The sequence below is a fragment of the Rissa tridactyla genome, chromosome 4, assembly GCF_028500815.1.
Source record: "Rissa tridactyla isolate bRisTri1 chromosome 4, bRisTri1.patW.cur.20221130, whole genome shotgun sequence".
Taxonomy (NCBI): domain Eukaryota; kingdom Metazoa; phylum Chordata; class Aves; order Charadriiformes; family Laridae; genus Rissa; species Rissa tridactyla.
In genome coordinates this window covers 89400619-89538587 of record NC_071469.1, presented here as the reverse complement: position 1 = coordinate 89538587, position 137969 = coordinate 89400619, and the positions used below count along the sequence as shown (strand labels likewise).

Genomic DNA, 137969 nt, shown 5'->3' with positions numbered 1-137969 from the left:
TAAGAAAAAAGCTGATACTGACGCTGGAGTCTGCATTTCACTTCTATGCCACATTGCTGGGGATAATTTCAGGCTCGGTGGGGGCAATAAACTGCAGCCATGGCTGTTGGGTAACGTGGCCACGATGTGCCAGTACCCGTCCCCACAAGCAGCAAAGGGCAAAGCCCAGCTCAGGGTTGCAGGGAGCGGGACCGCAGGGTGAAGGTGCAAACGGGAATGTCCGTGGAAAGGACACTGCTGTCTACCTGGACACTGTAACGCAGTTTCCCAGCCTTGGCAGGAGCCGAAGCCGGTTGAGCTTTTCCCAGAAGACCCTCAAAGTCATTGCACTGGCTTTTATTTATTTACAAATTTAAACTGCTGACAACATTTAATTTATTACTGAAATCTTTCTCTCATCCAAACTCTCCCGAGAGGCTGCATCAAATATCCCTCCCTCCCTGCTTGAACCGAGTATTACAGGCTGCAATATTTGCCTGGGGAAGTAAAAGCATAGGGTGCCCTGTTTGGGGTAACAGTCAAGAGTCTGCTCACTGTTAAACAGCTCCCCTTCATAACGACCTCTGTGATGGGCTGTATAACAGAGCAAGGTATATTATATTTATTATATATTATATTATATTAATTATATTACTGTATGTTTAATATACGTATTATATGGTATTCTACTTAATTATCTGGGTTTGGTGGGGAGGAGAGAAGAGACTTTCAAAGTAATAAAACAATCGAGGTGTTTCAAATGGAATCAGTATAAAATCTTAAATTCTTACACAAGGTCAGATTCTCCTGTCCCGCTGAGCTCTGAGTCACTGGGAAGGGGAATGCTGCGTACCCTGAGCCAAGCGGCTGGCTCTAGCTTTTTATTTCCAAAGGGAATTTAACAGAAGCAGGCTGCCTGGGTACAAGGCTGGTAAATAATATTCACAGCCTATAAACATATTCATAATGGCACACCTCCCTCACGCTTTATATTCATTGCCTTCCTTATGTAATTATAGACATCAAATAGCTGTGGCTACGTATCTTTCCGGATTTGTGTCCGCAGCATCCATCACGTGCAGTTTTGGTGGCGTCCACCCCCCCGGCCGAAGGATGTGCCCGCAACCATGGCAGCACCTTTTTCCCGTGGGATCACAGAAGGGAGTGGCTGTGATGGACTTTGCTTGGCTTTTTCTCGGTGATGAAGAAACCAAATCTAAATTCTGGTGTTTCCACTATCTGAGGCATCTTTCCAAGGGCTGGTGAGTGTCAGAAATTATCTCCCCTGCTTACCTTTACCCTGCCAATATGAGGTTTTTCACACAAGCCAACGCCAAGGGTGTTAATGCAGACCGGAGAGACCACATTGGTCTGTAGGGCCTTCCACTCCTGAGGGTTTCAGCATAAATCTCTAACATGTAAGTGGTCGTAATTCAGTTAAATTCCATTACAAGGGGAACAATCGGCTTTTCTACATGAATGGCTTTATCTCATAGAGGGTTTGAAGCAAAAAAAAAAACATTTTAAGTAACTGCTTTGATGGAAAACCTGCCTGTGCATCTGGCTGTTATTATTGAGACAGCTGCGGTGGGACACATCGGGGTGGGATCCTCGTTGCAGTGTGGTCACAGCGCTGTGGGGACACCCTATAGCTGCTTCTGCCACCCCAGCGCAGGGCTCCGGGGTGCATATTAGGAAGGAGAAGTTGTCTTCCATTTCACAAGCGATAACTGCACCCTCAACGTGCTGTTACTGTCTCCGTCTCACGGTTCACCTCTCCTGAAGATACCAGCACTGTTGTCAAACTAAGAAAACGTTGAGGAGAAAGTTCTGAAGACTGGAAAGCAAAGAATTGTGCTAGTTTCTCTGAACTTGCTGGTAAGTGGGTCTGCGAGGGCTGGTGAGCGGCTGGGGAGGCTCCAAGCCGTGGTAGCAGAGGTTTGCTGGCCTGGTGGAGTGGTGGAGAGCACTGGAGAGAAGGATGAAGAAGACAAGAAGAGCGAGATGGTGCATGTGTACGAACACTGCTTGTCCCAGTAGCTGGAGAAGGGGCTGGAGGAGAAGACAGTAGCCTGGTTAACAGCCTGGGAGCTTTCCGTATCCAATTGCCCACCTTGCCCAGGGCCACTGTGGACAGTGAACTCTTTACCAAACATTTTGGGTGACTCAGGCTTTTGAAGTACCTCTTTGGCCAGCTTTGCCCCATCCCCACTAGCTGCTTCACGAGAGAAATGCTGTCCTACCTGGGCTCACGTACTTTTCCTGTTGCCCACCCGGTACGTCCACAATCCCCATGGCCAGAGACTCCTCTGGTTTTTCCTTCTGAAGGGTCCGGTTCAAGACAAGCTGGTCAACAGTTAGCAGGGGTCTCCTCTGGGGTCTGAAGTGTAACTGATTCTGGAAGCAAAATAAACCAAAACTCACTCTGCCACATTCAGACACATTTTTCTGATGCATCACTTGGACGTGCTGATAAGGCAGAACCAGGTGGTCAACTTGTATGGGCAGGCAAGGAGGGGGGTCCCCCATTCCAGGCAGGGAAGGGAGCTCCTGCAAGGGGTCGGCAGACCCCAGCCCTTTCCATGCTGAGCGTTTGGAGCAATGCACATCTGCAAGAAGCAGATGATGTTTGCACTCCTTTCTTCCACGTCTGATTTTTCCCCCTCCTCAGCGCCCACAAGCGATGTTCAAAATGCTCCTTACCGGACCGGAGGTAAGAGAGCACCAGCGGGGTCACACGTCAGTGGTTTCAAAGAAGAAATTCAGCTCATCAGGAAGAGGATCAGAAACCATCTCTCCTCCCCGGGGCCCAGGGCAGAGCCAGCGACTCCGGTCAGGGCACCCTCCTGGCGAGCAGGAGGTGGCTCGTCATTCATTCCCACCATGAATGTCAGCAAATAGCGGATTGAGTTTTGGGGTTTTTTCCCCCCTTCCTGAAAGTTCAAACTACTGCGTTATCACACAGCACCGCTGCTTCCTGCCACGCTGGGCAGTGCGGGTCCATCCAGCCACAGGCACAGGGCTCCAGCTCCCTCCCAAAATCATCGGGGAGGTGGGGATCGCCTCTCGGCAACCTCCCAGGGAGCTCGGACACCCAGTGCCACAGATGCCTGAGATTTCACTTTTACAGCTTAGCTTTGCAAGTGCACAAGTTGCCTCCCTCTCTCAGCATCCCACCATTGCACACGCTGCCTCGGGAACACCCCAGTGCTTCCCAGAGCACTACGCACCCACAGCACCTTTGGAGACCCAGGACATTAATTTTTCTCTCTTCATTTCAATGTCCTATCTAGAAATTGGATATATTCCATTTTACTGGCTTTTTTTTTTTTGTGCAGATAAATGCTCCCATGATTAACCAGTTAATAATTGCCATCATATTGTGCTGTCATTGCTGAAGGGAAGCGCGACAATGTAATGTGTAACGGGCCATCGGCGTTGCTGACTGGAGCCTGAGACAGAGTCCTGCTGTCAAAGGCCTAATTTGGACATTTTCCAAATGGGAAAATTTGGAAAAATTTGGGGCTGAATATTACAGAGGTGCAGCCAGGCAAAATGGGCATCCACAGCAGAGCCTGCAAACAAAGCAGATGGTCTACGGGGAAATACTCAGTTGCTAAAGACCAGTTTATGATTCTCTTTAATTTCACCACATTTTCGCCATTATCAGTAGCTGCTCAGTAATTGCAGGGCAAAGCATTTTCCTGGGCGGGGAGAGAAAGGCCTCATTTGAAAATAAAGACGCTATGTTGGTCTAGCCCAAAAGTGAACATAAGACATTCCATTAAACTTAATTAGCTGCTCATCTGCAAAAATTCTGTACAGTTGCTAAACCAATATATACAATAGCCTGTGACCCGGGGCACACGTAATTCCACCCACTTCGGTATGACCTGCCTGCGCAAAGAGGATTCACAAGTCAACAGTCTCTACCATTATCAGGCACATAAACGCCTGGATATTCAAACCTGTCTACCGTATGCAAAGAATATCGTTGCGAGATATTTTAAGAGGAAAATATTCCCAGCTAATCAACAAGTGCAGTGACTAAAGGAGAGTTCTATATGTGCATGAATACAGCGGGGAAAAATGGAAGTTCTCTCAGCCCTCTGAAATTCCTTTGGGGAGTTCACGTTTGGGACAGCGGAGAGGTCCTGACAAAACACTTGCAGTATTTCTGCAACTGGGATACGAAGCAACAGAAAGAACATCTCAAAGTGATGTATCCCTTAATTTTCCTAAATGGAAAATATCTTGGCGTTATAATTCGTATGTTCTCCACATAGTAATCTAATCTATATTACTGGGCAATTTATATATTTTTATATATACACACATATATTAGCTCTGAAAAAACAATCTTTGTACATATGCCTAAATCACCATTTATAAGCAATTATTTTTGCAATGAACCCACCAAGCCCCATCCTCAGCGGGGTTAAATTGTCCTTATTCCACCATGGAGTCCCCTTTATTCCACCATTCCACCGAGTCCTTATTCAAACCATGGAGCAACGCTGCTTGCACTCGCCTGGCTCGGAGCCTGCTCCTCCAAACAAAGCTGCTGTTTCGGTGAAAAGGCTCTCCTTGACTTCAGTGGGAATTTTGATCAGCCCTGATTCAGGCAATCAGCCTGGAAACATGCAAAGCGGGAACAATTACACAAGTTCTGTCATTGCCATTACTCAGATTATTTTTTATTTTTTTTTTGGAGGTAGGTGGGAGGGAAACCTTTTATCTCAGTGAAGAGTAGGAAATACAGAGTTATAGTGACAGCAAAGGAAAAAAAAAATAACTGTGCCTTCGGAAAACACATATTCGTTACAATGCACTAACACGCATCACAGAAATAATATATGTTTGCGATGACAACGTATTCCCTCCACCCCAGTGCTGAATCAGGAGTGCGACTGGGGAAAAGAAAGGAGAGATGCTCGGGATTCGAAATGCTCCCCCAGACTTACCTTTATTGGGGTTTTTTGGCTGTGTGGAGGACAGGCTGGAAGTTGTGGGAAGATTCAGGAGCAAGAAGATGGTCCTGGGGGGCTCTTCATTGATTCTCGGCAATGAATAGCCCCACCACAAATATCGCCAGTGTCAGGCATGTCCACGGAGCTGGGCGTTTACAGAGTGAAAGGTTTTTTCCCAGTGTGAAAGCCAAAGGCGGTAGAGCAAGGGTTACTGTGGCAACCCGGACTCTGTAGCTCTTGGCTTTCCTCCCTGCTACGCACACGCCGGGGACACCGCTGCGACTTCTAAGTGGCACTGCAGGGACGCTTCATAGACCCTTTTCACCTGTTTTTTCCACCTGCCCATGCACCCACAGCTGGCACAAACAGCACAGAGTCATGTGCACCACGTATAGGTGTATGGAAAAGGGGACAAAGAATTCACACCAGGAGCAAGTGGAGCTGGGAGAAATGGCCCGTGGTCTTGCAGACTGGCACCCTGGGCGCTGCCCTACCCAAGGAGGGATGGAGGGGGAACGCAGACCTCCAGGGGTTCGGGAGGGACTGGGAGCCGGGAAGCAGGTTTTCAATACGGGCAATGCAGGGAGCCATATTATGGAGAGCAGAGTGGGGAAATAAATTCACTATTGACAAGGTAAATTGTCATAGCTGGTGGGATCTAAAATCACATCCATTTCTGCATTGCTCAGCTGGGAACTGAGTGAATCTTGTGAAAAAAAAAAAAAAAAATCAAGTTACTGAATCTAATCATCTTCCAGGAATCAAGCTATGCCAAGAAGCAGCCCTTTCCGAAAAACCAGCTCCACGCCTGCTGTGCTGCCCCAGCGCCGATACCCACAATATGATTATTTTTTTTCCAGCAAGGACCAGTTTGATCGTTGGTCAGCTGAACTGGTGAACAGCCTTTGCTGTGGGATGACGAACCTGATTAAAGTGACATCGACCCTGTGCATTTCCAGCCCAGAAGGTAAAAGGCGACTAATTTCCCCGCAGCAGCAGCGACGGTACTTTCTTTTCCTCGTCCCACCATTGCGAATTGATGCTACATCCAGGTCAGTGTTTCCTCTCAGACGGACGCTGGGGATGTCGTCATGCTGGAAGGTTATCATCCGCCTTTCCAAACCTTTATTTAATAGGAGCTGTGGTATGAAATTCTGGTGAAATAGTCCTTGAAAAGTAACCACCTGTTTTTTAAGCGGCTGGAGGCACATCTCTGCTGCTCCCCTATTTAAAACAAATAGACCTATCGCAGAGAAAAGCCTACGGTTCAGCCGCACACGGTGAAGTCCCACCAAGACCAAACCCAATGCTAAATTTGTCGATTCACGCTAATGTTATTTTTAATTGCTTTCTCGGTGGTTGTGCTCGGAGCCTGCCCAGCGCCGGGCGCTGTGTGAGGCAGCCCATGGCAGCTCCTGCCCAGCGCAGCCCCCCCGTCCCCCCGCGCCAGAGCAAATGGAGACAAATAGAATGCTGACAAATCAAGTGTTGTCACTGGGGCTGGAGAGGGGACCCTGGACCCGGGCAGGCGATGGAGCGCTTTCAACTCGGGATAGCTTTCTGCTACAATACCAGAGCTGTGCAAACCCTCTGGGAAATTTCCAAGACGTAGCAGGACTCAGCGGCCAGACAGATGAGCAAAGCCCTTTTTCCTCCCATTTCCAGCTTTCCTGAGAGGCACCAGGTGCTCCCCAGCCCTGCAGGGAAGAGGGGGCGAGCAGGTCTGTAAACCCTTCAGGGAGCAAACCCCGTCCCCTTCACCATCCGGGAAAGCACTGGGCAACCTCACCACAGGCACTCGCTGGTCCTCTCTCAGCCGGCGTTTGCCAGGCCCTTACCCACTTTGCAATCATTCTCCTAATTCCTGCCTATGCCAGCGTAGCTAATAATTTTCCAAACAGTGTTGTATCAAGAGCTTTGCTGAAATACAGAACCTGAAGTCCCACTACACATATTTCTTCCTTCTCAAAAATCACTTATCTAATCATAGAAAGCCGGTAGGTAATTTGGGCTACCATTTTTAACAAGCTCCCGTTCTGTTGTTACTGCTCACAACAGTCAGAGGCAGCCGTAGCATCCGATGTGCCTGACTCTGTCTCTCCCTTATGCACGTATCTGTGGCGTATTCTCCAGCGACTTCTGAAATCAGACGGTGCGAATGTATATTCTGCTTTCAGCTAATAATTGAGAGACTAAACCCGCCTGCCTGCTAGAGGCTCAAGGGAAGGGCTCAGAAATTGGCTGGGAGCTTCCTTCTCAACTTTCATCGCGGCAGCTCCCGAATGTTTCGTCACAAGAAAATTTGACTGCGTATTTATCACAGCCACAGAGATACCTGGTTTCAAACCGCAAAAATCAGTTCACCAACTGCATCGGTTATTGCTCACTGTTGTTACCCCGGCTAACCCAACTCACTTGCTTTCCATCACTTCGCACAATGAAGACATGAATAGGCGATGCCTTGCCCCATCCTCGACAGAGAAAGCGTTTCTCTTCATCATTTGCTGAGTAACGCTTTGCCTACCTAAGGCTTCGGCGACAGCAGGCTACTGCAGCAGGACAGCAGAATTTAAGCCCAGCCTGACCAAGTTGGCGTGGCTGTGGTCAGGCTGCCCTTCTGCTATTCAAAACCAGGAGAAAAATCCTTTTTTGTTGTTTTTTGTTTTGTTTTTTTTTTTAAAAAAGGATGTCATCAGTCAATCAGGAACCTGGAGTAGAAAACACTCAATCTGAACATCACGAAACCAGTGAGTTCCTACTGCTGCCACATGCAAACCCAAATCCCGCTTCGATTTGAGACGCAAACCTGAATTGCAGCTTTGATGCCCAATTGGTATTCCCTCTTTATTTGTTTTTTTTTTTTCCTTCAGCGTTGGGCCGGTACTCAGGCAGAGCTGCCGCAGCACTGCATGTTCCTACCATGGAATAGGGTTCATTTCGCTTTTCTCTCCCTGGGGACCAGCGAGTACTTTTCAAAGCTGCACATCATTTTATTAGTTCTATTCCCAGTCTCCAAAACGTCAGGCTTCTTTTATATGAATGTGCCGCAATTTAGTACCATCAGCAAACTCTGTCGAAACAGTGAGAAATACAGACCTAGCAAAGGTCCCTGCGGAAACCCACCCACAGCCTTCCCTGGCGCCGGCACTTTGCTCTGTACCGTCCCGGAACACTTTAATTCGCATAATCCACCCTCATTTGTAACCCACCTCATTCTCCAACCTCGGTTAATGATCTGATTTTGTGTGTTATGTGCTTAAAACACTGTCTAACAATAAATGGTTTATTTTCTGGCTGGTAGCACCTTTGTGAAATATTCATGATCACTAGATGTCACTGTAATTTTACTCTGTCTCCGGCCCTACTGAACCAGCGTGATTCCTGGGCTCCAGCGAGCTCGCTTTAAAATCGTCTTGAAGAATTTATTAGTGATCAGAAAAATACCCAGCTGCTCTCCTGATGGAGGGTTTGCCGTGGTGGGAAGGGAGGACGGGCCACACTCCGGGCTTTGGCTGAGTTTTTACGGGCAGTTGTCAGGCTGTGGCGGTGCGAATAATGCGAAAACGTGCAGTTTTGGAGCCAAGCGCTCACACGTGTGCGCGTGTACGTATCATGCGTGGCTGCACACACAGGTTTCTGCTCAACACATGGAAGTCCTATTAATTTTATGCTGAGTTATTAAACCGCCCGCTGCGTGCGTGCAGCACAATGTGTGTGCCGGCCACTGTTCGACTGCAGAGTCCCCCGGAGCTTTAATGACCACATGCCCTTAAAATTTTCTTGTTGTTCTTTAATAACGCCCCCGCTTCTCTCCCAAACACACAGCCCAAATCCCTTCACCGTCATCTGAGCCCTCCCGCCTCCTTCCTTTTAGTCCGATCATCCCATTCCTACCGTAACTTCAGTTAATCACACAGGTTTTAGGACTCAGAAATCTCTACAGAAGCATCTTGCCTGTTTCACTCGCCTTAAAAGATTGTACAGAATGTGTTTCTTCAAGGCCAACTCAAATTCGCACTCCCTGTTTCCTGAATTCTTGATTTCTCCATTGGACTCAGCCTTTGGGATGTGACGATTTAAACACTATAGACCACACTCCTGCATAGGCACACATGGGATTTTTTTTTTTTTTTAATTAGAAAAAAAAAAAATTACGATTGAAATTAGTGGAAGAGCCTGCTTAAAAATAATTTGTCTCCATCTGATGACATTATCCAGATCAGCAGAATATGTCTTCACTCTGTACACCAGGTCCCGCTGGGGAATATGCCAAAAGCTGGTCTTTCAAGAAAAAATCAGTTATCGGATGTGCAGCACAAAGGCTCCTAATGTGGCGCTGGCAACTGTGCCCGAGGAACCAAAGCTCTTTGCTGGCATCTTTTGGTGAGTGGGGGAAAGGACCGAGGGCCACAGCTGTCTCCATGTCCCTGCAGTGGGAAGGGATGGATGGCAGAGCCTGGCTACGTCCAAGGGACCGCTTCACAGATCTGCTGTGAAGCGGTTACACGGAGCCACAACATCCCTCGTACCACGAGGGATGCTGGGGGCGACGTGCGCTGGGTAGAAGCTAACTGCAGTGTCTGCAGCAACATATTTCCCTTTGAACTAGTCCACATTGACTTCGTAGAGGTCTAGTCTGGTGGCAGCAGGTTTTTAAAGGCTCGTGGGTGCCCGCCCCTCCTGCAGCAAGAGGCAGGCTGTCTGGGCAGGGGCTAACACCACAAATGAAAGGCACCTTCTGTCTTGGTACGTCCACCCAAATTATACGGCTGTCCACCTCTATTAATCTCAACATCTCTGCTGCTCTAATACATTACATTCTAGTATCGACAACATCTCGCTTCTGATGAGCCTTTCTATTCAGGATTCGTTAAAAAGAGCCTAAATGAGCAATAATGCTTCTGGACGAGCGTTTTATTTTTCTGTGGAGCCACTAGAGGAGCTTTGTTGGTTCCCATGAGGTCAAACACCTTTCATCTTCCGTGCCAGCCACGGCCTAAAAAGTCCTACATTTCCTTCGATTTTGGTTGGTTTAGTTGAAGTGACACAGTCCTCTCTTTAGAAACCCCCCTCCAACAGGACGCACCGCATTTTGCCTAATGAGTAACAGCAACACACACATCAGAAGACAAAGAGACTTTTAAATGTTTTGCCACTGAATTTAGACAAATGTTAGGGCTATGCTGCTAATCCAAAAAAAATGACTGGGAACCTTGGTAGTACAACCCCATCTATGTTAGACCTGTGGCCAGCAGACAGAAGTACCTCCTTGTGAATCGGAGACCCATCGGTTCTGGGTTAAAGCTAATATAGAGTCAGCGGTGCTTTGCCTGGGGCGGGAGGAGTGGGTTTGGGGTGCGTCGGGTGCAGCACCCCAGCTTTTCAAGCACCCAATTGTCAAACTCAGGGCCCCGCGGGACGATCTCTGTGATGGGCACTCGCAATCACAGCGGCTCTCTCGTTGGGTTCCTTTGCCAGGAACAGCGCTGAAAGTTCTTTCATCAAGGTAACTGGTAAAAAAGGTAAGGAGGGCCAGAGAAACCAAAGGACTAAAGTGACTAACTAATGAAAATGACATCCTGGATCTGTTTTGATGTATACCTCAGACTCTTCTTAAGGAGTTCCATGAATTTTCTTATTTGTTTTGAAGGGCTATAAATTACCTAGGAGCATGGTTGTACATACCTAAAAAGTGTTGAAACAGTTCAATTACAGGCGTGACAATTCAAGCCCCATTTAAACATGGGCAACTCCCTATACCCAGAATCTCTCCAGGTCATTGACTCATTTCAATGTAATTCAACTCAATCACGAGCCCTTTCAACAAACCCCAACATAAACTATTGTCAAGCCAAAGTGAGGGATTGCATACTAAGAGTTAGCATACATTTAATTTCATTGGCTGAAAAACAGATTAATATTACGTGGAAAACAGTTCAAAACGAGACTAAAATTATGTGAAACACCCTTACATAAACATTACTGTAAATCATATTTTTGAAGATATTTAATCTTTATTTACCCAGAAATACCCCAGAAGACTAACTTGAACAATACAGGGCTATGAATTCATAGCACAGATTAGTTAAAGCAGATGGTGAGCCTGTGTGGATGCGCTCCGTCAGAGAAAATGTGGCCATAATTGGATTTATTTTAATTCACTTATACTTTGACTACAGGAGAAATGCTGGTAAAGTTCCTCACGCAGACAAGCCCTGAGGTGAGGGCTTTCAGGGAGCTGCTGGTCTCCTTGCTCTTAACTCTATTTTGAAAATTGGACTTAAATGCAAAAATAACATTGGGTGCTTATAAATGAAAGCGACTCCCCAGTCATAAAACCTTTATTCATGGTCAGATCTTGCCTCCTTAATTCACCCTGACTAGCACTTTATGCAAGCCGCCCTGAGTGAAGTGATACTCCCCATAAACAGCATCTCACTTATCAAAGCGTTTTGCACGGCGTAGGCTAACGCTGGGCACAGGGAGGGCACATCACTCACCTCCTCCAGTTTCAATTTTCACGTACTTTGCAGCAGAGAAAGGGGATGAGTTCCCCGGGAGGTGCCATCCCTGCCACGCAGGAGACAGCCTTCTCCAGCCGCATCTTCTGCCGCTGCCTGGGATGTGCTGCATTCCCACCTCTGCAGCCCACCTCCCTTCAGGGCTTTTCCTTCCTCCTCTTGATTTGTAGGCTTCTTGCATTCCCGCACAGCCAAGCTGCTACCTGGATGGTACCTCAACATCACTTTTAACCTGGGTTCTTCTTAAAAAGATGAAGGCTTGCTTTTTCCGCATCGAAAGGTGCTGGTGGTCCGAGTCCTGACTTGCCGGAGGATGTACGCAGCGGCTGTGAGCGCTGTGCCCCAGCCAGAAATGTGGAAGGGGTTCACTTCTCTCCGTACTGAGCTGTAATGGGTGTAAATATAATCAGTAGTTACAGGCATGTTGCTGTGCAAACACATAATAAATGCAGCTCTTGTTTCCTTATGAATTATACGTAATGGGCCACCCACGTCACGAGCTGGACCACACATTGCACTGGCTGGCCATGCTGAAACCTGCCAGCCGCACCATCGCAAGCCTCAGTTTCCCTACGTTCTCGCTTTCAAACTGCCCCGGGCTGCGTGCGAGCCACCGACCAGCTGCCAGCGACCCGCGGCCAAGTCGGCTGGATGGCCACGGGAGCACGTGGCGATGTGTGACCGCAGAGATGGATGGTGCGTGGGGAGGAACGACCTGCCTGTAGATACCCCTCTGATATTTCTGTTTATTTCCCCGCATTTAATTCATGCTAGCTCTTTTGTGCGTGTCTGCTTTTTCTGGGTTTCCCCTGAGGAATGCCGGCTGGCTGAGGCAGTGCCCAGTTAAGGAAAGGCTGTGGCCGCACGCTGAAGCGGGGAGAGCACGCCATCAGAAACACAGTGCTGCCACGCGTGCCAGCCCCGTCCCCGGGTTAGTCACTCTGAAATTATTGCTGAGCTGTTTGAGCAGAACCCAAGTACAATTTCACTCGTTCATCACTACAAAAATCAAAGTATGTTTCCCCGTTCAAGGCACAGAGCAGGGAGCAATGGGAAAAGACCAGCCTGGCATCTGTGCTCAGCCCTGTGCTGCGGGCAACCCTTCCCTGAGCCTGCCCTGGGGGAAACAGCTGCCCAGAGCCCTCCAATACACAGGTGTTGCTTCCTTTCTGCTTTTGATTTTTTTTTTTTCCCCAAACATTACCTCAGCCGTACTTATCTATGTACCTCTGATACGTATTGGCAGTAGCCTGCACAACCTCGGCGTTTAAACTCAGATCGCATCCATCGCGTTCCGTGATTTGATGATTCAATGTTTCTTGTCTAAGTACCAGTTCTCCTTGGCACGAAATCAGTCTATGTTCTAGCACCCCACCACAAAGCTTCCAGCTCCACAGAATATTTCTTTCTGTATTTTCTAATTATTAACACATAATGCCATATTGCTTTGCTCGTAATTGGCTTTTCAAAATATTTCTGTAGTTGGCCTAAATTTCTCTCACTAGGCATCTGCAAACGAACCTCGCTGGGTTACATTTCAGCAAACAGCCAGTCCGTGGGTGCCCTCCGAGAGCGAGGCGGTGGGACACAGGAGGCTGTCCTAAAAGAGAGAGGGATTTGGGGGACAAAAGGCTGTTTTGGAGACATTACCTGTTTTCTGTGTCTCCAAAGCATCCCAGGTGCTGAATATGACCAGCAACATGAGGACAACAGGAGAGCGAGGCAGGACTTCTTGGAAAGCTGCGCTATTCAAAGAAATTCCAGCCATATTGTCCTTGAGCAAGATGAGGAGGTCTCTAAATTCAGGTTGGTCTTGAAAGGCTCAGTATTTCCACCTCTGTTTTGTGCAGAGCACGCTTAAACCTCCAGAGCGAAGGTATTCTCACCTCTGTCACTGCGAATTCCCAGCAGCCACTAGATGTCACCACGATTTTATTTGCTTTCGGGTCTGTACCCAACCGGGGACCGTAAGAACACAGAAAAATAATTAGTCATTAATACTAAAAATTTATTCACCTATTACAACCAACACAGAGCCCAGAGAAGGGGAAAAAGTGCCCCAGACTCCTGCTTTTCTGCATGCCACCTCTGAGAGTATTTAGACAGAGCACCGGTACGCACGGATACGGCTTTTAATTTGCTTCTTGATGGCAAGAGGATAGTTTGATATCTTAATGATTGAGTTTCTCCAGCTAGCATCAGGCTAAAACTTTTGTTAATGCCTTTATCAGAGCCCTATTCAATTCTCCAACCTTGCTAGCTTTGAAGTTATCCCCCCCCAGCTGGTAATCCTGCCCCGAGAGAGGCAGCTAACGATGAGCAGCGTCACCTGGGTGGGAAAGTGGGCAAGAAAAGATTTGAGGATGAGAAGAACCAAATGGCTCCACATGCAAACCAATCATCAAAGCCATTTCTGGGAACACCTCTGTCTCCAAAATGTGTGAAGTCGTGGGAAAACAAAGGGCCCCAGTGATCAGTGCAGCTGACACATTAATTTTCGTTAACCTTCACTGGTTAATTATTAACCTGTAACCATGCCGTTCCTAATCTGGAGGATAAAGATTAGAAATTGTGTTCACAAACCCCCAAGGCTCCACTTTATCTCTCACCGCACAGGCACAGAGTCACGTAAAGGCAGCCCCAGGCAGAGGTGGGATTTCGGCAGCTCCTCCCCTATCCAGGCTCGGGGAGCGCTGGAGCCCGGCCGCGTGTCCCACCTTCTGCACCTCTGCCAGCCTAAAATGCAGGAAACCTCCCCAGATATGTGCTCCAACACGGGATGCACATTGTACGTGCGAGTCCTACCAGGTACGTGCTGAAGCCTCCCGTGGCGGTGGCACAGCCCATGCCGTAGCCATGCTGAAGCCCAAAGATCTTTGCTTTTGGTGATTCTCTCTCCCTAAGGCTACGGAACTGATGTTAGTTCATGTGTCCACCCAGGAGACATTGAACTTAAGGTCTGGTTTTTAAGATATTTAGATACTGAATTGAGCAGAATTATTTGCTTTTTCTTAAAATCCCTGGTCTCCAATTGTTGGGGGCTTTTAACACATATTTTCACAGTCCTACCCCACTGGCCTAATCACTAGCGCAAGCCCTAATGCTTGCCTGTTCCTCTTTCTTTGGCTGTTGAACACTCCACCCAGCTCATCTCTTGGTCAACCGACCATCCTTGTCCTCTTGTTTTGCTTCTTTGGGTCCAAGAAGACGTTTGTGCAAGTTCATCCCCCTCACTTACACAAAAACCCTGCAACGTGAAAGGCCTTCAAAAGGAACTGAGGTCAGTACCTCGTTTCGTAATCATGCTGTAATTCAGCAGATCCCTGAGAGACTGTTTGGCTTTGGATAGGCCCTGAGTGACATAAATTACTGTAAATAGGGGTCCCTTTCCAAATACATTTCCTTCGAGATTTCCATAGTCAACCCTTAGCGGGATGAAAGCGTCTGACCCCCGTTGGCCCCATTTACGTCCCATTTCTCTGCTCAGCGCTAAAGGCATATACCCCACAGCAATGACTACTGGAGATGTTCACGTCTGCTTAAAGGATCGTTCTGGGTCTCCTACAGCACATATCCTTTCGCTCCGAAGTCTGCTGCCTTCCAAGAAAAGTCAGACAAAACAGACTTTACAGCTCTGTCTGAAGACAGCTTTTTAAGTTAAGTCCGGGGTTATTTTCATTTTTGCTTCATGACACGTAGTATATTTAACACAAAGGAAAATATGCCTGGCTCAGAGCTTCAGCTAACGACGACTAGCCCAAAATTATCTCAACTTAGAAACAGTACGACCCGGGTCATTAGGCTTAGGTTTGGTGTATGATCACTTCTTCCAGCAGCGCTGCTACACTTGGAATTAATTGCAGCTTGTGTACTTTCCGTACAGAAGAAGGTGAAATAGAGCGTGCGTTTTATCACTACTTCTTGCACAAATATAAAAAGAGCAAAGGTTGCTTATTTTAATTTCTTTCATGCAAATATATTTGCAACTTTTGTTACTTTGTAGCCTGCTACTAGTTACCAAGTCGATGCAGGTTATCTTTCATTTCACGGTTTTCCTCAGGAAGTAAGCATCCCTCTTTTAGGGTTAAGAAATTAATTTAAATTTCAAATTACCTTTTTTGACAAAAATATCTTCAGTTTGCTCCGATAGCAAAACACGTATAACCTCCAGCGGGACTGGCCGGATCTCACTTCCAGACAAAAAAATAGACAAAAAGAAGTGCATATCTATCTTTCGTGCTTCGTTTCCCATAATCCTCTCTTCTCTTTTCTGGCTTCCCACGCCACCCTGCTCAACATGGGAGAGATCCACGGGGCAGGCAGGGAAGGGGGTCCCGTACCCTCTGCCTACCCACCCCGAGACGCAGCTCCCACCCAGGGTAAACCCTCACAGGAACGGAGTCACAAGGTCTCTGCTCAGAAATCAGACGTTGCTCAAAATCCCCAGATTCGGAGACTGAGATTTGCCTTTTTTCCTTCTTTTTTTTTTTTTTTTTGACCAGGCAGATGTATTCTTCCAGGGCTTCAGTTTCTTAAGAGGTGGAAAAAACTATCATAAACTACCATTTAATTCCTTGTCTCTAACAAGAGGTGACAGATCCTCCCTATACGTTGGTCACACCATCAGGTGAAGAGTGGTCACCACCGGGGTCACCTCAGCCTCAAGCAATGATGCTGCCAGCATCACCAGAAGCCCCAGGAGATGGTAACCTCAGCAGTCTGCTATGAACCCTAATTCACAACCAACACTTCAAAAAAATACACCTGCAATAGGCACAGAAGGATAGTTCCTTCTCTAGGAAATCTCCCAGTCAAAAGCCTTGTGTCTCAGTGCCAGGTAGATGATAAAAGCATTTGGGGGCCAAACTTTCCACGACAGCCCCAGTCCCTTTAACAGTTTGACCCCCGCCTCAAGCAAGTTCCAAAGCGAATGATGGATGCTGGGGAGGTGGAGAGGACCTACCGCTGCCATGAATAATGCAATACAGCAATGGCATCTTGCTATTTCTCAGCCTTGTTAGTTTAATACCACTTATTTAACTTGTCTATTTGCATTAAGCCTAACACTTTGGATGCCCTGATGTATTTTATGATACTTTCTTGCCGTTGCTTTTGATGGTCCTATTTGTGATTCAGCAAATAGTACCTAAGTAATCAATATTCTGTCTGGGTGGACATTTTATTTATCTACAGAGCCACCATATGAATTTAGTTGGTTTACTGGAGGTCAAACACTTTTCATCTTCTCCATGAGCCAAAGAAAATTGAAAGATTTGAAGTCCCTTTGAATTCCTTTGATTAACTCAGGGAAAAAAATCTCACTTCTTTTTTTTCCCAAACTCAGAAGCAGAATTGTCTCCACTATAAATCTACCTCATTTTGACACATTGATCTCTGCATAATGGGCAACATCAAGTGTTGGGCATAAACTAGAAGATGAAGAAAGCTGTGGAAGAGTTATGAATGATGCTGTTATCAATTACCATCCATACATACACACCTCCATTGGGTCGGATTGAAAAAAAAAATACACACATAAAATTGATAACTGCTGTATCATTAGCTGTGGGGGAACAAGGGCTGGGATCCAGGCATTGGGGAATTACACCCTTCTGGCACCGAGCACCTGCACCACATCAGCAAGTGGTACCTCAACGTTATGTACTTACATCAGCATCGTCCCCCAGGTTGGACCAAATTCAGACTGTACAAGTGCACGCGATGTCGCTGCTCTCATCACGCTGTTTTATAAAGCAAGAAGAAACCTGTTATGTTGCAGACACGGCGGGGAGAAGAGAAGCCGCGGACCAGACTTCAGCTGCTTCGCACCTCCCTTGTGCAACTCTGCAGCGCCCCAGCTTGCGGGGCTGGCAGGGACAGAGAAACCCAAGGACTAAACCCACTGAGTAATGAAAATAACACCCTGGATCTCTCTCATACGCTTTTTCTGCTGGTTTCTAAGATTATTTTTTTTAATTTGTAAGGTTTTAGAGTCATATTCTTAAGATTGCTTAAGTTACCCCAGCCTTTTCACATAAAAATTGCACCATTTTAAATAAAAGCACAACTTAAACCCCATTTAGTTAAACAGGGAAATCCCTACACAGACACACTTATATCAGCTTTGGTGACTTGTTCCTAGTTATTACATTTGATCTGGAACTGGTTTAAGATTAATTAAAATAAGGCACTCTCTCAATACACGGCGACTTGCATTCGTTTAACTAAATTAATGTGAAAAGTGGAGTCAGGTTAAGCAAGTGCAGATTCTTCACATTGACAGGACTTAAAGGTGATTCTCAGTGTGATTTAGACACTACTGCCCAGGATCACAGAAACTTCAAATACACTTAGTTTAATCAGCTTATACTTCACACAAGCGAGAACTGACTTTTCCCAGCACAACCACGGCCTGAGCACCTGAACAAAACACGCAGAAGTTTGCCCCGGGTGGTTTTCAGAGGTTCAGAGCCGAGATTATGAGAGTCCAAGGGATGCTGGAAGTGAAGAGACAGAAAGAGCTGCTGGGTACCACCCCCCGCACCCGGGCAGATTCAAGTAGAACATGCGTGCACCGTGAGGGGGAAGGATTCAAGAAATCCTTCGCATTGCAATGCCAATTCCCAGGTTTGGCACGAGGAGCCAGTGAGCTGCCTCCCGCCACCCCCCCACCACCACCTCCCACCCCATCAGCTGCCGCCTGCTCCCCGTCACCGCACCGCTCCCCTCCAGACATCCCAGGCAAAGAGTTTGTGATCCCCCCTCAGCTGTCTCCCTCGGGGACTAAACAAACCCTGTTCTAGACACACTTTCCGATAAGGGAATTTTTTTTAGAAAGCTTGAATTATTTTTATCCTTCTTTCTCCGGGGTCCTTTCTCTCCCTCCTTCACGATGTGCAAACAAAACCAGGCGTATCTTTACCTCTAAATCACTGCAGTACTTGGACCATTACTCACTGCTCTTTGTAAACAGTCTTTCAGTTTTAATGCATCCACCTTGGCGCAAATTTTTTCAGCCTGCATCTCCTCTTCTAGTTTACAGGAACGACAATGACAGCATCAAAAGTCCTGTGCAGATAAAGACAGCTCAACACATACTGCAGCTCCAGCTTAGAAATAAATTCGATGGGCTTGATATTTATTTGTTCTCAGAAATCTGTTTAGCAATGTATGGTCCTGCAGACATTTATATATTGCTCAATAAGGCTTTCCAGTGACACGCTTAGTACTGATGAGAGAGAAAGAAGGAATAAAAGGGAATAGAGAGAGAAAGTAGGAATAAAGAGGGAATAAAAGTCATGCAGATGAATCAGCAGAGCCAGGAGCTGAAGGGTGAGGAAACCGTGGGGGACAACCCTCCGTGGCTCCCTATGCGGTTCCGATGGTGTCCTTCAGTTCTTGCTTTGCTCTTGCGGGAAGCACCTTGCAATGCTTTCATGCACCTTGGGCGTATTTTTCTAGAGCACTGACGTGTTCTAACCCTTGGCTCCAACAGGCAGGTGGGTGCACGCACATCCCCGAAACGCCGTCCCGCGGCACTCCACCTTTGGGCTCATTTCTGCTCTCTGCTCGTTTAAACTTTCTCACGCTTCATTGGCGTCGCTAAATATTTACATGAGGCAGCAGCGATTTTGGCTGCGGTTAACAGGGAGTTACGCCTTTGCAGCATCTGTCAGGGTGTTTGTTTTCGTTCCTGGCTGACCGAGCACCCCCGCTGCCTCCTGTGCTGGTGGAGAACCAACCCTTTCCTCACAGCCAACGCAAACAGTTTTTGCAACAAATGACACCTAAGAAAATAAGGCTGTCGAATCCTCATTGAATCAGCTCTTGGCTTTCCTGTCTCCGTCGCGACACTGCGTGACCCTGCTGCCTGTGCAAACATCCCCGGTTGGCGGAGCAGGGATGGAGGGGGGTCTTGCTGGAGCACAAGAGTTGTAGATATGAAATGCATTTGTCAACACCGCAGCAGTAACAGGACGTTGCCACAAGGTCAAGATAAAAGTGTCTGAAATCGGTGTAACAAGCCGGCAGTGAGCAGCAAGGGAGGCCGCTGCAGCCGGCAGGGACGGTCCCCGCCGTGCAGGATGCGGCCCACGGTTCCCTGTGAATGGCATCACTTCACAGGGCTTTTTTTATGCCTGTAGAAAACTTGATTGAATGAGTTTCCATTTCCAACCAACTGCCAGGTAATAACCATTTGTTTACTACCAACCATCTGACACAGAGGTGCTTGGCAGCGCCGTACAGGAATACCAGGGCTTCTCCTTCTGTCGCACACCAAACTAAAAAGAGACGATTCTGCCTCAATCCAATTTGGCCACGAAAATGCTGGTGAGGCATTCACAGCAGCCCTGGCCTGCGAGCGATTTGGCTCTGAAGACCTTCAATAGCGTTTCTGGCCACCTGATTTTCTGCAACTGGGATAAGATGGCTGGCTGACGGTCAAGGCAAGGAAAAAGCTAGAGAGGATTGAAGCAACTTGTGGGTGGTGATGAGCCTCGTCTCAGCGAGCAGAAGAAGGTGACCTTCATCTTAGCAGCCTGAATGATGTTCTGACAACGTTCGGGGTGTTTTCCTAAGGGATGATCCTTTACCACGTTGAAATAGTCTTACACTGAACCCTTAAAAAAACCCATGTCCTGGTGAGCTGGCTCATGGCTCCATGAATCATCAGACCTTCAATCAATCATCAACTTTTGTTTTTTGTAAAGTCGCTATTGATGTCGTATGTTATTAGTTTCTTGGCACCTCATACTAGGCTTTCATCAAGGCAAAATGCTGATGCAATTAGCAAAGGATATCAATTTATGCAGCAATTCACATTATCCCTCAAAGCTTCATTAGCCTCAGAAGCTAAGGCACTGGAGAGAAAATGTGAGGAAGTGCTCTGTTACCCTCTGCAGCTCAGCCCATCTGCGCTGCCGCGGCGCTCCGGCATTCCGCCGGCATTGCTCCGGCATCCCGCCGCCGGGAAAGGGAGAGCTAGCGACAACTGCCTCCATCCACCCCACTCCAGCCTGAGGAACAACTCACGTATTTCACATGGGTCGAAGCCACTGTGTGGGGCTGAGCGCGTTCCGAACAGCCAGAGCCAGAGCAGCCGGGGCATTATTTGCGAGTTAAAAACAGAAATAAAACTCAGGTTTCCTGTCCTAGAGACAGCCTGGAGCTCCTGCCAGTGGGTGATGCTCTGCCGCCGTGGCGGTGTGCCCTGACCCACTCGTGCTTCTCCTCTTGTTCCCTACAAGCACTCCTGAGGTCAACAAGGCATAATTGCCCCATTATTTCACAGAAAAGCCACCAACGTCAGCAGGAAACAGCTGCTGGTGGGATGGAAACCTCACTTAGCGGCCCTTTTGCTGGGAAGGTAATTTGGTCTTTACAACTCTGAACACGACCGCCCCTTTATACCTCTTTCACTGCATTTACCAGCAAATATTTGGTCTCCATGTTTTTGGTGCAGTTTTTTTTTTTCTTTCAGCTGAATAACTTTTATTATGTTGATCTACGTTGTTGTCTACCTCTCTGCAATTCTGAATACAAGCCTTGCCCTTGACTGCACAACACAATGAAAGCCTTCGGGTCACAGCTTTTAGAACACTTGATATTGTTTTTTCTTTCTGGAAAGAATCAATAATGTTAACCTCCCTGCTAGCGCAGAGGAAAAATGAAAAGAAAAAGGCTATCAGAAGCACGTCAAACAGACTGGGATTGGGCTTGCATGATTCCAAACCTATTTGACTAGTTTGCACAGCTTGACACAAAAATGAGCTCACCTCCCAATTAGCTGAATAATTAAAGTGCATCATCAAATTTCCAGTTGCATCCCGTACACGGATTTACGTGGCCGGGTGAAACAACATTTCCCTTGTCCCTGCCCATGGCGGCTGGAGGTGGCTTGTACAAAACACGGGTACTGCCGCCGTGCTGTGCCCGGAGGAGGAGGCTCGGCGGGGACAGGCCGGGGGACAGCTCGGGCTGCGGCTCGCAGCAGAGCAGGCTCCGTCCCCGGACACCTTCACATCAGGAGAGGTGAGTATGTTCTAGTCACACACAAATCATTTGGCTCGACGAAAAGGAACCGATGAATGCCACTGCCAGCAGGACGCATTACACTATTTAGCGGTCTGTGGCAAGCTTACGTGCCCATGGGTTCAAAGAAGATTGCAAAAAGTGACAGAATTTAAATGGCTGGTTCACGGCTGGTACAAACGCAGCACTGGAGCGTAGTGGAGAGACATCTGGCTGAAGGCACTGCAGTAGAAAACCAGCCCCACAGACCGTCAGCAGCTCCCTGCCTCGCAGGGACCCCGAGCCCCGCGGCAAACTGCCTTCGTGGGAGGCTGGCAAACGCGCTCCTTCGAGAAGGTGCCGTCTCCTTTCCTGGAGCTCACGCCATGGTCTGCAGGAGCAGGAGGAACTTCTCATGCCTTCCCAGGATGGTAAATTCAATCCCCAGCTGGCAGAAGCTGTAACAGCCCTGAGCAGAATATATTGAACAGCTGAGAATAACTTTGTCTTCTTACCCCCTCTCTGCCGAGCGGCATTCCCTTTCTACACATCCAGCAAAAGCAAAAAGAAACCGGTACATACCTTCCTACACAGAGATGTCTGGTATGTCCCACTAAAACAAAAACTATGTTCTGAGGCAAATCCTACCTCTTATTACTTAGTCTCTTTCCCATCCTTTCATCTAGTTTTAAACCTTCTTGCAATTTTGCAAGAGGTTTAAAAAATGTAAAATGCAATTAATTGTGCTATTTTACTTGTCTACAATGGCGTAAGTTACTGTCTTCTTAATTTTTTTTTATCAGCTTGGAAAACAGCAGGAATTAGCAGAGGGTTTTTTAAGTGAACCAGTCCATTTAAACTGACTGCATTATCCAGCTTTCTTCTGGCTTCGTGCTTGAAAATGCAGGCAAGCCCAACTGCTAAAAGAACAGTGCTGCTGCCACGCGGGAGGTGAGAACAGTCTGGTGGCAGAGACATTAGGACTAACAGACTCACAGAATGGTTTGGGTTGGAACGAACCTTAAAGATCATCCAGTTCCAACCCCCCTGCCCTGGGCAGGGACACCTCCCACCAGACCAGGTTGCTCCAAGCCCCATCCAGCCTGGCCTTGAAAACTTCCAGGGATGGGGCATCCACAGCTTCTCTGGGCAACCCGGGCCAGGGGCTCACCACCCTCACAGTAAAGAATTTCTTCCTGATATCCAGTCTAAATCTACCCTCTTTCAGTTTGAGGCCGTTGCCCTGTGTCCTATCACTACACTCTCTGATAACGACTCCCTCACCATCCTTCCTGTAGAGCCCCTTTAGGTACTGGAAGGCCAATATAAGGTCTCCCGGGAGCCTTCTCTTCTCCAGGCTCAACAACTCCAACTCTCTCAGCCTTTGAAGAAGTGCCTCCAGCTTCACGTGGCGGGCGCACGGCATGGGCTCAGGTACATCTCATACAGCCACGCGCTCAGAAGCCACCACACGCCAGACGCCGTGGATCAGCCCCTCGGCGGACTCAGGGGCAGGAACCAGGCATTTACGTCTCTGAGGCGTGGAATTGCAGGTTCCCAAGTCTCATTAACCTATTTCAAAATATTGGCATGCACAGCCCATTAAATTAATTGGATCTTAAATTCAATTAGAAGATCACTTAAGAAGATCAGGTAGAAAGAGCCCGGCGTGTCCCGGTGCACACCATGAAGCCTTACTATCAGTGGCAAGGTCAGATCATTCCTTCAGCTGCCTGGGATTCGAAGACCCAGAAAGAAAATAAATCTCACTCTCAGCACTTTGCAGGGGAGACGCTGGAGCTGCTATTCGCTTTTCTGAATCTCACAGCCAGGACAGGGGACACAGCTCAGCTCTGCCAGGAATCCCAGGAGCTCTCCTATTTCTGGTTGTTCTAAGTAGGCGTTTCAGCGGTGTCTACTGGCACCCAAAGTTTGTACCTAATTCACTCATCTGATCCAGCTGAGGGTCTCTGTATGAGATAAAGCAAAGACTACTTTGCTCTGAAGTCTAAGACGCTTCCTCAAAGTGGCTTAGACACTTCTCTTAGCCAAGTGGCTAAGCTGGCTTTGCAGGAATTACTGTGTCTGATGAGATCATCTTGGCGACAATCTTCAGTTCTCCCTTCCCTTCGCACCCTGTCCACTCGGTCCATGACAGGATCGTGTGCATCCAGACACGGAAAGGCTGAGCCTCTCCTGTTGCCACCTGGGGAGTAACTTCGGGAGGAGCCCGTATCATTCATTAGCACGCAGATGTCCAACCATCCATCGCTGACTACCATATGGCCATCTTCACAGACATCCATCACTTTTGGCCAACCACAATCTTGCCTTGTTGAAGCCGAGAGGTATTTCTGTGGGACGAAGAGGATTGCAGGCACTGCAAGGATGCGACCATGCTGCAAATTCCACCCTTTCTGCCTTTTCAGCTGTATTTTCATGACAGATGGCAGATTGCGACACAACAATAGCATCTCCTGCTTAACTGCAGAACAACTTGCCCTTCTGGCTGCGTAAACTCCATCATCGTACAAGCCCCCAGGCGCAGCTGCTGAAAAATCATGGAATATTAAGATTATTTCTCTGAATCTCTGCAGAATTGATAAAAATAGTGTTTCTGGATAAGATCTGAAAGAATAAAACTCAGTCATCTAATTAAGAAGCACAGCCAGACGGCCTCCTGGATAAAGAAGAAGCAAAGTTAAGTTTCAAGGTGAAAAACTGAATCTGCCTAGATGGACTTAAGAGAGGGGCGTAAGGGCTCCGGAGAGAGAGATGCACTTTAATTAACGGTTTCTGATGGGGGTCTCTACACCAGATACAGCCGGAGGGGTATTATGGGCACAAAGAAAGAAACCAAGAGTCCACTGTCAGGAAGGGATTAGGTGAGAAGGAGGAGAGCTGTCTCCACTTTAACCTTCGCGTCAGTAAGCTGAGGCAGTTTCTCCTCATTTCTTCATGTTTGCTTTGGCTTTGTTTAATTCATACCTATGTTACCAGACATACCAAAAAAGAGCCAAGTCCTGCCAAGGGGCTGATGGGCTTCAGACCTTTCCTGCTTCCCAGATGAACATTAGATGACCACAAGACTTGTGGCTGCTGGTGTTGGGGCTGGGCTTCCTCCCCTTAAAATGCTTTTTGATGAGAATAAACAAACGAGGAGCCCTGGCGAGACTCTGGACACCCAGCTGCATGCGCATGAAACCGCAGCGCTTCTCATGCCCAGGAAGATTTCACAATTTCTTCTGAATTATGCATGAAATATGATTTCATTTGCAAATTCAAGCCTTGTCTTATTATTTCCCCCCCCCACCCTTGGCCTTTGTTGTTTGCAAGGATCCAGATTTTAATCAGAACACCCTGCGAATCCCATTCAAAGTATTTCTGGCAGTAAGCATTTACTCAGGATGGGAATGTTGGTTGCCCCAGCTCAGTGAGTTCAGCTGAAGGAGGGGACGCCCTGTGACTGCAAGGAGGTTGAATGGTTGGCACTTCTCACTCGCCTCAGCCCAGACAGAAACTTTGCAGAGTTAATTTCTGTTCCAAACTAATTAAGGCTTTAAGTTAGGACAGCGTGTACGGCGTGCCTGATTGCAAACCACCTCCGTGGCTTGTTCAGATTGGCTCCTGCTGGTTTTATCACCGGGTTTACGTTCATGGAGCGCACAAAACTAATTTTTTTTTTGGAAAATAAAAAGCCCAGACTTGCTCATCACAAACAACTACCTGTAGCCCGATGGAGACAGTGAGAATTACCTGCTGCAGGTCTGACGCTGTAATATCAGCAACTGGGTGCCTGTCCAGACACAAAAAATGCATACGAGGGCAATGATGCTATTTTTATAAAAACAGCACAACCTTTCTACAAAATGCACGACCTCGAAGCTGCCAAGTCAGAGACCTTCCTCAGCTTTCCAGAGCTGTGAGATTATTGCACCAGTAAGAACCAGTCTGGTCGGGGGGCTGGGTGCAGGTCAGTGTTACCGAGTTAAGCCTTCGGTACCCCCCTGCCCGTGCGGGTCGTGTTCACCAGGCCAAGGCCGTCTCCTGGCTCCTTGGAAAGGCAGCGGTGGGTTTGATGGGAGGTGTCCTGCAGCTCACTCCGAATTTACTACGCCTGGCGTTCAGGATGCCTCATGAGTTGCCTCCTGTCAGCTCCTCGCAACGCGCCAGGAGGCGTTCCCTTGCTTCCCGTCATTTTTCACCTCTATCATCTGGAGACAGGAACCGTTTTCGCCTCTCCCTCTTGGCAGCGCACAGTGAGGTGCCGCGTCCCCAAAGCGCCGCTCTCCCCAGACGCAGCTCAGCCATGGAAATCCCTGCTTTCCCTCCTGTTCTCCAGGTGGTTACCTCCACTCCACTCCAGCCTGATTTGCCTCTTCATCTACCACTACAACAGAAAAACGACTAAATCACCTCCTTGTCTCCCTGTTAAATCTTACACCAATTAGATTATTGGAGTCGAAGAGACCATAGCTCAGCTGCAGAGGAGATGTTTACGTTGGGTAAAACTAGCATGACTTTTCAGGATCCTTGGGATTTTATTTTTTTTTTCCAGTGTGTTGCATCTTTTCTCACAGCCCAAAGCATCTCTGCGTACGAGAGGATTTGTTGCCAAAATTCAGGTGAAAATATGCTGTAAATATTTAGCAAAGTGTAGTAAATTGCCTAATTAATATGCCGGCAAAGAGCTGCTGGCTCTGATTGCTGTCTAAACAGAGTTATCGAAGCGGTCACAGCAGAGCAGGCAGCAGCGTGTTTTGCTGTCTGAATGGGGATTTTTTACCGATGAGCGTTGGCCAGTGAGGTCCTGCCCCCAGGGCCCTGTGAGCACCAGCACCGAGGTGCCTGCAACATCTTGTTGTGCCCCAGCAACACCTTCTCTTCACTTTTTACCACCGGTCCCGAGTCATGCTGCAGTCTCTGAATAAATCAGATCAGGGAGAGAGAGGAGCTGCGGCTGGTTTAGGTTGGAAGTGGGCAGAAAACTGTTCATGGGAAAAATTAGCAGCCAGCTCCACTGCCTAAAGGGAATTGGATTGTCCAAGTCAACCTTGACACGAGCGGAGAGCAAACAGCTCGACGGCATGGAGGGGTCACAGGAGAAACAAACTGCTGTCACTACTGCGTCCCCAAAGATGCCAGCGATATTTGGCACGGGGAGATTTCTGTGACGCTGAAACAGCTTGTGTGACAATCCGTGGGGAATCCCAGTTCATTAGCGTAAAAATTAAGACACTTGACTTAAACGCTTCAGTATTGAAAACTTAATTACTGCACCAGGAATTTGTTACATGTAGAAACATCCACTAAGAACCAGGAACAACCCAGGTTACAACAGGGCTTCAAAAGATTAAAGAAACCGAGCCTGAAGGGCTTTCATTTCTCTGTGGAGGTATTTGTTTTATCTCCAGGGGTTCCTGCAATACCAGCTCGCGTTGGACGCTGGCCCCGGCCGTCCTGGATGCCCAGGGCCCCCGCCGGCGTTGCTGGTGCTCTGGCAGCCTTCCGGCACAGCGGCACGCCGGCCAGTGGCGTTCTGATGGCCGTGATCCAACTGCCCGCTCCCCGCAGGAGAGCCAACACTTACCTTCGCTCCCAGGGACTCCGCTCCTAGAGATAAATACACGCAGGAGCTGCCAGGTGGAGGCAGCTGTGACACAGCTCTGATGGGCGAGCGTTGTCCCGCGTGAGCGAACAGTAGTAATGTCACTCTGGAAAGAAAAAGGCCCGGGTAGGTACATCACTCGTCCAGGAAGGACCTTGCCAGGTACCTCACGGCTGCCACCAGCTGTAGCAGAGCCAGGATCAGCCTTACCGCGGCTGTCCCTTCGTGTCAGCCATAGCAATCCTGCTTCCACTGTTGCGGATGCGTTGCTGCACGCCAAATAGCAAAGGAGCGAGGACTTTTCAAGACCAGCCCAGATCGAGATTAAGCAGAGGCTCTGGGGAACCAGATTCCACGGTGGCACGCGTGGACCCCAGGAACGTGAGACCACCAAACCTCAATAGAGGCACAACCACAGGAAAGCCCTATTTCATCAGCCCCCTTCCCCTCCTCACACGCTGCCAGAACAGAGCATCCTCTCGAACCGATCAAGTACCATGGAGTAAAGAGGAGAAAACCAAAAGCAATGCCTACTTTCAGTGGATACCAGGAGGCTGTGCAAATGTTTACGTAGAAGATTAACTCTTCCAGAGGCATTTGGCACTTCTAAGCCATTTCCCACCAAAATGGTTGGACTGAATATTTTCTGCAGGCACTGGGTATTTTTGTTGCAGTAAGATACACAAAAGGTCGCAAGAGCTGCCCCTCAGCTCACAGAGTCACGAAACACCTCCATAATCCTTTCCGCACAGACAGAAAGACTCGCTTCTTAAGTCATTAATCCCTTAAAAGACAGACAGCAGGGTGCAGACACTGCGTATTGCAACTGAAAGTCTCGGACAACTTTGGGGTGAAAGTCCAGATTTCCTCCCTTCCTTTCAGAGAAAATCTCTGTTGCTTAGCAATGCTTTCAAGAGACTTCAAAACAAACAAGTAAACGAACAAGCAAACCCAAAAACGCCGCTTCAGGCAGCCCCCTGCCCCTCGACGCAGCACTCCCCACCGCCGCACCTCAGCAGGGGTGAGGACACCACCTCTCCCCAGCCGGGAGCTCCCTTTATCTCCATCGCACAAAGCCAGTTTGCTAGATTTTTGGCTTTAAGCTCTACCTGGCACATCCATCACGTTGCCCTCCTTCGCTGCCTGATGCTCCAATTCAGCGGACACCGCTGGAGCTGGGCTGCCGTGTTGCTACCCCTCGGACACAGCCATCCATTATGCCTTTCACCACATCCCATTTCCTTCTCCACACTCTATGTTAAAGCAGTAGGCTGAGCAGAATCATTTATCTTCTTGTTTTTAACATCTATCCTTTTTTAATTATTACTATTAGCCTTTTCCTATCTTTGGGGACACTTGAAAAATGTGAAGGGAGCAATGGCACGGCCCAAAGTCATGTCTCTGGGTCACTGCTAGTGAGTGGGTGCCTTTTGGGGGATGTTTTTTTGGTTTCGTTTTTTGTCGTTGTTTGTTTAGGGTTTTTTTTCTTCTAAGAACCCCACTTCCCAGTCTACCACCTAAGGCAACACATTTGCAATCACCGGGGCAACGTCTGGGGTGAAGGGGTACAAACAACGCGATACTATTGCATGAACACGCAATTCAAATGAGGCTGCGAAACAGCCAACGCCCAACACGAACTTTTAACACAATTCTTCATGACAAAACATTTTCAAAAACGCCACGTTTTTAAGCCTCTTGTTCCCTTAAATCATCTATGCCAAGCATGCAACATGATTACATTGCTATACATACATTAAAACACAATAATTGTATCATGTTTGCTCTGTCTTCCCCCATTCATCTTTTTAATTAAATTATCCCCTTAGGAGTTTGTCCTTCAGGCAGCGAATTGAGTTTGTTTGAAAAATAAAAGGCATTAAGATGCTTTCTGAGATATGCAGAAGCCATAGCAGTGATTTCTAACCCCTTTTTCTGAAAAGGTAGGACTCGTCCGCGCAGCAGGGGAATAAATCACCCTCGGGCCGTTCTCAGATGCACATCTCCTTCTTGTTTGCTTTGTTCGCGGTGTCATACACGCATCAGAGATTTCCACACGGGCGGGTGGATTGGTGTCAGCGCCTGCTGCTGACAGTGCACGCCCACAGGAAACCCGGCACAGACACGAGGCCTCCTTTCACAGATTGCTGCTGTGGAAATTACTATGACTAAAGGGCAATAATGGTTTTTTTTTTTCTCACCATTATGAAACAGAGTACGGCGTGATTTTCTTTGCCCCAAAGAAAGAGAGCAAAGAAGTAAGCACTGCCAGACTTGCGCAGGCTTAGTATCGGAGTGTTGAGGTGCATTGTCCCACTGCCAACATCTCCTCCTCGCTTCCAGGGATGCGAAAACAAGAGACAAGGTTCTCCCATTACCACCCAAAGCAGGTCAAGCTTGGAGCATCCACCCCATCTTTGCTGCAACCCCTCATGTTGGAGCAGGTCATTCCCGTCCCAGGGTGTTGTGGGATGTGGTGCAAGAAAACTCCAGTAATGTAAGTAAGGCTTCAAAGTAATTAGCTTTTCACAGTTCACAGGCTCATAAAAAACACTTTTTAAAGTCGGGTGTTGGAGGCGGTGGTGGAGGAGGTGTGGAAGACAACGGATAGGTCAACGTGACCCGAGCATGACATGCCAACGGAGCTGAACCTGCTCGAACCCATTTCCTGAGCATCACCGTGCTTCCTTCCTTCCTTCCTCCACTGCTTTTGCTGCCTGCCACATATACCCATCCCTGCCATTTTGTTTTCTTTAGATCTTTCATTCTCACACCACTTGATCTTTGCTTCATCTTTCAGCTCTTATTTTGAAGTTTGAAACATGTCCTCTTACACCACAAGGGGAAAATCCCAAATCCAGATGGGCTGGGTGGAAACATGGCCGGGGTGTGAAATTCTTGGAAGAAAAATAGTCTAATTAAGAGGTCGCTTCTGAAAGTCTCTGTAGAAAGAGCTACACACTCTGCACCTCCCAGAGCTCTCACAATTTACCAGACTAGTAGCAAAGGCTGAGCTGACTCCACGGGGATTTGAGAGCCACCCTTTGACCACTGAGCCATCCTTACTTTTCTCACTCGCGGCAGTTGGCGAGATCCAAATTCTTAACTCACAGGGTTAGTTTCCAGGTTGTTCAATGCTCTTTCAAAAGCTAAAGGCAACAAGATGAACAGGGATAGTTTAACCTACATATTCCAGGCATTAAACCTGTGGAGACTGTTTATATCACCATAATTACTTTTATGCAGGTTGTTAAAGCCAGATTCATTAGCTTAGGTTACAATGACCTATACAACATGCTTAAAACCCATTTATCCTATTAAAGAGATTTAGAAGTCGCCTCCTTTCATCAGATGTCAGTGATTCCTGATTTATGATTTGGTCATGCTTTAAAAATAAAGGCAATTACCTCTCTTTATCATAGTAAAAGCCCACCGCCTCAAGGTTGCCACAATACGTCTATAATTGAACAGCAACAGCTCTAATCTTCAGCTCGGATGACAAAGGCACTGGCTATTGAGATACTGCCTACGAGGGTGTCTGCGTTCCAGGGAGCACTACAGCGGCTGACAAGTTTCAGCAGGAGCGACTGCACCTCAGGCATCTCAGGATCCACCGCGCTGGGTGTTTCCTGGCAGTGGCAATACTTTCCATTTATGCACCCTAACGCTTTTAGGAAACAAAAAAGAAAAAGAAAAAAAAAAGAAAAAAGAAAAAACCAAAACACAACACCCTCCTGTTAATTTCCTTGCAAGAGCCAAGATCTTTTGTTTGAATGCTTTTCCTTTGAAGCCTGCATGAGTTTTATTTCAAAGGAATTTTCTTTGAGCGTTCCTAGAAATATGACGACTCCACCACGCACGACACGCTTGGGTGTTGCATCACTTTGGGAATCCATCTGGCTTCTGAAAGAAAGCCATAAAAAGGCTAAACCAGGCAATGTTTTGTCCCAGGAAGGATCCCAGAACCAGTCTCTTTAGGAAAAATGACCAAACTCACACATTTACCCCGAACGTGCAGTAAATATTACTGGTGCACAGGTAGGTGCCGATGCCCAGATGTGGACTCTGATTCAAGCAAACGAAATGTGACCCATTTTAGCTGTATCTGTGCAATGCTGTGCCCAGACTAGTTAATTTAGAGCAAAACCGGCTGTGTTTCAACATCACCGAGATCTGGAAGTTCCCTGGAAGCAGCCTCTTGTTACAAAGAGCAGATACAAAAATTATACTGACTTTTCTTAGTCAACTATAAACAAAGAAATCCTCACACATGCGCTAGGGCACACACTCACAAAGTTATTCTTCCTCTTCTCAGGACAGCTGGGACTCATACGGGCAAAATCTGGAGGTTTTCTATTATTCATGTATATCTTAACAGGAAGAAGTCATTTTAAAAGTCACATAGTCAAACTTTAAATACTTTAGTTTAGAAATAACTAAGCTTCTGTTCATACTCATTAAATCGGAAGAAGTGACTCTTTCCTATCTCCCCATCCCCGCTTTTGGCCTCTACTAGTGGAAAAAGGGCTTTGAGCTTCCTGTATGCTGTATCGATGGGCTTTAGCTTGAACAACGCTGTGCATAAACATTACCAAGGCAGCCAGCATAAAACAGGAGGGGCTGCTCAGCCCCCCACAGAGCCTGAAAGCTGCGTTAGGACTAATCCCTGTCCCCACCAGAGTCCATAACCCCCAGTGACACAGAGCTCCCTGCTCTCCCACACCAGCAGCTTTATCCAACCCAAAACTCACCGTCAGACCTCCCATTTGAACGCATTTTAAATTTCCACAGCCCTTTTCCTTATCTCCAGCCACTCGGACAGTCCCACACACTAACACTTCTTGAAACGCCGAGATGGTCCTTCGGCAGGTGGCCACCAAAACTTCCCCACTTTGGCTTTCCGCCACGGCCAGCCAGTGACACAACCACAAAAACACCTGATATTTCCCCCCCTCTCCCCCAGCTGGCAGTGCTAGATGCACGCATTAGATAGGGTTGTCATCAGGGGCCCCGTAAAGAGGACAAATAGACCCAGAATAAAAGAAGTTATAAAAACAAATGACTTTATAACTCACCTTTTGTCTCACCAAAGCTAGATATCTTAAAATCAATTTTTCACAGGAAGTAAGAACAGATGTCAGCCAGAGTAATAAACGCAGAGCAGGAGAGTGGGAGCCCCCGGACACCAGCCAGGGATTTGCTTGGTAAAAAGTATCCGACAGCATTTACTTCTCGGTCACAACCTGCATTCCAGAGGCTGGATCAGAGGGATGCGTATAAAACCTACTCTTTAATCATGATTTCTGCAGCATATAACCCCTTTTAAACTATACACGTGTTTTTTTTAATGTATACGCGCTTGATTAGTGTGGGGCATTAAGTGACATTTTAGAGTGTTATTTATTAGCCCTTTTGTAGGGCTACCGCCAGGTTCTCGCATGCTTTTTTTCCATGCCATATGCTTTTTGTTAGAAATGCTGTCTTTGAAAATAGGCCCAAATCACGGTGGTTAGTTCGGCGTTTTTAATACACCAGTTTCCCCTGTTAGAACTAAACAGCCTCTCTTCCCACCCCTAAAATAGTTTTGTATTAAAATCAGCCTTTTTAGTAACCAAAGGAGCATAACACCTAGACATTGGTCCTTGAGAGCACGCCCTACCATCAGCGTTAACATCCACGTGGGTGCGTCGGCCACAAACATCCACAATTTATTCTGCAGTTCTCCCAGTCTCACAGTTCGGGTTATTTGCAATGCAGGCCATTAGGAAAAGACATTTACCTCTACTACGACAGCCCGTTAAGTGACACATAATTCAATAACGTGTTACAACAGAAATATCTTTAAAACACAAAGTAAGCTCCCTGTAGGAACAAAGCAGTAACAATCTTTGATACCACAATTATTTGAGACTTGCTAAAATATCTCTGTAGTTAGGTGAAGAGATGTAAAATGACTATTTGGAACACAGATTTCCTGGGAAATAAAAGTAAAACAAAACAAAAAAAAACTTCCACGTAGATGCTTCCTTTAATATGTCTGCAACGTGCAAGACAATATTCCTATTAAAAAAGTGAAGGGGAGAAAAAAATTTACATTTTATAACCACAGTCAAATAACAAAGCAACAATTAAAGATTATGAACATTGCTACACAAAACAGCTAACTGTGTGCTAAGAGCAATTTTGCTTGTATAATGTATAACACGCCTAAAGGCAAAATTCCAGCCCACCTAAATTATGTCTAAATTGGGTGTTAAGTGAAAAACAACCACCTCCGTCCGAGATGGAGATAGGCTGACTGGCAGCAAGTTCCCTCATCCTGAAGGTAGCCAAAATTCAGAGGTTGCCCCCCAGCACAGCCCTGGCTCTGCACCCTGTTGCACCCGCCTTTCCTTTCAGCTCACAAGCTGCCCTTGGGCCACTTGGGTTCGTGTCCCGCCTGAAACAAGGCACCGACTGCCATTTTGTCCCCGTTCCCTGGAGAAGGTCCCCAGTCACCTTCCTCCTGGGTGCTCTTCCACTGTGGGAACAAGGGCCGCCCCAGAAGGGAGGGGCTGTAGCACCAGTCCCCAAAAGCACAAAACGTGAGATGAGACAGAAAAAGCGTCACAACAATCCAGTTACTAAATATTATTTTTTTTTTTATTATGCACTTTTGCTGACAAATAAAAAAAAATTGGGAAATAATGGAAGAAGTGGGCAGAGAGCTAGAAACAGTCCCAGATTTTCTGAGTGAAAAACGTTTTTGGTCGCACTTTCTGAAAGGAAAGCAAAAGTCTTGCCCAGGGAAGTGACTGAGGCACCATCCCTGGAGGCGTTCAGAAGACGGGTAGACATAGTGCTTAGAGATATGGTTTAGTGATGGTTTTTGTCAGAGTTAGGCTGACGGTTGGACTAGATGATCTGAAAGGCCCCTTCCAATCTAGGTGTTTCTATGATTCTACGACTGATATAAACTCACAAGGAGATAAGCCTCAGTAGCAAAAGCGCTAATCATGACAAAGCCTAGAGGACAGGAGGATTTCCACACGGGGGCACAAATTCAAATGGCAGGCCAAGTCTGCTGGGCATCCTTCTGTGCACTTACAGGAGTCTCGCACTGATGTCAAAGATGCAGAAAAGAGATGGAAAAAATACTACAGATGCAAATTAAATTGTGATTTTGTTCAGTTGACTGCAAGAGTACATCACAGGAGTGAGATTATGACAGAAGACTAGAAGTCGCTCAGAAAGGAAAGGAAAAGAAAAAAAAGTGCATTTACATTTAAAGCCCAGAATTAATGACTTTCTATTTTTCATCATTGGAAAAGAAATGCATCTTGTCAAAGTAAGGCACAGGGCAGATGGCCAAACCAGGGAACCCGGGGGAACGAGGCGTTCTTTGAAAATATCACAGCCTTTGAAGGCCTGAGGATGTGATGGGCAATGCAAAAAGGGAGCAGGGAAGGAAAAACATAGGCGAGCTGCCCGACCTCTTGGCATTGGTGAAGGTTTTACGGTATAGGGCACAGGAAGGGCACCTGATGTTCCCAGAAGGAATTTCGGGAAGGGGAGCGACCAAAATCTATCAGAAGATGGACACTGAACTCCAGTAAAGCCAACCTGAAGACTGGCTGATATTAGAGGAGTCAGCACAAACTCTCCCCAAAGCAGCAGGAGACACAGGAAGGTGTCAGGAGAAGACAGCAAAAACATGAGTTCTTCATAATCCTAGAACCGAGTAAGGAATTGTACAAAAAGCAGAACTGAGATCAGAGTTTACTAATAATTAAAGAAGCGCAGGCATATACAGGCAATGCACAGAATGACCAAGACAGTCGCACCACATTAGCAGCTGATATACTTACTATTACTTTTTCTAATACTGTAGGAAGGAGATTGTTTGCTTCTTCGTGAAGGTCTTGATCTGTCTTTGTTCATTTTCCCCCCCCAACTAATTTATTTTGCTTAGTCTAGCAAAGAGGACACATTATAAACATCACAACTATACTTCACAAAATTGGGGGGGGGGAAAAGGCCAATCGTTTCTCAGGTCCGACAGCAACAGAACCAAGAAAACCTCACCATATTAGGCTGAATCTGCAGAGAGAAACATTTGCATTAGACATTTTTAAATCTCTCCAATGACAGGAATATATTCAACTCCTTATAATGTTTAAGAAGGTTGTTAACTCTCAAGGATCTTTTTGTTTTAAAAAACAGGTTATACATCTGTCCGTGTTGGTGGTGCCTTTTGAAGCAGACAGGAACTATACAACCTCATGAGACACCTTACAGAGAAGGCAGGATACAAAGACATCAGGAAATCATTGAAATTCCTCCAAAGATGCCCCATCTGGGGATAGCTTTCTATTTCTGTTCATCCACTGCTTTGCCTGAACATTACTCTTAACACAAAGATTTACCTCTGTATGTAAGGCAGCGTAAATGTAATTTAACAAATACAGTACAATAAATAGCAGTGTCTTTAAAACAGAGTTTTTCCCCAGTCATCTCCTCAAGTAAGACAAATGCTGATGGATACCTTAGAGATTCTTGCTTTCAGCTGCTGATGTTCTCAGCGCCCTTGGGACAGGCTCCGTACTCAGCATCTTGCTAATGAAAAAGTCATAGAACCAGAGAGGAAAGTAGCAGAAGACGCAGAGGGGCAGGTAAGCCCCTTTGCCAGGGGTGTACAAGCCGTGTGGTCTCTTGGCCAGCAAGGCGTGCAGGATAGCGTTCAGCACGGGGGACAGGTCGGCATCGCAGTACGCGGGCATGTGCAGGAGGTAGCTCTTCAGCCCCAGGACGTAGTCCTCACCATAGTCTTGCCTTGTGTCTTCTGGAAGGTTCTCCATCAGTTCCTTTTCTTTCTTATCCCACAGGTCAGATGTGCCTTGTATACCTGCAGTAGCAACATCACAGGATAGCAAGTGGGTTTGGGGCTGAATTAAAAAAAATCATTTGTAAGTATTAGTAAGTTGCTCCCCACCCCCACGCTGATTCACAGTTGTTCTAAACTGGGTCAGTGAAGAACCGACAAAACAGCTGGTAAGCTGCGAGTGCTTCTACCTGGAAGAGAAGGGAAGGCATGAACACAGACTACGTGTAAAGCAGGGGGTTTATGCACTGTTAGGTTACCAGCTCTACCTAAAAAGGCGCTCCACAGCCAAGTCATCATCTATTTTATTTATTTTCCCCGCCTCGCCATTCTGTCCTTATTCATTTTGTGAGCGTTTCTAATCAGTATTTATTAACAGATACGAGTGACTGAGGAAAGACAGGCAAACTAAGACAAACAGGATTCACTTGGACTGGCCAAGTGCTAAGCTCCCCTTTCACAAGTGACATTGGTATTTCAATAACTAGTTTCATGAAGGATAAGGCTTGTATTAGGCCAGGGTTTAATAAATAAATAAATAAATACAATCTCCACACCCCACCCCCCCCCCCGCATCATGTAGGATTGAAAGCAGTGGCTTTTCCAATGCATTTATTGCCTAACTATCGTGAATTAAGCATTGCAAATAAAGAAAAATCTTGACGTAAATATTAAGTCTCAAATACCAGGAGCTGTTGCGATGCATGAAGTTTTCACCCAGGAGCCTGACTAGAGCTAAGCAGTGCCCTGAAGATAAAACCTCGGGTGGGTACCACTGACCTTGCCGGTGCTGTCAGAGCCCAGCGCCCCACAGGGCCCCCTCCCCTCAGCATTCAAGGCAGCGGGTTTGATGAAAAAGACCATTTTGCTTTTCGCCAACGCAAAAATTGCCCCCGTGAAGTCGCCAGGACTTGCCGAGTAGGCAGCAGTGGGACTTGAAGTTGTCCCCAGGTAGCTCCCAGGCACATCCTCAGAGCAGGGACCTGCGTGACACCCACCCTGCTCCCAGCAGCAAGGGTCCCTGCAGCAGGAGATGAGCCTAACCTGGATGGGCTCTGCAGAAAGTGCTCAGAGCAGTGGAAGGAGGAGAAAGAAGATTTGGGACAGAAAGCAGAGGTGCGCAGAGGCAAGCAGCGGAGAGATCAGAGACTATACAGGGTAATACTGACAGCAATTAAGCAGGATGACAGGTATTGCTGCAGACACTTTGATGCAAGACTGAGCAGCTCAATAAAGAGAGCTCGGATATCGAAAAAGGTAGGACTGACAGCAAGTCCTGAATCTCTCGCACAGGACAAGCAAGCTGTAACACTCAAATCACCCCACTGGGATGCTCGGTTTGTTACCTTCAACAAAGGCAGAGCAAAGGGAAGGCACCAATTGCCTGAACACTGCCCTATCTCAATGCAACGAGAAAGCTCTGCCCAGGAGAAACACTACACTCGCAAGACGGAGGCAGACATCATGCAGAACTGCAGGGAACATCTCTCCCCAAGAATGCAGATCTTAATTTCCATAACCAACTTGAAGAATGGGAAAAAAGTCCGACTGCTGAGAATCACTCAGGGCTCCGTTTGAGGATGCTGGACTACAGGGAGAGAGGCGAGGCAGAAAGAACTACCCAAAATGTCAAATACCAACCTGTTCGGAAGCCTGATGGATGAATTGCAGCAACTTTAATTCCCCATTTGGAAAGCTCTTGCCTCATTACTCCCGAAAACATGGACAGAGCTGCTTTTGATGCACCGTATGCAGCATACCTCGGTAGTGGAATGCCTCCTGCAGGAGCAATATAAACATGATAAAGTTCAACAGCGGCTCTTTCCAGCCTTTATTTTCGTGATTTAGAAGGAAGATTATAGCGCAACCAAAATTACGCGGCTCTCACTGAGGTTAAAGACAAGTCAGTGAGGGAATCATTTCTTTCTGGAGGTTAAAAAAAAGTGAAAGTTGTAAATTAGCAGTTGCTTATAGCAGTTATGCTCAGTAACACCTGATAAGACACCTCGTATGGCAGAAAAATAAACTGTGTTGCATTTAAGGATAAAACTGCTGCAAATTATGACTATTGGTTTCAGAAACACAGATAATGTTTCAGTCCATATAAATAATGAAGCAATAAGTTAATGCCGCTGTTCTTGTGACTGTAACACGAATTTCAAGCTCCTACTATAAAGCACAGTTACAACAGGGTAAGTAATCTCAATTCTAGCTTTATAAAGCCAACTTATCTTACAGTTCCTTCCAGCTAGTTTCAGAAAGACCAGAGACAACAGAGCAAGAGTGGGGGAAATCTCTGTGGACAACCCAAAGCTGGAATCATGCTGCCCAGGCGACAGGACTCTCTAAGACCCATCATGGAAGCAGATCTCCTGCCTACAGTTAGATCTCATCTTCTCCAACCCCAGCAGCGTTTGTTCAGATGGAAAAAGATAGAAAACAGCCAGTATTTTAGGTGAATTTACAACAAATCCGTATGTTTACAAAATAAAAGTTTCCAGAAAGTAACATCTTCCAAATACAGAGATTTCCGCTGTTCCAAAAAACTGACAGTCACTTCTTCAGAAAAATCCAAAGACACTTTGATTTGAGCATCTTCCCTTCTTCAGCCCCACCACTTTCTCCACAAGGCTGGTGTTATCACCGCACAGAGTATCACTGCCAGATTTAGGGGTCATCACGGCCACCACGGCCTCTGTTGGCACAGCGGGGAGGAGGGAACAGAATGGGCAACGCTTCTCCCTGAGGCATACCGCTCCTCCTGCCTGCATGGGCAGTTGGGCACATCCTCCAGCACAGCCTCCCTTCCAAACAGTACACATTCATCTCCACGTATTTGAATTTTTTAAAATAAAATACTTCAACACAGGGGAATATTCAGGTAAGCCACTGGTGCCGTTTATTAGGTTTTGTACCACAGCCACCAAGGTATCACAGGAGCTTCTTACACAGAGTCACTCCTTTGAAGAGCTCGGGCCAATTATATGTTAATTATTCTTCTGTATGTATCTGAATAAGTTTGAGTTTCAATTGGTTTGAGCCAATTGAACCGCACACTCTTTCCCTCTGAGGTCAGGCTAACCGAGTCCAGTTAAATTAGCTCTACACAGACAGGAATAGATTCAGCACAACTAGACCTCGCTAACCTTTCTGCTAATGTTTTACCAAAGGACCCTCAGACCCTGCGTTAAGAGGAAGCTATTTACCCAAACCAGCTCGTGTGCAAGAACATCTGTGCAATCAGCTATGGTTTAAGCAGGCTCATCATCAGCTCCTGTAAGGGCAAATTATTCAGCACACGGAAGCTCTCCATTTATCCCTGCAAGGCAGCTGGGGGATTCACGGCAAGAATTAAGACATCTGCCCCAAAACACCAAATGTGTAAGCTTCACTTGGGTGCTCAGAGAAACGGAGGTCTGTCCTCTGTCTCTGCGCTTGCAAGGGCTGGTGGGCAGAGCAGCACCAGAAAGGTCCTTCTGATAATTCAGTCCTGATTTCTTTAAGTGTCAGCAACGAACCATAAACACAGACAGGCAGATACAAAACATACTTAAGATTATAAAAAGGAAACAGGAGACGGTAGCGTCAAAGGCAGGCTGAGGCCACATCCCCAACATAAGCCATGAAAACAAGGTAATGCTTGCACAAGCCACCTCAGCAATACAGCAGGATTCGAGTGCACAGAAATAAGAGTCCAAAAAGACAAGACAAAGGAAAATTTGTGAAGCAGAGGATATGGTAAATCCTTAAGAGGTCTTAAACCAAAATACTTTCCAGCATCATGACATCCTGCTTCTAGCAGGTCTCATTTTCAAAGGAGCATTCTTGCTCCTCAGCTGTCGGCTACCAGAGACCGTATTACTTCAGTTCCTACATCTTAGCATTTCAGCTGCCGTCCTAGAATAGAAGGTCATGTTATAAAGGCATATATATAGTGACCACAGGATCCAATTTATGGGACAAAACCAGAAAGCATATTATATGCTGTTAATAATTTTTAAAAAAATACCACTTTGCTAATAAATTAGGTTAAAGTATTTTTAGGAAGATATCTAAAATATTTTTAGAGAAATATAAACACACAGTCTCTTCAGGTCCCAGACTATTAGCAGCCCATGCTCTATGACTGTGCACTCTGGAAAGAGCCATAGGACACAGCAAAAAAATAAAACTGCCTTCTGCTCTTGAAGAACTGAACGTTCCTCTTCAGCAGGTGTTTTAGCATTGTGCTTTCTCACTTTAACTACAGTACTTGAGCCCTACAAGAGCGTAGAGGTGGAGCTGCCCACCTGAAATATCCAACTTTTATTATAGACTGTTACAAATGGAGAATGTCATGAACATACACTTCAATTTTAACCTACAATATTAAAAAACGGTCAAAAACTTTAGCTGTAGCCAGCCCAAATGGAAGAGAGCCTGTCTCTGAAAAGGCAGACAGCTTTTGGGCATCTCTGCAATGTGGTTCAATGACATGCAAACCAAGACGGCCACAGACTTCTGCTTGAACACGTTACAGAAACACCTGTGATTTACCATCTACCTTTCTGGAAGCTCACAGAGCTATCACTCAGAGCATCTATAATACAAGATCTGAATTTTACTGTCTTTTATATAATAGCATATTTTTAGCATTATTAAAATCTTCTGCTTTAAGGGCTGATTTCTGGGAATAGTCTCCCAAATAAAAGAAAAACCTGCAGTTATTACCTAGATACCAATTCTCTAGGTGTATTGACAAGCAAGGCCAACTGACACCTTCCTCAGCATTTTTGCCAAGGAAGTTAGTTGTTTTTTCTGTTCCGCCAGTTCAGCTCACCTGCCATGCTGGACATGTTAACCAGCCTCCCCTGGGATTTCCGAAGTAATGGTAAGAAGGTCTTGGATACCTCTACAGCCCCAAAGAAATTCACCTCCATGCATTGCCTGTACGTGCTCATGGGGAGCAGCTCGCCGTCAGCAGGGAAGCCCAGGATGCCCGCGTTGTTCACGACTCCCCAGAGCCCTGGGAAAAGGAGAGAGCACAGGGCTGCTATACACCAGGAAGTCAACTCCATAAAGATTAAACTGATGAGCTGAATGGTGCCTCCAGATCAAGATACAGATACACGGTACCCCCTCCTTGAAGAGTCATCACCATTTTTCATGTCCCAGACAGCAGGACTCCTCAATATAAATACCCTGACTGCCCAGAGACTGCAGCAGGAAAATGACCTGAACACATAGGCCACGATGCAGCCAACAGGTAAGAGATGCACCTTGTATGCAGCTACATTAGTACACCATTATAATGGCAAAAAAGCCATACCTGTATTTTGCACCTTCTCTGAGACTTTTAGATAGGCTTTCTTGACTTGGGTGGCATTGGTTATATCCAGCTGCAGGAGAGAGAGTCTCCGAGAACAGGTCCGTCTCAGTTCCTCAGCTCCAGGTCCGTCCTTATTCAAAACCCCAGCAAACACAACAAAACCTAAGCTGTCCAGGTATTTAGCCAGTGCATGTCCAATCCCAGTGTCGCTTCCTGAAAGCATCAAAAAGACACTTGAAAAGTAGGTCTGTCCTAAACCATCATCTAAAAAAAATAAAATAAAATAAATTGGAAATACATGCAAATGTAACCCAAAAGATGATGAAATAAAGTCCCTGAAATACACGTGACCACAGGAAGAAAGGTTCAGCTCTGAAGGTTTGAGGAGCTGGACCTTTGCACGTTCCAGAGAGATTGATAGACCTCTTGGCTCAGAGACGACGGCACCAGCTCATGTTCTACCACCGACAGACTTACTTCATACATACAGAAGAAATAAAATCCCAGATTGGGTTTATATAAATATTCAGGCTGAAACCTGGTAACAAAAGTATCCAGGGGAAAAAAACACCCAAGAAAAAACACAAAAATATTTTAAATCTCAGATGGACAAAGCAATTACAGGGCATCGGAATTCAAAGAAATTGTTGGGTTATATTTCTTAATTCAAAGAAGTAGCATCATTTTATTCAAGTATCTACCATCCAGATCCTTCTAATAAATACTTTTTTGTCACAAGCTGCCACCAAGCCAAAGCTGAGCAACCGTTTCTTTACCTGCAAAGGAGTTCAATGCTTTCAAAGCCTAAGAAAGCTTCAGAATAGCATTTTTAGGCTAAGACAAATAGTACCAGCTTTTTTTTTTTTTTATGCAAACTTGCATCAGAATTTCTCTTACCCTCTCTATTCTTCCCTAAACTTATTCCCAAACTTTGTCCATATAAAGCAACGAACTACCAAATGCAGGAAGCACTATTAGAGCAAATACACAACAATGATCTTTGCAATCGTGGTTGTGCAATTCCTCCCACCAGGTAACAATGATGAATATTTGACAAATAATGCCATTGATTCTCAAGTCTCTCCCTTTGACACAGTATTTTGCAGCCGCTACCTTAAGATACTTTTAAGTGTTCTCTCTCCTGGTGTCTTTTTTAATTCTGTTTTCCATTCCTCTCATCTACAGAGAAACAGCACTGCACCCTCCGCTCCAACCACAGCAAAGAAAGCTCCTGGATGCTGATGTGCACCAAGATCCGTGGAGCTATCCCAGGCTTGGCCATCTCCTGTAACAGCCATTTATTACATAAATGCTCAACTTCCAAACCCGTCTGCATGACTGGAAACCTAAACGAGGGACAACAGGCTGGGACTCTGCCAGCTTTTTTTTTTTACTATTTCCTCATTTGTGAAAGAGTTGCGATATTCCCTACTTAACCCTACCAGGGTTAATTTATGATTTTTGGCACACTGAGGCGGATATTAGCATCGCCATTCACAGGTCTGCTCCTGCACTCAAAATCCACAGACAATAGAATTTGACTGCTGAAGAAATTCATCTTAATCATGCTAGATCTTCATTTCTCAAGTCTGTCTTTTAACTGGGGCTTTAGTCCTGAAACGTAAAAAAATTACTTCCAGATGACTTGGAAGAAACACATACTAAACGCCTGGATCAATCAGTGCAAGGTGTTGAAAAGAATTACTTATGCTCTACTTAATTCTTTTTAAAAAAATACACAATTTTGGCATTTTTGAAGCCTGCAGTTTGTTGAAGGTGCACCAGAACACCACATATATCACACCTAGCTTCTCACAGCCCTGACCTGAAAGAGAAGAACAAACATGCATTCTTGGAATTCCCTAGAGAGACATGAAGAAGCCTGCAAATATCCCAAAGACACGACACATTTCTGAGTTTGGGGGTGGGATGTCTTTCCTTCTTTTTCTTTTAGTGAAAAATCCTGTTTCTAGATGAAATCCTTCCCTTTCCATCCTTCCCAGCAACTACACAGCCACAGAGCTACATGTTACTTAAGTTTTACACCGCACCTTAAACTTGGGAAGGAGCAGAGTGCTTAACAACTAGAGACGGGTGTAGCAACCCTGAGAAGAAATAAAAAGCTGTAGTTATCTGTGCCTGACATTGGGTTTGTCCCCAGCTTTTGTCAAAACAAGGCTGATTTGAGTTTCAGATCTGTTACTGAAGTCCAGAGAAACTTTACCCTTCAACTCATAAAATTCAAACAGTAGTTAGGTCTCTATGGGGAAGAATTAGAGAATTGCTACCCCCCAACCCCCCCTTGCTTCTATGTCAAAAATAACAATTTGTGAATTGTTAGAAGATTTATTGTAAGAAATGCAGTCACTACTGACAGCAACTGAATCATCACTGAGAATTTATCATCAGCTCACACTGAGCATCAGAAACACTAAGTCACACCTCAAGAACGAAAAGACCAAGTTAACTGGAGAAATTCATCCCACTGCACAGAGAATAACCACGGCAAGAATTTTATAATTCCTGCTATTTCATATCTTCACGGTGATTTAATTCTTAGGGAAGCTGGCTATTAGGTCCACCAAACTACACTGAAGTGTTTGCACTAAAGTGTTTCTGTTCAAGGATACTGAAGCGCCCACTCCCAGCAAGAGGATCAATAGAAATGTTTCACCAGTGACATTAAGACTGCTCACATGCCCACAGTTACTCATGTGAAAAAGCATTTTGACAACTGGGCACAGCTTCTCCCTTATCATGGTACTCTCCTGAACTGCTGGATTAAATAAATAACGCACAGCAGTACCCGTACAAGGGACACCCAAAGAGGACCAGAACAATATTTGACAAAATCCAAGAAGAGAAGCACAGAGACAACTCCATCCGCTTGCCAAAGCCACCTCACAAGTGTTAAGCGGCAGCTGCCCAGAGCACAGCAGCATTCCACAACCCTGAGGGGCTGAAAATGGTAGGGAAAGAAAAAAGAAAAAAAAAAAGAAAAAAAAAAATCACCATTTCCCATTAACTGCCTGCCTCAGGTCTTGTCTAAACTGGACACCTAAATTGATTTAAATGCGCCTTGCACCTGCACACACATGCAGACACACACCCCACTGTTGGTATGGGGAAGAGCACTACAATCAGAGCAATTTAACCAAGAAATGTGTTGACTAAAACCTTTGTTTCAGTTGATGGATGGTTTGATTGATTGCATACCAGTCTGGATTCAAATGAAGACCAAGAAGAGCCTTCTCAGACGCGTCGTCTGTCAGAGGTGTCCAAACTTGCGTTTCTTCAGGACAGTTGCAGCACATTCTCTTGCTGGAATATACCCAAATGTTCTTCACTCCTCTATATTGCTCTAATTCAAATTCTCTAGAGCAGGTAAGCTCTGAGAGTGCTCTTTCCTGAAAAACTGCAGTCTTAAAAAAGGCAAGAAGATGCCCAAGTGCAAGCGAAAGCCCCACACCTGCAGGGGTGGGAAAAGGAGTGCTCCCTGTTCCCCCCTGCCCAATGCCCATCTTCATCTGATGCACCTGCAGGGAGAACCCCAGCTGGCAGATAAACCACAAGTGGAGAACATGCTGCTCGTCTTGTCCTCTCTTAACTTTTGCATTTAATCCCTGTATTAATGCTTGCAAGGCAAATCTAAATTATTTCCAGGTGTCCTTATAAAACAAAATGAAATTCTGCAAGAAACAGCTATATAAACCAAAGCAACTTAATTCAGGCTTTCCAGAGAAAATAAAACAAAAAAGAGCAAGTTAACAGTGCAAGAAGCAGTTGGCAGCCACCGCGGTTGGAAGGTTTGATTAACACAAATAAACAACATTTAAAGTTCTAGAAGAAACAGGAGAAAAGCCATAAAACTACAAAAATGCCATCCCTGCAAACTAAAAGTGGGGTTTGAGTAGATCAGAGTGTTAATAGAGACTGAATTCATTAGCTCTGAACTTTCACTGCTAGTGAAGGAAATTACTCCCAAATGGTTTCATACATCGTTTCAAAGAAATGGCACCAAACCAGTGTCTTGAAATATATGCACGATATACACACTATGCACGGCATAAATGCGCATGCCAAAAGATAACCGTACATCCGTAATCAGCGCAACAAATTCAAGTAAACAAAAGTAACGTATGAACGTAGAGCTCTCAGGGCTCCCAGAATTTAACGTCTCTCCTAAAAAATTAGACCATCGTAAGTATTCTTATGCCTTTTGCACCAGTTAATTTCACAAGCATGTCTAAAAAGCTACTTGTAAAGATTAAATGAGACACTAAAAAATAATAGCACCTATTAAGATGCTTTTCTACTTAATTTCAGAACACTTATTTACCTGGGAAAAACATCTCTGGCAAAGCAAGTAAAATGAGAAAACAAAAAAAATTAAAAGGAAACCTTACAAGCATGCATTTCGTAGATACCTAACCTGAGGACACAAAGTTTTCAAGCCCACTTGTAAGAAAAGCCAGTTTTTGCTTCCCAGAGCGCGTTTACGGCACCTTACCTGTGATGAGCACAGCTTTGTCGCCCACGGGCAGCAGCATCCTGCCGCCCAGGTACGCGGAGGAGACCAGGCTCACGGCGCAGAACACCACCAGCCCCCCACCAGCCCCCAGCGCGGCCACGCACAGCAGCCCCAGCGAGGCGGGCAGGAGGCTCTGGACCAGCGCCTTTGCTTTCTCTGCCGGGCTCTTCTTGGCCATGCAGAGGACGGTCATCCCAAAAAGCACGGTGACACCCACGCAGAGCCATCCAAGGGGACTGCCAGCAAGAGCATCCATCAGCAGGGGTGAGAAGCAGGCACACACAGCCCACCACCGGCTGGGTAAAAGCAGGTGTTGCTAAATGCAGCACATGTTATATAGGAGCAGGGGGTGGGGCAGAGAAAGGGGACTCTGTTTAAAGGTTTGACATAATCTCACTTACCTTTGGCATCAGCAAGAAGCAGAAGCCTTCCTTTTCTTACCTCTTATTCCTCCTGCCTGACAGCTCCACCTTCTGAACGATATGCTGGCTGGATAATGATTGACAGCACTGGGAATGGACATGATGTAGCAGGCGTTGGCTTCAGGAAAAAAATTAACTGCTATATGTTTTATACGTTTAAAGTACATTTTCCTAGACAGTGAAGAAAGAACAGTTTCCTTTATGGGAAATAGTTGGAATTTCCTGCCAAAAAACTTAGGGTGTAGTTTCAGTGGAACTGATCTGCGATAGGCAGTGGCAAAAATGAGTCAGGACAGGGTTATTTACTCTCTGCAGCACAAACTGTGTGGTTAGCGTTGGGCTTTATCACGCATGGACCACCCTCCTCTACCAACAAAAAGCCCCAAAATTACCCTCCCTCCTTTAGTGTACCTTTGGCTATTTACCTACTCCACATTCAGCAAATACCTACTGTTAATGGATATCCAAGGAGGGCTGGGAAGGGGTGATCGCTGGTTTGCCATTAAGGGCACTTTGTGAAGTGAACACATGTAACACACCTGAGCTGAGTCTTCAGTTGACCTCCAGTGACAACATTCACTTTAGTTTTGACAGGAATCACTGGTTCAATCCCCACAGCAAGTTGGGGGCAAAAAAAAATGCAATCAATTAAATATATTTGAGAGCCTTAACACTTACTGTGGTGTACTCTGAAAGTTATTTAAACAATAATAAGATTTTAAAATCCATCTGGCTAAAAGGACTGAAATACAACTTAGGCAAATTTAACCCAGTTTAAAAAAATCCCTGCTAACTGGTTTGAGAGACGAGCCTAAGTTATCACACAACCAGCTAACATGATGTAGCTGGTTTTCCGAAAGAAAATGCAGTGCTGACCTATTTTATTTCAGACAGACACCGGAAGATTGAAGTGCAGGGTGCAAACATAGCATGAGACACGCACACATTTCCATGCCATTATTCCTTTGGGGTTTTATGGGATGACAAACAGGTTGGATATAAATTTTTACAGCCAGCGAAAATGTTTACATACCTCTATATGTAGTTTACATTAGAGATGAGGTCACTTTCTTAAAGGAACATTACCCTCGAGGGCTGCTTGTCGTTCACTGCTGTTGCGAACACTCATTCACCCATCCTCCCACTAGTGCACAAAGTGTAAACTATTTCCACTTCTTTTTGCTATTTGCTGCTTCTGCTTTTATCAGCACGGTGGTCTTCAGGTCAATTGTAGCCTGCCCTTTGGTAAGGTGTCTTCTTAAAGATGTCTTTGGAGACTTCTGCTCTCTCTCCCTGATTGGTCTTTATCGCATGAATTAGATGATCACAACTGTCCTGGCATTTAAAGCATCAGCTTTCACGGTTGGTGATATAGTGAGCTGGAGTTTTTGCCTAGCGGGAGGAGGGGCAGAAGTGACCATCTCCAGCCCAATGTCCGCCCTGGCTCCCCTCAGCCTGAGGGGAGGGGACCGAGGTGGGAGAGGGGCCAAGCCATGATGGCCACCATGCCTGGTCCCTGCAAAGCAATCTCCATTTGAGCCTTCACACGTGCTAGGTCCCCCAGTGAAATGCCTATGTGCCTGTGCACACCCCGTCCCTCACACATTGAACTGGAGGATGGGGACACTGGGGACAACATGCACGCATTGTACACACGCCTGCCGCTGTGTGCTGGCACAACACACACCTGCACCCAACTAAAGCAATGGCAAAAGAAGATGCCTTTCATGGAGAACGATCCTTCTGTGGTAGTCTGCAACGTGAATGGCCATTCTCTACAGTATCTTTTGAGTCCAAATCCAGCTTGTTTTTCTCCAAACTGTACAGTCACAGCACCTGTCATCCTGTGTAGTATCACTGCAGAAGACTTTCTCCAGGACACAGCAAGGACACCTCTGCAACAAGTGGGTTCTTTACCATCGGCATCCACTTGTTGACTCCATGTTCTCATTCTTTAGGCACAATCACTTCTTCCCAGATTTTAGTTTACCCCCTTCCCATTTCTTTATCTTTAAGCCTTTCTCTTGTCACGCTTTTATGGCTCTATATTTTTCAGCATGATGGCTGCAGCCTGTGCTTTCAATTTCTGTTCTGAACACGAAAAAGGGCAAAATGTTCACGTTCCCCTGTTCCTTTGAAATGTAGTGAAGCTGAGCTTGTCCAGGACCTCTTCGAAATGCACCGCCAAGCACTTTTTATGTTCTACCTTGGTAAGGAGCACTCTTCTGTCTTTGCTTTTCATGGCTCCATTTCTGGTTCAGAAGTTTTCCTGCTGTTTAGTTTTTTAAAGCCTCTGTGACTTTCTAGCATAGTTGAAGCTTCCAGTTTAACCATGAGACCTTCAGCATGTCTCTGCTACCTTTCCCTGCATCGTTTTTCACTTCTTTGGCTATGTTTCTCATGTACTTTCTTTGCACTTTCCAGTAATTTAGTAGACAACATTTTTCCTTTCAGCACTTTCCCTTTGTCCAGAGGTACCACGTGCCACATCCAATAGTTGCTTTCTGATGATATTTCTTCTGTCCCAGCTGCAACATGAATTACATTGTCTAGAAGCATGAACCATTTTTCTACATGTCCAATCTCTATCTCAGCTTCCTCTGCTAGTCACAGATCAGTTTTTCAGTTCAGGCTAGAATTTCTCAGAGAACTCTTCTGTTTTCCATTTTGCTCTATTTTATTTGCACAGGTTTTTTCAGCTGTGCAATGCAACGACTGTCACCCCTGAGAGCCCCTGCTCCATGTGCTTCGTGTGCTTTTGTGGCTTGGGTAGGGGATCTGCATTTCAAGTTCTGTAGGGAGGTTCTTGGCTACAAGGCTTCTCTTGGAAAACAATTTCAGCAGAAAATAGGTTGGACTCTGTTTCACCAAGTAAGTCATTAACCAAGATGGAAAAATTATTCTCATGAGCAAATACATATATGAGCAGAAAAAATATGAAATTATTTACTTTGACTGACTACAGCTTCTGAGAGAGTACATAAACACCTTCATACATTTAGATTTTGGTGGACTTAATGGCTACACAAGCACTTGTCAGGCTGTTAGTCCTGGATGCAGAAACTATTGAACTTGCATACACAAAACTGATTGGGGCAAATAGATTTTGCTCTTAGAAATACTACGCAACTCCTATACCAAGGCTGAGATAATCCTCTGCCTGCAGCCAGTTATCTATTCATGCGCTCAACTTGATGCACACGAATTGTCCCAATAAAGACAACAAAACTATTCTTCTGCCTCAAGCTAGGAATGTAGCCAAGCAGCTTTGTGAATTAAGATCTCTGAACTCACAAGCATGTACTGAATAAGGACAAAGAAAGATTATACACAGCTGAAAATAAGGCTGTGTAACCTCTCCTCTGTCTTCAAACTATTTCTTTTAATAGACCCTACCCTTAGGGAAAATAATTCCTATCAAGTAAAGTATGTATCCATCAAAGAAAAGCAAGAAATATATTTTACCTCTAAGTTACTGGAGATTTTGTTTTTAGAAATACAGTAATTGTAAAGATTGTAAAGTCAGAAATAAACAGTAATCCTGAAGATCACTCGTCAGTGAAGAAACAGCTGTAGCGCACCATTTCTCAATATCCAATTCTAACAAAAGCTAATAATAATAACTTCCTCAGCTAAATCTCCTGTTACTTTCTCAAGTGTAAGAACCTCAGAGTGAGAAACTTCTGTACTGATGGCCAGACTAGACCTGTAAATCCTTTTGGCAGGTGCCCACGCAACACACACCTTAGTATTATACGATCTTCAAAAGAAATAATTGCAGCCTATATTTCCCATGTGAATCCAAAGCCTGCAGCAGCCCTATCTTTGCTTTGAAGCAGTAGATCTCATAATAACATGCCATATGAAATGAAGCCATGCGCTCGATGTTCTGCCTTGGTATTTACATGAACTTTAATCACCCTTTGTAAATTTTCTGCAATAGACAAAACATCTTAAATCAGAGAAATCATTAAGATTATGAGCACTCCTCTGTATTTGCAAGGGAGGTTTTCTCTAACTCTCCAGACATCTATGGATCTCTAGGCTTTCAAGAATAGCTAAAAGTGGATTGCACTCTCCAAAATACGTCATTTTTATCAACGCAATTGTCATTACTTTCCAAAAACAGAACAGAATCAAAAACCCTAAAGGCAATTAGATACTCCTTAGGAAGTTAGACAGGAATCATCTCTAGGTTATCCTCATGAGAAATGACACTTGCCTGCCTTTCTTCTGTCATCCGATAACATGAAACGGCTTTCACAGAACCATCAGTGTTAGAGAAGAAAAATGACCAGTTTATCTTAGTCCACTTCTCCGACAGCAACCGACTCTTCCTTATAATTTCCTTTGGTGCATTCAGAGTAAAATTCCAGCCCTGCCTAGGACGGAGCACAGCATAGTGGTGTCTCAAGATATGTGAAATAAAGATGTAAACTATACTCTGGACTGGAAGATTAGTTTGGTTTTCAAACTAGATTTTTATTATATCTCTCTATTCCCTTCCCTTTCCTACAGCTTTGCCTCTCTGAAGTTAATGGTAGCATTTACATACCCAGAACATGAAAGATTTCCGCATTTTCCTCAGTCTGCTTGTTTCTTTGCAGATGCTTCCTGAAATGCAACTGCAACTTTCCCTGCCTTACTTCTAGGTGGTTTCTCCTAACCACAAGTCATACAGACCATATCTACATCAGAAACAAATACTCTTTTTCATCTTTCTTCTGTAATTTTTCCTCCTGCATGTCTCCAAACCATGGCAGATTGGGAGAAACATCTGGTTTACATCCAACCTTTTCCACATACGTTAACAGCAGATCACAAAAACATTTTCAAATCTTTAGGTATTATCCATGCAAAAGTCACATAATTTTTACCGTAGTTAAATTAATAAATAGCAATGTGAATACAGAGGCACCCAGAAAATTAGGCATACATGGCAATCAGAAGTCTGATTAAGGCATGGGTGGACAAACTGAGCAGCTAAGACAGGTAACAGTAGTGATGGAGATGCCAACTTCAGCAACCCCAGCTCACCAGTGACTCCGGGTACACGTGGTAGATTATTAGTTCCCATTGAAGTCTGGGCTCTATAGTATCCTTAAAAAATTTAATCAAATAGTGCTAACTTGCAGTTAGCATAAACACATACCTTTAATCAGACCTTTAGGAACAATCTAGACATGGACTGATATTGTCCAAAGCAAGGTTTTGACAAAACCAATCCTCAACTCCAAGTCTGGCTGCACTTCTCTCTTTTGGCCCCAGAAAACAGGCCCTTCAAAGTGGGGGGATTTACTACATCACCAACATGACTTGTCATTCATGGTACATAGTGACAACACTAAAAATAAATCACATAAAGCTTGGAGCCCCAGAACACGTCTCTGAGCTCTAAGCATGGATTCTGCAAAGCAGATGAAAGAAAATGAGTGGTAGCATCTCCTCATCGTCACTTGGGTTATTAACTATGCACATCTGCGACATGCCTCCCCTTCCATCTGCAAACTCTTAAAAACATCTCTGCCTCTCGTAAACAGAATTTGCTTATTTTTAGATTTTCCTCACAGTTACAGCAGCTAGTCTTTGAAATAAAAGCCAAAGCAAAATGAGATGAAAAATGAGCGATGATTCAAAAAGCATTAAGTGATCAACCATGACAAAGCGTCACCTGCCCTAAACGCATTCTGTTTTCTGTCACTTGAAGGACAAGCCCCTCGCTTCCAAATGGTGAAGCCATGTATTTTTCCTGTTGAGGAATCGTGATCTCACTCTGTGTGTAATCAATGACTTACATTATTATTTTGATGGAATGTGTGTTTGCTACATACTGAATGTCACCGATTTCTCCTTTAATGCTGCTGATCCGAACGAAGGACATTCCCGGTGCTTTTCAGCGATGTTTGTACTGCTTGTAAACTGCGGCAATCGTGTTCAAATGTTGTCAGCGAGACCAGCTCCCTGTCAGGAATGACTTCGTGATAGACGATCCTCCCCTGGAGCAAGGGGACAAACCAGATGACCTCTCAAGGTCCCTTTCAGGATCTGTGGGGGGTTTTGATGGTTCTATGACAGGTAGCACTTCAGTTAAATGGTATTTTTTCTTTAGGCAATCCACCAACTATGGAAAAATCTGTATACTCAGTGTCATTTTTTGTTGTTTTGTTTCCCTTTATTGCATTGTCCATCTTAGACATTTTATATCACGCAGTAAACTTAACCCCTGACTCAAAAGTTGTTTAGATGTAAGCATATCTAATGCCATTAAAATCACTATGACTATCCTCACATAAACCTAGACAGATGATTTAATAGGTTGCTGAATGATGGTCCCAATACCCATTAGGTCTAAATGCTCCCTGAGAGCCCAAACCCACAGACACTTACATACATTCTTAAAAATAAACACAGATATTCATACGGAATATTCATACCCATGTATTTAAACATGTACACACCTGCACAGCTAGACACTGTCTTAAAGGCCTCCTCCACCTGGATTTGAGACATGCTGATTGATTCATGCAAATGAACCTACATCATAAAACTATTTATTCTCCTTTTCAGGTGACAAAACTAGCAAGTGCAACTTCAATGAACTTCTCCAAGTTTTAAAGTCAGTATTAAAATATTGTCAAGCCCCAGGTGGAGGGCATACCCGAACAGGCACAGGTTCTATGGCGGTAAGTCTGCACAGGCACTTCACACTAACCATCCCTTGCAGGGAATTCCTTCCTGAGCTCCACATACTTTGTAACTTGTTTTATTAATACTGTAAACTATCACTCAACTTTTAGTTTTCATTTCGAGACTGCTTTTTAGCAACATATACGACAGCCTCAGGGCAAACCTCTCTCTTGGATGCACGCAAACTTTGCTAGAATCACTAAGGGCTATGCAGGCGTAGCTTCAAAGGCAGATTTGGGACCTATAACTTTAATTCATCCACCAAATGGAGCTCCAAAAGCCATTAAGGAAAAATAACTAGTAACCATCTGTCTTTATTCATCAGGCTGAAAGCAGTTAATCAAACCTAGTGGACATTTTTACTTTCTTCTTTCTCTCTCAACAGCTTTGAACACAGATGCAGCCTTTCCATAATTAAGCTGAGCATAGTAGCTCCTAGACAGATTAATTCTGGGGAGCTTGTCAAAAATGTCAGATGGCATACAGGTTCTGTGTCTTGTCCCTGGGATTTCTGGGATTTTTATATTTATTTTTATATATATATATATGGGCAGATTCAGGACACAATTATGAAAATTAACAGCTATTTATAGTCCACACTCAACCCATCACAATGAGAGCAGCATTAGGAGAACCGCTATGATAAGGTATATTTTTTCTCTCTCTGCTAGGGATGCAAGTCAGGGCATCACCTCCGCAGCGAACAAATGTCTCTGGGAACTGAACTGAGCTATGGGATGCAAATGGCCACCACAAGGCAACTACTTTTACTCACTGCTGAACCACATTTTTGTTAGTTACTGAAGGGGAAACATTTTTTGTAAACTCCTTGACAGTGTTCTGAAGCAACCTAAAGATGTTCCAACTTACAGGAGTTATACTCTAACAAGCTGGAATATAATTAGATAGTTCATGCCTAACAACTATTCCAGACACGTGTTTTCAGGGAAGTTCTCAGATATACGACATCGTTTCTATTAACTTTAAAAGGATATGCACAAGTATCCAAGGTGGCTTTATATCTCGATTACTATTAATAATGAGCTCATATGTGTTTTCAATTTCCCTTTTCTGAGTTCTAACATTTTAAAGCAGAGAGCATCTCCAATTCTTAAGGATTTTATGTTACTTGTTAAATATTCTGGTTTTTCAATTTAACTCTACGATCAAATTTATGGACTGAAACTAGGATTTAAAAGTACCAGCCTAGGAGCAATTTTTGCTTCCTTTAAACTGGGTTTTTATTTTATTTTTAAATAAAATAAAAGCTCATGTCAAATATATCTTTGTGTTATTAAAATTAGAATTTCAATGTCGTATAAAAGTTTAAAAGTTCTTACCTTTATAACTGGTTACAGAGAAGAGTTGATTACTATTATTTTCGATTAAAGAATGCAGTTTAAAAATGAGTTGTGCAAAAGAAGGAGAGACTGTCCCAGAGAAAACTATTCAACGTCTCTAGAAAAGAGACAGGCAGTGGGGTTTCAAAATAGTCCTGAAAACCGGACCGCAGGCAGTGCTGAGAGAAATTAGCAGGTACTGGCAAAACTTTACCAGTCGAGTTCAAATGAAATTTTTAAAATTACAGGGGTCTAAAATATGGAATCTTTTTGTGTACTTGGGAGTATAATTTTGCCTCCGTGTGTTTCATTGCTGATAACTGGTTCATCTATCAGTCCGCTCTCCCCGCAGATATATTCAAAATGGCAAATGGAAATGAGGCACCCAACTACACTTGGAAAAATGTGCAAGATTTAAGTATCTTTAGTACCTCTAGATATCGGACTCTACAGGAGAAAACAGAGAGGAAAGAGGTATTTCAAAGAAAAACTATGTTGGCATGATCTCTCTTTAAACGGTGCTCTTTTCCCTCAGCAATATTCAAGCACTTAGCTATCACAAATACTCTAACAGGCAAGACAATTACTGTTCCCACAGCACACATGAATGACCTGAAGCAAAGAGAGGTCATCTTCTAATTAGTCAAAAAATCATAGATGAAAACTCCCGTATCGTGGCAGGGTCAGTCCTGGACCCTGCTGCTTGAATATGCTGTTGATAGCTATCAACTTGACAGGAAGTCCTCTTTGAGTACCAGTAACCTAAAGACCATCAAATAATGTTTTATAGACATCATAACAGAGTTAAAAGGTCAACAGAGAATCACGCTGTAAATGCTTATACAGAATTTCTCTGGAGATTGAGAGAAACGGGAGAAAAAGCAGGAAGATCCATCCCTAGCTGAAAAAATTAGAAGGGGGCAGTGGAGACTGGAACTGCGGGCTCATCAGGAGAGGGTGTTAGCACCGCTCTGCTGAATCAGAGATAAGTGTTGAAGATAAAGACTAAATTTCAGTATTGCTAAACCCAAGCGTAATTAGTTAAAATAAATAAATTAAATTTAAAAAATGGCAGGAGTCTAAAAATTCTAAATGTGAGGCTCTTCCTACGTACTCTTTTGGTTTTGAAGGCACAGTGTGTTCGGACTTGAACCAACTTGCCAGCAGAACAAGTCTCAAATCCCAGATCTTCACTCAGGCACAAACTGTACCTACACTGCAGCAGAGCCACACTCAGCTGGAATTTGTGGAAAAAGTACCAGCTAAGCCGGGTGAGGTTCTTTACAGGATGCTGTTTTGCAGAACTGCTACAGGTTCAGTCCTGAGCGCTGCCTCAATTTCACAATTCTGGCAGGAACTGTTTGCACCCCGCTCTTACCTTTTCTATTCATCTTTCATACATCTTCATCGAATCCAGCTAGAAGAAGCTGAGTGGGACTCTTGCCGCCCACTGTCTCCCTTTTGAGAAAGGCTGCTCCATCCAAAACCCTTTGGATTTAACTAACAGAGGTGAGAGAGGAGGTACCTCACAGAATCGAAAAAGCACAAAGCTGAGCCTCAGCTCAGACAGATGAGTATCTTTAAGGGCTAAGAATCACAGAAGCATTGAGGTTGGAAAGGCCCTTAAGATCATAGGATACATGACAGAAATTAGTAATAGTGGAATCTTTAAAAATGGAACTTTAGACTCTGTGAAACTCTATCAGCATGTTAAACAGCTACTGCAACCTCATGAGGCTAAACCACAGCCCAGCATTGTTCGGTAACACACCTGCACAAATGGGGATACATTCTACAAGTTATCCATTAAAATGAAAGTTCAAGTTTACAGAAATGCAAGCCAGAATACTAAGAGGAAAATACAATGACTTTTAATGAAAAGGTGAGAAATGGCAACAATTATTTTCATCCATTCTTTTGAATGCCACTATGTACTTGTGCGTTGTCTTGTTATAACAAGTCTCTTTCTAATTTCTAAAGTCTCTAAAATGCCAGAGAACACATAAAGCTTTTATAAAATCAGTACTTATAATAAAGGAACATGAAGGCTTAGATGAGTAATATTAAAGGTTTCCATTTGGTACCTCACCTGCAAGAGTAGAGTTCAACTACTAAAAGAGTCAAAAATGAACAGCTCCATCACCCAGAGACTTCAGAAAATGCAACTGAAATACGACAGTCATAACTCAAAGGCTGCAAATGCAGCCACAGAGCACACGCACCAGGGGAAAAAATTACTCCGACAACCTTTCTTACAGCGCGGTTGTGCAGCACTCCAGCATGATGCACTAAACAAGCTATAGCCACTATGTGGAAAGTGTATTCTGTAGTATTTACATACATATGATTAGTTTAGCCTTAATTTTTGTACTAAATACTCCTCTTCTAATTCCGTAAAAGGAGAAAGTAAATTAAAAGTTAATAACACACAGCACCTTCATCCCAAGGTATCAGGCCATGATATTAACTTCAGCTATTATGGCCAGAAGCACCCAGCGGCCAACTTGTTAAATTTAATAACTCAAATAATCTAATAATTCTAATTTTAAGAACTCTCAATTATGGAACACATTAATGATGTAACATTGCACCAAGATTACCTATAAAAACTGGATTCAGTGGCAGCAGATGTTAACTGAGACCCCTTCTTAAAGTATAATCTACAGGAATTGGAGGCTTGCCTCCTTATTCAGTCCTGGTTGGACTGCTCCATTTCTTACCAGAGATAATAAGGGGAATCTACCTAAATGGGAGGAATGTCTGTAGCCAGACTTTGAAACTCTCTTCAACTTAACAAACTTCAGGACACGATGAGAAGTCCATCACTGACAAAAAGCTTACTGAAAAGGCAAAAACAGTGTGACCCCTCTGCAAACAAGACACAAGGAGGGTTTGGCTGCATAATATATTCTCATTAACACTTACAAACTGTGAGTCTTTTTTGTTTTTTAATTACAATTACAGAAGGCATTTTCTTCATAAACAGATAAAACATCATGGGAGGTGGGATGATTCTGCCTGATAAGCTAATGATGTGCATGTTGCTCAAGTGTGATTAACTGCCTGCTTTAGTGGATGCCTGTTCCTAGCAGAGATTACCTTTATTTATGACGGTAGGGAAAGGAGCCAGGACCAAAACTGCATGAGAAACACAAATAGTGAAGTTTGTTTGGCTGTACTATTGACAATATGGCACTTGAGAGATTCTCACTGGCCACTCAAACAGCTTTCCCAGGCTTTCCCAGATGATTTTTCGAAAGGGCAAAGGAGCTCAGGCAATGTCAGTGACAGACTGGGGATTATGCCTTCCCTTGGAAAGTGCTAAAATGATAACTGCTAAAATAGGCATTCTTATGATAATAATTACACATTGTTAAAGCTGAATATCTAAATTGATTAAGCAAGTAATTTTTCTCTATATCATTTTATTCAGCTAGTGTATAAAGAACTCCCTAGGTAACTTTTTTTTTAACTTGAAGATTACATATTAGGCTTGAGAAACTTTCATTATACAAGAAATGTGGTTCCTAGAACATGTCGTTCTTCTAAGTCATTTCGAAGAACATTTCAGTTTATACAGCCTATCCATAATGTGCTTGATGCTTGATTCTTCCCCGTTCCTAGGATGAACAAAGAATTAAACTGATGTACGTCCTGGAATTAATGCAGCATTTTCAACTGGCACAAATTCTGTTTCAATGGGCTGGATACTCTTTGAAAGACAACGAAGCAGCACTTTAAATGTAAAGCTCAGTCAGAATTCTTTCGCTGCAAGAATCAAACAAAAAATCATATATTTGAATCCCCTGGTTATCCAGATCTTGCTTCTCCCTCAAAAGTAGTAAAAATTCAAAATGAGTTATAACCAGATGCTGCACCCACAACTTCTGTGGAGTGACAACTAAGAGCAAGAATGCCTTGCAGTAAATTAAGTTACAGCACGCTCACACTCCCAGTTGAATAGCTTCCACTTTGAACATGTTCTTCGTGTTACCATTCCAGGGCAAAACATGTCCAAATAAGGCTTTTGAACAGAAGATAAATGCATGTTGTATTTATCTCATCTTTGCAACTTCAGTAGCTTCGCCCCATTGTAGAGTTAGGGGATTTATTTTGTTTTGACCAAGTACCTTCAACCTTCAAAATTTTTGGTTCTGAACAAATCCATTTCAAAGGAAAACTCAGTTTTGTGCCAGAACCACTTGATTTGAAATAGCTCAGAATTAAGTCACACATTGGGCCACAATAAAATGCTTCTGAATTCTGAGTTCTGCAATCATTAGTTTCGTGGAACAGAATAAATAGTATCATGGAGACATAAGAATGCTGTGCTATTGTAAATACCAAAATGCCATTAAGTAAGCCTTATAAAGGTTATCTAATTTAAACACAGCTGAAGCAAGAAAGCGATTGCATCCTTTTTTTGAAGTTGTTTTCCTCTGCTTATATGTTCAAACTCTTACTTAATCCTTCCTCTGCAAAATTATGCAATTTTTGCCATGTTTTCAAGGTAATTACAGAACTAAAATGGGTAGTACCATTCTTAAGCCAGTGTCTGTTCTGCTTGCTTACTGTTCTAAGTGCCTGAAAATGGGAGACCACTGCCAAGGCCTTGAACATAGTATCATGAATATGAAAGCACCAGAGGTAAGTTGGATAACATTTCCTCAGCAAATATATTTCCTTTCTCCCTCAGCAAATACAGCTTCCACTGAGAATCCCACAGAAATGCTACAATGAATTCCGGCTTTGGTGTTCTTGCTGACACATCTCTTCTCTTCCTCACCATCAGCACCTGCAGACGTCTTATTCACAGACAGAAAATTAACACCGTACAAAATACAGATTAAAGAACACATTTTGCCTCGAGTTTGTTCAACATATGGTATAGCACATGGTTAGCTGCCTGTGAAGCTGAAGGATCCTTTAGATCCTTCCAAAAGATCAAAGTAGTACATCTCCAACCATCAACTGGATGTTCAATTATTAGTGTCAATGATTCATAAGAGACCAACCTCATCTTGGTTTTGCTAGCTAAGAGGGTGAGATTTCTGTAAACCTATGGATAGCTGAATTAAATGCTAAACTACTACAATAGGGATCTATTCCTTGTTATCAGTGTGGTAAATATGGGCAGCTGGACGCACATCAATCACACTTGAAATTGAATCAGACAATTACTGAAACATAAGTATATAATTACCCTCTGAAATAGTTGCCTATTTAAACTTATGAGAAGGCTCGCTTTAAGTACCTGAATCAAAGACATTCAGCATTGCATTCCAAAACCTGTTCTCCCTCACTTTGAGAGCACGAACATCTGTGAAAGTCTTTTCAATAATATTTTGCTAGTCTTTTCATAAAATGTTTCTTAAGGTAATAACTTGTAAAGCATATAATCCTTTCAGGTACCAAGAGGCCCAATCCTTTAGCCCCTGCAGTCCTGTGTACCTCCTCTGCATTGTTGAAATTATTCATGAAGTTACATGATGTCGAAAGTCTGGCTTTTTACCTCTAAGGTGCCACAATTATATGGGATAACATCTTTTTATACTGTTAAGTACTAATATGTTTGCAACATATTTTGCAAACAGATATTAGCGCCTCAGAACATCAGGTAATACACCAGGTCTAATTACAACTTTAAAAAACCCACTAGGCGTAAGGGAGCTTAAGATCACTATTGTTGTAGCAACCACTTACTTCAGACCCCCAGACTGAAATGTGCACGAGTGGCTGTTACGAGTCCCTTGAGACTCTGTTTAGCTCCACAGAGGTTATGAAGATTAACATCCATTCATTCTGAAAACCAGATTATCGATGTGCCCTGCAGAGTACCCAAAGAGATACACAGACCATCAACAGCTCTTTGTTATCAATGTGAAAAGGGAGAACACAGGCTATTCTCAATCCTGTGCTCTAACCATTCACTTATCCTAAAATATGTAAACTTTCTTTTTTCCCTTCCTCTTAGGACAAATAACTAAATGTTACTTTTGAAAATACGATAATCTACATTTTTGAAACATTAAAGAACAGAAAAGTTCATTGGTGATGACTTCACAGAACGCATGCTTCACTTCATAGGGCTGAAAAGACACCTCAGAATCAAGTTTGCAAAATAAGAATTCATATAATCAGCCCTTGCAAAAATAATTCAAAGCATTTCCAGTGTCTTTTATAACAATGATTTTTCACAACTAACGCACTAAAGATGACCACAGGGAAACCCACCCACAAAATTCAAGATAGTCAAGGCATGACTCCTGAGCCTAGGTTGTTCCCATCTGTGAACAGCTACCTGGAAAGAAAGCTGACTTGCGTAATCCTGTTGTTTACGAGACACAGTGCACACAGGCTGCATGAAATACCTAGTTAGTAACTAAGCTATAAGGCCTGTACCATAATATCAAATATAACACTGATAGTAATGATGTCAGATAATTATACTACATCAGCGCTATGGTACAACAACACCCTCCCTCTGGTCACAATGGAGAATACATAACTGCGAAAGGCATCGTCCGGACACTTTAAGAAGCTGGCTCAACTGGCAACTGCTCGATATTTCCACCCAACCTGATCTTTTGGGGTGAAAGCAGCCGAAGTTTGAGCAGTTTGTACCTTCTGAAGAGCTAACCCTTCTACACCCATCATCCCAGGGCAGAGCTGCTGCCATCACCTGGTGAAGAGAGGCTACGGAAGGCTCCTGGCTGTGCACAGCTTTGAGCAGAGCTGCCTGGACCAAACGAGGGGGGACCGAAACCTGTGAGCAGGGCCCTGCACTGCTGCTGCCAACGTCACCTCTGAGTCCCTCCATGGGGTCTTTGTTGGATCTTCCTTCTGGTCGTGTATGAAAAGGAACTTGCTAGCTACAGGTTAATGTTCATCCCAAAATCTGCGTCCACATTCAAGAGGATCCCAGAACTAGAAGAAGATGGAATTTAGCCATTGTTTCATAGTATTAGGAAGAACCATATAACAAAGGCGTACATCTTCAGTGTAACATAAACCTAACATCTTCCTTCACACAAAGATCTCAAAATATTCTGCAAACAGCCTGACCCTTTGCGAGAGCTCTGTTGAGCGGAAACTGCCTTCCATTTTGTGAATTCCTGCTTTGATAAGGAATCCACTACTCCCCACACCTCCTTCTCGTCAGGACTAGAAATGTTTATAAAGTCCTATCTCCGAAAATTAAAGAACACAGAAGAATTAGATTAGGAAAATTATGTAAAGCAACTTTTCGAATGAACAATTTTAATCAGCCTTAGTGAATGGTGTTCACTAAACCATTTTTTCTTGTTTTCTTTTCTTGGTGTGAACAAGATAGGATAAGTTTTTCCATTACTAGAACTCACAGGAAAAAGAAACTATAAGTAATGCATGATGCTTTCCACAAGCAATGCCATACAGTGAACAAGTGTCCTAAGTCCATGTTAACATTTTTTGAGGGTCTAACTTGCATACTTGCCTAAAAAGTCTTTAATCCCCATACAATTGATTTCCTGCTTTATTAATATTTGTACAGCAACCCCGATTTGAGCTGCAGGAACACAAATGAAACAAGCACCACCGCAACCTTGGGGAGTGGAGAAGTTCAATGCCACCTGTGTTACAGAACAGACATTGATTTTCTGAAGGTCACTCAGGAAACCTCTGTCAGAGCCAAGAATAAAACTCAGACCAGCATTTTTATCCCTAACCCTGTCCTCCTGTAAAAATATTCCAGAATACTCTAGATTGAATGCTTGATTCTAATTTTGAACACTAGCATTATCTCTACTTCCCTTCACAATGCAGACGCTGTTTTCACCCTTTTAGTACTATGCTAACCAATTGTTTTAATATGTTTTAGTAAGACCATTAATGTGGTTGGTTCTGACCTAGTTTTAAGTCTTCTTCTCTTCTCTCATTCCATTGTTCAATGAAAAAATTACACAAGTAAGTAATACCAAAAAGAAATCAATCAAATAGTACAAAACTGGTAGACCAAGCTTTATTTCCCCAGATGAAATATTGCCCTGCTTCCTGAGACAGTACTGTTGGCATGCTTTGTATTTTTATGACAAAAATAATTTTACTAGCTAAGTATTTTAAATTGCAAAGGGAACCAGAGGAACCAACATACTATGAAAGAATAATTAATGATTTCACTGCTTATTCTTCCTAACTTGCATTGTTCACCACAGCTGCTTATTTAGCTCTGTTTAGTTGCTGATTTAACAATTTCTTTGCAGTCTATTTCAGGTATATTTCAACTCAGGTTGCGGCAGGTAACACCCCATTTACACTGCAAATGCTTATATCCTGACACATCTTGCAATTCCACATATTAATGCAAACTCTTCAAGTGACTGTAACGTAATCCGATTCTCTGAATGCTGGGGTACATGCAACACGTTCTACAGCATGGCATAGGCTCTGAAATGCCTGGTTCTTTAAAGTGAAAATCGGTAGTAGAGACCGGGTTTACATGTTTGGAAAAAAAAAAAAGACACAATCCCAGGACAAACATTCCATTCTATATAAAGTAAGAACTGGGTGTCCATTTATTTGATGGCAATACAGAATTTATGATACATTCAGAAAGTCCATAAAGTCTTAGGAAAAGCAGGGTCTCATGGGAAATGAAAGAGCGTGAACAAATGGGTTGTGCAAAACAAAGAGACTGGAGAGTGTCAAGTCTTAACATCAAATCTGTCAATGTAAAATGAAGACGGTATTCACCCACAGCTTTCACAGATGTCACCATTTTGAAGGAATGAATGTTCCTTACTATTCTTTGAAGCCAAAAAGGAGTATTTACTATAATAAGAAATAAAACTGATAGTGGTTTAAGAGCAGATGCTTTACAGTATCTTAACTACCGCTTTAGTATATTCATGATATTTACTCTAATCACAAGATAATTCATAATATTTACCCTAATTATGAGATAATCTGGCACAATTCATTCACTGTAGATAATATACCAGTCAGAAAGCAAGAAAAAGCAGAATGTAGAAAGAGAGAGAGGTCTCAATCCTGCAAACTGTCCTGCATGGATTTATCACAAAGCTGAGAGGACAAAAAGTCATCCTGAGGTTAACAGCTACCTATTCAGATACGAGGATTTACCCGCACAACATGGAGTGCGAGGTCAGAGACACCATTCAGATAGTACAAAGATCCATAAGCTATCAGGAGAAAGTGGCTGAGCACGTCAAGTTTCCATTCTTGGAGATGCTCAGTACCAACACTGAGTAACCTCTCTGGCTGAACCTGCTTTGTGCGAAGGGTTCGACTGGGCAATATCCAGCATTTCCTTCCAACCTCAATGGCTCTGCAACTCTGTGATACTCCGTTCAAATGAATCTGATCAGGAGACAGGCATCAACTGACATAATCTACTGTGATACTCCTCAAAGATAAAACACTTTGTGTTAGCAGATCTCAGGGAAGATTCAGGACTCATTTGTACTTTCCACATGACTAAACACTTGGGAAAATTTTCTAAAAATCTTCATCAAGTAGATTGAGGTATTATACATAAAACCAGAAAATATATACACAGCCACAGAATTCTTATATTGAGTATTTAGGGATACATAAGTGGTTTTTCTGCTTCTGAAATAGAATTCTTATACCTCTATGAACACACCACTGATTATATGCCTGTATAGCATTTTAAGGGATGCTTCAAGGCTGCCTCAAACCCACTTTTCTGCCCATACAGACAAGGAGATCAGCTATGAGTGAAGGATGCTCTGCAAACCAGACACTCCATGTCCACCCAGATGCAGCAGCTCTGCATAGCCAGGTTGTACAGCACAAGCTCAACACTTGAGATTGCTATTTAAGAGTCACAGACGGTCACCAGTGAGAAATCATTGCTGAAAAAATTCTTTAATGCTCTCAGAACTCTTTTTAGAATCTGCTTAGTTTTAATTCTTGCCAGCCATCAATCAAACTAAAAAACACGGCATACTAAGTCTGTCAATGTTCTGCACAACAGAAACCTGCATGTTTTAAGTAGTTTTGACACTGAATCCATGGTTTTGAGTTCTTTCTAACGTTCCCCAAATGACTTGCTCACGAAACCCAAAACAGCCAGGACAAAAGGGCTCCTGAGCCACCAGGCCCCTCTCTCAAATGTCCTAGATCTCTGCAGAGCCTCACGCCCCAGGGCTGGCACTTGCAGGGACACACTGAGGGACGAGTACAGGCATCGGGATGTGACACAGCTGGAAAGGGCTCAGAGTTCAACGACAAGAGGAGATTCCCCGTTTTAAAGCACCTCAGGCTGAGAGCCAAGCTCTGGTTGAGTGTCGCTGGGGAAAAGCAGCATCTGCCAGCCACACACAAATTGACGCAACTTGTCAAACTCCACCAAACCGACGTTCAACGGGGCAAAAACTCCAAGTTTACCGAGCGGCCTCCCGCCTGGACCGCCCTGACCGCCCTCCCCACGCTTCCCGCCCAAACCGCCCCGCCGCCATCTTGTGCTTCGGCACCCGCCCCCGCCGAACTCCATTTCCCGTGCAGCCCAGCGGCGGCGGCGCGGCGCTCCGGGAAGGCGGCGGCCGGCAGAGCAGGTACCGGGGGGGAACGGCCGGGCTTCGGGCGGGCAGCTCCCCGGGAGCCCTTGCCGCCGCGGGGCTCCTCAGCGCTCCCCGCGGGTCGGCTGTGAGGGGGCCGCGGCGGCCGTGCTGAGGGGCCGGTGCCGCCCTGCTGCTCCGCCTGCAGTCGGTGCGCACGGAGTAGCCGCAGAACAAGGCCCGGGGAGGGACGTTGGAGACTTAACTAACTCTTCGTAACGGCAGCTATAGATTTGCTTTCTTCACAACACCGATCTTTTCTGCGACTGTAACCTCTCTTCCGAGGAAAACAGGGCAGAATGTGGTCCTGCCTCGCCTAGCAGATGGTGAAATGAAGGGATTCAATTAAAACATGAAATAGATCTGTGAATAACTGAATGTATAGTGGTATTAAAACTCAGATTGGTTTTAATGTACATTTTTACAATGTGTTTTATAGGTCAGTTTCCTCAAATAGTGCCAAAGGAAAGAGGATGGAACCAGAAAATACTGCCAGGGAAACAGTCCTCATTACTGGAGGAGGTGGTTACTTTGGCTTCCGGTTAGTGCATCAAATACTTACTACATACAAGAATAAATTTAATAGATTATGGCTGGTGAGGCAATAAAATCTGTCCGTAAAAACAGAACAAACAAAAAACAAAACAAAACAAAAAAACCCACAAAACTGTGGGCCTGAGATGCCTGATCCAGTTCACCCTGTCTGATTCATCATGACCTCAGTTCTAAACAAACATACTATTCTGTTTCAACATGTTTTAAGTAAATATGTTATTCTATTTCCAAATGTCAAGCATCAACTGACTTGCAGACATTTACCTGTCTGGTCACCTCTGTAATGGGGATTTAGATCATCATCTTTCAGCCTGCTCAGAAGAGCAAGCCTACACTTGTGTGCAGTTCTTTCGACAGTCGGCCATGGCCTGCAAATAGTTACACACATGCTTAGCTATATAAATTAAATACTCCAGCTGCTCTCTACTCTCAAGAATATATTTATTTTTATGGATAGTGATGTTTTAGGATTGGAGTTGTTAATAAGGTACCTATTTCAGTGAAATCCATTTCCCCTTACTGTAGATGGCTTTGCAGGCCATGTAAAGAAAAAAAACAAACAAACAACATTTTGAGCCCTAGACTATCCTCTAGAATACCTTCAGAGTTACAACTGCTTACTTAGGTGAGAGAGATTACAGTCATGACCAAAAGGTAAATTTCAAGGAGGGAAGGGGGGGAGGAATCTTCCAAGATACCCATCTGACTTCTGCTTGGCTTTTTCCTCCACTGTCTCACCCTATAAGCACTGTAGAAATACAACAGTTGTAGGAAGGGGGGAAAGGAATAGCACATTTATACTTTATGTCAATACCTGTGTTTAGACCTGTGAGTTGGAGGAAAATATAGACATGTGGCAAAGTATTCATACCAGCTTAGGAGCATCCCGCCCAGTCCTCTTCTCTGTAAATTTCAAACACAACAGCAAAGACCAACCTATTGTTCTGACAGAACTGGGGTGGCACAAAAGCAGTAAGATAGAACCAATGATTTTTTAAAAAATATTTGGCTATGGGGTTACATCTGAGAGCTTTGCTATTGCTCATTTGTTGGGGACAGAAGCAGAGTAATAGCTGGGTTCGTCCAAAAGGCTGCTGAAAGCACTTTGGTTATTTCTGGTTTTAGTTTTCCCTTACAGCAGTTCCACCTGTTTTTTCCCATTATTTTTTTTTCTCCAAAGTATAGATGAAACATGATAAATTAGGTCAGTACCTAAAGTATCACAGTTGAATCTTCCCATCAGAAAAAAAAAGGGAAAAAAATCAGTATTAAAATAGTTAACCTCCTCCAGGTTAAATGTTTCATGCATCGTTATGCTATGTATAGTAACATGTGGTTTCTATCATGGTTTAGTTTAGGTTGTGCCATATACCAGAAGGGAGTTGATGTGATTCTCTTTGATGTCGTGAAGCCACTTCAAACTGTGCCAGAGGGAATAAAGTTCATGCAAGGGGATGTCTGTTGCCTGTCTGAAGTGGAAGAGGCTCTTAGAGATGTAATCTGCGTATTCCATATTGCTTCCTATGGAATGTCTGGCAGGGAGCAGCTGAACCGAAAACTTATAGAAGATGTTAATGTGAAAGGAACAGAAAATGTCATCCAAGCCTGCAAGAGCATGGGAGTGTCAAGTCTGGTTTATACAAGTACATACAACGTGATATTTGGAGGCCAGATTATAGAAAATGGGGACGAGTCTCTGCCTTATCTACCTCTCCACCTTCATCCAGATCACTACTCCCGGACCAAATCCTTAGCTGAAATGAAGGTGCTGGAGGCAAACGGTGCTGAGCTTGGAAATGAGAAAGGTGTATTAAGGACTTGTGCTCTCCGACCAGCAGGCATCTATGGGCCTGGAGAACAAAGGCATCTTCCAAGAATAGTTAGTTACATTGAAAGGGGCCTGTTTAAATTTGTATATGGAGATCCTCTTAGTTTAGTAGAATTTGTACATGTAGACAATCTAGTTCAGGCTCATATCCTTGCCTCCGAGGCCCTCAAAGCCAACAAAAAGCACATAGCTGCAGGCCAAGCCTATTTTATTTCAGACGGCAGGCCTGTAAATAACTTTGAATTTTTCCGACCGTTAGTGGAAGGTTTGGGTTACAAGTTCCCAACCTGTCGTCTTCCTCTCTCCCTTGTCTATTTCTTTGCATTCCTTACTGAAATAGTTCATTTTCTTGTAGGTCATGTTTATAATTTTCAGCCTCTCCTCACTCGCACAGAGGTTTACAAAACTGGTGTCACGCATTATTTTAGCATGGAGAAGGCCAGAAAGGAGCTGGGGTATGAGCCTCAGCAATACAGCCTGAACGAAGTGGTTGAGTGGTTTAGATCTCAGGGATGCGGACCAAAGCCGAGAAAGTATACCATTGTGCATCTTGTGAGGGATGGAGGATTGCTCTTGCTGCTGATTGCTGTGATGGTCTCGTGGTTTCCATCTGCAGTTACATTTTCACTCTGAAAGATGAAACACTGAGAATGGAGGACAATTTAGTTATGCTCTCTGAGCACTCTTGCTTCTCACAGACCGGTAACATAAAAAAAAAAAAAACACCACACCAAGGAAATCCACATTTATGTCATTCAGGTAAGTACCTTCAACAGTTTTATCCCCAGGAAACGGAAACGCTGAGTAAAAAGGTGTAGTTTTTATACATATTTCCTCCTCAGAGTAAAATTGATCAGATCACTAACAAGATGAAGCTTAGTATTACTGCAGACAGCATTTTATTTTTGGGTACAACAGCACGCTACAGTGAATGGAACAGATGTCCTTAGATTGACCCTTCTTCTCCCTGATGGGATTATACTCTTCATTCCTAAAAACTTCGTGCTACATGGTTCAGAGGAGAAGCATCTGATTCTTTGATCACATTCCAAAACCAAATTCTGCTTTCCAGCTTGGATGTATATATGCCTAACCAAGATTAACTGATAAACTGATAGACAATAAATAAATGCCTTTTTTTTTTTCTAAATGAATACATTCTGGCGTGCTTTTCTGTGTTAACTGTGATATCTAGTGACATTTCTGGAAAATGCACAATGGTTAAGTTATAGCAAAGTGCTTGAAACAGCAGATCTGTAGATTTTTCTAATGGTAAAATATGCCTGTTTAAAATGAATGAGCCAGTTAAAGTGCATTCATAAATAAAACCTATGATTTTCCCAGCATTATTGAATGGTTAAACAAATAATCCATCAAAGACATTTGGTAAGTGATTACATTCACGTTTCACTGTTTATAAAACATTTTTAACCTTTCGTAACACCCAACCACCATTTGAATAGAACTTCACCTTTGTAGTGGGATGATAAACACTTGATACAATGAAACTCATAATTTTGTGGAGTTTTAAGAATAGAAAATAAGACCTTGCTAAGTACAGGTCACTACTGTCTCTAGCAACAACTGTCCCTCGTCTCTGTCAGTTTGATACAGCAAGAGATACTGAGAAACTTCACATCAAAATGTTAAAGCACAAAGTTGTTTTCCCTTAACCCATCAGCAGTACAGTTTCAGTCCTTCTTGATAAAAGGACAGTCCTTCAAGAAGTTCACACTTCTCTTTAAACTTTAGTCTTTCCATTTTAACAGCTGAAACTACACTGATCTTAAATTAATTTTGTGTAAGTTCCAGTTACTTCAGTTCTGTTAAACTCTACTGCAATTTAAACGGGGATGTGAAGAAGAGACAGAGGGTAGTTCTACTCAGAAAACAAGAATGCCCAAATAGAGAAACCAAGCTAAAAGTCTACTGCCACCTGTGTTTAAAAGATGGAGATTTTTCTAGTTAATGCTGATTGAAGACAGCATTATTTTTAGAATGTTGAGTTCTTTTCCTGAAAAGTTTACCTTTAAAAAAAAAAAAAAAAATCACTTGATAACTAGATGTTTTGTTTTCCTTGAAATCTGACTTTTCTCCTCCTTCATTCCCCTACCAGTGTGTACACCGTGAAAGAAACTGTATTTAATACGTAGCTTGAGGGACAGCTCAAGAGAGAACTCAATTTTTTAATTTTTTTTTTTCCTATCATAGCAAATAAATTGCGGGGGCCTAGGGCAGCAGTGTTTGTGTAGCAGGAGCATTGCAGTCCTTTATAAAGAGCTTATGTGATCCAACAGAGTGCTGATGGCAGAGGGGCCGCTTTCCAGAAGTCATTAATATACATCGTCATAGTCTGCAGAAAGAAAAAAACTTTCTTTTTAATAAAACAGAAAAAAAGACAGCCGTGACCTCATGAAAGCACTGGGCCACTGTTCTCTTTCCAGTGGGCCCTGTTTCTCAAGTGAAAACCACTTGGTAATTTTCCCCTTTAAGTTCTCTGGTTTTGACACAATGTTATCAGAAATAGATTAAGAAATTTTAATGCCAGCAGAAGCAACAGACAAAACCAAAAATGTACAAGAAATTGCACAAGCCTGTTGCACAGAACCATAGCATCGCTATTTCATGCAGTCTTGTAAAAAGATCTTTTTAAGATATGGAACATGACTCCTGTGCCCCAGAGGAATTTCTTCTGCTATTTGTCCTCTTTTTATTCGCAAAACTCAGCTACTGCCATCATCATTATCTCAGTGGTGGAGTTGGTGGAAAAAAGAGAAAAAAAAAATAAAATCTATGAAAGGGACCAAACCCAGGAAACCTGAGCCCACACTGTTAATGCTGGCTGAGGTTAAAGCCCTGGAATAGCTTTTTGGGTACAACAGAAGAGGAAGCTCCTGAGGATACAAAAAAACCCCACAAATACCAAAGCTCCTGTAGAAGCTGAGCTCAACACATGAACCTTTTCATTCGTCTGGAGTCAAGGACAGAACTTGTCACTGATAAAAGAACAGGAGGCACTATTTTGTCCTAACGGCCCCGTGACTTGTGCTGGAGCACAGGGTGCTAAATCAGGTACTTGTCAGGAGAAACAGGCGGCGGCTTGGCAATGGCCACCCCAGGCCACACCAGCAGTGTGTCGGTACCTTCGTTAACTCCATTAATGTCACTCAGCTCCATCTAGTTAAAAAAGCAAAGTACTGACTACGGAAGAGGTGAAGGATACGTCTCCTCTTTCCAAAATGAAAACAGGAAATCTGTGGCTTAAGGAGATGCTTTAAAATTGCTTGAAAATCACGTATGTATAAACAGTCACAGCTGCTCTATTTTAAGTATTTTACAATGAGAATCCTCTCTCCTTCTTCCTGGTTTCTGTTTTTTTTCTTTTTACTTTTTATTACTACTCTTGCATGAATAGCTGAGTAATTAAGGTAATTAATTCAAGTGTTGTGTCTGTTTCCAAATTTTAATCTATTACCTGGTTTTCCTAAAAGTGAATTACCAGAAATGCATCTAAAACCTGAAAAAGCAGAACTGAAAATATAGCACAGCTTCAATTTTTCCTAGTCCTCAAAAATCATTTAACACTTGACAGCTGCCTCGCTATAAAGAATGATGCTGATGTTTTAAGTGAATAGTTCAAGAATCTTTGGTCAGCTGCTTAAGTTCGCATAGATAGCCTGTCAAGGTAAAACTCTGCCAGACATACACGAACAACTTACACTTCTAATACATAAATACATTTCTTTTAGAAGTTTAAATATCAATCATCCTCAAAGTAGACCAGATTTTTATAGTGTCTTCTCCTAAGTGACCCAAAATTCTTTCATTACTATTTATTACTAATTTCCACATATTTTCAACAATATAGTGGTATATTTAATAACTTGTGATGTGATCTTCACAGACAAGTGTCCTGAACACGAATAATTTAGACATACTGTAAAAGATCTGGGGATTAAACTGCAATTCAGGAGTACACGAGTGTTAAGGGAACTACTTCTGCTGTATTTTAGTGAAGCTCACAATTCCCTCTCTTGATGGAGTAACACCTAAGAACATAGACTAGCAATGAATGAAACTGCACTTTAAACTCTTTTAAAACTAATAGCTGGGCATGTTTATAAATACTGCTATGGATGAGAAGAGAAATCTGGCTCCCAACTGATTGTGAAGGTTAACTTTCGTTACATTTAACTTCTATTTCTAATTATATAAATGCAATTTCAGTATGGAACAAAGTCAACCATTTGGATTGCACTTGGAAATGCTGACACACAAATATAGCAGAATTCAACAACTGGACTTCAGCTTCCACACCACGTTCAGTGTTTTACAACTAGCTTGGAGAATTCAAAGATAATCTCTGGTCCAAAGCTAATGCCATCTCACCGTCTTAGAAGGTTAGTTTGAGAACTGCAAAACTAAAAAACTGTTCGCAACAGAGAAACTCATAGATGCATTGGGGTGGAAAAAAGTGAGAATATAGGCAACAAAACACCTGAATGAAGCAATTTTTTGGACTTCAAAACTCACGCATACCAATATTCACAAATTAAAAGGTGATAAAGACCATTTGGCTCATTTACTAACCTGTAGAAGACCTAGGCTGCAGGCACCTCATGTTGATTCCTGCTCAATATGTATATAATTTTTATCAAAAGACTGAGAAAAGTTTTGTTCCCAAGACTCCCAACAATTAAAAAAACCACAACACAAAGACAGCGCGCAGTGACCCCGCAGCACTTCTGCCCACGCAATCAAGGAGACCTTACAGCCAGAAGTAACGCTGGTATAATTTTATGGTGAACATCAAGATTACTGAGCTTCCAAAGTACTACAAACTCATCTTTGACTTGCTCAGACTTTGTTGTTTGAATTGATCCAAATCTGATGCCAACTAGGCCTGAAGGTTGTATCTACCTATCACTGAAAAAGGTCGGTTTGGAGTTGCAAGTTAAACGTGATCTTTGGCCTTTTTCTTCTGCCCTGCTTGTTTGCAGCCAGGTGAAGTGCAACAATAACCATGTCTACGGAAACAATCAATAAGTCAGTTCATCTTAAAAACACAGGAATGCCCTTCCTCCAACCTCCAGCAGAACCACACCATAACACACCAGCAGACCGCTTTTCAATACAAACTCACTCATACTGCCTCAAGTGACTGGCAAAATTCATGAAATTCAACGAGCAATGCTTAAACAAAGAAGCATCTGGCATCATTCACATCACTGCTGAGATATCAAAAATTATTTATTAAAAATAAGTTATTTTAAGGATTTAAAACAGTTTCTATAAGAATACAACAATTTAACAGATATTGTTAACTTCAAAAATTTAGAAATTTTTTTCCTCCTGAATTATAAAATTAGCACGCACATCCAAACCTACTTTCATATTAAAACAGCTGCAACTGTGAAAAAGTTGCTACAGAGTCTGCCCTGACAAAGAATGGAGAGGTGAGATTTCAGAGTTAAAACACAGAACGCAAGGAACAAGAGCAGAGTCAGTACATAGCCTTGCCCATCGCTCGCAAGTCAACAAAACAGTCAATGCAGTATTTTCCTTCTGAATACAGTGTAACGTTATACTCTGGGGAAAAGTCTTACTGTAAAATTAAATGCATTTTCATAAATACAGCAGGAGTGCCTCATAACTTTTGACATCACATGTGTGTGGGGAACGCACACGGGACTTTTCAAAGGACTATAAAATGTGCTAATTCTTAAATATTTGCATAGCAGCAGCACAAGGAACTCCTGTGTTCATCACACAATGGCTATTCTGTGTCAGGAATATACATACCAATCAAAGAACCCAGGACAAATGGACAATTTGGTTATGTCTGCTCTGGAACTGAGCTTAAAAAAAAAAAAAAAAGAAAACCCCACCACAGCAGGAGCCTCGAGCTCTAGGGTTTGATCTCCCTAAGCCCTAGCATCTTGTGGTCCCCTATTTTTTTGTGATCAGTCCAAACCTAGCTGGTATTCAGCTGCCTATAAATCCTGTCCCACCTGTAACAGCAGCCTCAGGACCTTCCCGACAAGGCTTTGGGCCACCTTGCCTGATCACCACTGACAACACCGTGTTCGCACAACATTAAATGGGAAACATGGAGGCTGCTGAATGAAATATATCACACTGGGACCGATCCTAAGACAAACTAACTGCATCCTGGAACATGCTACAAAATGCATGCACGCCAAAGCTGTCCGTCGTCCCCCGCCGAGGGACAGGAACTGCATCACCTCATTACACCTGGGTAGTGCAGATAAGCCCAGCTTTATACAGCAGTCCAAGTTGCAGCTCGGCCTCCCAAATCCACAGCTGATGTGATTTTTTCTTTATTTGAGGGAGGTTTGCACCCATCTAATCCTTGAACAGGTCAATCACAACCGCGTACTGAAGAGATTTCAGGCAGGAAGAAGAAAAGCAGATAATTGCCTTTAACTTTGCTCTCTTCTCTTTTTCAGTTGGGTGATTAGTAATTAATTTCTGTATAATAAAAAATTTACAGAAGCCACCCCATTGTGGGACATCCTATTATAGCACTTTAATCTCTGAGACAAGATTGTCTTTACAGAATAACTAAAACCTCAAGGGGGTTCCTCAAGCCATCATCTGTGAATGCACAATGGCATCAATTAAGTGCCTCTTGAAACAACAGAAGTCATAGCGTGGGGAGCGAGAGAAACTGAAAATTGCTGAGGCAGCTTCATCAGGCCATGAATCCCAAATCCATGCAAGTTTTCTGTGATCAGAAATACAGCACTATGTATGCAGTCTTTTATGCCTCACGCAGTCACTGAGACAGAAAAACTTAGCTCCTCTGCACACATTTGAAAGTTTAAGTCAAGCATACAGACAGCAAAACTCCACCCACGTAGAGACAAAGCAACTAGGAATTTGATCGTAACAACATAATGCTCGCACAAAGAACCAACACATACACAAATTATGACAACTGGTGTTAAATACGCCATTGAAGGACTTTGGTTCTGCTCTAGCAGGAAAACACACTTGCTAATCTAACAAGTTTTCTCATCCGTAGCTCCACTTGATTAAAGGCGTAAGAATGATGTACCTCTGTATTTGTGCCTACTATCATTCTTGGATTAGATACATTTTGGGAAAACAGTCTACATTTACAGAACACTACCATTTGACACTATCATCTAAGTAGGATTGCAAGATTAAAAATGGACAGTTCATTAAAAAATTCATTTCTAAGCACATTAGCAGCTAAAAGGATTTGCAAAATGATACTATACCAGAGTAAATGCTTTTTAGAATTTGAAATACTTTTCCCTTCCACAAACAACCAGATATTTCCTACTGCGTATCTTAAAACTTCCTTCTGGTGCCTCGAGGCCGTGAACATAGGTTCACAGGGGTTACGAATACAGGTTCACACATCATTCCTTTCTTAAACCTTTACAGAGAGTTCAACAGGAGAAACACAACTACAGTCAGAGAGGATATTTGGTTTCAACAAAATTAACATATTATCTAATTCTCAAAAATGTAACAGAAAACTTTTAACAAGGGACGATGCGGTATGAGCTATCAGCTGCCCAAAATATTTTGTACGGTATCAGAAGTACAGTCTGCTGCCTTGGGCACTGTAACATACATGACGTGACAATGCTGGTGTAGAAGTGCTTTTATAGCATTTAATAAATTAAAAACTCACTACCAGTTAATCTTAAGGAGTCAGGTTGTTAAAGTGGTGTGATTCCATGCATGCAAATTGTTGTGAATGTCTTATCTATAGCCTGCGTACACAAATACAGTAGCTGATTTATACTTGTACTTCAGGTATTGATAATAAGAAGTGAGGTCTATCCAACTACATGCCCTCAAATTTTAAAAATCTGGAATACACAGAGGGTCTGGCCTGCACAGAGGGTACGCTTTGTACAGAATATAAATTATTAGGAATTAAAACAGTTTTTCTTATAACAAGAAATTACTAAGGAAACCCATCTTTCCTCCTCCTCCTCTTCTTCCAGTCATTCAGTCTGATGAGACCGTCATTGGGTAGGATGACCAGGATAAATTAGTATCTCTTCCTGAATTGCACCATAAAGCACGCATCAGAGAACGATTGCTTTAAGAGTAGAATTTGCTGTTACTGACTTTCTTCTCCTTTAATCTTAAGGGAAAAGAAAAGGAAAAGGTCAAGTCTACTAGGAATTCCTCAGGGGAAAACAGTCTACCAAGCTGAATTTACTTAGATACAAACAGCGAACAATGCAATTTTTTTTTTCCTCAATAAATGTGAGTAAACCAGTAATTCATAAAAAAGGGTAAAAATATTTAAAGAATAGTCTTCCTCCCATCCCACCTTGAGATCTACTCAAAACTTCCTCCTGGTGCATGAAGCCTCTGTCTCCCTCCCTCACACCCAGCCCAAAGGTGGCAGCAAAGGAGAAAGATCCTTCCCCTAGACTTTGGATAACGCTCTGACACTTAACTGACAATTCTATGCTGTTACAACTCAATACTGGTTTTATATTTTGTGGTTTGTGTATCTGGAAGCATGTTCTGTTCCCACATATCTAATATGCTAATGACATTTCCAGGGACATAACTTTGATAGTGTAAGAAGGAGTGAGGCGGTTTATTTATTTGGCTGTATATACTTCCAGGCTTTCCTCCTGGAAAGCAGGAGAAGAGAGGAATATAAACTCACAGGATTATACTGTGATCACTGAAACTGAGATTTCACTGAGCAGACATTTCACAGGATCTGCTGGCCTCTAGCGGCTTGCAGCCCAGCCTTGCTTCACTGACGCCCTTCCTTGCTTCAGGTACGCTCACTTTTTAGATGCTCGTTTTGATAAATCTGAGATTTCCTTACCATAAATCATGTCTAGATAGAGCTGCCTTGGAAAGGAGAATGATTATCAACCCACCTTCGGTTGCATGTCTCTTGATATATCTGTAGTTTGTGCTCATTCACATTGAATTCTTTTAATATAGCATCTCTGTTAGGATTCCTTAAATTCATATGGGTGTCATAAAGGAACAGCTGGTTATTAAGCTCCTCCTGGCGCTTCCGAAGTTGCCGACATGAGGAATAAAGCTCTTCTTCACTTTCCTGCAAAAGAATATTGGAAATCAATGTAACCTGTAAAACACATACACAAAGTGACACAGAATCAACATAGTTTGGGGGATTATTTTGTTCTCCTGAACACATTCCATTAGTTTTATATAGAATGTTTTATAAAATTAGTTTTATAAGATGTTTCTGGAATGTTTATGGAAACAAACTAACTAAGCAAGCCATACCCTTTAATGGGCATCAGGGACATTCCAGCACAATGTCTGTATCTAAAGACTTCTATTGGAATATTTTTCCCTAATAAAACCTGTCAGTCTGTTGAGGAAAAGACAGCAAATGGTTTATCATAGTGGAATATCAGATCACAACAGTTTTAAAAATACTTTTAAAAAGCAGTTTAATTTTTGACTGTTCCATCATATTTGTGTGTTACGCTACATACTACCTGTCCTGGGGCTTCCCTCTTGAAATCTAGACAAAAGGTGGAAATACTGACTAGTAAATAGGACCCCGAAAAGCGGCAAGTACTCAGGTGATCAAGAAAGGGCAGATCCTGGGTTTCTCTGGAGTTGCGGCAATTCAATACTTGCAGACGAACTGACTAAGTATTTGAAGAATAATTTGCAGCAGTCTAAGTTTCTGCTGTTGGTATGCGGCCCACAGTAGAAATTCTCAAAATACTCCACAAGCATAAAATAATCATCATGATTCCCTTTATGACTCCAAATTATTTTAACTACTTCAAAACTTTGGATGCAAAAGCTGCCTCCTTTATAGAGTTACTAGTGAAGAACAGTACTGGCAGGACTGAAGTCTTAATTTTCACTTCAGCAGCAAAACAAGATACTCATCCTACAAGAAATGACATGCAATCAATAAATGTAATAAATCTAAACATTTTCAGAGGCGGCATACTAATAAGAATGCCTCTTTCTGCACTCAGTCCAGATCTAGGAAAAGTGACAGGTTAGCAACATACACAAGGGGCTTCAGTTACAGCATCAAGATACTTCCCTAAACCTTTTCCCTCCTGAAACATGTTCCTACAGCTCCCAGGTATGGGCTGAAGCAGCTGAAACGGCCTCAGTGCTATGCTACTGACCGAGTTTTAAAAAGTAGTTTTTTTCTTTTATTTGCCTTTTTTTTTTTTAAAGGGGGAAGGAAACTTTGCATTCCCAAATCACAAAGGGAAAAGCAGACTGCCAATTACCAATTTGCAGGTGTAATCATCAAGATGCAATCTGTACTACTATTTGTTCTTGTAAATAAAGGTATCCACAAAGCTAGACTTTAAAACCCCATTTAAGAATGTCCACTTCAGTCTTTATGTTAAAAACATATACAACATTAAGGCTGACTGTAATCAGAAAATGCTGAAGGGATACACACACTTTCTGAAGCAAGTAAATCAATTTTCAAGCAAATAAGACATGCTTCTAAATGTAACAACAACCTCAGTATAGTACCATTTCTACAACATCAAGAAAACCTGTTAACTTCAACAGGAACTGCGTAAGGCCCCACGTAATAATTCACAAACATGCATGCTTATATCTACAGTATTCTTGGTTCTCTATTCCTGAGAAATTCCACAGCCATCTGTAATTCCCCTTTATAATTCTGTATTTTATCTCCAAGAGTAGGCAGATGGGCTCTGTATATAAACAGGCCTGTTATTAAATTCTATGATTTTATGGAGGGTCATCATTTAAAAGAAAAGGGCAAAAGAACAGATGGAGACAGCCTTGATCTTTTCTGATGCTTCTTGAATGATCTGGCAGAAGTTCTACAAGTTGATTAACCATGGCAAGTCTTGGTCTGTTGCAGACTGCCAAACAAAAGGAAAAAATTTTGAAACTTCTCCTGCCACTGCATTACCACCCAGAGACATCAGACATTGTAAAAACACAGAGCTGTGCTGCATCTTCATTTGGCTTAACAAGCAGAAGGGGCTTCAAGAGTGCGAAATGTGCTACTGTCAAAGGACTCTGTGCTGACAGATTGGGAGACATACTGCTGCTATGAACAACACTTTAAGAGCTGCTCCTGCCCCAGGCAGATAATGATCTGAATTTCTGAAGAGAAACCACGGCAGGAGGAATTCGCAATATATCTACAAGTGATGCCCATGCTCAATGTATTAGGCAATGGTGAGTTGCTGCCAGTTTTCTCAAAGGCAGCAAGCCAAAAAAAAGCAGTTTAGCAGGCCTCCTCTATCAGACTTGCGTCCATGAAATACGAACCTTTTAAACATTACCGTCAAAGGACACAGGTCTCTTGTTTAGATACAGACACACACACTCCTGGTCTCAGCTCCTAGCCCTCTTCTGCTCTCATGACTCGGCTAGCCGAGAGAAGGAAGCTACCATGGCTGCCAAACACCATCATTACACACAGTCATTTTATATCATGTGTTATAAGGTGGCTTTGTAAAAATTTGACAAAGGATGTTTGAAAAAGGCTGCCACCACTTTGCGAGGAAGAATGTTACTGAATTCAGTAATTTCCATTTCAGTGCATGCAACTGCAGGCACAAATCCCCCCAGAGACATAATGACTTACCGTTAGCAGAAGTTGGTGTTTTAATCAGGAAAAATAATGTACACTGGTGTGAACTGCAGAGTAAGCCTGACTGGTTGTAAAAGACTATAAATAAGAAGTTGGACTTTTTTTTTTTTTCTTTGAATCTGAAGGGTACTGGAAAGCACCGTGAAATACCCACTTCCCAGAAGCATCTTTAAACTTTCATCACATGGTCTCTACACCAGTGGATTTAAATTACATAAAATATCATTGAAACAGAGAGAGAGTCTGAGAATAATCCTTCCTCAAATCAACATATGTAGCAGCACCTTTGGAACACCAACAAATGCTGTTCACAGATCAGCCACTTTAATGCCTGACTTCATGAGCAAGGATGCATCATTATTTTTTCCCCTGTATGTTTAAAAACACTAGTATTTCAATTAGGCGTTTTAGAGGGGCTTAAAAGATGAAGATTAGCACTTCTGTGGGAACCAGAATGCGTCTTCCACCTGGTGGGCCGTTTATTTTAACGAAATACTGGGAGAAATGACTGTCTTTTCTTCCTAAACTGTTTTGTGTTGTTTTGTGGGTTTTTTTTTTATGTAGGACCTTTAAAAAAAACCCGATTATTCTACAAAGTCAAAGCTTAATTTAGCTAGCTTTGTATGGCATCAGTCAATTAACAAGGGAAAAGAATGACCATGCTGTTACAGCAAAAACTAGCGGAGGCAATGAGGCTTTGTTAGTGCATTACTACTTTTAAGAACTACGTAATCTGTCCACCCAGAGGGAGAGTAAACTCAATTTGCATTATTGGTCTTCCCCAGTACCTACAGAAGAAATGCCTGACAATAGCAGATCAGACACTGAACAGAAAACTAAATCCTCGTTTCCTGATTTCCACAAAGAATTGATAATATACACTCTGAAGTGCACAAAAAAAAACCCCAGTGGTTCTCACCAGAACTTGTTGCATTTCACAGTGAACCAGAAGTGAGGCCAGCTCTATATCTTCACTATAGCCATTCTTGAGAGGAACTGATCTAAAACCTGGTGGGGGAAAACATACAAAAAAGGACAATTAGAGTCAAGGCAAAGGGTTATTTGCAGTCACAAAAATGGTGCATAGAGTCCTGAGGTCTAACAGATCCTTCATTGCACAAATGCTCCACTGCTGAGAGCAGGCTTTGCTATGACAATTCTGGGGAAGCAAAAGGTAAGAATGGCAGAACTGAGAAACATGCAAGTTCACATACTCTTGAAAACTAAAGCCAGAAACAGAGGAAAGCAGAAAGACACATTCACATCTAAGGTAATGAAAAAAACAAATGCACTGACACCACAACAGAAAAAGAATCTTCCCTGATTTTACTCAAAGCGCATCACCCTGTTGCTGAAGTGGAACATGTAGTAAAGACAGTGCAAGTTATTCTACATAATGCTTTCCTATCTCAATTGTAAAAAATAAGAACTTTCAAGAGGGTGAGAGGATTATTTTAAATACTTATATGCTACACACCCAGTATCATACTAAACAATGGATTAAAGGAACTTGGATCAAAAGAGCACTTGTCCTTTGGCACGTTGTAGCTGCTACTGAGAGAAAAGTCATAATACAACAACGCTGAAGAGCATCTTTCTGACTTAGACCCTCATCATACCCACTGATCTTACCTGATTTGATTCCTTTGATGGGGAAAGTGGCATGTGCTAAGAAATTGGGATCACTGAACATATCTTCCTCATAAACAACAAAGCGCAGAAACGCTAGATTTGGATCATAAATTTCAAATTTCACTTGCTCCGGACAGGGTGCCCAAACTGGATTAAGGCCATTGTCATCTGTAATGAAAAGGAAACATTTGCAGCATGAAGCAATAATTTCACTTCATTCACATATGAGTATGTATCCCAGGACATTTTCTGGGGATAAAAAGGCCAAAAAATCCTATTTACCATCTGTCTCCTGTTGTAACCTTGCTTCAGAAGGTTTGTATTTGTTTATTTATGGGGGGAGATAGGAGGAAACTTGGCAGGGATGGAAATCCCTGAAGAAAAGCTATTATTTGTATTTAAACATATAAAGCCTAATTGGCCACATATTTGTAAAACAAAGCTAATTCATTGCTCATATTCATGAGCCTCATGCTCCACAGGACAGTAAAACATGAAAAGCACTGGGAAGACTAATGTACAATTCTTAAAGTCGTTTATGGAAGACCAAGTAATTTGGTATGTGTGCCACAGCCAGGAATTTCGCTCCATAAAGTCTTGGTCACTTCCCACAAAAAGTTAAAATCATAATCCTCTTCTCTGAAGTACTGAAGAGCCATGATGCACATTCTGCTCCTGATTCTGTGCTTATCTTCCACCAGTATCAGTGGTTTGGATAACTGGAACAAAAGCCTCTTGCCTACTAGAGGAACACTGACGGATCCAGAAATATTAAATAGTGAAATATTAAGGGGCTGGGATGTTGCCCCATTTTGCTACACTTAAATTAAACTCATGTACACACAAACAGACACGCACACAAATACACAGCCCTTATCCAGAACTCACAAGAAGCGAGTTTTGATCAAACCCCTATCGCACTGCAAGTTCTACTACTTTACAGCCATATATGCCCATGCCACCTCCAAGGGGATGCCAGTCTTATAACCAAAGTTTGAATAAACACAGTCTGGACCTCACAGTAGTAATTCCCCATTTGGGCCAGACTTTTGGGAACTGACTAGCGCTGTTGGAGGCCCTTTCAAGACAGCAGTTTTTTAAAATATGCTAATACACAAACTTATGGATAGGCAAAAGCATAACAGAATTGTGACTTTTTTTTTTTTTTTAAACTGCAACAGTACTTTTTTTTCCCAAATTTTATATACAGTCAAGTTTATCAAATTAACTGACCCTGAGGCAAGCAAAAGAATAATATTGTATGACGCACCAGTCCAGAGCAACAGTTAACTTATTCCTCCCTATATAGGTTGCTGGCCAATTACAGACAACATAAATTCATGGTCATCCTCTACTCGTTTTACTTAAGCACACTGGAAGTATAACCATACCTCTACAACACAGAAAACCGCAGATACTCACTCACAACTGTTGTCTTGAATTTGTTGTTATCATATTCAGCCCCACAAATTTCTACCTCTACAAAAGGACAAGCGATGCTTCTACCAAGTTTAGGGAGATGACGAGCACCTAAAACCTGCAAAAGCAATTGTAAATTATAACCACCTCCAAAGGAAGCTTGGCAGCATTATTTCTGTACAGAAGGTAGCCTACAGAACTAGAGAGGGGACAAAAATCCAGAAAAACATGCAAAAATACACACTCCCTCTCTTGAATATGTTTGCATGTATTAAACATACTATCTGTGCCACCAATAATGTCTTCCATTGTTTGGGCAACCCAATGGTTTTCATTGTAAGATACTGTATCTGACATTCGTTACACACAGTCTACAGTTCCAGAGCAGGCCTGTAACATAAGTTTTGTTATCTTTCCCCAGTCTTTATTACATATCTATTTTAAGATATTCCTGCTTTACATCATTCACAGCCCCAGTTTACCTCTTCTGTAAACTGTGGTGAAAAGCAGTTAATGTGTTTCTTCTTTCTCAGAAAACATATTTGTAAAGGCCGTCTCTTGCTGGATAGCAACTGAGAACAGAGGCAAGTTCAATTCTTGCTTGGCACCAAAAGATAACATGGCATAATTCTCAAATAATAAACTCATCTCTCCACGAAAAATGAGAATGACATTCTGATTAAGTCACAGTGTATAAATATGATGAACGGGGGGAACAGCTTATTTTTTCTGCTTAGTTTCTATATTTCGTTATAAATATCTTTCTTCCACACTGGAAATCTCTGAACTAGTTAGTCTGCTGCTAACCAACCTCCAAAAGGACCCTTCTATTGAGAAGTCATTGGATTGAAAATGCAAGTTAACTCATTTAGAATTTTTATTAGCAATTATACAAAATTATCTCAGGATTGTGTTTTCAGTCCTACAGCATGTGCTTCATTAGCATGATAAAGATATATATATATATATATATATCTTTTTTTATATATATATCTATATAAAGATAAAGATATATATTTCTCTTCAGGCACCAGTGGAATTAGTTTTATTCTCAAACACACTGACATTTAAAAACAGTATTTTGACAATCTGTCAGATCTTGCTCTAAAACATAATAGCTTTATTTTTAGTTTTACAGATATTTATGGCTTGTAAAAAAACATAATTTACAAAAGAGATTTACCCTCACTGTCATAATCATCTGCAATTTCCTCTTCGCATCATTTGGCATTGGGTCATATTCTTCATTTCGCATGCTTTCTGGCTGCAGAACATAGCCAGTGCGTCCATTAAGTGAAAACAAGGCATGGTTCAATTGCATGTATTTATCTAGGGAGAGAGTTAAACAGTCATAACAGAAGATCTCCATTTGAATAAAGCAAAGTACCAGACTAATGGCTCCTCTCTGTAATTCTTTCTGGTCACCACTTTATCAGAAAGAGCTGGAAAGGTAAACTGGAAGACCCTGTTCCCTTCAGTAACTGAACCTGACAGGCCATTTCTCACCAATTTTAATCCTGATAAAACCATCTCCATTCACAATTAGCTTCCTATCAATGTGTCATAAGCTAGCTGGCCTTTACCAGGAAGTGCAGTACAGCCTTCCCTGGGGCCGAACAACTGTTCATCCACCTGAAACTTGCAAAATCTCTGCTTGCTTATCACAAAGACATCAAGGTGAAATAAACCCTTCTAGAGTTTGGGGCCAGTTAGGCTCAGAGACAGAGTCTTTGGAGACTGATTTCTGGGGACCAGCTCTATCAGGTGACCCACACGTTCAAAACCAATCTTCAGTTCTTGCACATCCCCTCTTGCTAAGAAGTACAAATAAATAGGACAGCCACGGTGACCAAAATAGCAGAGTGGCCAGAAATGGGCTCATTTATGGTGAAATGGAAGGTGGATTAAGCCCTTTTTTAAAGGCAATATTACCTGGAGTTTGGAAGTTAAGCGCCACCATCTGGGAGCCGCAAAGCCAGAGGCGAAATGGGTCATAGTTGGATGAATCGACCCTCTGTCCTTTAGGATAGACACGTGTCAGTCCCTTCAGGTTGTATTTCAACAACTCAACTGGCTTTTGCTTAACAATGCTCTCTGCCTTGGTCTCCACAAAAGAACGGATTTCTTTGAAATCAGGATTTTCTACACAGGGGAGGGAGGAAAAAGAGTGGTTACTAAAGGAAGAAAGTAGTCAACATTTATACTGCATTTCTACTAACACTTTGTTTTACGTTGTTTTACTTTGTCCTCTAATGCAATAATTGCCACAGTTTTCATGCAGACGTGGCAAATTGGTTGAGCATCAAGTCTGAAAGCTAAAATTGCTTGCCTGCCACATGCTTTATAGCAGGGCAGATAAGAGTCTATAGTCATGTTCTCATCTCATCATTGCTAATAATGCACTTCTGACCACTATAACACATATTTAAATGAGACATCTTTTCCTGAGTTTAAATAGGGAGAAGAAAGGGTGAGCCAGGGTTAGCCAATGCCTCAAACAATGACTGTAATTATAACATCTTAGCCATGCTGACAGCTTATTAAAAAGGTTTGCAAAGAAACTTAAGGAAGAAGGGCACATTTACTGGCTGCTCCAGCAGCAATGACAAAAAACTGGAATAAGAAGTACATATTTCAGTGTCAGATTCCACACCTGCACTTACACAGACCCCAGTTCTCATGTATAGTATGAAACCATATACCATTCCAATAGCTTACACAAATGGCAAACATGTTCTTACAGTAAGATTATATAATGCACAGTAAATCCATTTTGAAGGGTTTTACAAACAAATCATAAGTGTTCAGCCAGAGTTTTTCATCTCAAAACAGTCAATTGACACATAACTAGTGAGCTTCCCCATGACAGACACCTATGAGAGGGTGTCTCTAGCTAACTAGTTAGAAATTTGTGACAGGTTTTTTGTGCCACTTGAATAGCATGAAGTTCCCTAGTGTACAATTTCAAAGTACCACTGAAAACTGCACGGGTGAGACAGAACTTTGTTTTCAGTAGAGAAAGGATAGATTTTACCTTCAGTTCTAAAATTTCAACTAACATCTACAAAGACAGTAGAAAGGGTGAAATTCACATGTAATATTAAAGGAAATACCTAAATTGTCCTTGGTTTTGCTTGTTGGCTTGCAATAGATTACCAGATCAGATAATTCAATAGCAATCAATTGATTCTTTTCCCAGTATTTCCTCCTGTTCTCCTGTAAAACGTAACAAAGTTTTAGATTACAGATACACCAAGCGTTATGGTACAGTACCTTCAGGGTATACTCAAATGACAAAGCTGAACATTCTTTGTTGCTCAGATTCCTATCTGATACTTTAGACACTTGCATAGATGTAACGTACTTTAAGGGCCAACTCAGAGACAGGCTAACCAAGTGGGTTTAGGTTTTAGTTGGGACTACCATTTTTGGGGGGGTTGTTGTGTTCTTTTGGTTTTTTTTATTCTTTTGGTTTTTTTAAGCAAGTGTTGCAGTGCTTCCCCGATCAGTCCTACTCAGAATCCTGGCAACAATTTTATTTTTTATTTTTAATGTGGCTCTACTCAATTTTAGTTACATTCTCAAATCTGTAGCTCATATAAATGCAAATGTATGCAGAAAAAAAATGCAAAGGGCAGCGAAGTCTGTCTCTTTTTATTTACAATCCTGAGCAGGACTTAAGTCTTGTTAGTAACTCCCAAACTGCTAAATTCAAACCCTATGAGAATCATTCCTGTAGTTTTCTATTTGCACACCAAACCAATACAGTTACATACGGAAAATCATGTGCAATCTTCTTGTCATCATCAGTAAAAAACCCACTATCTACTTCCATGTTTGCAAGCACCTGCTCTGTGGAAGTTGAGCAACAGTCCCTGCAACCAGAGACTGGGAACTACTGAAATCAGCAAGACTTGTCCTGAGTGGAGACATTTGGGCTGGAGGCTTTTCAGACATAAGAAGCAATTACAGGATAAGTCACATTAGAAGAGTTCCATACTGAACAGCGATTAGCTTTGGTACAAGAGGTTATGAAGCAGCAGCAATTAGGAAGTCTTCCAAAAGAATTCCCTCAACAAGACAAACTGAAGAGGAACAACAAATCAGAGCCAGGGAGCCTTGGGGCTCCTGAATGTTTCACCAAATCAGGAATTACACATTGAGATTTAAGAAAAGCAAAGAGGAATACAACATTTAGACTTGGAAATAACCTTAGGAAGAAGCTGTACAAACTTCCTTGTACTTAGTGATCCACCACAGTTTCCCAGACATTGCTGAACAGTCAAGAGAGCTCCAAACAGCAAATGACCGCTTCTAGATGCCATGTGCTCATCTTTAGTCACAACCCTCCGGTGGTAACCACGCAGGAGAGCTAGCAACAAACAACCATTCCTAGGGGCATGGCAAGTGTCAGTATTAAACAGATGGCAAGATGCGTGAAGTTTAGTTTTATTTTTTGTGTAGAATGGACACGGCCCAGAAATAAAATGCATAAAACACCTGTATCATATTGTAGCAGAGTGCTGACTCACTATGATTTTTCCCTCCCCAAAATTCAACCTGTTAACTGTACGAGCAAAAAGGGCCTTTCCTCATCTTTTTCCCCTCCTAGTGTAGAAGTCTATCATGTGAACTTTCTAGAGGCCACACTGTGAGAAAGGCCTCCTGATTGACAGAAATGAGTTTTAAAGCATCTTTGAACACAGACTGTTTAATACTTCTCAAACTATACAGAGGGAGAAAAAGCTGCCAAGCTCCTGAAGAGCCATTGATGTACCATAAAAAACATTCCATTTAGAGACACTTCTTCTAGGTCGTGTTTCTCTTTTTCTCATTTTTATTTCTAAATGAAAGCCTGGCCTAAGAGCTGTACTTCTCCTCCCCCAACAATAGGTCAGCAGCTCCCGTAACTTCTTCCCTTGCTGAATTTGCAGTCCCCTGCTTGAGACGCCAACTTGCCTGCTATAAATAGGATTATGATGTCCCTCAGAGCATTGCCACTCCAGCTGACAGACAAACAGCATGAGCCAACATGATACTAAAACACATTTTTCATCATTTTTCATCACTCATATCACCCACTTAACAATAAAAAGTGAATAAAAGCAACAAAGGAAAGAGCGTACTTAAGCACAGTCAATGTAGGGGCTTTTTGGTCATATCAAAAACTTCTTAAATACTAGAAAAGATGACAAGGAGGTAAATTAATACATCAGAACAGGAGAAGCAAGTCCTGAAGAACGTCCCTAAACTGCAGTGCTCGTAGGGGGATGTAAAAGCTAAATTTAGGTAGAATCCTTTAACCTTTAGGCAAGGATTTGAACTACTACTATTGAAGATTTGGTAAATCCAGCACGTGCCTATTAGTTACAAATAAATAAAGTATTAGCCAAACAATTCCCTATCAGTGCCACTGCATTCACTGGAAAGCAGAGTTAGTAAACAGGATTAAGGAGAGTTTAGGCAAAGGCATCTCAGATTTCACATATACTCACTAGTGGATTCACAACTCTGAACAGAACAGTCTGATATCTGAGTTTCTTCTGCGTAACACTAGGGCTGAACCAGTGTAACCAGATGTAAAATGGTATAATGGTATCTACTTGGTACTACTAAGCACACTTCTCCACTGAGATGTAGGGTGCAACACAGACAGTACTCTGGTGAAAAACTCCTGCTGACGTAAATTTACATAAAATGCTAATTTACATAGCATTCCTAAAAGAGTTTGAGAACAAGATTCACAGCATCAATAAAATGAACAAAGAGCAATATGCAAGAGATTGAAAGACCAGGTGTTAGTAAGGTTTACCACTATATGGCAGCTAAAGACAAATCCTATTGTAAATTTATAGCAGTATATAATAATAATAAAAAAAAACCACACAAAAAGAAACCGACAGAATTTTACCAATACCTCTTCTGTAGTTTTCCAAGTGATTTCACGGATACTTTGGTACCATTCAAAGAGTTCTTCTACTTTATCAGTTGCAAACTCAACACATGGATCTTCTGCATTCTTAGGTTCCAGAATGAAGACAAAAGGCTTTTTGTGTTTCCCTTGTGGCATTTTCACTGTTAGGCAACACAGTAGCAAGAAATTTATACTAAAATACAACGGCTCTTCTTCTAAGCTGTCATTGTTGATTTATTGCAGCAGTTAGTATCATAAAGTCTCATCACATTAATTGTATTAGTTATATTAATACAAGCTGGTGTTTTGGGTTGTTTGTTTTTTTTTAAATAAAAACGTTCCTGCTAAACATAAAAGAGTCTATTCAACACAAAGTTCAGGAGTCCACGTGTAAACATCAGAAAATACATACCAACGTTGTACGTATTGAGTACCAGTATGCCACGACAGAGAGAGCCTAATGGATTGTCCTCAATAATCTGAAAAACATGAGTTAAATCTGACCCTAAATGTTTTCTTGAGTGAATATGCACAGGACATTAACAAATAATAAGCACGCACCATTAAATCTAACCTCAGTTTCACTGAAAGCATGCCCACTGTAACTCTTCAAAGCCTGTTTCCATACCAAGAATTTCTCATTTTGAGAAAAACATGAGAATCTCTATAATGAGAGCACTCAAAACGAGGAGTGCAACTTCTGTCCTGACAGAATTGCTCATTTTTCAAGTCTGCTTAAAGCTGCAATGGTCAGGGTGGGAAATCTAATACATAAGTTTTCCTCCAAAGACTCCTGGCAAATCACTGGAAGTGCTTCAGAACAACAAGAGAATTCAACATTTCCTTTTTAAAACTCAAAAAATGTCAAAACTGCTTACTATGGAGTTTTGTTGTCTTTTGTTGAAGAGATCTTTGTCCAAGACCCTGGACTAGATTTTAGACATATTTGACAAACAGTATAGGGTTACTTATGCATAAAAACTTAATAACGGAGTGTGAAATGGCCAGTAAGATGAGTTTGGACAAATAGTTTTCTTATTTGCAAATATTAAGGCAGTAATTATACAGGCAAACTAGTTAAAAGTTTCAGGCATAGTATCGTTTAGCCAAACCATCAGAAAAATATGAACTGGTATGATTTTCCATCAGCAGGAAATCATTATAATCTCCTAAAACCCCACCAAATCAGCTATCTCCTTAAGTAATTTTCTGTGAGGCATGTCCTGACAAAAACTTTCAGCAGCAGAGAACAGTGAATACATTAATTTCTCTCTTCTGTGTTCTCTCAAACACAGCATACAGAGTAATAATTCTGTAACCAGGCTTTCCCTTCCAGTAGGCAGCATCTTCTAGGAAAACAGCAGACAAAACTTAACCCTCACCTGGCTTTCAAGCTCAGCAGAGTTATCAGATGACAGTTCTTCAACATAATTAGATGGAAAATAGTGTTGGACTTTTTCTCCATAATCTCCTTTCCACCTGAATTTAAAAAGTATATATATAGAAAAAAATAGTTAAAGAGCTTCAATAGGCCTTTAATGAAGCAATAATCCTCAAGAAATTGGTCATTAATACCCCATACTAGCTTGTCGAGCTGGCTATCACCAAAATATAAGTGATGAAGTAGCTAAAAGCTCTAACAAAGTGATCTTTAACTGTAGTAACAGACGATTTCAGAGGGATTACAGTTACCGTAAACCACAATTAATGACTTAAGAGGCCTTTCCCCCTCCAGTACTAAAAATACTATTATGTGGTTGATTACCCTGCAGAAACTACAGGGAAACATTAGATTCCCAAGCTTTCCAAGCAATTCACAAGCCAGTTCACAAGAAAGCAATTCACAAGAAAGAAAGCCTCTTATGAAAGGAGAATGTACGGATAACTAAAAAAGGTGGGCTTGATTCCTGAGAAGCACTTAGCAGAGCAAGGAAAGAAACAGAGCAATGACGACAATGGTAACAGACGCGTGACTTCCCAGAATACATAAGCGTTCAGGAAGGATGAATGTACGAAAGGAAAAACACTGGATACACTGGGTTATGGAGACTCTGCAGGCTGAGGTTATTGTTGTGGGATAGAAAAATGGAAGAGGCATGAAAGGAGACCTGAGGATAAGAGGGTTTCGGTTTTGGGTGGTTTTTTTTTTAAATACACTGGCATTAAGATTTATAACACCACAGTTAATAAGCAGCAATCAGACAACAGGCAAAGTTTTTAAAAACTACTACCCAAAGCTCAATATTTTTCTCCATCTACTAAGTCACCAGAAGTTCTCCTATGAGGAATCTTTGTCCTTACCAGCCTTCGGTTTCCTTTGTGACATTATGAATTAAAGCTCCTCGAGAGAAGCTCAATTCATCACTTCTTTTGGCTCTGTAGTCATACAAGGCTTTCACTGTTCTCTGAGGCTTTAAGAGAAACAGAGAAAGGGGTCATCTAGAGGGACGGGTCATAAAATGATCAATAATGCAATGTTAAAAAAAAAAAAAAAAAAAAAGGAGGGGGGGATTGGATCTGTTTTTGTGCTATGAAGCCTAGAAAACATAATACTAAAGTTCCAGAGTGACATCTATTGGTAGAAGCAAGTGAAGTTACTTAACTGCTATTCTTCAAGCATCGGCTTGAAAGAAAGAAAAAGAAAACCACACAGTGAAATATCAATCCTCTATCTTCATTACACGTATTCATACGCAGTTGGAGTTTGTAGGCTTAGATGCCTACAAAGCCTCCACTTCAAAACCACATCAGCTATCTTGCTGGTCACGTTCCCTTTAGGAAGACTCCCAGTTTTAGGAGGGCAAGCATTTCTTTATCTTGAATTTACTACTACCCAAATTCTTCAGCAGCAATGCAAATACATTGGCCAAAATGACTAAAAAGAATTACAGTGACAAAATTTACAAGCAGGTGAACTTTTATGGGAATTTACAAGTTGGCAGGCCCTAACAAGAATTAGAGATAAATAGATGCTTAGTGTGACACTTATTTTTAAAACATTATATATATATATCTATCTTAAAAGAAGACAAAACTTTAACAACTCATTAATAAACCAAAGACACTATTTTTATATAGAAAGCACATAAACAAACTCTGCACCTATTTGTGCAAGCAGGCCATGTTTGCTCATGAAACTGCAATAATTTTCCACACACGCTTGCGGTTCCCATGTTGTACTTCCTTTCCATGAAGATTTAGCCTTCTCAAATTGAATCTCCTCATAGGTTATTACTGGCAGGCATGCCAAATCAAATTGCCTCCGCAGAATCAACAGCAAAAGGTGCCCAAATTCCCAGTACGGATGAATCAATACAGGATTTGCACACAAGAAAACATGTGGGTACAAATTTTAAAGAGATACTAGAAAATAGTCACACCCTTTAAATTTCTGCTGCCCAGTTCCCCATAAATCAAGCAGCCTAACACTTCAATTATCCTTTTCATTACTACTAACAGGAAATCAACAAACAAGACTCAATTTTCAGAAGTCTACAGTAAGTGTGAAAATCTGTCTTTAGGCATACCACTGTAGGGGTGATTTCACTGGGTTCCACATACATCTTGACATCATAGAGGGAGTTAATATCTTTTTCCTAAAAACAGGAAGAAGGAAAACAAAAAAAAATGAAGTTACAGGAATCAAAAATTCTAAAAGTACTTAATATTAATAGAACATTCATTGCTGAAACCACCTTTCTGACAATACATAGGCAAACAGAAGAGAAGCCAGACGCCTATGCTATGCTCATTTCTATAGCTGAACATGAGTTTGTTATTTAACTTGTCTATACCTCAGCTTAATGAACAGTAAAACACAATGAAACAGCAATACCACACAAAGGTATAATCAGTCAAATAGCTGAGATTGTGAGTACCCTTTTATGTGCAAACAGGGAAGACAATACCTACACTTATGATTTCTGTGTTACAGTACTTCAGTATTGGTTTCACTATTAGATAAAAATTCTAAAACAATATACGTAGTCGTATTTTTGATTTTATTCTTTCCTTGCGTTCCCATTTGGGCCCTGTCCTAGGATACAGAACCTTAGCCACAGGCAACATTATCAAAAATCCTGAGGTCTAAGATCTTTTCAGTCCCTTTTAGTCTCCCCGGAAGAAACAAAAACCCCAGATTTTGATTTTTTCAAACATGCCAGACATTTTTTGCCTGCACCTTCTAAGAGCCATATATTTGAAAACAAAAGACGGCATCTCAGGCTTTCCAAAAGCCAGTTACCTCGGCTTAGCTCTCTTGTCACGAAACACATCCATCCAGAAGGTAGGCCTCTATCTTAAACTAATTATCTAGGCTCCTAGTTTAGTCAAAGGACAGAAAAAAGTATCTCTTGGGGAGATTTCCTCATGTTTATATCAGAGTGAGCTTTCAGAGGTACCTCTCCGCTTTTACCACAGGAGGCTATTGGACACCATCCCCGAGATGGCTCCAGCGCAGTGAAGCGAATGCCACTGCCCATCCAGTGCAAGAGGCACAGGAGAATATTTCATTCTTTCTTAAATGCTTAGCAATTGGCATCTGCATGACCATTTTAAGATCTTTGCCCACTGCAGCAAGAGAAGAGAGGGACAACTGCAGGCAAGGCTATTATCAAAAACTCATTTTAGCAGACCAATTATCCCCCACTTCAGAGAGCAGGTTTTCTAATCAAAACATGAGGAAGGCACGGGTTGACTTGTAATCAAAGACGAAGCTCTTTCCTTCACATATCTCAAAATCTTTGTGAAAGAAGTCAGTATAACCATCTCAATTTCACAGATAAGAAAACTGCCTGCTTAACCTCCCGCAAAGGTCACCTACCACAGCCAGAACCAAACCCAGCATCCCCAGGCATAGAACTGGGACTCCGTCCGCTACAGCAACTGGCACTCGTACAAAGACCATCACTTACCGTGCTGTAGCGCTCCAACAGCTCCTCAGTCACCGGGTAACGCAATTTCATTTTCCTGTACAGCGGATGCTTCTCATAATATGTTACCAGCTCCACTAAACTCTCAAAATAGGCCGAGGTTCCAAGCACAAAATGGCGACCTTCTTGCTGAATTCGGAAGTGCTTCACCTTCCCCTCCGCTCTGTGAAACAAGTGCAGGTGCTGTAAAAAGTACTGGTATTGCAGTGAGAGCACCAGTGCTGTAAACCAGACCAAAACTTCTTTGTGTATCTAAATCACGCAAAATAATTCCTCCCTCTTCCAAAGCCTCGTTTATTCACACAGAATCCCAGTTGCCTGATTAAATCCACAAAAAAAAACATTCTCACTTTTCTATGATGTACAGGGCCTTGGGATAAATCCGTGTTTTTGCTTAGATAAAATATCCATATTTTTTTCCTCTACAGATAGGTATTTCGTCATCTTCATACTAACACAAATGTGTCTGATGGGACCCAGAGTCCCTCTGGAATCCGCAGCTGCTGATCTGCCGCTCTCCCTAGGTGACAGACACACTCCCCTCAATACGAGTAGCTGTCTCTTCCCTATACTCATTTTGGTAACTACAGGAACCAATTTTTAAAGAAAAAAAACCTCTCATGCTTGAACACAAGGTTTGTGCTTGCACTGATAACAGTAAAACCATCCACTGATGAGCATCCCACCCACAGAAGATCCCTGCATCCTTTCGAAGCTGCTGCCATTTGGTACTTCTTGTTTTCCCTGCTGTGAAATGGTTTTATTGAGATGCTGCAGCTCAAGTTACTTCAATATCCACCTTGGTAACAGCAGAAAGCTTGTAACCAAAGCACATAGGGGACTGGGGAATTCTGGACATCTTCAATATACTGTAAGCCATGTAAACATTAGGAAAACAAGTGTTTGTTTTTCCAAAGCAATTTTATCTGTTGCAGAAATAGGCATTTTCAAAGAAACACAACTTCATTTGAAGGCACAATGGAGAACACCACAATTCTATACATTTTATTAATGTTGTTGCAAGAACTACGGCTTCAAAAATATTTTCCCTGGCAAGAAATGCTGACAATTTCATTTTGACATTTCATTTTTGTCAGTTATATGACAGGGCAGGATTTCCAGGGGATGAGGACACAGAATCACTGCTGAACCAGCACCGAAGAAAACTTCAAAATAACACCCTGTAGTAAGGCGTGTCAAAGTTTAAAAGCAAGAATTTTATGACTCTAAAAAGACCACAGGACTTTTTAAATAAGAAAAACCAAAACATCATTGGGCTGCTAAGTAATATAGTCATACCCGTATTTTCTTACCTGAAAGTCATGGCAAACGAATCGGGCTCATCTCTCTTTCTAATCAGAAAGGCTCCATCTCGAGGAATTCGCATCAGCATGTCTTCTGCCTCTCCCCGACTCAAGTTGCTATAGTACCAACTACAACAGTCAAAAATCAAAATGGACAGAGGATTACAAAGCTTGTCAAATGCCATTCTGTAAGAGTAACAGGCAGTGCTATTAACAATAGAGTTTCAAACATTACAAGAAAAGTTATGCATTAGATTTTCACCATCTCGCCACCTATGACAGCAGCTTATTTTGGATGAAAGCATCAAGAATGTATCAGAACACCTTGTCTGTCTGACATGATAAAACATAAATCTGCATTTCTTCCGTAAACAAAGGCACTGGAACCTGCCATTCAGTTTTCAGTAGCATATTCAGTTTTGACGTAGCAGATTTAAGGAAAAAAACAAAACACAGACAAAAGAAAAACACCAGGCATTTGAATTCTTTTATTCAGAGATTGATTTTATCTTTCACTGTAGGGATGGACCTAGCCTGGATCTAATGTGCCTTTAGTGAAGCTGTGGCCACTTATACTGGCAGTACATCCCCGCCTACACAGAAAGGCAGGAAAGCCTAACCCTTAAACTCTACCTTCCCCTCCCGCTGGCTTCCAAAGTTTTCTACTTGGTGGTGACTCCCAGATCCCAAGGGGAGCAAAAAAAGAAGTTTTTGTCACAGATCAATATTTCACATGCAAAGGAGATTTACTTTTTCTCACTGCAAATAAAACAGAGCAAAGGGCAGTGACTGCAGTGTTCTGCCAGGAAATAAGAGCAAGCTCTGCCCAGGATCCACATCAGGCAAATACCAGCTGGAAATAAACACCAAGCTATACTACTTCCTATCGGCATGGGGTGAAATCAGCCTAACCAAGTCTGACAGGGGTGAGGTAGAGGGCGGGATTAGGAAAACATAACTGCTTGGGCTCACTGCCCCAGTAATAGAGTTTCCAGATGGCACAGACCATGACCACTTAGTTGCCAGACCACAGCCAACTACTAAATATCTAATCCAATCCACTGGGTGTTGTAAAACACTGAGCAGAGAAAGAAAGAATTGGCTCACTTCCACAGCATTACAGTTCTCACTGATTTTCCTAGCTGCTGCTAGTAAATTGCTTTCCCAGTGACTGCTCTCTGCTGTACCAGGTTCTCACAAAGTCACTGATCTTACTCAGCATCTTTCAAGGAAGCCTATTCCCATGACATCCGTGGACAAGCAACACTCAGGCATGCTCCTAAATCCAGGAAGTTTTCTATGCAAAAATCCAAGACCACCTAAAACAATGCAAGGAACACTGACATAACAACCCCACTGCTTGCCTTCTCCTGTACGTACTCTTTAGTCTCATGAGGGCTGGGATTAGGCACAGCATCAGTCAGACGCAGCTCAAATTCAGCACATCGCAAGTGGGCCTCCTTGTAGTGTTGAATGAGATCATAAATGCTATCAAAAGTGAGGTTGTCTGTCAGGTAGTATTTCACAGTGTCCCCGTCACTTGAAGAACGGATCCGGCAGTGCTGGACTCTACCTGATCTCCTGAAGAAATGAAGAGGAAAAGGAAGGGTTTATAACAGGTTTTCTCCTTTTGAAACATTTCCTCACCTGTTCCTGGTCAGCTACTTGGTGAGCTTGTGAAGAGGCAAGAAATCTGCATCATCTCGTAAAACAATCAAAGAGAAGCAGAAAAAAATCCTGATAAGTAATAGTAATTTTCATCCACAATGGTTTAAAATCTGGCATACACTTACTCCCTGAAAAATTTGCTCTGACAGTTCTCCGGTTCAGAAATCCATGATACACTATTCCTTATGAAGTCCCAACCAGAAGAAAGAAAACCTCGAACTACGGAAAAACAAACAAAACCCTCAAAATTATTCTTTTCCCTATAGAGGATCCTTTCATTGGAAAGATCCATCTCTGCTAATAAAGGTAAATTCATGAGACCACCTTTTCAGTGTGGAAACCAAAACTAAAAGAGCAAATTTTGACCCATTCATTGAGGAAATAACGAATCTCTATCCTGCCACAGCACTAGGAAAGGCGGGGAGATCAAACCAGTCAGTCCTGTCTTGACAACTGTAACACTTCAAATAAAGTCTGCTCTCCCAAAATGCACTATACTACACTGAAGTTTAATTTAGAAAGCAGTATTTCACAATCCCATCAATAGCATTCTAGTAATTACAGCAACTCCTTATTCCTATTTCCTCTCAGATATAACTGCAGGCTTTAAAAATATACACATTTTTGTGCAATGCCATAAAACAAACAAACAAAACCCAGATGAAATTTTTATGACAGTCACCATACCAGAATGACAAGGTGCAATCATTAGGGAAAGCCCCACTTTCCCTAACTAGGAACGTCCCATCCTTGCCACCCATTTCAGCACAATATTCCTGGAGCAGTTTCTCAGCAGTGGTTCTCCCCTCTTTCATTTTCCCATGGAACCATTTCTCTTTTAAGTGCAGTTCACTACGCTTCACCTCCTAGAGCAGAAAATAAGAATCTTTTTAATGCATTTCTAATTTTACAGTTTTGAAATATAGAACTTGTTATTGATAGAAGAATCTCCTATTTCAGGATTTCAGCTCTTCCTGTCCCTGAACTCTCCTTCCACAAATAAGCCAATCACCTTTACAGTCACCCTTGACTCTCCTCTCCAGTCAAAGCATTTCTTTGGAGCAGTGATCAACTTCAGCCTTATTCAAATATGTAATCAACAGAAAGTGAAAGAACACAGCAATCCAAACACCAATTTATATTTTCAAGGCAAAATATTCTACTGCTAATTCACAGAGTTTCTAACCTGATTTTTCCAGGATTCACCTGTGTTCTTCCCTACACATTGATTATTTTACTGACATTAACATCTAGGTGAATGGACAAAATGTTCTGGATGTGCAGAGATCTCTGAACCATGCACATACATGTTATCAATGAAAAAGCATGCATGGAAACCTGAAAAGTCAGAAAAAGAAATCATGCTGAACATCACTGCTATTGCAACCCTTACTGAGCATCATGTTTCTGCTTTAGCATGTACAACAGCCAAGTAATACGTGCTCACCTGTGGCAAGCACTTTGCAATTGTGAAACGAACAGCATGCGCTATCTAAGAGGTGAGCTGCATTACTAACACAACAAACCTTAGTTCATCATACTCTATAGTTTGAGAACAGCAACAATACTCAGCCAAAGGCCTACAAAAACTTTGATTGTCAGTGCACACATCCGCATTAGCATTTAAGTACCAAAGCTGTATTTCATTGTCTTTATATTCCTCTTTGCAAGTCCTCAATTAGCCAAGGGAAAAAGTTATTTTATTAAAAATACGGTTAACTGGAGTACCTTGGCAAAGACCCTTTTTAAAATTTTTTGTCTCCAGATAGACTTGTTATCTGACACAGATACTGTATAATTTCAACACTGGCATAAAAATTACGCAGCTGAAGACACTGAAATAGTCCGAGAGAATAAAAAGAACACGCTTAAACAACAAAACATCGCCATCACCTTTGATGAATCTTCATCAGCATTCTGTTCTATATCATCGCTGAATGAAAGCTTTTCATCAGCAATAGCACAGTAGTGTCGAGTCCATTTCTAAAAGTTGAGAGATATTAAAACCATTAACAAGACAGAGGGAAACTCACTAACCACAATTTCAAAACAAGGTACAACAATAAACAAAATACATTCTTCCCCCCATTCACACTCATTCAGCTGACAACACTACTTACACAAATATTGAGAAAGTTCATGTAGATTTCCAGTATTACACAACCTAGTAACAGTAGCAAATGTCACATAAATGATACCTGTTCTATTGTGTCCCACATGTAAAGTTCTCCTTGTTGCTTTTTTTCTTCTTTCTTGTCTTCCAAGTTCACATCAATGTCTCCCTTTGGCCCCAGTTTTTTGTGCTTAAAAACAAAACAAAAATCCACATTCATACACTCACATAGAATCATATATAAAATTGGTCATAATATTTCAGCATACTTGGTATTACTGCAAGTATTTCCCTCCATTGCACAGCCGCCTTCTGTCATTACCATAACAACAGCTGTTCCACAAGGCTTTAGGCAACAGGGCTGGAATTTCTTTCTTTAAAATTGAAATCTGATAATAAAGGTTAAAAATTTAGCAGAGGTATCATTCAAGCAATGAAGAAACAACGAGCTTGATGAGAGCTCACCATTCTTTAAAGACAGAAAACATGAAGTGACACATACTAAGAAATAAGGATAAAACAAGAATCCCACTGCAGAGAGCAGGTCATAAGGAACAAAAACCAAACCAAACCAAAACGATAAGGAATTAAAACGAATAGGGAATTCACTCTTCTACAAGAAAAATGGACAGAAGATAAATCCTTTACGAAAAGAGGGGATAAGTTCTACTTTCTTGAGAGTGCTCACAAAAAAACAGTGGCTTCAAGGGGCTACAGGTAACATCAAATACTTAACTGCAATTAATGATGGGATTCATCATCTCTTATCTAGTAGTTCTCCACTACATTCAGTTCTGCATAGCCTACTGTAGGTAGATTTCAATTTGACAGGCTTATCTGAAAAATCCTACAGGCCCCTAAGTAGGAATTGCCTCTGATTGTTTACTGACAACATTTTTCAAACAGAAGCCAAATAACACAACTAGCTCACTGGCAGGTGCTGATGTATTTAAAGACTCTTTAACACTCTTTTAGACAGAACAGAGTGATATGGATGTTCTCTTCTGCAGACTCACAGTAGTTTGTAATTTCCTTTAAATCAGATCTGTCATGTTATTATTCGTGTGCCTACACAACTCCCCTTTATGCTCTGCAAGGTAACAAGTCTGTAGGTAAAAGAAACACAAAAACTTAAGCACAGAACTTTTGCACTTTATAGTAGGGTGCTGTTATTTCCAGTCTTACATTCAAGAGCTGTACGCTTATATCTCTTTATCCTTATTTCTTCTGTTCATAAGTTTAATACATCGGATGCAGTAAGTACCGTTACAAGAGCTGCAAAACTGAAGCATGGACAAAAGTAATTTTTACTAAACAGATCATGAGCAGCCCTCGTATTGCCTTTTGAAAAAGTTCCACTGCAGTTTCAATCCGAGAAGTCTTCTTTTGGTTACCTGCCTCATGTTGTTGCACAGCTGTACCGAGTAAAGCATCTGTATTCCCCAGAAGGTAAGACACTCTAACAGTGACTGCCTTCTAGTAAGAGCCCCTCCATGTTTCACAAGTGGCTCACTAAATTGCATATGTAAATCACATGAGTTAGTAAACACCCATCAACTTTTGCAGTTTGCAAGCAGTTCTGACAACTTAGGCACGCAGCCAGCAAATGCTTTGCGTTTCACTTGAATGACAGGCATTCTTTGGGGAAAAAAAAAAAAAGATAACACCACTAATCTAACTTTCTATTCAAGAACATACTTCTGTTATTTTTAAGCAGGCCACATTGCGTAAGAAGCCCATGACGAGCATTTGCAGCAGTGAACCCTTGCTGAAATTTAGCAGTGACATTTCAGGAGCTGGAAGACCTTTAGAAAAGAGCTGATATTCGATCTGGCACTTGAACTAGCAACACTTATTGCAAAGAAAACCAATAGCAAGCACTTTAATATGCAGTTTTACAGAACTCCGCACCATACTGCAAAATGTTACTAGTACACACTTCAAGCGTGGGGTTTCCGGTCTCTCAACAGAAATTAACAGCTAAGCTGTGAGGCCAGAAGTAGTATTTCTGGCTCCTGCTCTTGTTTTCCTATTTTACCTACCAGCACACAAAGCAAGCCTACCTTGATGATGATTTTTTCTTTCAGCTGAGTTGGTGATGGTAGCTGATCTGCACTGGCTTCAACAGGCTTCGTTAAAAGCTGATCTCCAAATACCTCCTTGAAAACTTTGGCCATGTGTCGCTGCTGCTCCACACTACAGTGTTCTTCAATTGACAGAATGACAGGGTACCTTTAGTGGAGAAAAAGGTGAATGAAGACAATTTTTTTGCTACAACTGGCAAAGCAAGGAAAACAGCACCCTGCCTCACCCCAAAGATCAAAGACAATATTTAAAGCAAACAAGAAGACAAAAGGGAATAGAGATGGACACATTATTAATAGATAACAACAGACATGCAATCATGGAAACATTATGGTCAGAAGGGACTTCTGGCAGTCATCTAGTCCAATCTCCTTCTTTGGGAAGGCCCAATTCCTAGGTTAGACCAGGTTACTCAGAGCTTTGTCCAGCCATGATTTGAATATTTGCAAGGAGAAAGAATCTTTCCAAGACGTTTGGGCACGGCTTCAGTGCTAAAGCACCATTATGTGAAAATTTGTTTCTCCTCTCCTGAAAATTGTGTCTATTTTCCTCCACACATACTCTGAGAAGTCTGGCTCAATCTTCTCTATAATCATCCACTAGGTAGTGGAAGTCAGCAACCGGACTCCCTCATTAATCTCTTCTCAAAGCTAAACAAACTTAGTTTATTTATCCCTTGGATATCATGTGCTTCGGCCCCAATATTGAACACAGAGGCAGAGAAAGCATTGAGTACTTCAGCCTTCCCCAGTCACTAAGTCTCCACTGCAATTCACCAGTAGGCTCATATTTTTCCTAATCTTCCTTTTTTTGTATCCATAGAAGTCTTTCTTGCCATCTTTCACATCCCTCAGCAATTTCATCTCCAGATGAGCTTTGGCTTTCCTAATTTTGTCCCTGCATATCCAGGCAATATTTCAATATTCCTTCTGGGTAGCCTATCCCTTAATGCAAGTAGGGAAAGCATCACACAGCATTCATGGTACTGATGGTATGAAAACATAATGCGTCATGTATTATGGTTGTCATCAACACAATACACCTGCGCAGACACTGTCCCACATGAGAAAATAACACTTCTCTATTTCCAGCTGGTAAAGTGGAAAAATAGGACACTGACAGCCCTATCTCTTTCCCAATTTTGGGGTGATATTTTTCATGGTAAGGACATCTCAGCACAAGTTATAGAAGGGTAGAGCAGAGATGCAGATTTAAACACGTTATCCGTTCAAGAGGCATGCTATGAATTGTACATCTTCTCAGCTAAAGCCTCCCCTACAACATGAACCTCCCCAACAAACCTAGATATGATCCTTTTCACTTGTAGTATTTTATTGTTTGTTTTTTAAAGTTAAGACGTACTATTCAGCATTTGAAGTTTCACACTTCAATCTAATAAAAAAAGACCCAAGCCAGGAGATGGGAACCACTTTAGGGTACTCATTATCTTCTTTACCAGCAAGTTGTTATGTAATGGGACTTTTCCTCAAAACTGAATCTATTAAAGACCCACATTCATCAATAATTAAGATTCCTAGAATGTCATTCAGGCTACTAGAATGTCATTATTATGTCTAGGTTACAGAGAAAAGAAGTTCAGGAATGTCTAAACATATGAAAACAGGCTTAAGGAAAATAAATCAAAGCTTACTCAGATGCAACAAAGGCATGATCTTTGATTGCCTGTACTACGTCATCAAATTTGATCTTTGTTGTCCGTGTCCATCCATGGTAAATGATGGGTTTCCCATCAGGACCATCCCAACAATCCACTAGGAAAGACAAGCAGTGGAAAAAGGAAGAGACCAAGCAGTTACATCCAAATCTTCAGTGTTCCACATATTGAATCATAGACTTTAATGTTCTAATAAAATATCTTATTAGATTTATCCCTCTCACAGAGGAAATTAAGTTCACTTAAGTAAAAACAATACAAATAAAATACAATCTAAAATTTTCCCAAAGCATTATCATGTGGGAATCTGGAAATAAGGAATTCAGGCAGCTATACTGTCAGTCTACTAATTTACAATAATTTTCCAGAGATAAATACACTCCCTCAAGTGGTAAGTTGATAGCTTATCTATTTTGTTGATTTTAACCCTGAAACACTTATTTGAGTGCATGTTGCATTAGCCAAATTGAACAGGGAGTAACATGTAATTTTATGAAGTAACTAGGTAAAAACATGAAGTTAAAGTCAAACTTTTCATAAGGTATGCAAGCACAGGGATGAAGACGCATACACAGTTAGTGGAGAACAAATGCATAAAGACATCAACTGCTTTCCAAGCAAGTTAAATGGCACCAATTTACAAAAATCTCTGTACCTTAGGCTTTGCGTACTACAATGAAGGCAAATAAACTATCTATCTACTATGTATGCTATCCAAGTAATTCCAGTTTAAATTCTGTGCTTTCATACAGTAGATCCAAGGTTTACAGTGAGATGAGATTTAGAAAGACCTTCTTAAAATTCCAGGGGAACAAGAACCAGACCAAGTCAATGGGGCAACAGTGAGGCATAAGAAAAACAATTTAGGGAATCAGTGTTTTTTATATGACTAACTTCAACTTCAGAAGACAAACTAGTTCTTGATTTCAGTTCTTTTTTCTTTCTTGGTAAACAGGGGAAACTCTACTTATATGGAAAGCATGTTACAAACCACTCCACGAACGCTTTACTCACACTCAATGCATCGACATCCCATTCTCAGGCACCTGATGTAAGCTTCTGTGGAGGATTCACTTCGAAGCTGGTCTCCAGTCAGATATCTAAGGATTAAGAGGAAATTGTGAAAGACAGGCAGTCAATTTCAACGATTTCCCATTCGCTCACTGGGCGACATTTTTTCTCCTGCCATGGAGAATGTATGTTGATTTTTTTTTTTTTTTTACTTGTGATGGGAGAACTGGACTCTGCTGAACATGATATTATCAGATTTTTGAATGGACCAAATTATAGGAGATTAAAGGCTCAATCTAAACATCCAACAACTATAACTGACATGCTTCTGGAGAGCAAATCGTGAGCTTTGAAACATATCTAAACCTCATCATGCTACGGCATAATCTTGTTGGAGGGATGTGGAGGGTATTTAGAGTGATACCACACTCTATACTTCAAAATATACCCATAAGCTATATCCACATGCACTTTATTTCATTCCCTGAAATATTTCAACTGCTCATCTCTCCTCCCTCACTTTACACCGTCTTTCTTTTCATTACAAACCTAGATGAGCTAATCGTCTTAATTTGAAGACAGTTCAAACTCATCACCACATCAGTTTGTATGGGGCTGAACAGCTGGCATACCACAGATCGTCAAAGAAAAGGGCTGGATACCTTAGACACAAACTACAGAAATCAGCAGCTAAGTTACTAAGCATAAAATTCCAAAAACAGTAACAACAAAAATACAGTCCCCAGGCCATCAAAGTTCTGGCTGTAAAATAAACTCAAAATAATAAAGAAGAGTATTGATAGCACACTGCACTCCTCCTCTGTCTCAAGCACCTCTATCTGCTCTAATTCTTGTCATTCAGGCAAAAAGCCATGAATAGCCAAGTCCCAATCATCAGATGTGCTAATTTAAGGCCTCCATAGTCCTCTCCTACTCAGGACCAAATCTTTTCCGCTTTGTGACACTGTAAACCGTCAGACTATCTATCAATAGTGCATATCATTGGCTTGCTTCCCAAGGCAACAAATCCACTGCCCTTCAGAACACACTAACACTATCGGATTTTCCCACGGGACAAGTAGGGTCCTTATGGCATTCTATGTTCAGGTACAATTAATGCTGACAGTAGCTCAACGAGGCTCTTGATGCTTGGAAAAAACAGAAGCTCCTTCAATAACTTTGACTTCTGAAAGCAGGGAGGCTGGAACAGTTTCAACTCAAGATTTATTTTTATTTTTGTAACAGGATTCAGGGTTTGGGTTTTCTGGCAGCTAAGCTCGGTTATGTCAAAACCTCTGCGATTTTAAGAGAAGGGGAAAACGAAGTCCCACAAACTGTATTTGCCACATGTGCATCAAACTTTAGGAAGGTTTCACACATCCATGCAGTACATTCTGGCACATTCTCCTAACACGTGCTAGTTCCGTTTGAACAGAGATAGACAATGGCGTTTTGGTAACTTACGTGTTATGAGAGGAAGAAATCCAGTAGTGGGACAAAGGATTATTCATGTCCTGCACATCTATCGAATCATATTTTTCATCCCAAATACTGTTTTCTTTTGCAAAAAGGTAAGTGAGGAACTGCAATACAAAAACAGAGAGTGATTTAAATTTTTTTACCATACCAGAAAAGAAACCCAGCAATGTAGCACGAAAAGCCTAGGGGATCTGCCGTCCAATTAACAAACTAGGAACTGGCAGTGAAAGAAAAGAAGTCCACAAGGAACTATTAGTAAGTATCGTTATCTTACCTCATCAACAAAGAGGAAGGGTTCAGCAGTTTCTCTCATAGTGTCATCAATAAACTTTGTCATTCCTTCTCGGACTTTACTGAGATCTTGCGCCCAAGATTCCTTCAGATAATAATAATACAGTAGAAAAAAAAAAACCGCTTTAGACGTGGTGTAATGCTATATAAAATCAAATAAGGAACAGAGAGACCTATAGATGTGATTTACTTCTCTCTCAACTGGCTAGTTTACTGCTGATATATTTTATTGTACCCAGATATCTTAAGGGTTTCCCCTATGATGTCTAAGGGTGAAAAAGATGATCTCCATTTAAGTACCTTTATATAGATCAGAGGCCCACAAGATACATACTATTTTATGTACACATATGCATACACACACACAGCAAAAGGCTGGCCTCCTTGAAGGACATACCTTAACTATAATCTCTCTCATTTCTAAGTGCAATCTGAATGTGCTTTTAACACAGTGAAATACAGAGAAAGAGAAAGTAGCAAGCTGAAATAGGAAGTGTAGGTCTCCCTTTTCAATCAATTTGCAAACCTGGAGCTTAGCAGCGCCTAGGAAGTATCACACAATTTTTCCCTGTGGTGTCTGTGCTAAATAACATTATAGAAGACCATGAAGACACAGTTCCCCACCTCCATCCTTATCTGCCTGCTGGTATGGGACGCTGAACTGGCTCCATTCAATAGAAAATTACCTTTCACTCAAATGCAGGCAGTCAGCTCAGCTTTTTATGTAAGAGCTGCTAAAACAGGGCCTTGGTGAAGGTTTTACCCCAGATGTACCTAAATGTAACACCTGTAACTAGGCCAGGCTACTATTTTTGACATACATACATACAGTGTTTATTTCTAACCTTGTCTGTTTATCCAAATGACTAAATGGAGACCCATTAAAAACTTATTTACTTCGTCCACTCTCTCGTCCTCTGGTGCACCTTCAGAGTCTTTATATAGATGAAAAATAATAGTTCTTGTGATCTTCAATGGCAACAAATAATAAATCTTTCCAAGGCCTACTATCACAGCTGACATCAACCATATTCTACAACACACCACATTTCTTTTTAATGAGCATAGAAATCTGTGAGACAACCTCAAGAAAAAGAACTCAAAATTTCTGCAACCTTCGCACCTGCTGCTCGTGTAGCAAGAACCTCTGAAAGTCATGGAGATGAACTGCTGAAGCATCTGGACGGTCAGTATTTCTTTAAAAAAATAGAAAGGGAAAGTGAAGCTAAAGCATTAACAGAGAAAGTGTCATCAGACGTTACTGCAGAAAATTACATGGATTCGTACCTTGGATTTACAGTATAAATGTGCTGCCACCACCAAGAAACTTCTTATAACTTCAATAATTACTAATTTTTGAGCCTTTCAATAAAGCCTCCTGGATTCCTGATGCATTTTTTATAGTGATTCTGGGAAAAGTACCAAATCTCTGCTCATTGCTTTGTAGCAAATGAACAGCATTCACTTGACAGGGGTGTTGCTAAGCTTAGTTGAGGCATACGGAGACACTGTTCTTTTAAGTTGTCATAGAGCCGAACTTCCACAAATAACTCCTTCCATGCATTATTCAGATGATCTACTGTAATAGAACAAAACCTCCTGAAAAAGGAGGCAAGATGCAGCCACACCAAGAAAAAGCAGCACAACTGCTTTCTCTTTTGTAGGACCTAAGTGCCGCATCATCTGGTACCAATAAGGTATTTACAACCTATCCATCCTTGATAAATTTATGGTTTTAAGCAGTCTCACAAAGCTTAATTCATATGACGTGATCAAAGGCTAAAGAAAAACGCAATACACTCAGAGCAAACTTTTCACGTTAACTTCCTTAATCTGTTAGTGTAATACTCAAACCCAAGATAAACTGGTTTAATTCACAGCCAAAACGTTAGCAATGCCTGTGACCCTGCCTTTTCATGCTGTACACATCATTCTTAAATTTTCAAGTCCACCAAGCAAAAGATGCAGAAACGGTCATTATCATCATCCTGCTCAAGTGTAGGCAAAGCCTGTGCACCAGACCACCCTCCAGACTGAAGTTAAAATTTCTCCATCAAGTTGTCCTTCAGTAGTTTTGTTCAGCTCTTAGTAAAATTGCAAATTTACTACTAGGCAAATTTGCTTGTTCAAACCCATACCATTTTGGTAGTCAGAAGGTAAAAAACATTTATCAAATTATAATCAGGACTTACTTCCATGATAAGTTCACCTTTCCGAATACAAAAAGATGCGTTATTTCTTTTCACTTACTAAAGCATCAGAACTAAAAAACCCAAACAAACAGTGATGTAATTCAAAAACAAGCCCGCAGCACTACAACCATATGGAAATGTGGAAAAATAATACAAATGAAGAGTCTCACCCAAGAATGAACACAGAGGAATCCTTTTTGAATTCATCAAGAATCTTAAAACAAAACAAAAAACACAAAAACACACACACAAAAAGGGGAAAAGATAAATAATAAAAGAATATGCAATTTTCTATCTCATTCCATCTAATAATGTCCATTGGTTTGGGAAAGGGAAATATATGCATTTTTGCTCTACAGAAGTTGCATACAAGTTGGCAAGACACATTTTGAATTAAATGCATAATAGAAAACATACTGCCAAGGCTGGCAACTGCACTTCAGGCCTTTCAAATGTGAACACACACAATTCTCAAAAAACTTGCTATTGATAAGGTCCTTATACACACAATCAGTCAGGCTTTCCGGAGACCTTTTATTGTTTGGTATCCCAGAAAAACTGGAATTACGTATCATCCATCACATTTATTCATGTGAATATAACACCTAAATTGCTTCCAGCTTGGAGCAGCATAGTTACAGATCACAGGAAACTTATCAACTGACCCAAAGCAGTTGTTAAGCAAACAGGAGATTCTTTGAAAAGATCCACAAGGGGCGATAACAAGAGTTTAAGGAAGTCAGATAGCCTCTTTGTTCTGTGTTTTACTTTTCAACTTTCTGCTCAAGATAATTAACTAGACTTTCATGGGCAAAACTAAAGCACTGTCAGTAAATGGAGATTCTTTATTACTTCGTAATGATTTCAGCATTGCTTTTAAACAGCACAAGAAAGCTCTATTGCCAAAAGAAACTGCACTGACTTTCACTATCAAAGCTTCTATTTCAGCAACTGCAAATTGAATCAACAATAAGCACGTCATCAACGAAGACTTTTATGCCAGTAATCTCAAATTCTGTGTTTTCACACAGTTTTAAAGGGTTACTAACTTTCACAGGCACTAAATGTCTGCAGTTTTTGCCAGCTTCATGAATCTACGCTGTGCATACATGGAAACAGTAGTCAGGCAGTTGCCCGTATAAATTAGTTAAAATGTAATTCCCCTGCATTCATGCCTCCCAAGAACTGTCTGATGCCCCTCTTGTAATGGGCTCACCACCAGTCATCTCCAAGCATGAGAGACAAGGAGAACAGCTGTTACTTGATGCTCAGGACACATCCTCATGATTTACAGAACGTTCTTAGCAATAAAAGACTAACACAAGCATAGAGAAACCTTGCTCCTATCAGTAAACAGATCAGCAAAGCCTAATGAAAAGACATCCTACATCGTGAACAAACACACAAGAAAAGCTCTTCCTAGAAACCCCATTTTATCCGTGAATATCTCTACACAAGAAGTAACATGAATGACTTATCTTCTTAAGCCAATTGCTGATGGTGACTGTTATCTACACATCAAGTACAGTACTATACCCTTTTTCTGTTACAAGAATGGGGAAAAAAGAAAATCAGTAACAATCAGAAACAAAAAAAAATAATCAGCATTCACTCCTTATTCTGATGAAGCAGTTTAACAGTATGAAGACTACTAATGAAAAAGCTTACCGATTTCTGTTGTTCAAACATGATTTTCTTGTAGAACAAATGAAATTGTTCAAAACTAAGCTCTTCCTTGTGAGCGCCTATTTCCTACAACAGAAAGTACCACGCAGTGAATTTAGAACTCCCTGAGCAGCATTTGCACAGCAAATAAGTTACTCCAGCTGCCACCCTCTCACATATTCTGTTCTACTCCAACTTCATTTGCTTTAACCATTTGGGATTTTTTTATATTTATTTTTTTTTAATACAAACAAGTGAACAGATTCTTGGTTTGTGACATAGTGATCCTAGCCCACATCTTCGCCCTTCCATTTTCTACCCTGGTTCCATTTCCACTATGTTACTGAGAATGAAGTAGTGCCTCATTTAGTCATTGTTAGCTGGAGCAATAGAAGAAAGAATGTATGTTTTAAGGGTGGAGAGTTGGAAAGCAGGAAAAGGTGGGGATATTTAAAATTCCTGTAGGAATGGAAACAATCTTCCAAAGTTATTAATATTAGCACAAGTTGGAGTGAAGAGGTTATTACTTGATCATATTGAAAAAAAAAAAACCTTTTTCTTATGTATTAATTTTATCTTAAACATAAAACAGTTTCGTATGCACTTGCACAGTATCAGCACCAGAGCTCAAAAGCCAATGTTGGCTTTGGCCAACCATGCAATGAAAAGAAGGAACATTTCTATCTATATTTTCTTATAGCCTTAGATATAGGCAAAGCCAAGCTCAGAAATTAACTGATACAATTTATTTAACACAAGGTAAGAAGCAAAAATATAGACAGTATCATGAACAGAAATAAGCACACCTATCAGATAATATCAAACAGATATTAGGTAATTACCGCAAATTTATCCTTCAAGAACTTCATGCTGCTCACTTTGAAGTTTACTTGGGGCAGGACAGTTTTCAGCTCTCTAAGACTGATACTGGGGGAAAAAAAGAAGGAAAAAAAAAAAGATAGCAAAAACTACACAGTTCTGTTGTATCTAGTCAGCTACTAATATATTTTCTATCAACACAAAAATGTGACTATTAAAACATTTTGGGTAGGGCTCATCTCACTTAACTGTAAACTTCTATAAACATAACACCTACATATAAGCAAGCTAGACATGTTTTCTAGTTAATGGGGAGAAATCAGCATTTCAGTTAATTTGGGCATCTATATGAGGATGAAGAAAACCATGCTGCAGAGACATCCATTTCTCCCCATCAACGATTAATCAGATCTAGATAATCAGCTCAAATGTAGATGTTTACACATGGTCTGCAGCCTTTCTTCCATTGTTCCACTGAAATTGGAATATAGACATGGAAAACTTTATACAAAAGATATATCAAACGTATGAACAGAAACACAAAATACAAAGCTCCAGTTTTCATTACCATTATGACCCTTTTCTCTAGCTGTTATTCACTTGGATGGTAAAATTGATTCATGGCAGCAAGACTCTCCCCCTCTGCAACACCTGAACATGACCTCATCCTCCTCTAACAACCAAGTCTCCCCAGAGGCCTTCCAGGTCCATTTACACAGACTTGTTGAACCCTTTTTAGAGTTTCAGAATGCCCAGTGATACACCAGCAACACTTCAAAAAAAAGAAGTTTTCTAGATAACAGCAAGACCTTTCAAATAAGACATACTTAGTTCAGATTTTTAGCAACACAGTGCTTACATACACCGAGTATTTAAACAATACTTATACACAAAGCTGAATTTATTAATACTTAAGCAATACTTATATACAAAGCTAAATTTATTAATCACTTGAACATTTCCTGGCCACATACTTTCTAGCTGTACATCAAATCATGTACAATGTATACATCAAACTTCTTTTTGTTGAAGGAAGACTTTGTATTAGAAACAAACCTGTGAATAGCTTATTTCAAAAACCTCAATTTCCTTCACATCTTCCAGTTTTCTCATCAAGCTCAGACTTTATTCCAGTGTCCTAGGTGCCACTGCCATAGCATCCTTCACTGCAAGCTCACAGCAGCTCACAATATTTACTATACTTGTCATCAAAATGGAAATGCTATTATAATTCCTGTATGAACAGAGAGAGGGGTGATTTCTAAAGGAGTGCGTGTCCAAATGCTTTAAGTGTGCCATAGGTACAGGTGAGCCAATCTAACAGCTCACTGCTGTTACAAGAAGCAACCCCAACTTCTCTCCTTGTGGCCCACTCCATCCTCCTGTTGCTATGGTCCCACTGCTTCCATAGGCCAGCTGTGATGCTCATCAAATCTTCTGCTAACCTGATTCAACTTGCTAAGTGTGCAGAAAACTATGTAGCCCAGAGACAGAACAAGCTTTCCACTGGCTTCATGATGTCACGCACCTCACCTCATGCCCAGATCAGCATCGTAGCCAGCATAAGAAAAGGGGCTCGAGTGCCTGATTAGTAGCATGTAGAGATGGTAGAGGAAAAGGAGTGAGACTTCATCCATTCCACAGCACCAACCTGGTACACCAATTCAGCCATCCCCTGTAGCCCCATTTCAGTCACCTACTATTCAACAACTTCTTGGATAGCAAAGAAAGGAAATTAGGTCGCATGCTCTAGGACAGAGTCTCAGACTCCGGGTATTCTGGGTAGGCACTGATGTGAGGTCTCAACAAGAAAGACACTGCATTACAGAGGGACATGCGAAGGGCACAGGGACAAGTCCTAGAGTGGGAGATGAGGGGAATCCATGGCAGCAAGAGGAAGCAGGGAAGAGTCAAGAGAACGCAGGCACAACATCCATGGAACCTACTGACAATGCCCACAAGACATTAATGCAATATCAACAGTAACCAAGAAAACACAGGTTAAGGCACTCTTGTCTTAACCTACAGCGTAATTCCTAAGATAACTCTCTGCAAACACAGGGTCAGAACAGAGTCAACTTGAGAGCAACAACACCAATCAGCACATAGATGAAAGTAACGTGTCTATTCTACAGTGTCCATACAAGCAGCTACCCTGTGAAGTGTTCTCATCTCCATTGTGTAGAAAGGGAAGGAGGCAAAGCAAGGAACAACTTAGCCGAAGTCCATGCCAAAGCCAGATTAGAACTCAGGAAATTCCTGGCTTTCCGCCTTGTCGCCAGACCTCTGGAAAAAAACACGACTTTTAGGAACAAGAATGAGCACTCCGTTTGTACCCTAAACACCAAGACAAGCAATTTCCTCTGGCCAGACAAGCGCAAGCCAAAACAAAGAGCTAGGACTTCATTACCACTGGAAAAAACTCAACCTGTGAAACAGGACTTGCCTGGACGCCTAACCTTTACAATTAACCTCCCTAAAAACTGCAACACTAAACACAATGAAACTCAGTCGAAACTCCTTTCCTGAATTTTTCTAAAAGCATGAATCACCTATCAAGAGAACGAAAAACTGCCCTCTCCACAGCTCAGGTCCCCTTGATCCTAAACAGACTGCCTTGAAGCGATGAAACAACCCTAAAGCAGCAAATAAAACTAACTGACATATAGTGTCAGTCACAGTTTCTCTACCCTAACATTTGCTTTTGCTTCATGATCCCCACCAACATATCCCCATTGCAGAGCTAGTTTTTCAAAATACATCAGGAGGTATAAGCCAATATCCAGTAAAGGGTGGTACTTTCCCCTTCCCCACTCTGGCCACCTTAGGAAACACCATTTTGAAACGGCGTCTCAGCTCACCCTGAAGCCTGCTGCACAATGACACAGGCTGTCTGCAGAATGGTGTTATTTCCTGCAGTAACACAGTCTCATTCACACAATGAAACACACGCTTTGTTTTGCTTTTAGGAAAAGGCCTAAATGAGAGGAAACGCAGGTACTTTTCTGCACTGAATTACACCTTAAAATAAAACTCATGTTCCAGATAGAGAGCAAAATCATGGTAAAGTAATAAACATGGGGGAGGAGGGGTTAACATTCTTCTCAGTGTCACATGATTTCTGGCAACTCAGAGGTATGCAGCTGAGTCCATTTGAGAAAAAAAAAAGTCTCCTTTGCTGTGGAAAAGCTATAAACCCACATCACACGTGGACCTGAAATGAACTACTGAAACCTCAAACATACAAAGCTACACAGCACACTGGGAGTTACAACCCATGCGACTTCTTTCACATGAGAAGGACCCGGCCCAAGGTCATTCTTTGGCTTTTGTCTGTTCAAATATGTGGCAAAGAGAAAAGCCCATGTAGCCAGGCCAATAGCTTAAAAAAAAAAAAAAAAACAACAACAAAAAAAAACCACACACACACAAAAAAAACAATTAAAAGAAGATATAGCCCTTATTCCAAACCATTAGTTTGGCTTCCTTCTATATCTATCCTCAAGAGTATCTTCTGTTTCCTACTGTTGAAGTAACTCTTACACATGATACTATCCTGTCACACCAGTGGCCTTCTCCTCCTCTCCCCCAATATCCTCAAATATCTCTGTTATCTCCTCTTCCTCTTAATATTCTGTTCTGTTCTCCTCATAGCTCTGACTCCTGCAGGCAAGAATTCATGTTATTGCTGGGACAACCCTATCTCTGAATACATCCGACACTGCTGCTGTGACTAGTTTCAAACTAGATACCACACACACCACCCATGTTCAGGCCCCATCAGGACTGAAACAAGGGAAGGCGAATCTCTTAAACATCTGCCCTGGATCTTCAGCAGCCCATGCTGAACTCTGCTTACGCAGCTTCATTGTTACGAATGCCCAAACAAGCTTTTAAAAGCTGGTTCTGGTCTGTTTACATTAGAGTGTAGTCTCTCCAATGCCAACACACTTCAGCAATGAAGGAAGAACTGGTGGCACAGCTGCACAGGAAAGCTCACAACAGTCCAAGCTGATGAGCTCCAACTTGGCTATGAAAGGGCAAAAACCTCTGTAAAGCAAGCAATCCAACATACCTGCACAGCTGAGCTGAATCCCTACATTAAGACTGGAAGGAGACAACGCCCTTTCTGCATTCTGGCAGGGGAATTTTAGGCTAAAAGCAAAACTATTTATTTTTCATCATTTACTTCCTCATTGTAGCACGTACATGAGCATGAGTGTGTGCTATGGACACACTGTGTTTAGCAAAAGGCAAAACTCAAGCTGTTAAAGCAAGAGCAAATGTGATTTTCAGGGGTCTTGTATTTCAGATCTTGGACGAAGAATTATTTATTTCTTTTCATTCCATGTTTGAATCTGCAACAAAAGTTCATTAAAAACAAACTGAACAAAGAGAGAGCTTCTTACCTGTTTCTTCTAGTTTGATCAACAGAATAGATCTGCTTTCTCAGCCAGCTTGTGGAAAGAGGGGAAAAAGAATAAAAGGTTTAATTCAAGACCCATAAAGAAAACACACCAAATTAAATATCAAAATCCATAGATGAGATTCAACATAAATATTTAAAAGTCGTAAGATACATGTCTTTGAGTAAAGCTAAAACATTTCCAGTGCAGCATCTAAGGATTCAGCCAGCTTTGTAACCATATTTGCAAATATATACTTTTCTGCTGCTTAATACTGCATTTTAAAGCCACATAAACACCACAGGAAGGGGAAGGGTGGGCAGGACAAAAGAGAATGAGCAACCAGAAGCTGTAAAAATATAAGTGGATAAAGCGAGCCAAAACTTCAGCTAATCTAAACTAGAGTAACTCCATCAAGTCAATGATTTATGCCAGCTGAGGCTGCTGGCTCAAAGATCTAGTAGACGCATAAAAATTAAAAATTAGGGGTGATGGAGAGGCGTTTAGAGAACTTTAAAGAAAATCCTCATAAGAGTGTATGTCAGTTTTAGGTGCACAGCAAAATACTATTAGCAGCATTAATAATAAATATATACACACACAATTTGTCATTATTAAGCTTATGCTCAGTCTCTATGGGAATCACCCTGCTGCACAAACATAGCCCAGAACCTAGTAGTATAGTTTGTATAACAAACCAACCATACTATAGTATACTATGTACTGTGTAGTATAGTTTATATAACAAAGTGCAGCTCGCTGCAATACCATACAATAGATAAGAATAGGTAAGAATACTCTCCCCCCACCTGGAACAGCAAGTAGGCAAAGACAACATCAATGTCAAAGCAACAATTTGGTCAGTTAGCAAGCGAGGACAGGGTATTATGCTCACAACAGTTAACAGCAGTGACCACAAAAAAAAAAAAAAAAAAAGTCAGCAGTGATGAAAAGCAATTAGGTATGGAGACAGCATTAAAAGCTTGTCAACAAAACTGGCATTCTGAGCATGAGTAGTTTCAGGTGCAACATCCTGAGAAGCATTGAGGGCACGGTTTCACCATCACATGACTGGCTGCGAAAAAGTAATCCTTAAAAACATTAATTTTCAGCCTTGCTCTCTGAGTCAGCTGGTTACATTGCCATACAATGTAACTGGTCCAATAAAAAGGAGAAACCGCAAAAACGCACCTTGGAATTACTGGCACACAGGACACAAGGACATCTACTAGAGCAAGTGTACTGTGATTGCATAAGATATTTTAATTTTCCAAGAAGTCAACGCACACTTACACCAGATGTTCTTTTGATCTCATTAACAGAGTTTTAGTTTGGTTTGGGTTGGGTGTGGTACACAAAACAAGGTAAATTACAAGTCCACATTAGTGGATGCAGCAGAGTACAATTCCAGAACATGTATATGGCAAAGCAGACATGGAGAATTTCCATATGAGCTTTCTGCATTGTACATTAACTGGACAGTAGTTGTTCTTAAGGTACCTGGCAGGCACCACTTGCTGCACCTTAGAAATTTCTTTCAGCTTTTCCACTTTCAATTCCAAAGAAATGTCCAGCCTCACAAAGTGAAAATATATCCACCTACCTCTCTGTGATTGCAGGTGTGGGAGCACTCATGACCTCTTGATACAAGATATTCAAGCCACACAACCATTTATCAGCATCATCCTTAGAGTCAGCTGAAAAAAATAATACGCTATGAGAAACATCAAAACAAATCAACACAAAACCAAGACATAACTTGTGATGTTTAGATAAACCCTAGTATACAAAGCTGCTGATTAACTTTCCTCTTTGATAAATCTCATTGCGTAGTTTCATGTTGCTAACAATAAAACTAATAAAAAACAGCATAAATTTGGGGGTGGGTGGGTTAATTCTAGAAGCTCTGTCAAAAAATACCTCCTTTTAGAAGTCTGCTTATCAGAGTAGGCAAGTTTCAACATCTCAGCGGAAAGAAAGTGAACTACTGCTGAGCTCTTGTAGTAACACAATCAAAATTCATTTTCTTATCTTCTATCTCCAAAGTGGCAAAATCCCCAGGACCTAGATCTAGAGCAACTTGAAGTGCACAGACAAAAGAAATCAGTGTGTTATAGCATAAAGCTAGTTCATTATATTCCAAGCAACCTACAAGAAAATTGTAAAGTACTGGCTTTTGATGGACATAACCACCTCCTGTCTGTCCTAACCATGCCTCTAAACACAGATCGTTCCAGACTTGACTTAGGCAAGAACAGCTAAACCTAAAACTGGTTTAGCTCATATAGAACACATCTTAACGCAAGTTAAAAAAGGTCTAAAATTCCTTATGCGGCTTAACACTAGAAGCCAGGTACACCTTCCTCCCAACCTTACAAACTGGTTTATCACTGTCTTGTTTTGTTTTAAATGTAATCTGCTTTTCCATTTCCCAAACCAGAAGAGTCCTCTACATCACTTAACATGATCACATTTGGTAATGCTTTGACCCAACAGAAGCAAGATGATGAACTGCCTGCTAGGTACAGCTTTCCTAAGGGAACACCGGTTAAGCTGAAACCATTTTTTTTGGCCTTGGATGAGTTGTTATCATTACAGCTTTCAGCTGGGCAAAGCCCATTTGCTTTAGCATGCTGGTTCTGAAATTTCATTAAGGCATTCTTCAACTAAACCAGTTCTGAAAAATTATGTTCACACAGAAGCTGTAAACTGTGCAAATTCTTTTAACTGCCTTCAAAGCAAAACAGTTTCCCAAAAGATTAAGATTACATTTCATTTAAACATACTTTCAAACAATGCTTTATCCCCCGAGGATGAAGCTAGAGTCCAGCTTCAGCTCCCCCTGGAAATGTTTTTCAATCAGTTACAATTTCGGAAAGAACACCCACGACCATTGTCAAACCAATTCTTCTCCCAAGACAATTCTGCCCTTTATGACAGCTACAATTCCCTTTAAGTAACAATTATTTTATATTGTTTTAAGAAACCACGACAAAGTACTTTAACAAGGAAAAGGATTTCCCCCTTAACTGAAAGTTATATCAAGTTGTTCCGCAGTTCAGTATTACAGCAACATATCTCATGGTACCAAGTATTTTCCAAGTATTGGCAGAGGCTTGGTTTTGAGAACTGCCATGGAGGAGGGACAGGGGGGTTGTTAGAGGAAGTCAGTCTGGAGGACCTGGCCCAGCTGCACTTAAGCACAGCTGCTTACTCAAAATTTTCACAGACTTCAGCCAACAACGGTAAAAATTATTTAATGTTAAAAGCCTGTAAGAATGCATTAGTCACGAGCAGTCTTTCATCTTCAGTGCATCATACTGCAAAAAAACAGTCTTCTAGTACTGCAATCTATAAGCAATTAATTCAATTTTTAAAAAAGATAGCATTAGTGTTAAAATGCTTACAAAGCACTCCTCTTTTCTCCCATTATGATTTTGCAATGAATTTAATGATTTAAGTGGACAAGTGTGTTCCTGCACAGGACAGAGAGAACTACCACTCCAAATAAATTGTCTGTATGATTCTAAACCCAGGATCCATCACAAACTTTTTAGAAGAGAAATCTCTTTGTAAACTCCACTTGCTAGAAACCATATTCAGCCTGCACTATAAGAACTTATATCCCTTTTTGATGACAATGTCACCTCTGCTCTTCAGCATTGAAAACCTTACTACATACATTTAATCAGCAAAACCCTTGCTAGAAATGATTGAGCAAATCGGAAACTACACACACACAATACGCTATTTCAAAGGAAAACATTACAAACGGAGCAGTTCACAGACATGAAGGGCCAAGTAAAAGGTCTATCTCCAGATTTTAAACATCTGGGACACTCCTGAACTGCAGAAGTCAAAACTGCAGTGTTTTATGGATTACTGTTCCATCAATGTATTTGATTTTTTCAATCAGTAGGTTTAAAGAAGAAACAAAAAAGAAAAAAAGTACCTGCTAAGCTTAAGGTGTTGAGGACAAACTGGGTACCATAAAAAATAGTAAAGCAGTGTTCTTCTCGTTGCTTTGCTTTGCAACGCTCGAAGTCCTTTGAATTCTTTCCTGGGCGAATTTCTTTTATTTCCATCAGATCCACTGAAAGAAAACAACATTTAGTCAGTACAACTGCACTTATGTTCCAGCAGAGCCTGAAACAATAAGATAAACAACTCAAAGCATGCATACATATATAAAATATCTATATATATATAAACTTACAGATCTTTATTGGTCAAGAAATGGAAATTGCACCAGCTTGCAATCTGCAAATCCACAGCTAAATATATTACTGACTAACAGACAACAGTAGAGAAGGACCAAAAGAAGAAGAAAAATAACTTGTCATATTTTTATCATTTCACTATCACTGATTATCCATGGACAAAGTGTATACACATAGCCCCTTTGGGTTACAGAAGAGATGATTTCACAAATGGCATTTACTCTAAGCAAGACATGACAACTGTTCAGAGACAAAAAAGAAAAGATACAACTTCTAACTTACCCATCTAAAAAACTATGCATCAGATCTTAGCTGACCTTGTCAGCTGGTCAGCTAGTGTAGTAACTGGCACTTGTAAGAAAATTATTTAAACTAGGAATATAAATAGAAAATCCAGCCTAATAATTAAAATGCATGTGAGCTTTTTCCTGGTCAACTCCAAAAAGACGTCTGTCATTTAACATAACCTGTTGTATGACTTTTAACGTGCCGCTTTTTACAGAACACAGGTATGTATTACAGAGCATAGCAGAACAGGAATGCTGAACAAGCACATATTTTCTCAAGTCAGCTCCCTTTTTATCAAACCCTTGCTACACAGCCTGCATAACAGTAGTGAGACAGCACTGAAACAGAAATATGTGCACCCTCAAGATAAGATGCTTATTAGAAAACTGAGGAAGTGGTTTTGTTCTGCCTGTGGACCAGACAAATAAATGGCTCTTCCCACTTCTGGACAGTTTTGACTTGAGCTACACGATGAAGAGTGAAGAATAACATTTCATGGCTGCTATTGAAATGTGTTTATCAGACATAGCAAGATCCAAGGAAAAAGCTGAGGGTGCATTTAAGAACACCACAAAATAAAACCCCTGTTGTAAATGAGCACCTCACCAGTAACCGAACAGTTAATAACATAGTGGAAAAGCCCAATGGAGTGGGAGCTGAACGCTGGTTAAAGCTTCGGCCTGTGTAACACTGGGTTTCGATGACGCCAACATGGAAAGGAAGGAGAGACAAGCAAGGAAGTTCATCAATAAAATCCTGATAATGAAACATTAATTCATCTTGGAATTTCTTATTCTCTGCAAAGTATCCCAGGCCAAACTTTCCACCAGGCACTCCTATCTACCAGTCATTAAACAACTTACCTTGGGAAAATGGGACCTCAAAGGTTAACCTGAACTAATAGTAGGACACAAGCATCTTTCGTAAACTATTTTTTCCCAGTGTAATTATCTTCAAGATAGAGCTTTTAATGTCTTGACCTCTGTGTCTCAGCCACCCTCTCAAATCATGAAAACATCTCCTAAGATCTGCACATCTGATTGGCCAAGGCCCCAAAATTTAAATGCAAACTTCTAAAATAAATTCATGACATGACCATAAGTGACCAGCAACCAAAAGCTCCCACTGATGACTCTGATCCCCTTAGCATCCAGAGTCTCACTGAGATCCCTAGTGTTATATCCATATATCCATCACAAAACGCCACCGTCTGAAAAAGATGATCTGAGCCCACCAATTCACATTAATATCAGCAGAGAAGAATCAGGACGCAGAGACAGAAAGTAGCCAAATGGAGAGGGAAGGAGGTGGCATGGCTGCAATAAACAGCATGGACTGCGCACCATGTTGGCTCATTCTAATCACGGGTAAGAGCAACCCCAGTCACCTCTTTCTGCTTTCCCTTCACCCAACAAATCGCTGCTGAAAAACACAGTTTTAACTTCAAAGTGAAGTACGCCTTTTGTTTCAGACTCCTATAAATCCACACACATAAACATCACACCACCAAGCCCCTCTCAAAGTATAAACCATAACCAGCGATAAAACAGATTTCACAACTTGCCTTGCTGTTGTCATTTCAAGTGGCTCTTACCTCATACAGATCTCTGAAACAAACACGCAAACTTACTCAATGTCTCCCTCAGTTACATATACTCACTACACTTCTTTTCCTTGCATTACAACCTTTCAACCTACCATCTCATTCTCCCACGTGAACATACGTGTATATACATATAGGCACAAGGATTTTTGTATGCACAGGTCTCACACTGGTAACCATATTAGTGTTTCTCTGACTGGTCTTTGAAATAGAGATTACTATACCCTAATTGCTAAACATTCAGTAAATAGAGGAATGGTTCAGGAGGAGAACAAAATTTGGGGGGTGGGGAGAGAAAGAGAAAATTTTAATATAAAACACTCCTCAAATTCAGAATTTCACATTTGTGTACTTTTCAGGCAACCTATTATATATGCTCTACAAAATTCTGGCAAGATACCATTATGCTTACTTAAATAATATATGAAACAGATGTACAAAACACAGGTTTTCTTAAATATCCTTTAGATTTTTACAGAACAGAAGATATAATACATGTTATAGTTTCAGAAATGAACAGAAACTACCTGCATATATTTTAATGACAATTTATACTGTCGTTTAGGATGTGTTATTCCGTATGATTGAAAGAAAAGCCAAGGCAGAAAATCAGAGGGGGAAAAGAGAGACACGCACAGCAAGGATAAATTTTGGTCCTGCGCTAAGCTCTGCCATCTCCCCAGGTAGGCTAGAGTCGCCTGGCACCCTCCACACGATGCCCACTAAGTCCAGAATGGCTGATCCCAACTGAACAGAGAAAGGAACAGGCCAGGAAACGCTGCAGCACATTTCAGACTCAGATTAGTAAATCAACTGTACCAACGTAGCTGTTACGCAGTTACTGTGAACTTTTTATAGCACAATCTGCCACTGAACAATTAAAATGCAACTTCATGCCTGTAACAGAATTACAAGCACAGCACCTCAGACACCCTATATTCTTACTGCCTTAAAGTACTGGAGCCTTCCTCCTTCCCAATCCCACCTGCCAATCTCAGAGCTGCATCCTGGCCTGGCTTCACAGACAGGTATTCCTGGGGTCTGACACACCTGAAAAAAGCACAGACTTGGACATATGCTGCTTGCAGTGTCAGATCAAATCCCAACACGCTTGCAGGTGCGATTTCCATAAAATAGTGTAAGAAGACTAAAGCATTTCCCAAGGAAACATAAATCAAAGTATGCCCTGTAGAGAAGTTGACTCACACCCAGCAAGACAGGGGGACACTCACAACACATTCAGTGCCCAGCCAAACAGTTTAGAAGTCTAGTGCCACTCTAAAACCCCTACAATACTAGTTATTTCCATGGATTAAAAGGATCTCCTTGGCAGCCTCATCAGTCACCTATTGATTCTGACAGCTCCCACAAGTGGCTCTTTAACAAGACCGGACTTGAAGGCACCTTCAGTTACCATCCTGTTTCAGGCTCTGATCTGGACATGCAGCATTCGTGGCAGTTCAGAGCCTGAAGCTGCTGAATCTCAGCTCCTGCTGTTTTGTGTTGTTCGGCAAATCAGTTAATTGAATGGATCATTACACTACCACATAGCTACTTTCCAAAGACTGAACAGATTAATTGCTCAGTGCCTTCCAAAGTGCCTGCTAGAGCTCTTCACTGCCATACACTTAATAAACTTTTGATCCTCAACACCTCCACTGATCTCCATTCAAATAACCTGGCAGCAGTGATCACATTTAGTCCCATACTTATACCTATGAATTGCTGTTACCTTTCCTTCAGTTACACTTAGAGGCAGATGGTAAAACAGAACTTGGATTCTACTACAGAAGGTGCTGTGTAAGCTGAGCAGAAGACAAGGCGTAAGGTAAGTGCAGGTAGAGAACAACGCAAACAGGAGAATTGCAAAAAAAAATTGCATTGTTGTACTCAACACCACTGTGCTCCTCATTCCAGAGGAGAACAAACCAGCACTGCCATTCAAAGGGAGATGTTCTGCCTCTGCCCACCCCCTCTGGGCTCACCCACCTCTGGTTGGGAGTGCAACCATTCAGCACCAGAACAGACAAGTGGGTAAGGGAACGGACCCTGCTTAAAACCAGCCAATGCCAACAGCAGAACGCCTTATGTTAGCTGGAAGTGCCCATGTAAGTTCACTGTTTGAAGGCATGTTTGCATAGGTCAGCTTCGGTCAAGTCATGTAATTTTAGTCTGGAAAGTCAGGCAGATTGTATATAAATGGGTAAGTCAGACAACCTTAGAGGCTGTCAACCCATCAAGGTATCCTTGACAGAAAAGTCTTCATAAACAGTGTAAAAGTTCAGCTGAGACTGGCATGATGGACTACAGAGTCTTGTAAGATTGGGCTCCTAATTCAAAGTCCCTGTGAGTCTTCAGTGTCGGTGGCCACAAACGATGCTTGATCAGAGCTCAGAGTTAACATACTTCATGGAGGAGAAGAAAAAACCCACAGAGAGATTTGAAGGAGGATTACAGAGTCGGAAATGAGGCCATGAGCATTATTTACCTCAGCAGGTATTTTCCATAAGTCTCAAGCAGGCTAAAGAGAAACTACTCATAATGTTTCAGAGAGGAAAATAAAGGACTCTGATCACCTAAGTGCTGTAGACCGAGACACGGGGTGGGCATTCTCTGTACGAATACATTTGCATTTTCTTGTGTGTGTACATATACATATGGCAACATTCTGCATTTAAGAACCAGTTTTCAGAATCCACATGTTTTTTCAACAATTTGCATTACAAAATATTCCAAAGGTGGTTTCATTTTGGAAAGGCAGAAACTGTCCCCTGCAACACAGGCAGTATGTGCAAATGAGGGCCCAGTGAATTAAGAAAGCCTTTAGTATCCTTTTGCAAATGTACTTCATGGTGGTTAGTGAGGACAATGGCTTTGTTCTCACTTCTGCCGAATTAAAGATTAACTATACAAGGTGTGCCTTAACAGCCTGTTTTATTCAGAGCAGACAATGAAACATGGATCTGTGCAACTCTAAAGGGAACAAGGTGAGGCTTCTCTCAAAGAAGGACAAAGTCACATGAAAGCAGAGATCTGCAGCATGACAGTACAGATGTGACATGGGAAGTAGTTCACCTCATACAGTGAAATTTCATGCGACATTTAGTGCCCCAAGGAAGTCATCACAGGTAAGCCACAAAATTATCTGAAAACACAGTTACAAGGATGGAACATGAGAAACGGTGAGGTACACCCTGAGAAAGCACACATGACTACGTTTCCAAGGGGTCCCCTGGGGATTTAGCTGTGACAGTGACTGACGTAAGCTTTAGAGAAGTGCATCTTTTAAACCCAGAGGTTTTTAAGTAATCGGGTCGCACAGAGCTCTCATGTGCGGTAACAACAAATTACCATTAAATTAACAACATCTCACTGGACTGCTCAGTAGAGCAACAATGTATTACAGCCCTTCCCAGTTGGAGTTCTGAATTCGAGTGGCCACATATCTCAAGTGGCTATTGGTTTCATATTAATAATTGAAAGGCACTTTCACGAAATGACTTAAGAATACAGTAGAATTTACATGTGCCCATATAAGTTTACATTCATGCAACAACACAAACCAAAAGTGTTGCCATGTAAAATTCTGACTTCGGGGAAAGTGTACTGGCGTACCTACATTTTGCACTCACTGTGATCAACCACATTAGGGGTGCTCAGGTCTGTGAGGTTCATTCCATCCCTGTTTCGCTGCCTGGCCATGACAGGAAGTGTGGTCATTGTAAGTTAGCACTAAACATTGCAGAACTGAGCTGCTAAAGGGAAGAAATGATTTGAAGACAGCTAAAGGCTACACACGTTCATTTTTTCATTCGACCACAGAAACCAAGCTCTAAATACTCAGCTGAAGACCTACACAAAGATCGCCTGAGTAACAACTGAAACACAGCAATTTCAAAACAGAAAAAAAGGTGACTTTTAATGTTCCTTTGAAAAGATACTCCACAAAGAGCAAGAAGTGGATTCACTTTTGCAATGACATACTGCTTTTTAACAGTATTCAGTATACAGAAAGAAAGTGACAGAATACAGACTTGTGGTTTTCCATGTGAGTTAAGTTTATTTATTACTTTATGTCTGAAACAGTAAGGGAATTCAGATGGAAAGAAATTCTGCTAGGAGTGTAAAAAAACAGTAATTTATGAGAAATTAGCAATTAGCACATTCCTCAGCAGAACATGTAGATATTCATCACTTCACACAGAAAGGTACAGATGTTGTAAATGTTTATACTGTCTTCTCCAAAGGGAAAAAAAGAAGTTTTCCACCACAGAGGAAGTTCACATTGGCATTAACAATTCTACTAATTAAATTACTTAGCTGTCAAACCAATGGAAAAAAAAAAATCCCCCATCTATGTTTAAGAATGTAAGCCACTTGCATAAATAATACCTTAGGTGTCAGTTTTGTAAGCTTCCTAAAGTATCTGACAGCCAAACGGTCACTAGATAATTTTTTTTCTGGAGTATTTTGCAATAGATCAAGAACATCAAAAAAGATAGATGATCTTTCTTTTCCAAAGATTAAGGGATCAAAATATGATTTAAATCATTTTACAAAAGCAGGACACCTCTTCACATGAAGAAAAAACAAAATTCCTAGGTAATCAAGAGAAATCATCTTATGTCCTCAACAGAATCTTCCTTGAAACATGCTTGCTTGTATTACAGAGAAACACATGCTTGCATGTTCAAGGAAGGCACCATGGATATGTGGGAGCATAAATTCTCCTGGCTGTGAATCATCACTTAACACAAGAATTCATGGAAGAGTACGCAGAAACTCACATATTTTCCAGTGACTAATCAAACTCTAGTCGCCACAAACTTTCCCTTAATAATTGTCCTTAAAGCACTTTACATCTGATAAAGAATGAAATATCCATTATGGATCAGCCTCCTGGAGATTTACGCCTTGCCACCTACTAGCTTAAACACCATAACCTGTTTGTGCCCTCACTTATTCATGTGCATATAAATGTCTATACCACAATACGAGGAAATTTGGGAGGTAGTACTGAAATGTACTCTCAGGCAGTAAACCCCAGGTGCCAGTCACACAGACATGTCTCTTAGCAGAGTACTGACAAGCACTTCTCACTCTTGGCCACCCCTTCCTTCCCCTCTGCCTTTCACTGCTGGCCCAGTAGTTCCCTCCACCACTATCTCAGCTGTGACAGTACACTTGTTTGTGGGCCATTCAGTATCCTAGCAAAGAAACAGCGCAGCAGAGTAGCTGCTGTGGAGGCGGAAGTGACCCCCAGATACCACGGGGATGTACAAGACATATCCTTTGTGTGACCAGCCTGTGAAAGTTGGAAGTGGGGAGACAACACAGGGTGTGTGCAACCCGAGGGCCACCACGGGGACCCACGCACTGTTGTAAAGGGTAAATATACAATAGCAATACACAGCAGAACCATAAGGAAGTGACACGCTGAGCAACACACTGCAGTAAATCATGCTGGTAAGTCACAGCTTCACAGTCATGTATCTAGTATGCATAAATTAGTTTCTGCAAGAAAAGGACCCACTACAACTTAAACAAGCAAATCAATTCCTTCCCTACAAAGAAACTGAAGCTTCCTTCTCTCAAGTATAGCTCTACTATAGTTACCAAGATCTGTAGTTCTTAAATTGCAAAGCCATGAATGTACAGTGGTCAATAAAACCTATGGGTAAACGATCCATAGCCAAGTCATACTGGGTCCCACCTCCACTAGGGTATCACTCAATGAAAAACGCATTCCCCACCACACACTTTCCCCTGCTACACAACCAAAAGTGCCCAATGCCTTCCCTAGCACCAGGCAGCTTCTAAGTCAGCCTGTGGTACAGCAAGGAAAAGTGAGGGAAAACTGTGGTCCACCCTAGACTTCTAAGGGATTTGCTTATTTTTCCCGGCAATGGTATCTGACCCCAGCTGCAGATCTAGTGCCATGGGGTTTAGACCCATGGCCCTGAAAAAAAGTTCTCCTTTATTTCTGCGCTGTCTTTTACACTCAAAATTCCTCTCAAATTACATTTTTACATTTACAATGCTTTGCAACAGAACTCCCATACTTAAACCAACTGTACAGAAAGAAACAAAGCACAAAAAACCCATGCTGCCTCAGAGTTAGGAAGCTGGTGTTATTATGCTTTTATATATTCAATGGCCAGAGCAAGAGACTCCAGCAGACAGTCATTGAGAGCAGGAACTAAACTTTGCTCTGGAGAAGCCTTTCATTCTCTCAACACACTGTCTGGGCAGACAGGTGAAACTAGCCTTGTAAGTTATCTGCTTAATGTTAGGCTGTGAAAATATCACCTCAAAGTTACTTTACACACAGTCAGAAATACCATTCCTATTTATAGCCCTCACTCCCCCAGACCCCGTGCATTCTGCGTCAGAGTCACTAACCTTTCGCCGGGTCACTCTATCCGGGGGGCAGTACTATCACAACACTCACCAAAACTTACTTCTCATCCAAGAAACAGAGCAAATTTCTCATACTGAAATCAATGACAGGGGCTCCACTGAAACCAGAGTATAGTGTGCATACCAGGAAATAGAAATGGGGGGAAAAAAAAACTAAAACACAATGGCTTCAAAGCATGGGTGATCTGAGGAAGTACTAATATCACACTGCAACATACAAAGCAGGGGGAAGGAGGGGAAGGAACAAACAAACAAAAAAAAACCCAAACAAACAAAAAACCCACACAAATCCTCAATGGAAAAACATTTGGCATCAGAAATTAAACCAATCTTTTGGTACTGATGACCTAGGTAACTTCCGATGAACGGTGCTGAGATTCTGAGCCCCACAAGCAGTACCATTGCCCACCTAGTAAACTTTAGGTTACCTTTAACAGTTTAAAACGAGGACAATGCAGAATACAAAGAAATGCCATTACTAACTAAGAGGCAGAAGAAAAAGCTCCGACATTTTGTAGCCAATGTCTACAAGCATTTCCCTCAGATAATCTTAGAGCTATTAGGGCATCTAAAATGTCTCTATGTATAGAACAATAGCAAGCTGACTAAAAGAAGCCCAAGCATGGGTGAACACAGTCACATCTAGCGCAGACCTGCTTCCTTCAGCTATTTGCATAGCTCTCTGCAGGCCCACAGAAGGAAGCACATGTTGCTGGCATTCATTTTAATACACTAATGAAACCAGGCATGCCAAATGTCCACGAAAAAAACATTTATCAAAGGTGCATTGCTCCCTTCTATCCACTTTGGTTTTGACAATTGGCTGTGTTGGACCCTGCTGATGTAGCAAAGGCATATGAAAGGTACTCTGCGGTCTTAGCAGGTGACGAGAAAAGCAGCAGCACTAAAAACCTTCCTGGCCTCCACTAAACTGGAAAAACACTCCAGGACGGGCAGCCTCTCTCTTTCCATTGCTAATCTTTCCCCTTTCATCTAGAAGGAAAATTGAAGCTCCCACAAAAATGGAAAACATGGACAAATCAAATTTAACTTTTCTTGAAAGGTGCTCATTTACCAGTCTCTCCTAACTTTACAGGCTAAAGACACCCCACAGTCACTTAACTTAATCTTTGTCGGGGCCTACAAAGCATTACATTTTACAACAGCAGAATCACAGTAAACCCAAGAAACACAGATTGTACGAGAGGATCAGAGCTTCCTTAGATACAGCAACATATATACATTATACAGAGTTTCCTTATATACACACTGTCTTTGGCTGATTAGCTTGAACAAGCTTAAGAGCTAGCTTGACCTCATGAAAATTGAAATGGCATCCAAGAACTCACTTGACTTGAACAAATCTTGGCTGCACAGCTCTACAGAAAAGACTGTTCATGCACAGGTTACCAACACCATTAGGACAACTCAGGAAGGGCATGAGCCAACCCTGATGGGTTGTTCCTTCCCCTCTCTTGCAGGTGGGCAGGGAGGACTAGCACTAGTGGAAGAGCTGGTACATAACACTCCCTCTCTGATTTGTAAAGCTAGAACTTACCAGAAGCTAAAATAAAACTCTTTATTTGAAGAATTAAGAAATTGTGTAGCGCCATTCTCAGCATCGCAGTAACACCCTAGCTGAAAAAAAAAAAAAAAGAAAAAAGTGGCCAAAAACCTCAGTTGCTCTATTAAAGTGAGAAGACTTGATACGTATCAGATTAAAATTTGGCCTTTTGAATTACTGTTGAAATAGCATATCTCTCCCTAAAGGACACAAACAATCTGAAAATACAGAGGTTTCTCCCCAGTTCATTCTTGTTAGAACATTCCTTTTGTACGTGGTGACTCAAGTCTTTCAGAAGGTCTATATAAAAACTCCAGTACTTAGACATTGCATGATTTGAGTCACACAATGAAGACAGAGACTGTTTAAAGAAGATTTCCTAGCCTTTGTATATCCTCACTTGTTACCACACCAAAGGCCTGGGACTAAAAAGAGTTTTCTAAAGAAAGGTATCTCCATTTTACTTACGCATCCAGAGAAACGTATCTGCACCGAGCAGGAAACAGACATAATTTTAGCAACTCTTTCACTCTATTCTAAACAGAAATGCAGACAGGTTTTTAAGGAAAGGGACCTTTTCGAGAGCAATGCAATTTAAAATACAAAGTACTGACACTTTCAGGGCCATGGATGTCTAAACACTTATATCAGTACAGCTAACCCTACATCTCTCTGGCATGGGTCAATTTATTCCATAATAAGAGTAGCTACCTTAAGCCTCACAATAACCAAAAAGTTAAATCACTTCCACAACAGTACTAACCAAACTTGAAAAAGGCCCTTGTAATAATTATAAGCAACTCTGGCTTAGAGGAATTTTAGCCTCCTTCATACATTTACAGTTCACCAGCAAGAAAACGAGCACTATCACACCCAAAATTCCCAACAATGTACAGCGCAGTTAGAGAGAGGGGAAAAAAAACCCAACTTTTTTTTCTTAATCTTCAAACAAAGAATATTAAAATAAAGTATAAAAGTTGGTCTCTATCCTCTCTATTAGCTGCCTATTTTTGTGTCCCAAAGCTTAAGAATTCTCCTCGTTATCTGATTTAGAAACACTATCCCCATAGCAGACGCAAACATCCAGTTTTCTGCCTTTTGTAAAAAGCAGTTTCCAAACTTGAGTTAAAAAGCACACACACACACAACAGGAAGCCATCTTAACTTTCCCAATCATACTTAATATAAATTCTTACTGGACTGTAGCACACGCAAATAACAACCACTAAGATGACATCACAAGTATTATTTCTTGTACAGTACTAGCATATTAAACAATGTAATACTTGAGATAATTCTATGCCCTCAGCCTCTAAAAATAAAAAGAACAAAAAAAGCTCAAATGTGTTTTTTATTTTTCACAAAGTCAACACAATCCACCAGTGAATATTTGGGGTCATTCACATATACAAGCCAAAGCAACTCTTCTCCCACAAAGTTGATCCCATCTCCTCAGTATAGCTCCAGAGAAATAAAAATTTTAATTCCCCTGTCATCAGTATTCAAGAAGCCCATCCATTCAATTATCAAATATGAAAGTTTCAAATCAATATTTTTTCCACTTTTCAAGCAAATAACAACATTTAAGTAACTAAATAAATAAATAAAATATTTCCTTCCTCTTCAGCAAAAACACTGTCAGCAAGTTAAAGCTGCAGTGACTTTCATTTCAAGCAGAGCAGATACTGTCCATGGTAAATTGTAACAACTGTTCATATCATATTCTGAAAAAATGCCTGTGAAATAAGTCTTGGTTTTGGGCAGATTCATTGCTTTTTAAGGCAACAAAACAGTATTTTGCATATTCGTGCTTCAGAGTATGACATATTCTCAGACCTAAAGTTTCCATCGTTATAAAGGTCACTGAAATGTTGCTCAATTAAAAAAACTGCTACAGTACTATAATTTTCAGTGAGAGAGGCAGACAGCCTTTGGGCAAGTCACAGGTCTGTAGCTATATTCCCTGTTCTAGTAATGACTGACTGCGTAACTGGAAGCAAGTCATTACCCTGCTGGATTATCCAGGTGTTAAGAGTCAAACTATAATGTTCACCTTTCTTTTAAAAGTGTTAAAACCTATGCATAGAGCAAACTATTTAATTATGAGGATGTATTACCACAAACACACACCACCCCCAGGAAGCTTTGATAAAGGAAGATTACAAGTCAAGCACTAAAAAGTTGACCCCAAAATCTGGAATGCACAGGCTGTATAGCTTTAAATTTGGCCCCTCTGTGCAAATGGCTACGATAAGACTTCAACTATATGATCACATATTGTTTTTGCCAAAGTACTCTAATGCCTCGCTCATGCACTAAGCGGTGATTTTCTATTTTGTTTTAATTTTATTGCTCTGTGCATAACCGCAGGCTTTATTTGCTAAGCATATTCATGCCACGCTCTCATAACTGAATTATTCACCTCCTCTCAGGACTTTTTTTTTTTTTTGGCACACCTCACTTTGGGATCTGAACATATCAGAACCAGTAATGTACTTGCATTCACACCCGTCATTAGAGGAAGAGACCCTCATTTTTCACATGACAAACTGGGGCACTGCAAGATTATGATTCAGACTACCTGTTAATTAGGGTGTTCAGACCTATTTATTTTTCCCAGAACACTGCATATGACCACATTTTCACCACCAATGATAAAAACATCCTCCAGACAACCACTCTTTCATTCCACTACATTACATTTCCAGTTGCAGGTCCAGCCTGCACAAGGAATGAGACAGGAACCAATGGAAACAGTAGCAAACAGATATTTAATACTTGTAAGTAAGGAGCATGAAGGGAAGCTGCACAGAGAATCCAAAAGACATGCAACTTCTCAGGGCCTATCTTTGCAACCTTACAGATTGATGCATTCTTAACTTACTGTGTATTTATGAAAAAAAAAAAAAACAAACCAACCTTCTAAAAATCCACAATTCAATGGACAAACTCCATTCTCCTCCTTCCTGGTTTCTCTCACGCTAGTGCGTGCTCATACCCAAGGGGAACACCAGGAACATGGTCCTGTCTGTTGCACCACGGCAGTAACTGGTGCCAGTTGCAGCTGCTCTGTGCATGGGTAGCACTGAAACAGTACAATATATACCTGCTCAGGCTTCCCACCTCTCCAACTTCTTGTCACAATTTCTTTTCCCAAATAGACCCAGTTCCTCAACTCTAAGCTTCTCATATTAGCTGAGGCTGACCAATAAATTATTCTGGCCATTCAGGGAAACAATTCAACTGTTTTATTGAAAACAAACACCATTTAGTAGTTGCACAATAAAATCATGCCCGTAATAAATTCCTAAAACTTACCATATAGTCATATGCAAGCACGGTAATTACACTATACCAAAAGGAGCCATACAAATCCCAAAAAGCAAATCCCATCTCACAGTTTCATTCTCCTAAGTACTGTCCAATAATGGTCCTAAATAATTATTTCTATCCTGAAACAGCAAATTCCCTAGAAAACCAGAAAGTTGAATTAATTTTCCTTGTATTTGCAGGTTTTTTTCCTTTGGGAGAGAGAAGGGGGAAAGAAGTACTTCTTGCTTGGATTTACAAGACATCTTGATGCATAACGATGGAAAACAATTGTCACTCAGTAAGTCAATTCAGAGAACACAAGCACCACAGTATTCAAAGATGAAAGCTTTGAGAACGGGGCATAGGGTAAAAGCAAGTTAATCATATTTAAGTAGTGTTAGATACCTAAATAACCAGGTGCAGAAGATTCTTCACCTACATTGCAACAATTATGAATATTCCAAGCAAATTACCAAACTCTTTTCAGCCAAAAACTTCATTATGTTAACAAAGGCTCATTAAATCAATATTTGACAACTACATCAATTTATTAGTAACTCCAAATTCAGGTACACTTTGCAAATACTCACAGAAACCTTCAATCTTGTCAGCTGTCTTGCTCCATGCTACCTGCCTGGTTTCCATTATGACTTGAATAGTTCTCCTTTCTGGACTACTCTTCTTAAGACTGAATACTGTCATAACAGTTCCCAACTCCAAGGTCCTTTTGATCTGGCTTTTCTCATACTCTGGCAGCACTCCATAGTTTATACTCTTTCTGGGCATTTTTTTTTTTTTTTTTAAATCAAACTTTTATGGTTTTCAATGTCCTGAAAAGAGAAAGAAAAGGGAGAAAAATCAATATTTAGAATAACATTTTTATTTCTTTAAAAATTACATTTGTGTAAGTTAAGGCTACCTAATAGGGACTCCCACCCATTCAAATTCAAGGCAGCTACACAGCTAACATTAACAGCATCCTTGCCATTTTATCCTGAAAGAAAGCACGAACAGTCTTCACAGAGGGCAGTACTAGTGACACTTCGGTGCCATGCTGCTGCAAAATCTATTAAAAACAAAGAGCTGGGTGGAGCAGCTGCTGTATGCAATGAATTGTGATCTCAATTTCTCAGCAAGACCAATGCCTCTCTTCTAGCTGCACCACAGCACTAACTGCTTCCTCAGTCTTCTGTTACAAACCTCTTCTAAAGGAGCAATATTTGGTATCTCTGTGGCATTTTCTGACATATTTTCTACACTTTCTCCTAACCAAAAAATAGTATAAATGCAATTATACTGCACAAATTGCTTTGACCATAGCAGTTTATTTCACTTACCAAGCCTCCAACTTTTCTGCCAGTATAACTGGCAGCCAAGGATTACTCCCTAGGACGGTTACACAAGCAACTCTTAATTAGACAGCCAAAAATGTACCTCGTACAATTTTTAGTAGAATCCTCTTTTGTAGTATCTAGCAGGTTTTCTGTAGCCAGTATACCATTTAAAAATTAGACATGCGCATCAAATGTAAAATGTAAGCATAACACATCACATATTCTGTCCAAAGGCATTTTTACCAAAACAGCACCTTATAGCACTAAGAAGCAAGAATGCACCTCTGAAGCCTTCAAATAACAATACCATTTTTTCCTGAGAAAATGGCAATCATTACTGGTAGGTCCAAAGTAAGATAGACTTCATAAAATAAAGTTCAAACTCTGACTGTATTTATCTTGATTTGAGGACTTCAGGAGTCTCCTCAGACATCAAAAAATGTGTACTTCGACCCTACCAAATTTCTTTCAAGCATCATATCTGCTTTTATTTCTTTTATACAGAGTGAGATACCTTTGCTCATGGAGATTTTCTCTAACTGACATAGAGACAGAAGTAGCTCTTATCAGAAATCACCATTCCTATGGAAATTTCTTTATTGTTTTAGGGTATTTGTAGAATTATGCTCCATAAAAACCTCATGAGTTCTATGCAAGCTGGAAGTTAAAACTTTCCTTCTTGAAACTGACCATGATTTAATTTCCACCACTGTGAGAAATATCTGGAAATCCGTTTTGTCCTAAGTACTGACAAACTAGATATCAACACAAGAAAAGAGGTATTTGGAATAGACTTGAATCATGCTCAAAATCTTTCTACTCTCCCAGGATTACGGTTTTTTTATATTCCCAATACTATCTTCAGATAACCAAAATGCTGTCCCCAAGGTGAACTGCAGTAGGTTTGTTCTTCTTGCCATGTTTTACTAAGGAAGCATCAATTTTCTGCCTGAAGAGACCTCTGAAATCTGAGAGGCCTCAAAGGCTCTGCAGCCACTGTTGCTGTCTTCTTGATATTACATCAAGGAGATTAACATTAGGAGGAACTAAGAAGTGCTGATGATTGAAGCCTAGCAATCCACCTACAAGATAACACAAGAAAAAATGACATCAGCTTGCATAAGCTCTTATACCCTGACCTATATAAGAATTTAAACCAGGTAACTGACTGTCTGTGAAGTGTAAAGAAAATGAGGGGAAAATATGAATAAATACAAAATACTGAAACAAATCTTGGCTATGTATAAAAAGTCTCAGTTTATGCACGTTTAAAGCTTCATGGCTGTGTTTCTCCTACACAGTCTCTTTTTCCTTACACACATCAGGTATTTGTGTGCGTACCCTCAGGACACATCTTGGCACAAAACAGCCAAGAGAGATGCGTAAACAGCAGCTCTCAAATATTAGCAAGTTTCTGTGCTTTGGTCTCCCACACACTATTGCATCAAACAGCTAATTACAAGCTTGATTAGTCCTCAGCAAGACTATTTGCAAATGGGATGCCCTGGAACGTGCTCTTTCATCCATGCACAAAGAAGGAAGCGTATCATTTTCACACAAGTAGCAAGACCTCCTGCCACACAGTTCCCAACCATCCCCCTTAACCACATCCCTGAGCAGGACAGATCTAAAGAATCTCACTGCACATGCAGCCACCAGCCACGGCATCTCCTCTGGTTCTCTTCCTCTCTCCCCAGTCCACTACTCTCCATCACAAGCAGTTTCAGTTTCCGTGTTGATAGCTAATTCGACCGTGCCACTTCTCGCTTCCCCTTCGTAACTTCTTCCAACCCTCCTCCCCCTCACCCCATGTCACTGTCTCCTGACCTGCTCTTCACTAAAGAGCGCTCTTTTCTGTTCTCTCTCATGAAGACCACAAAACAGTCTTTCACCATCATGTCACTAACTGCTTGCGGTGCAAACTGTCTGACTTTGAAGCTGTCCGGTGCAATCTTTCCAACCTCTTTTTACATTTTTCAATAAACTTCTTTAAACACTTCAATAAACACTTTTTTTTTTGTAAGTTAACAGAGAAACAAACAATAGTCCCTTCTTACTTGCACAGTGGCCCCTTCTGCATTGCCCACAGTGAACCTGAAGTGCTCTACTGCAGGAACCACGTCTCACTCCATGTTTTGCAAAACATTATACAGGTTATTTGGTGTTTAATATCTATAAGCTTGTTATTGCAATAAGAAAATGGAGTACCCTTTCTTTATAATACTGAAAAACATATATACTCCAATTCTACAACTGAGAGGAAGCAGACAACTTTTTAAGGGTAGTAAGCAATGGTAGATTTTAGACAGAATGTAACATACTTTTTGACTAACTGGAACTAATCAGATAATCATTTAAATTATCATGGGCTTGCATCTGACAAGACAGCCATAGTCATCTTGTCTTGATACAATGACTTGTAGTAACAGAAATGAAAGGAGGATAAAATAAAAAATTAAATTAAAATCTTTGTACACTGCCCAGTTTTCCAAAAAAGAAAAAAAAAAAGAAACCCTGTCTTCTCACTGTGCTCTTTTCATTAAGAATTGTAATAAAACGAACATGCCATGATTTGGAACAAGGTTTAACTATTTTAGTAAAACTTCACTGCAATAATAAAAACCTCAACTTCTAAATGCATAGTTTTTTAGGAGACTGTAACAAAATACACATCTGCTCTGCCTTTTACAGTACAAGGTGTAGCTGTAAAATGACACATGACTTAGAACAACATGAAAAGGATTTTCTAAATGTAACTACTTAATAAAAGGCAACGTAGCATTTTTTTTGAGAGATTAGTCCCTTAGTACAAAGGAACTGCCTCTCAGAGGTGGCTTCTTAAACAGTTTCCGCTGAATATAATATACTGGACTTCCCCTTTTAAAGTTGCTCTTTCTTCCAGAACCAGAGCGAATGGTGTTTTCAGTCAAATTTAAATCTTAAGTCATAAGGCAAGTTTTTAGCTTACTATGAAATAATACTGTAGCTGAGGACATCTACTTCATCAGTGAAAGCTGGAAAGAATATCATAATATTTGATTTTGAATTTGAACTGACTGTTCCTGTTTTGGCTACCTGCTCCAGTTTAAGAATAACATCACAGAGCGCTTCCTAACAGTAAAACACATTACACCTCCTAAGAACTAATGGGAGCCATTGATATTAGACCTAATCTTTTTAATACTAAGAGTCTCCCCTTCACCCACCCACAGGTGTCCCTCAGCCCTCTAACACCCATCACTGCACAGCTATTTGAACCAACAATATTTCTACCCATTCACGCAGCACAAGTCCATAATGACCCTCATTACCCCATTATCTGGATAGCTCATGCCCCGGTGGTTTAGAGGTATGAGACACCCTTACGTGCAATAGAAGCATTGCTGCTCTTCTACCAAAGAGTTACTGCAGCCTAAAGTAGAAAGGTTCAGCACCACTTACATGATTCAACAAGCCAGCTAGAAGTAACAAAAGCATATCATAAGCTCTAGTTTAGACACAGACACCAATATATGACTATTTCCCCTTGACTGTAGGCACTACAGGAGCAAAACTGCGATGATGTCCTGTACCACATGCAGAATTGGGGCCATTTGTTACTGTTTCTGTAAGAGTAGTTTCTATATTGTTTTTTATTGAAGAGCCTCAGTAATCTGGACTAAAAAGTCAGACTCACTGCAAGTAACCAAGTAAACATGGAAAAAAACCCATATTTGGTCTATCCAAAAACCTGTATATTCAGTTTTACTTCATTTCAGTACTTCGGAGTTTCAAAAACAAACCCTTCTTATCGGAAGATAGTCTACAATTCTTAACTCTATGATCAAACAAAGAGAGGAAAAGCTGTAGTAAAGGCAAACTACAAAGGTACAGGCTAACAAAGAACATCTCACATAAGCACTGCTGAATCCCTACTCTGCTATAACTTCTCTCATATGACACAGCAGGTGCTTTCCAGCACATATGGTCAACCAAGACGTGCAATCCGAAGTTTGACTCCAGTCAATTTCTAAGTTTTCCCGTATGCTGCAGGCACTGAAGCCTCCATTTATGCAAAAGGGCTGTTGCATCCTCTTCCCCTAGCCCTGCCTTTGGATGCATTTAGGATGTAGAATTGTCTAGGCTGGAAGGGACTTTTCAGAGCACTGAGTCTGACAACACCTCAACCGAGCAGGCACTGCCTCAGCACTGCACCACCAGCACGGCCATCCACCAGCAACACCAGTTCATTACCACAACACTAATAATTAATAGCAATCAACACACGGCTCCTTGCACACAGCTTTGCAACACAGCTGCTGCCCTCAGAGTCCTGCGGTCTGGCCAAAAGCAGGGGAGGGAACCGCAGTCAGACAGTTGCCCACCTGCCATGGCCTGGCAGGGACGGAAGCCCTGGGCCCAGGCTGTGGCCCGCACCCCTGGGCAGAGCCCTGCAGGGCAGCTGTCGGGCACCAAGAGCTCCTTCCTTCTTCTTCCGCAGCCTGGCCTTCGGCGGGGAAGGTGCAGGGCAGCGGGGTCCCCTCAGGGAGTCCCCCCAACTACCTCCTTCCCTTCAGGCCAGGTGCCCTCCGCCCCCAGGGCCCTACCTCTGAGCCCGCAGCCCCTCGCCCGCTCCCAGCCCTGTCATGCAGCCCCTCACGCCGACAGACCTCTGCCGCCCTCACAACACCCTCCCTCACGCCTACCGTCCCCGCCGGGCCAAAACCGCGCAGGACGAAGCTGCGCTGCCCCAAGCCGGCGGCACCTGCTGCCGCTGGGGCCCGAGCCGGCGGGCCAGTGCCGCCGCCGCCGCCCCTCCCCGTCCCGCTGCCGGGCCCCCCTCACCTGCGCAGCGGCGGGGAGCTGCCTCCAGCCGGTGCGAATGACAGCACCTCGTCCCGCCGCGCCTCCCCGGGACTCCCACTTCTGCTTCTGCCCCGACCGGGAAGGGGCGGGGTCACGTGACACACCCCCCCCCCTCGCCGCGGCCACCTCCTGCCGCGCGGGGCCGGCCGGGCCGGGGCGGCCTGAGGCACCAGACGCCGCCGCGGGTTGCTCGCCCGCACCGGGGACCCTCCGCGGGTTCCGGCCCGCCACCTCCCCCGCGGCTGGTTGGAGGCGAGCTCCCTCCTGCTGCCGCCGTCCCCTCGGGGCCCCGGGCGCGGCCCCGTTCCCCCGACCCCTCAGCCGCCCCCTGAGGCGGGAAGCAGGGGCGCCGTGTCCCCCCCGCTCCCCAGGCCCGGCCGCTCTCCCGCCGGTTGAAGTTTATATGTTCTCCGGCTCACCTGAAGCGGAAATTTCACTGGTTCGGCTCAGAATCGTGAGATGACCAAAGGGTACCTCGAGACAGCAAGTTTAGGAAAAGGCTTTAGAACTTCACTGTCACTGGAGTTACGTTTTCAAGTTAAAATTGTCTCACTTTATGGGATCTACTACAAAGTGTGTTATACTGCTTCAGCTTATGATCAGCAATACTAAAAATATTTCCCAGTTTGGGATTCAGGAGAGCAGTGGTAGGACGTGACAGGCTGTTTCCATGTCAAGCCCAGACGCTGCCGTGAAATTTGAGGTATCGGTCTTCTCCCAGACCTACTTGATGAAGCTGCAGAAAACACTACATCCGTAGGCAGAATATCAAAGCCATCACAGGCAACAAGTCACACCAGTTCAGAAGAGCACAAAACAAATGCCTAGAAACCAAAGCAGGGATGGTGCAGTGTCTGCAAGGAACAGGCTTCCCCGGTCAGAGATCTTGGCCATTACTGCAAGGGCTGCTCCACGTTACAGCAGCAGAACCCACGTTCCAAACG

General features: G+C 42.0%; 3 protein-coding genes across 6 annotated transcripts; 1 reads left to right on the top strand and 2 right to left on the bottom strand.

The window, feature by feature from the left end:
- Positions 1-33773: 33773 nt before the first annotated feature.
- Positions 33774-46598, bottom strand: HSD17B2 (hydroxysteroid 17-beta dehydrogenase 2). Of its 3 annotated transcripts, XM_054201608.1 has the most exons (7): positions 46190-46221; positions 45768-46084; positions 41258-41470; positions 40769-40954; positions 37591-37728; positions 35614-35973; positions 33774-35168 (listed from the first exon to the last, which is right to left on the bottom strand). In XM_054201608.1, the coding sequence occupies exons 2-6, from the start codon at positions 46042-46044 to the stop codon at positions 35615-35617; spliced, it is 1173 nt and encodes a 390-aa protein (XP_054057583.1). In that variant the 5' UTR covers positions 46045-46084; positions 46190-46221; the 3' UTR covers positions 33774-35168; position 35614. The 3 variants fall into 3 exon arrangements, with proteins under 3 accessions (XP_054057583.1, XP_054057585.1, XP_054057582.1); XM_054201610.1 differs by lacking the exons at positions 45768-46084; positions 46190-46221 and adding an exon at positions 46230-46598; XM_054201607.1 differs by lacking the exon at positions 46190-46221 and having other exon boundaries at positions 45768-46153.
- Positions 46599-64738: 18140 nt separating this feature from the next.
- Positions 64739-71943, top strand: SDR42E1 (short chain dehydrogenase/reductase family 42E, member 1). 2 transcript variants are annotated; one of them, XM_054199080.1, is made up of 3 exons: positions 64739-64814; positions 65257-65358; positions 66726-71943. In XM_054199080.1, exons 2-3 carry the CDS (start codon positions 65291-65293, stop codon positions 67831-67833), a joined length of 1176 nt encoding a protein of 391 aa, XP_054055055.1. In that variant the 5' UTR covers positions 64739-64814; positions 65257-65290; the 3' UTR covers positions 67834-71943. The 2 variants fall into 2 exon arrangements, with proteins under 2 accessions (XP_054055055.1, XP_054055054.1); XM_054199079.1 differs by lacking the exon at positions 64739-64814 and having other exon boundaries at positions 65115-65358.
- Positions 71944-72432: 489 nt separating this feature from the next.
- PLCG2 (phospholipase C gamma 2) lies at positions 72433-137113 on the bottom strand. Its single transcript, XM_054199078.1, has 33 exons — positions 137005-137113; positions 131437-131676; positions 117392-117532; positions 115043-115136; positions 113443-113490; positions 109057-109141; positions 108218-108301; positions 106720-106763; positions 105481-105553; positions 104341-104442; positions 104052-104170; positions 102591-102676; positions 101553-101673; positions 99880-100048; positions 97902-98006; positions 97597-97686; positions 96391-96569; positions 95416-95616; positions 94045-94164; positions 92714-92894; positions 91328-91396; positions 90102-90211; positions 89183-89279; positions 88213-88279; positions 87804-87961; positions 85000-85102; positions 83819-84028; positions 83070-83215; positions 81890-82004; positions 80468-80635; positions 79755-79843; positions 76116-76300; positions 72433-75352 (listed from the first exon to the last, which is right to left on the bottom strand). Exons 2-33 carry the CDS (start codon positions 131630-131632, stop codon positions 75310-75312), a joined length of 3798 nt encoding a protein of 1265 aa, XP_054055053.1. The 5' UTR covers positions 131633-131676; positions 137005-137113; the 3' UTR covers positions 72433-75309.
- Between the last annotated feature and the right edge of the window lie 856 nt (positions 137114-137969).

Bases quoted from the DNA above. Each gene is read 5' to 3' on its own strand.
- PLCG2 (XM_054199078.1), bottom strand. From the start codon at position 131,632: ATGCCCAGAAAGAGTATAAACTATGGAGTGCTGCCAGAGTATGAGAAA. The intron at 87,962-88,212 runs GTATGTATTTTC...GTTGCCTAACAG, and splicing joins ACTCAATACGTACAACGTTG to TGAAAATGCCACAAGGGAAA. The intron at 85,103-87,803 runs GTATTGGTAAAA...TACGTTTTACAG, and splicing joins CTTGGAAAACTACAGAAGAG to GAGAACAGGAGGAAATACTG.
- HSD17B2 (XM_054201608.1), bottom strand. From the start codon at position 46,044: ATGGATGCTCTTGCTGGCAGTCCCCTTGGATGGCTCTGCGTGGGTGTC. The intron at 41,471-45,767 runs GTAAGGTGCCGT...TGATGCTTTCAG, and splicing joins CAAAGCTGTGCTCATCACAG to GAAGCGACACTGGGATTGGA. The intron at 40,955-41,257 runs GTATGGCTTTTT...TCCTTTTCCCAG, and splicing joins AGAGAAGGTGCAAAATACAG to GGCTCTGGGGAGTCGTGAAC.
- SDR42E1 (XM_054199079.1), top strand. From the start codon at position 65,195: ATGTATAGTGGTATTAAAACTCAGATTGGTTTTAATGTACATTTTTAC. The intron at 65,359-66,725 runs GTTAGTGCATCA...ATCATGGTTTAG, and splicing joins GGTGGTTACTTTGGCTTCCG to TTTAGGTTGTGCCATATACC.